Below are 144,179 nucleotides of genomic sequence, written 5' to 3'. Positions count from 1 at the left end.
GACGAACTAATGAAGATTGCTGGTAGCAACAGTAATAACAGCACTTGGAAAAACAAGAAGAACGACACTCCTTCTTCTTCGTCTTCCAAGCCCAATAATGCTACCAACAATATCAATATCAATGATGTGCGGGCCCTTAATGCTCCTCCTCAAAGATTGCAAAGGCAAAAAAGGGTTTACACGCCTTTGGGAATGACTTATGATGCTGCTTATGACTGTTTGCATGGTCAAGGATTGATTATGCCAATTGGACCATTTCCAGAACCTCGACCAGAGAATATGACCGCTAGCTATGATCCTAATGCTTATTGCAAGTTTCATCAAGGCAAGGGTCATAATACTGAGAAGTGTAGGAGGTTGAAGGATGCAATCCAAGACCTAATTGACGCTAATCAACTTCCTATCCCTCTAGGGGGCAAGAAGCCTAACATTTAAACAGGTCCTCTTTCTGATGCTTTGGCTATCATGGGAGATGAAATCTCCTTTGATCCGTCAATACTCATTCAACCTGTGAATGAACCTCTGCCGGAAGTTGTGTTTGTCTCGAGTTCTGAAGAAGTGAATGGAATTTGGGATAGTGACGATTAAGACGTCTATCTCAAGGATATAGCCTGTTCATCTCTTGGCACGAGTGAAGATGTTTGGGGAGATTTTGAGGTCAAGGTTCTCACCAGAAGTGGACGGTTGCAACAACCTAGTCCACCTCCACCTCCGCCACAATCACATCCGATAGTTGATCCTATCGACCCTGTGAACAGCGATGTGGTCAAACAATTGCAAAAGACCAAGGTGGAGATGAATGTATGGAAGCTTTTGGCCACCTCCCACGAGCATCGAAAGGCTGTGATGAATGCTCTGGTGAAAATAGGAGTTGATGATGACATGACTCCTCGAGGACTGGTCAACTTTCTCACTACTGAATTGCCAAGTACTAGAAATCTGATTTCGTTTTCTGACAAGGATCTGCCCCCGGAAGGGGACCAAAATAATAAGGCCTTACACCTGACTGTGGTGTGTAGGCAAATGAATGTTCCTATGATCCTGGTTGATAATGGCTATGCAGTCAATGTGTGCCCACTCCGTACTGCAAAGAAGTTAGGCATAAAGAATGAAGATTTGACTCCCTCTACTCAAGGGATTCGAGCTTATGATAATACTCGCCGTCAAGCCGTGGGTACTATCATACTCAACATAGCTACTGGGGCCATTGAACGTCGCACCAAATTTCAGGTGGTGGACATTAAGGCCTCTTTCAATCTGTTGTTCAGACGCCCTTGGCTTCATGAGCTAAAGACGATTCCATCATCGCTGCACCAGAAAGTGAAAGCCATAGTTGGAGGGGTTCCAATTACTATTGATGCTTCTCCTATGCGCATTCAAGTTATCGACACTCCTATCGTCCATGTCAAGCATGACGAAGAAGATGAAGATCTTTGGGGGATTTCACTAGATGATGTTCTCGTGATTGAAGAGGAGGAAAAGTGTCATCTCGACTTCGATCCCTATTCAAACACCAATATTAATGCCATTATAAGGAAGCAAGGGCATTTCCCTGGAATGACCCTTGGACTCCAAAAGAAAATGGCCGAACTTTGGGGCCATCCTGGTGCACTCAAGAAGGGTACTTTTGGCTTGGGATTCAAGCCAACAAAATAAGATGTGAAACAAGCTCTCTTGAAGATGAAGGCTCGCAACAACGCTCGAATCATGAAGACAGAAATGGCCATGGATCCATATCCATTAACCCTCAATGGCCAGTACATCAAAGAAGGGGAAGACTTCCCATGCTATGAATTCCCTGAGCCATTCGTCTACGATGGGAAGCGTGAACCAGGGTTCGAGATGTTCCTCGATTGTGACTTTCTTGATTAAGACGAAGAGCTCTTCACAACTGAGAAACCAGCTAGCCCAAGCTCTGATGATCTAGGCATTAACCTTCTTTTTGGAATGAAGAAGAATGAATCTAAGCCCGTCTGCATTGATAATTCCGAGCTCGTTCAAGTTGTTGTAGCAAACAAGGATTTTGACCCCTCCGAGTTAATCGTCCAAGCTGATAATATTTCAAGGGGATGGCGCAAGACATTGAGGATCACTACACCAAGCGGAGAGATGTTGGAAATAACCGCTGGCAAAGGCCCTATGTTTGATGAGTCGGAGTCGTCTGGGTCCGAGTCCGAGTCTGAGTCTAAGTCTGTAGACGAGTCCTTAGAGTCTGAGGCCGACCCTCTTTCTGCTGTAGAGTCCAATCCTGAGTCTCTTGTTGAGTCATCTCTTTCTAGTCCCGGTGAGGTCGCAGCTGCCTTGCCCCTCTTGATGTATTAGCCAATGAATTCAATAAAATGAGTACCTTTGCTTACGATGCGTGTCATTCCCCTAACCCTGATCAATATTGCTTTGCTAATGATAAAAATGACAAAGAAATAATAAAAGCAATGGAAGAACACGAAAATAAAACAGCAGTTATTGAAGATAAAGAAACAGTTAACATTTCCAATGATACGACTGTTAAAGAAGTAAAAATTGGATTAACATTAAGTCAAGATTAACGCAAAGAGCTAATTAACTTGCTTAGTGAATTTGTTGATGTATTTGCTTGGTCATACCAAGATATGCCAGGAATTAACAGGGATATAACTCAGCATACGATACCACTCATTCCAGGTATGAAGCCTGTAATCCCCCGTATTTTTAAATATTTTATAAATGAAATTTGATTTTATTTATAATATTTATTTGTACTTTTCCGGAATTTAATTACAAAAGTTTCAAATTATTAATATTGGTCAAAAATTATTTTAGCACAAACTATTTTATGAACCTATGTTCTAGAATTCATGATCATACAAACAAAGCCTAGTCCATTTCATTTACCTAATTGGCCCAATAATTTTATGAGGCCCAATCTTCTTACTTACCCTACAACATTCTCTCCTATAAATACCCCATTAATCCCCAAAAATTTCCCACACAAAAAGGTTAGTCTATTTTCTCTCTCCTTTGTTTTATTAATTTGTATAATTATAACTATTGATTTATGGATTTTGATTTTATTGTTTGAAAGTAATTTAATTAGTATCAAGTTGTATTTTGACGACTAAACTTTATAATTTCAGATTTTATAAGTATCATAATTTTCAGATTTTGTAAATTTTATAACCTAGGGTTTTTAATTATTGAAAATCATGATTTTAGGGTTTTTATGAACAATTGATTTAGGGCTTTTATAGTAATGATGTTTTGAAATTTTGGTGATTATAACTAATGATTAGTTTAAATTAATTCCATATTATTTTGAACATGTAAATTCGTGTTTTAGTTTTTAGATTTTCGTTCGTTAATATTAATCCCGTTTTAATCCCGATCAGATTCTGAACTCATCCGATTTTGATGATAAAGTAGTGTTTTCCATGTGGAAACAACGTTTTAAGAATGACTCATTACCTTTGGTAGTGAGCACCACCCTCTCGTGGCCAAATTCAGCATCTAAATATGATTTTCGAGCAGTTTTTTATTTTAACGAAGTCTTTTATACTTAAAATATTATCCTTGAGTTTGATTAATAAAATTAAATTAATTATGTTTAAAGTTAATTAAGTATAAATATATGTTTTTATTGAATTTTTAATTGTTGGAAATAGTTTCTAAGTACTACTTTTGATGTTTTATAAAGAGGGTTTAATCACCCATTAAAAAGGGAGATTATTAGGGGTTTTAAAATAATTTTCATATTTTTATTAGACTTTAAACTTGCTGTAATTTCATGTATAAGAGTGTATTTTAAGGTTTTTATGAATAAAATTTAAAGAACTATATATTAGCCTGTAATTTTAAACTAAAGGGAAGGTTTTAAAGTGTTGTTCGATTTGGATTTTGAAGGTTTTAAAGTAAGTTAGTATTGCTGTAAATTTGATTGATTGGGTATTGATTGAGATGTTATTATTTGGCTTAGGAGAGGAGTTTATTGAAGGTGATTTCTAGTTAGTAAAGTGGCATACCAATTTGTTTGCTCAAGGTACGTACAAGTTACGAAACCTTTCTTTTAGGTGCATGTTTAAGGACGACGGATCGAGAACTTAGTATCATGTATAGGATTGACTGGGTTAAATTGTTTGGTTATACATTGTGAATTTCAAATGATGTGCTCTATTTTATAATGCAAGTATTATTTGTGCTCTAATTATGCAAGGTGCGTTTAGAGGCAAAGGTATGTGATTGGTAAAAAGATTAATTTATTACTCATTCATGATTATGCAAACATGATGAGTAAAGGAAGGATTTAAGTCTTATAAGACGAGGTTAAGGTTTTGGGGTGCCTTATGAACTCAAGGTGTTTATACACCGAGGTAGTAAAGGATTAAATAATAAGTGTTGTTTGTCACTAATAAATCAAGAATTGAAATTGGAAACTTGTCTTGTTTGATTAAATTGTGTTTATAATGTTTGTATTGTTATGTATATGAGTCATCACCAAGTCTAAACCTGTAAATCACGTAAAGTGCAAGATGGATGAGCAATAAAACTCTGGATTGGTGCACTTCTGGAGTAATGACAATCAGGGGTTGGGGTACATGGGGTATTAGCCGTGTACTTTTCTCGAGGCCGTCTGATCTACGAGTCTCTTATTTCAAATATTTTTCAAAACTAGGAGTTAGGTGAGATCTCATACTAACTACGGTCACGGAGTCGCGCCCGTGGTCGTTGGATGTTTATTGATGTTTCCGAAAGGAGGCATGGGGTTTTTCTTTATTGATGTTCCAAATGGGACATGGGTTGGACAACCTTGTCTATTGCTAAATCCAATGAAATAAATAAATGAGTCAGTTAACATTAATTAGTGAGGTCTTAATAAATTTGATAATCGAGTCGTGAATTGAGTCTGTATTTAATGATGCTTGTGCTTGAATATTAGTAGCATGTTAGGTATTTTCTTAATTTGTTTTCGCAGCTTGTATGTACTCAGCTTTGCTGACTGCGTGCTTTTGTGTGTGTCTTTCTTTGGTCATGGCCTTCGCCTTTCAATGACCCTGTGACGATCCAATTTTTACACTTGTAATATTGGGGAGCAGAATTACCACAGGTTCTTACACATGCGGCATTCATCAGGGTTGTGGGATCTTGAGTAGAGAGTTGGTTGTTTGCATTTTATTTCTTTTGCAAGTTTGAATTTATTTTAATTCGATTTTATTCGACACTATTTCTTTTGGGTTTGAATTTATTTGAACACTGAATTTAATCAATTACTACTTTTATTGGGTTTTGAATAAGGGTCTTAATGGTTCCAAGTTGTATGACTTAATTTGGTTTCATTCGTTGGTTTTGAAACTTATTTATAACTTATTTAGTTTTTCCGCTGCTATTTTCTGATAAAGCCTTAACGTTTGAACACGTGGCGGTAGCACGCCAGTAATTCTCTTGAATGTTGTTCAGGGTCCTCACAGGTTTAAAGAGAGAATTATTGGGGTGTTACAAAGCCTGTCAAACAAAAGCTGCGCCGTATGAAACCAGATGTGGCTCTCAAAATTAAAGAAGAAATCAGGAAGCAGTTGGCTGCAGGTTTCATCAGAGTATCCAAGTATCCAGAATGGATAGCAAATGTGGTTCCAGTTCCAAAGAAGGATGGAAGGGTCAGAATGTGTGTTGATTACAGGGATCTCAATAAAGCAAGCCCAAAAGATGGGTTCCCTCTACCTCACATTGACATTCTGGTCGATAACATAGCAAACCATGCACTCCTATAATTCATGGACGGTTACGCCGGATATAATCAAGTATTGATGGCTGAAGAAGATATGGAGAAAACCACATTCATCACACAATGGGGTACATATTGCTATACGGTAATTCCATTCGGGTTAAAAAACGCGGGTGCCACCTACCAAATAGCAGCTACAGCATTGTTACACGACATGATGCACAAAGAGGTGGAGGTCTATGTCGATGATATGATCTTTAAGTCCAAAGATCGCCCAAGCCATATCATTGCACTTCGCAAGTTCTTTGAAAGACTTCGCAAGTACAACATGAGATTAAATCCAGCAAAGTGTGCATTCGGAGTCACGTCAGGCAAATTACTTGGATATGTGATCAGTTCTCGAGGGATTGAAATAGATCCACAAAAGTAAAGGCGATCATGGCCATGCCACCGCCCAAGAATGAGAAGGAGATTCGAGGTTTCATTGGAAGGTTGCAATATATAAGTAGGTTCATATCAAAGCTCACAACGATATGTGAACCTATATTCAAGAAGCTTAAGAAAAATGTCCCAATCACATGGGATGACGATTGCCAAAAAGCTTTCGACAAAATCAAAGAGTACCTGGAAAACCCACCCGTGCTAGCGCCAGCAATACCTGACTTTCCTCTTCGACTCCACCTTACGGTCACAAGAGAAACAATGGGGGCAATGCTAGCACAAGAGATTGAAAGCAAGGAGAATGCAATCTATTAATTGAGTAAGAAGCTTCAAGGATATGAGACACGATACACACCACTTGAAAAATTGTGTCTCGCACTTGTATGGGCCGCACAGAAACTAAGACATTACATGCTCACTCATACAGTGCATGTCGTGTCCAAGATGGATCCTCTCAAATACTTGTTCGAAAAAGCAACACTCAATGGCAGATTATCAAGGTGGATAGTCAATCTTGCTCAGTTTGATTTGAAATTTGTACCACAAAAAGCCATCAAAGGTTCTGCGGTTTCTGACCTTTTAGCAGACTTTTCGCTAGAAGAAGTTGAGAAAGAAGAAGATGAGTACGATTTCCCTGACGAAGATTTACTCATGACCGAAGATGATAGTTGGACGCTCTATTTCGATGGAGCTTCAAACTAAAAAGGATGTGGTGTAGGAGTCTTGCTTGTATCACCTAATGAAGAGCACATCCCAATTTCCATGAAGCTCGACTTTGATGTCACCAACAATGCCGCAGAATATGAAACATATATTTTGGGATTAGAAGCAGCTGTCGCCTTGGGAAATAAGAAACTCAGAATCTACGGTGATTCTTCACTAATCATTAAATAAATCTCCAAGAGATGGAAAGTGAGAAGTGAAAGTCTCGCTACGTATCAAGCTCATTTAGAAACTCTCACGGAGCAACTAGATGAAAAGGAATATACGTATTTGCCGAGAGAAGAAAACCAATTCGTCGACGCACTAGCTAAATTAGCATCAATGGTGCGAATTCCAACAGATACAATCAGAATGTCGTTGACCATAGAAAGAAGATATGAGCCGGCTTATGTTCACGCACTCGACGATGAACAAGAACCACAAGAAGAAGATGAAGAGCCATGGTATACAGATATCCTTAACTATGTGACAAGAAGAGAATACCCTCCCAATACTGATAAAAGGGCACGCCGTGCTTTGAGGCTCCTGGCCTTACAGTATGTGCTCATCAGGGGAGAACTCCACAAGAGGACTGCAATGGGGAGAAATCTCTTATGCATAGCCAAGAAAGAAGCACACAGAACCATGGAAAACCTCCATGCCGGTATATGTGGAACGCACATGAATGCAAAGATGTTAGTCCAAAAGATTCAACGGCAAGGTTATTATTGGACTACTATGGAGAGAGATTGTCACGAATACGTCAAGAAATGTATGAAGTGTCAAGTGTACGCAAATTTACAGCATGTTCCACCTTCGCTTCTCTACACATATACTTCTCCATGGCCTTTCTCCACGTGGGGCATCGACATCATTGGAAAAATAACACCATCAGGACAAGGGGGGCACGAATTCATCCTTATAGCGATCGACTATTTCACTAAATGGGTAGAAGCTGCCTCATATGCTAAGCTGACGGGGAAACACGTAGCGCAATTCATTGAGAAAAATATCATATGCTGCTATGGGGTACCACATGAGATGATCAGCGATAATGGAACGCATTTCCAAGCCGAATGCGCGGAATTATTACATAAATATCATATCAAGCATCACAGATCATCACCTTATAGACCACAAACAAATGGTGTGGTCGAATCGGCCAACAAAAATGTGAAAACTATCATCGAAAAGATGACAGAAAATTATAAGGATTAGCCAAGTAAGCTACATTTTGCCCTTTGGGGATATCGAACCTCTGTTCTTACATCAACGGGGGCTACCCCTTTCTCTTTGGTCTATGGAGTTGAAGCTGTACAACCAATTGAACTCAAAATCCCTTCTCTTCGAATCGCATTGGAAAGCCAACTAGATGAAGTCGACTGGATTAGAGCAAGATATGATGAACTAGTCTTACTTGATGAAAAACGCTTGGCAGCTTTGCATCATGTCCAAACCTACCAACAGCGTATGGCGCGACATTTTAATAAAAAAGTCAAGAATAGGAACATCAAAGAGGGTGACCTGGTGCTTAAGGCACTTCGTAAAAATGTGTTAGATCCAAGAGGAAAATTCAGACCAAATTGGTCAGGCCCGTACATTGTTAAAGCCATCTTGTCTGGCGGAGCGGCGCAATTGGTAGACATGGACGGTAACGGTTTCCACAATTTAACCAACTTGGATCAACTTAAGAAATTTTATGCCTAGTCGCATGGGTTCATGACCTAATAGAGCTACGTTTGGCCTGATTCCTTTTTAAGGATACGTAGGCAACCTCTCAAAGGGGCCCGGCCACTTCAAAAAATAAAATCCTCTCTGTCGATCAAGTATACGCATTAGTTCAGCATTGCGTCACGACTAAAAAAAAAAAGGGGGATCTCTGCCGCGACACGGGACATTCCACCGTGTCACGGTACAGTCTACCATGGCACGGTGGACCTGGAAAAAAAAAATTAAGGGGATCTCTGCCGCGACACGGGACATTCCACCGTGTCACGGTACAGTCCACCGTGGCACGATGGACCAGAAAAAAAAATGTCGTGACGCGGGAATATGCAACGTGTCACGGGATTTTTCACCGTCACACGGTGGAATTTCAGGTTTTCCGATTTTTTTTAGTGAAGCATTCTTTGCGAATTCATTATTTGTTCGAGGTTTTTATTTTCATTCTTCCATTGCGTCCGACTCCTTGACTCGGATAAATAAATAAAAAAAAAAGTCATTGTAATTTTTTTTTAAGTCTAAAATAAATATGCTATTATTATTGAAATAAATGTGACTACAATTATTGGCATCTTACGCCTTATTTTAAATAAAAAAAATTATAAATCATAAAAGCAAAGCAATACTGATCTAATCCCTCTTCACTTTAGGAACCTCATTCTCTTTGTCAATTAGGTCGGCCTTCACCTTTAATGTGTCTTTTGTAGCCCGAACCGTCACACCCCTAGTCGAACTTTCACCCCTTTCACCTTTCTTAAAATTCTTCGGTTGTTTCTCTCTATAGACCATCTTCTCTTTACCCTTCCCTTTCACATAATTTTTCCTTTTCGGCATTATAGGAGTCTTAATGTGTTCCCTTGTGTTCTTGGACCTAGACGATCTTTAGGAGGTGCTTTCTTATTTCCAAGACGAATCTTCACATCAGACTTGCGTGATCCGAATCGTTCCCTCCTACTTCTAGGATTCAACCATGCCTTGTATGCACTAGATAAAGGAGGAGGAGCTTGGTCACTTGCAGAAACGGTCCACAAAGGTCTTCTAATCCAGTAAGTCTCGTACTTGTGAACGTTACTTTCATGCAACGATACTTCACGAGGACTATCGTTATAGCATGGAACTACTTGTTCAAGTCCATACTGCCGCATCAGTCGAGAAGGACAATAAAAAGTCAGTTTTGAGATACTAGGAACACGGCAATATGGAGTATCATTCATACCAACCATCCTGGTAAGCCTCCACCAAGGCACCACCCAACGAATGGAAAATTCCCTCTTTGCAAAGAAATTTTTCCAGTCTTCATACGACATGTTCGCAGAGTAATTCTTTTTCCTGCGGACTAGGTCGTTAGGGCCATATTTTTCAACATCGTCGAGGGATTCAAATAATTCTAAACGCTCCATTAACCAAATCTGGAAAAAAAAAAAAAACAGATTTCCCGTGACATGGCATACTTCACCGTGTCACGGCAGACAACCATCGTGACACGGTGCCTGTTTTGTGTTACGGGGGCTACTCGGAGCGTATTTTTACCTGCAGCAATACCAGAGAGCCCTTCCTGATGGCTTTCCGGTCAGCTTTTGCTTCGTCAAGGCCACGAAATGTTTCTCCAAGGCACGTAGGCATAGGGGATCTCCCAGATTCAACATGTTCAAGCACAGACGTTAGGCAAGCATGTCCTACCCTACCGTTTGCAAATAATAGCTTGCTAAACATGAAAAAAAATATATGCCCTTCTACGATATACATGATAAGACTCAGAGATAGGGCGATTAAAATATAAATTTGCAAGTTTTTCCAAGTCTACCTCATTACAACACATAATTCTATTTAAATCTGGATCTGTTAGATTCAGATGGCGTTAAAAATCTTGGTAATAATATTCACGTAGGGTAGGCATGGCAATAAGATCTCTAGTAGGAAATCCAAATATTGCACCAAATTCCTCCGGCAGGGGACAGATTTCATCGTAATCAAATTTGAAACAATGTGTTTCTGGACTCCAATAGTCTAATGCTGCCCTAAGAAAATCATGTTCAATCGCCACATGCCTCAGGGCTATTAAACCCCTGACATGAAACAATTCTAACTCTCTTTTGTCAGCATTGGTCAAAGCATAAGACTAGTCGCGCAATGTATTATCAAAATTCTGAGACATTATTATTGAAATATGAAATTCTAATTATTTTGTGTTTCGTAATTATGCATATCATGAATGTACTAGTCCTATTTTATAGCAAAAGCGCTCGAAACTACTCAGAAATTATCTTTCCATACGTGTAAACCACACCGTTGTAGAATACGCGTACCGTGACACGGGAAATCCCACCGTGTCACGGGAATTTTTGCCGCGACACGGCAGTTCTTGCCGTGACACGGTGTACAGTGCCGTGTCGCGGCACCCCACGCGTTTTCTTTTTTTTATCTTTTCCCGTACCTATCCGGATTTTTTTTTAGTATTTTATCTTCACCGTTTATTTTTCAGTTTTCTGGGAGTTTCATTCCTAATAAAATTCTCAACTTTTTTTTTATTATTATTATTGTTATTTTTATTTTTATTTATCTATTTTTATCATTTTTTTTTTATTATTTATTTTGATTCATTACTTTAGTATTTCATCCTTTTTATTTCTATCTTCTCTTTTTCATTTATATATTTACTTGTTTATTCTATTTATTTTTCTTGTCTTTTTATTTCTCTTTCTTTTGGGGAAGGTAGGTACCCTCCACTTACTCCACTTACGTTTGTTGTCGCGTCATTAATAAATACACGATCACACACAATGAGTCTTAAGCACACACTAACACACACTAATAAATGCATAAACTGTGAATAATATACAAAATGAGTCATAGTAAATAAACAGCGTCAAGTGTCATCACAGTATGTACAAATAAAGACCCTCGGTCAAAAGTCTGCAGAACTAGAAGAGTTAGGGTCAGTATCATCTCCACCCTGTGAATACGGGAACGGTGAGCCAAAGAGTCCCGCCATCATCCGAGTACGGGTAGTAGTGTCCCTACTAGTCCCTATGACTCCACCAGCAGTCAAACTCAAGGCATGACCCGTCCAACTGGCAAACGGTGTAGACTGACTCAAAGACACGGGAACCGTTGGTGGAGGCATCGTCCCATACATCGGAACTGAGAACAAGCCCGACACCGGTGGAGGAATCCCAAACGATGGAGCTGAAAATAAACCAGGATCCACGGGAGTCAAAACAGGCCTAAACTCAGGATGTGAAGGCTGTGAAAACGACTGCCGCTGCCCCTAACTCTGACCCTGAAAGCGCTGGGAAGACTCAGGCTGCCACCGAGCCTCCTGAAACGGCTGAGTAATCTGAGGCTCTCGCTGAGACTGAGAATGCCGATGAACCGCATGAGATCGTCTACCACAACCAAGCTCCTCCTCGTCCGAGCCTCTATGCCTCGAGCGCGAGCGGGACCTCCGTTGCTACTGAAAGATACAAAATCAAAAGGCGTCAACAAATGAAAAATAAAACAAATGGTAGAAGTGGAAAAAATGAGCATACCTCAAGAACATCGCTAGCACTGCTCCGACAACTCGCACCACGCCGAAGCTTGATGATGCAGTACTTCAGAACGTCAACCAGTTTCATGAATCCCATCATCTCCGAGTGGTTAGGCTGAGAACAAAACAAGGAAAAATAAGTAACAAGCGGTGTTAAAAGGATGAATAATGCATCAAAAATTTACCGGCTCAAAAACCTCGGGCAGAGACTCCTGCGCCTGTCTGTAACCCTCTGGCACGTCAGCAATGTGGTCCTCGGTAATACCAATCGGCCCTGGGTAGCGGACAGACTGAGGTGGAATCTCGATCCTCCCCACAGGGCGAATAGTCGTCTGAAAATACGATTGAATAATCAAGTTATTCGACTATTTAAACAGAGACCAGTACCAAGATCCTCAAAAGAAATCATACCTCATGAAGGCGGGGTGGAGGAGACAGAGAGGGAAGCAAGTCCTGCGCGTAATCACCCTCCATGTGCACAAGCTCCTGCCAGGGAAAAGTGTAGCGCTCTCCCCTGTTTATCAACTACCTAAGCAAGCGCGAGTCCAGCATCGACTCCGGTGGAGATGAGGGCACCACAAAGCGATCACCGCTATGCTGACGAACAACACGCTCCCCCAAATACCAGACAAACCATCCGGTACCAACCAAAATGGTGCGGTGCGCTGAAAGATGCAAGGCCTCGGGAAGATTAGTCATCCCGGCCTTAGGACAATACTGGACATCAATGGCAACCTGAAAACTATAAAAAGTTGGCATGAAACACCGGAAATAACGTCAGAGAGAAAATAACAGGCAACAAAACTAATTCTTACGCCAATAGAAGAGGTGCCTTGGCGTAGCAGCCCACGCAGCGTAGAGACAGACTCCACTCTTGACTCTCCTCGGTCACGCCAGCTGGCCCCGACAGGGAAGTCATGAACCGCTCCACGACGCCGTCAAGGTGCCAATCCTGGGAAGTACTCGTAGAACCATAGCTGCAATGAAAAGTAATCTTTGAGCACATGAGTCGAACAAATTAAAATAAAACAAGAAGAGGAAAGGATCATAACCTCTACGACTCTCCACAGACCGTAGACAGTGACGAGAGACCCGTCGTTCAGCTGCCTACACCCATGACGTAACGACAACAGAAGGTCGGCGTATCCGAGGCTGGCCCAGCTTAAGGATCCTATCTCACTGATCCTGACTAAAGAAGGGAGGTAGCAAAGGAGTGCACGTGAACTCCTATTTGGAGAAAGAGTCATGGAGATGCGAATCAGAATGAAGATCCGCACTCGCTGCTCAGCTGACGTCTCCTCCATGTCAAAACCACGGGCAATAACCGAGGCCAGCTCCGATCTCCCGCTCCTAGGACCACCTTGAGACACTGGCAGAGTCCTGATATGCTAAACGATCGGACCTAACAAATCGGCTGCCTCAGCCGCTCCCCAAGAAAGATCAGGCATCTGCGCTACAGCCCGGTCAGTGAAGCGCAGACCGCTAATCATGCTAAAGTCCAGAGGGGTCACCGTCATCTCCCCCCAAGCAAAGTGAAAGGTGTTGGTAGTATCCCAAAAATACTCCAACAATGCGCGAACGACGGTCGCACCGCAACCCCGGGGGCTGCGAAACCCTACGACCGCCGAATAAAAATCCACTAAACCAGCCGATTCCCATAAGGCGTTCGTAGCAGGATCCCTCGTGATAATCTGGTGAAGTCGAGGAATCAAATCTCCGGCTCCAGAACCGTGGTGGCGAAGCGTCCCGGCAACTATGCCGGCAAGTGGGCAATGAGAAACATGGTTCTCACGACAGAAAACCAACTGGTCTGGAGTCCACAGAAGTGGAACCCACCTACCCCTACCCGTAGAGGCCCGAGGCTCAGACTCTAAGACGTCATCGTCCATACCCTCGGGAATCGTGGGAGTGTCCTCCCGAAAAGCCTGACGCCGGCCATGGGTGGAAAGATCGTGATCCCGTCGCCTAGGCATGCTATTATAAAAATAAAAATCTAAATGTTTAGCATCATTTCCTAAGACATTTAGTTTGAGTTGCATTTTACTAAAAAAATCTAAATGCTTAGCATCACTTCCTAAGTTATTTAGTTATTTATCGCATTATACGCTAAATTTTTACCTCAAGGCTAAAAATTGGCAAAATAATGGAATTATTTATAGTATTTAGTTTCTCCATGACGAACTAATACTATGTTCTCCTAATTGCATGATACTATGTTCTCCATAAAAATGTAGTACATACGCAATACAAAACATGTCTCAAAGTTGCACAAAAACAAAATCTACAACCAACATGTCATCAATCCAAGTGGAAAAGAACAACATGAACTACAAGGAACACCATTTCCCATAAGTAGTATCAAAAATGGTGATTTTGCTAAATTCTTCACCAAATCATGCAATTTTTGTCTCAAATCGCTCACAAACACGCATACGTACATATGAAAGCAAATTCATGGCAATAATTGTGACATATAATTTTCAAAATTAAAAATTCCAAATTTGATTTTTCAAGGTTTTCACGTGAAATTTGAGGCAAATTCAAGACAAAATTAAGAGGAACTTACATAGATCCTTGTAGAGGTTCGAATATGAGGAGTATAGAAAAAAAAAATTGGAGTGAATTTGGTGAAAAATCGAGCAACAAAAGCTCAAAATAACTCCGGCAACCCAGCTCACTCACCGCGACACGGGAAGCAGCGCCGTGACACGGTGGTTGTCGTTCGTGTCACGGATCCTCTAAGACGATGAATGAGCTCCGGCAGCAGCAACGGAGTGCAGGCAGTGGAAGCAGTCAGCAGCAACAGTACACCGCAGCTAGAACGAAGCAGACAGGCGAAGAAATACGCCGTGTCAGGGTTTCCGGTCCCGTGTCACGGTGACGCCAGACAAGCGTCGGTTCTTTTAACCGTGGCGCGGTGATCTGTGTGAGCAAGAAAATGAAAAATGAAGAGAGAGAGAGAGGAGATGAATAAAGAAAATGGCGAAATGGCGAAAATGGTGAAGTAGAAGCTTGATTTTAAAGCCAAAATATGACTGTTACCCAACCCCATTCTCATGCCACGGTACCCGTTACCGTTCAACGGTACTTTAATGACGTGGCACGCTGGAATTTGCGGGTCAAAAGTATAAAAATCCATGCCGTTGACCAATTCAAACATCAAAAAAATACCCCGTGACACGGGGTTATATCCCATCTGACGGGGGATGATACCGTGTCACGGCATAATGACACGTGGCACAGTGGTTCTGCGCGTTGTCAGCTAATATTACTGGCGTTTTTGACCAGTTTGAATGATTTTTCGAGGCTTTTGGGCAGTTATTTTTTCGCTGGAATTACGCAGAAAATTCTAACTGATGCTTAAAGGGGACTAAAATTACCCTTTTACCCCTAGCAAGCATCAAAGTCTATTTTCCGATATTTTAAGCACCTAATATGGTCGGATAATCGACTTGAAAGGTGTGAATCATCTGTGGCCACTACTACAAAATTGAGCTTAAGTAACATCCATTGGTAACACTTTAAAATTTTCATGATTATTTGATTTTTAAGTAACACTTTTGTAACATTGTAGTATTGGGTAACATTTTTTGTAACACTTTAATATTAGATAACACTTTATTGTAACACTTTAATATTAGGTATCACTTGGTTGTAACACTTAATTTTTATTTTTATTTTTTGGAAGAAAAACACTTAATTTGATACTCCGTATTCTTTTTTTCCTTGTCAATTATTTTTATTGTATCAAAATCGACCCTCATAGCCTCACAAGTTGATTTGGGTATTTTTATACCCGGCCAGGTGGCCCAACCAGAAAGCGCCACGTGTCCTCCATATAGGTGCCATTTGGACCTATGGAGTGATGACACGTGGAGGGTGGACTCTTCTCCGTCCTACGTGGACTAAAGGTCCAACAGGGGCCATTCAGTCGGCGACACGTGTCACCCAAAAGGTGCTTCAGAATCCTTTTGGGCACAGTGACACGTGTCACTCAGGTATTGGCCCTGGGATGGCGGCCTTCTAAGGCCCAAATCCCGAGGCGCCGCAAAACGGCGTGACCTAACTCTTAGGTCACCAGATCCTAGGAGGGCACACTTTTCCCTATAAATAGGGACATTACGTCATTTATGACGACACACGAAAAAAGAGAGAATTTTTGACACACAATACGAGACAATACGTCACTTACCACAGAGCTGTCGTTTTCAAGGAACACACAGCACTTTACCTGAGCTTGGAATCCAAGCAGATAACTTTACTTCCGCACGTTTTATCTCTGAATATTTACTGACTTAATCTTCGGAGGCGGACCACCGACCATCCGGCGGTCCGTTTGCTTTGCAGGTACAGGCATCCTCAGTTGAATCCAGTTTCAGTGTTGTAACTCTCCCGAGGGACAAAAACCCCCCGAAACACAAGTCACAACTTTTTTCTCCCTTGTATTTCTCCATCCCTCAAGCTTTCACCGTCTCTTTACGCTGCACCTCCTTTGATCGGCTTCCACCGCCACCACCTTCTTGCTCCCGGTGCTCCACTATAGCCCGCGACAACCATAGACTCCCTCCATTGCAACCTGTGCTCCAACTTGAAGACATACACAACAGCCCGTGCTCCAAGTTGAAGAGACGACAATTGCCACCTACTGGCCTTCATCCTCGGCAGCTTCCACCTAAAGTTAGGGTTGGTTAGGGTTAGTTTAGTTCCCTCTCCCTTCCATTTTTAACAAGAATTAGAGCTAGCTAAAGTTAGGGTTTCAATTCCCTCTCTCTAATCTTATTGATGATTTGCTAATCTGATGTTGAATTTGCCTATTAATAGCTTTAATTTCATTATTTTCATACTGAATTTAGCATGGATCTAAATTGGTTAAAGTATTTAGATGAGTTTGGGAATTTTGTTTTTTCTTATTTTCGAAAATTTTGATTACTACAGATTTTATATAAATTGGTTGAAGTATCTAGATGAGTTTGGGATTTTTGTTTTTTCTTCCGAAAATTTCGATTACGGCAGATTTTGATTTACCTTGTAATTTGATGTTTGTTGACTACTCTGACCAATTTTAATTTAATTATTTTCTTTTCTAAATGATTCATCATAAGCTTGTCGAGAACCCAAGTAATTGTGGGCAAAAGAAATGCAGAAATCCAAGGCAATGCCAATTATAATTGGAGGAATGATGTTTATTTCTTGGTCAGATTATGCTCTTGATCAGATTATTATTATACAAAGTATTTTTAATAAGCTGTTTGGAAATTCATGTAATCGGTGGAATACACTACTATGAAAATGTTACCTTGATTGGGGACGCAGAGAAGGGGTGAGATTGGACTGGTGGTGCTACTTTGTAACTAAGTGTTGCTTAGTGATTCATAACATCAATAAGAGGTATTTTGTTTTGTGTTATTTTTTTTTTAATGGGCTATTTAATTGTTTTTCAATTAATCTGCTGAGACATATTTTCTAATTTATACTTCATGTGTTGATTAGTAAAGATTAATAATAAGTCTAATGTATTTGTATTTATGCTCAACGCTCCCTTTTTTTGTCATGGTTTTGAAAGTTAACTATAAAAACATTTACATTAGATAATTTATTAATCATTACTAATCAACACATGAAGGTGATTGTTATCGAGGGTATTTGTTACTCGTGATATGAGTATTTGACAAAATGGGATTGATCAAGGGCGCAAAAAGAATTTTCCTTGAGGTGTGAAATGAATGTTACTTCGTACTATCCTTGTGCAAAGTTTGTGAACAAGCAATTGTCTGATGAGATTGGGATTATGGTCATTGTATTAAGGAAAATAAGTTAAATGCTAGCATTCTAATTTTATTAATGAAAAATAAGTTAAATGCTAGCATTCTAATATGACAATTGTTATGCTATACATGTGCTGACATACATAATGCTTACACGAGGACTTTTATTTTGTGAGGGCTACTAATGAGTTCCATTTGGGAAGAAATTTTTGTTGTGCTTTGCCAATTGCTAATATTTATAAATCCAACACGTATGAGATTGATATAGAGAACTTGTGACTTTCACTCTCGACTCTTTATGCCATGGCAGATTAGATAGGCTGTGAGTATTACCTAGCGTGTATCTTTGTTATATGGAATATGTGAGAATATATATTGTCAGTTTAAGCTGGTTGTTTTTTTTTACCACTTTTTTTTTATAGGAATATGATGTTTTGCAGGAAGGTTTCACTAGTAGAAAAAAGTAGATAGCAAGTGGTTCAAAACTTCAAACTAGACTTTTTTTATATGAATACTCTTTCTACTAGTAGAAAAAAGAATTGATCATGTATGATGGGAACTGTGTTTTGTTTGTACTTACTCAGATAAGGTGCGGTTTATGCTTTTGTTCATTTTACATCATGGAACACATTTGCAAAGTAAATTTGTAGTTGATCGACATGTTAAATTATTGGTCCTCTGAGCACCCCATTTGTGATTCAACTTGAATAAAATATACTGAATACGACCAGTTAAGACCTATTATGAACATCTCGAACAGGCAAGCAAGTATGACTCTGAGCCCCAGAAGAATTTGGTAGAGACAATAGCTAAAAACTGGTTCTGTTATAGATTGTGATGATGATATAGCCTGATACTGCTCAACTTGTCACTCAAATTGAAAAATTCATCGTCAATTTATATGTTTGAAGACAAAAATAGCTTTACCAGTGGAGTTTGATCATAATTAACCTCAGTATTATATTGTTCAGAAGCATTAATTGAAGGAGAGAGCATCTTTATAGAAACATCTACCCCATCTTTCAAGCAACGAACCATAGTAATTTCCTGCAAATCCACCTATTCCTAGTTCTCTCAAGAACCCTTTTGTCAGGTTTGTTTATCTCTGAATAAGTAAATTGTGCTATTCCACCCTTCCCTTGACTAACTACTAGACTCATGTATGTTGATTATAGCTAGAGGTTTCTTAGCTTCTATTATTGATGATTTTGCATGTAATGATTCAGCTATTATCTTCTTGGGCACAATGTTGTGGCTAACTAAATAATGAAAGAAAGATCAACATTAGAATATATAAAGTTTCATACTTTGCTTCTTTCTTCTTGTGTAGACCAAAAATGAAAGAAAACCATGGCCAGCTGTAAGTAAGACAAAGAGAGCGACATAGGCTGCTACAGGTGCAATGAAGGCTTTCTTTTTCTTCTGTGAAGTATGTGATGTGCTCGAGCAAAGAGCTGGGTTACGCTCCACACTTTCATTGCAAGGCCGGTAACAAAGTTAGTTTATATGAATGATTTGCTACAATTGACCCAAAGTAACATTGGAAGGTGAGGCAAATTTCAGAATGATTAGAGGAAAGGGTTGTTATAAGTTGTAATATTATTGTCTATTCTTCTAACTTATAAGCTGTAATATTAAGCTGTTTCCTTATAGCCCTGACATCCTCATAGCAAGTATATGTCCTAAGGTTTTGATGCTTGCTTGATGCTACTGCCGCTGCTGCTGTTCCGTCTTTGTGCGCTGCTGTTTCGCTTTTGTGCTGCTGTTGTTCTACATATATGTTGTTGTACTGCATATGTGCTGCTAATGTTCTACTACTGCTTCTGCAGTTCTGCTTATGTGATGCTGCTATTCTGCTTATGTATGTGCTGCTGCTGTTCTGTTTTCCGAGCTGCTAATGTTCTGTTTTCGAGCTGCTGCTGTTCTGTTTCCAAGCTGTTGTTGTTCTGTACATTGTAATTTTTTTATTTAATTTTAATGAAATTCTAATATTACAAGCATTTATTAATAAAAATATCTAAGTTTATATATATATAATGTTTTGTTTATCAATTTTACATTTTTTTAAGCATAAAAGCTAAGGCATCTGTTTGGCCCTTGAACCGGTGCCCTAAGTCGGTTTTGAACTAGTGCGGATTAAACTTTTTCAACAACAACAACAACAATATTAATATTAATAATAATAAGGTGCTATATTAGTTCGCAAAAAAGTGATACATAATTTCGAATATTGTGATACTATATGTCAAAAGATGATTGAAAAATGTTACCTAATAATCAACAAGGTGTTACATTAGTTCGTAAAAGTGATACAAAATGTCGGATAAAGTGTTACTATATGATTGAAAAATGTTACTAAACATAAGTAAGTGTTACATAAGAATTAAAAACTAACACTTTAAAAGTGATACCTATAGTATAAATAAGTGTTACATAAGAGGGTTTATGATAACACTTTAAAAAGTGTTACTATACTTTACCCAAAGTGTTACATAAAACCTAAGGTAACATGGGCGGATGTATCACCCACTAAAGTGTTACCTATTGTCTATAATAACACTTTTACCACTTTATGTAACACTTTGTGGGTGTTACTTAAGGTTAATTTTGCACTAGTGGGCCCACGTTCGGGGGTAATCGAACCCTTATACACTTGCAAATTTCAGCAATTACAGTAGTTGTCGGCTTTCCTCAGGCTTGGAAAGCGTTATCGGTGGATTTTTCTTCAAGTATAGAAAACCGCCAAGTCGGCTTTCCTCAAGCTTGGAAAGAATTATCGGTGAATTTTTCTTCAAGTATAGAAAACCGCCAAGCCGGCTTTCCTCAAGCATGGAAAGCGTTATCGGTGGATTTTTCTTCTAGTATAGAAAACCGCCAAATTCCTTTGTCAGCTTTCCTCAAGCATGGAAGGCATTTTCGGTGGATCTCTTCAAGCATAGAATGACACCAAATTCATACGTCGACTTTCCTCAAGCATGGAAAGTATTATCCGGTAGGTTTCTTCAGGCTTAGAAAACTACCAAACTCTTCATTCGGCTTTCCTCAAGCATGGAAAGCGTCTCAAAAAATGTCACCCGGTGGATTCCTTCAAGCATAGGAAGCTGCCAAACTCATTTGTCCCCGATACACTGGTGCCAGATACGTATTCTATCCTTTTACTCTTTTATCTGTGAAATTAACATTTTTCTGCAAGTATCGGCGTATATAGAGTGATTTAGGATCGCAGAACATCTTAAATCATTCTCCGTCCCTATCGACTACTTTGACTATCGTTTTCGAAACTGGCGTTTCTACAAACTTAGTCAAAGTGGGGGCTTCTGTAGATACCTAAAAATGTCTCCCCAAAACCAAACCCGATGATGAACAACCTTTCACCGCCACTATTGGTCGGGTTCAGTATTTAATCTCGAGAGTGCTTAAAAAACCGTATTTGATTAAATTCATATTTTTGAACAGTCCATGGATTAGTCTTGATGTTTGGTAAAAGCATAGTTTTAATTTCAGCCCAAATTTATTATTTAATTTTAGCCCAAACCTTTTATTTTGTTTATTTAATTATTTTCTTATTTTAGCCCAAATAATAATAAGTCAGAAAAGGCCCGAAATTATCAATCGACACTTAAAATGCCGAATGAAATTAGGGTTAAAAATGTATTTAGACGGAAAAGCGGGCTGGGAATTCCCGCGCCACGGCAGGTACCCAGCGTGTCATGGGAATCATTCCCTTCTGACGGTGGGATTTCCCGTGACACGGGAAATTTGCCGTGACACGGGAAATTCCGTGTCTTTTCCGCGTAAACCCTTAACGCGTTTTCTTCCTCGTTTACTGAAAATTTCCCGCGTCACACTAAAAATGCACCGTGTCACGGGAATGTTTCCCGTCTGACGATGGGACTTCCCGTGTCACGGTACATTTTGTCTTGTCGCGGGATACTTTTTTTAGGGTGTTTATCATTTTAGGGTTCCGTGTGCTCCCTCAGCACATTTTCTCTATAAATACCCCCTCATTTCTGATGTACGGGGCATCAATTAATTCTCGAGTTTATTTTTCTCTCTTCTATGCTTTAGCCTAAACACTAGCCTACCCTTCTTATTTCAAAATTCCTTCTTCAAGTGCTCAAAGGAGTCCATACTTTACTCGTGGTTATGTCCTTAAGCCAAGGCGTGAAAGGTAGAACTGTTTGAGGGTTTTGCTCCAAATCAACTCTATTTCATTTAATTTAATTTAATTATTGTTTTATTATTATTTCCTTGAAGTTACTAACTCGTTTATTATTTTGTAGTTGCAAACAAACAGAATCAAAGTAAGAATTATGTTCCTTTTATTTCTATTATTTTTCTAACGATTTTATATTGTTGGAATTATTGTTGAATTGCTTCCCATATTAATGTTTATTCTATTATTTTTATGATCACCATATTGCATGTTAAAGGGAATATGTAATTGAAAATCACGCCTATTAAGATAATTTGGACAATCGGTTTAGGTTCCTTTTTAATCTTGTTGTTTAATCAAGTGATCACCAATATTTTAGAATAATGTGTTGCATTAATATTCAACCAATTTAGCCTAATAGTAGTTTGGAGCAAATTGAATATTTTGTTTGTATGCCTTTGAGATCGCAGGAATCACTTTTCACTATAAGAATCGAGTAGAGGCCAATACGGGCAAATGTGACTCCATGACTCACTTCGTACTATCATCATTGATCCTCCTCTCGTGATTCCGAACCATATAGAGTTAGTAATATCATGGATTATGAATGGGGTGTAACCTTCACGGGTCAATCGTTTTTGCCTATCGTTGTCCCTTATTCGTGGTTGCCTTTTATGATCCGTGAACGGTTTAAAAGTTCCTTAAAAACTTGTTGGCGGCTCCCTACTTTATTCGTCCCTAATCGTTGTCCCTAATCGTAATGTCAATTCCCACTTCCTATGAGTGCCAAGAATATTCACCACATGCTTTAACGTAGGCGCACTTCGAGCGACGCCTACAGTAACGCTAGCTATTTGCTTCTTGAGCTCATTGACTTCTTCTTGACTCGCCATTATCTTCTTAGCTTTTCTTTTCCGACTGACTGGTTTATCAAAAAGTTGTACTTGAATGAAAATGTTGTCCTTGATTAAACGCCCTTCCTTTCTTGACCGCGTGCTGTAAATTTAACCATTATTTTATTTGTTTTAATTACTTGACTTAAATTGACTTTGACTTTATGGGTTTATAAAGAAAAAGACAAAGGAAAAATAGGGTGCATATTTTTGGGAATCAAGTATATAGGTTCAAACGGGTGTGGTTTAATTGGAGGATTAATATCCGACTTACCCCCTTAAAAAATGACTGAAAACACTCGCATACAAGACTCTCTAGACATGGTCAAAGTGTAAATTCATATTAATGTGTGCTTTATTTGTGAGTGCAAGTGACATGCTTTGACTCTTATATATGACCATGGGACTAAGGGCCTGTTCTCATTGACTGAACTCACCTGAACTGAACTGAACTGAACTGAATATTTTATAAGAGAAGGAAATTAGGAGCTGAGCTGAACTGAATTGAACTGAACTGAACTAAACTGAACTGAACTGAACTGAACTGAGCTGAGCTGAAATGAACTGAACTAAACTGAGCTGAACAGAACATAACTGAACTAAACTGAATTTCAACGTAAGAGAACAGGCCCTAAGTGTTTAGACTCAATTAAAGACTAAATATGGTTATTGCCATTAACAAAATAACCAAACTAATTAATAAACTATTTAATTAGACTCGTCGTGATGACTTGAGTAAAAAACTGAACAGTCACCAAAGCAACAGGATGGTGGCCGCACACTGCAGTGCAGCGCTAGACGACAGAGTTGTCACACGACGTTGCACAGTAGCATTTGGCGCTGCAGCCCAAATTTTTGCGCCATTAATGGAACATTATTCTGGGACTGCTTTCAGTATTTTTACTTTACGAGGACAAGCCTAAAGTCGTACTAAGTCAGTTTTTATTAATTTATTAAACATTAATTACTCAAATTAATTAATTAGGCAAAGTCCTTTTAATCATTAATCAGTTTATTTAGGCTTAAACACAAGTCAAACAAACGGTTAGCAAAAAACATATAGAGTATGCACAATAAATAATGCACAAGTAGTCAAGTAGGCACAATATAATGCAATTAGTTTGCAACCTAACCATGGCTCTAGTTCTCTAAAGTTCGGGATATAGGTTAGTCAAAGAGGGTCCATGGTTATGAGTCCGGATGCACCGCGCGGAATCCTTACCTTTTGAAGGGTTGGCGCGAGTGGATGGGACCACAGGAGTTAAGCTCGCTTCCAAGGTTTGGTGAATTCAACATTCTCGGATGTACCCTTTGTTGCTCATACCGTTCAATCAAGTAGATGGAGCATGAACTCCCAGAGGGTTATGTCCATATGTAGAACACATATGGGTTTCAGAATAGTGAGAAAAACTCAATCAGGAAGTAGAATCGAGCCAACAGCACTAGAACTAGTCGAAACAAGAAGACAGATTTCTTGCTCGGTATTGGAAGAACGCGGCGCCAGACAATAGAGTCCGTCACCAGGATATAAGCTCTGTCGCCAGGCGACAGAGCCATATCATTGGCGACAGGCTATGTTTTCCAAACGCTAGTTCCTACATGCCTCAGCAGCTTTCTATGTTCTTAGAATTTTCCAGTTTTCGCAGTATTATTTCGATTCTAGTTGTGAAAGATATTTCTCAAATTTCCTACGTGTAATTATCCTATGTTTTGACTCATTACGGATGGTATTTCCAATGAGAACTTTTTTTATGCATATGACAATAATGTTAATCAAAATTACGCACATGAAATACATAGAACTTTTCGAGTCTCATCCACTTATTCTAAATCATTGCCAAAATAAATTTTAAGAATTAAAATAGAAATCCTCCCCAGTGGAGTCGCCAAAAAATTGTAGGGAATATTTCAAGCATTACCCCAAACTTGAACCCCACTGTGATCATACACTAAAGTATTGTGGCGTCCAAAGGGAAAGAAGCTAGAGGAAAAGAGTCGCCTACAAGTTTTAGGAACTTGTAAACCGTTCAGAAGGTGAAGGTTACACCCCTTAATGATCCAAGAGATCGTTAACTCCAACAGGTCTAGAACTAAGACTGCAAGTTTGGGGATGAAGGTACAAATCAAATCTCAAAGAGAAAGAACCTGCCCTAATAATAGGCCTCTACTTTATTCTTGTCGTATTCATGTGCGCTTTCTGACCAACATGTAATCAATAAGTGTACCCTAAACCTGTTTAATCTATGTTGGTTGAATATTAATGCACAAATAAAACTTTTATTGGTGATCACTTGAATTATAATCAAATTCCCTTTAAGCATGCATAAAAGGTGTTATCAAGCAATAAATAAATATCATCAAGCAACATAATCATAATCATAATCATAAATATAATCATAATAATAATAATTATAACAAAATCATAAAAATAATCATAATCATAATCATATTAAAGCATAATAATAGCAAGATCCTAGGCATGATACACTAGTACAAAAACATTCATTTGCGTCGCTCATTTAGGGTGTATTTGCGTCGCTTCTATGAGCGACGCAACTGCTCGTGACGCAAATGACTTTTGAGTCATTTGCGTCGCTCCTATGAGAGACGCAAATGAGTGTTATTTGCGTTACTCGTTTCTTAAAGGAGTGACGCAAATGACTTAACTATTGTTATAATATAGAGTTATTTGCGTCACTCGTTTGTTAAAGGAGTGACGCAAATGACTTAACTGATGTATAATATAGAGTTATTTGCGTCACTCCTTTGTTAAACGAGTGATGCAAATGACTCAACTGATGTATAAAATAGAGTTATTTGCGTCACTTGTTTTATAAATGAGTGATGCAAATGATTGGTTGAGGATTTATTCAGCCACTGATGCAAATGATTTCTTTTTTTTTTCAAATCTATTAAAAAAACATTATTATACTTTTCCATCAATATATTGTAATTTTATAATGTAAGACAATTAGATTATGATAAGTTAATCAAATCAAGTATATATTTCGACAGATTTTCCTTTGTATTTTGGCCTACCCATAAATTTGGGAATGACGTCAATGTATACACTAATATCCTATCAAAAAGTTTACAACTCAAAATGATTGGTATCATTAACCAACACAAGAACAAAGACCAACCCAAAATGTTGGTAACCCAATTACATTCATTTCAAGCCTAAGAACTAAACAAAAAAAGTCTAACAAATAAATGGAGTTAGCTAAGTTAAATTCTAAATTTCAACATTGCTCATAAAATAGTCTGACCAAATATCTTGAACCACATTTATCTCCTCCCCAGTATAAGGTATTGTTCTAAATAAACCTGTTAACACAACACAAAACGAAAAAAAATAATCATTTCAAGAGTGTAGCAAATCTAAAATATATTGAATTAGTAATGAAAAATGTGACAACACATACTATAATAAGGTCCTCATTATATTACGATGATGTTGAACTATTTCAAACGTATAGCACATGACATAGTATCCATATCTCACATCCTCCCAATTTTTTATGTCACTACACGCATCATAGCAACAAAGTAAGTTTACATACTAATACAACTTATTTCAAAAGAGATACAAACTCAAGCATGAAAAATAAGAATACTAATCATTCTCACCATATTTTAAGAAAAAATACATCTTAGTTAAGAATTTATTTCACTCCATTGTTTTTATTTATCACTATACATGCAACAAAAATATTCACTGTACCTTATTCTTCAAGATCTTCAAGTCATACACTTTCACAATCTCCATTGTTTTTTGAACTATGATGAAGTTATTTGTATGGAGACCAAACTTTGTCTTGGAGGCTTAAACTTCTTTTAAAACTTTTGTAATTGATCAAATATTGCCAAGATCCCATTCTAATCAAATTAACTGCTTCAAGAATTATTATCAGTTTCCCCCCAACCCCCAGAAAAACAAACAATTATCTCAGGTGATAAATAATGTTGAAACTTAGTCTTATATAAACATGCTAATGTGAAATTTAGGATTTAGGAACTATGTCTCGGCTTTTTCTGCAAATAGTAAGTCCTGTAATTATTTTGTGGCAGAAAATATGGCTCTTATTTGTGAGATTGAACTAGCTAGAGAAATGCGATAAGCAGATTATTGATCCAACTGAAACCTGATATTATATAACAATCAAACTAGAAAATTCAATGAAATACAAAAAGATTAGAGTTAATATGTATATGTGACTGTGAGAGAGAAACCTTTACCTTCTCCCCTGCAATTTACAAACAACTCAACAACAAAAAATCTCTCTGCAACAAATTGCCGCTGCACCAAAGCCGCACCACCGCCACTAACCACCAACCATCAGCTGCACTTGCACCAAGTATTTCACCACACGAAAATCAATTAACCAATGTAATCAAGCCTATGCTATATGTAAGTACTGTAACCTCATTCTTCAAGAACTTCATGCCATACACTTTCATAACCCAATACATGTATTGAAAAAATATAGCTTTATTACAACATCAAAGAATACATAGAATCTAACAAAAATATATATTTAACTATAAAGCTAGTGAAATCATAAATGTAGTTTAAAATCCACCTTAGAAATGCCACAAGTTGAGTATACTGAAATTTAGATTAGCAAGAGTGTATAATGAAACTCTAGATTGTGGAACTGATATTCGGTAATTAATGAAGAATTAGATTATGCCACTTCAATTGTAATGTTAATTTACCTTTAATATGAGAGAAATCAAGTAAGAAATTAACTATAATCTCTCAAATTATAGAACAATTAAACAAGAAAATTCATCGAATAACAATAACATTAGAGTTACTCTGAATATAAGAGAGAAACCTTAACATTATCCCCTGCAATTCACAAACAATTCAACAACAAATTGCCCGCTGCACCAAGCCACACCACCGCACTCACCACCAACCACAAGCCACTTGCTACACATGCACCAAGTAATTCACTAATCAAACTTTATATCTAGATACAAACACTCGATTAAACAAGAACAATTGCTCAAAATACCGTGAAATTGTGATATATTTTGTGAAGTCAAGGTTTACATAAAATGAGAAATTAAAAATCTCACTCACGAATGAGAAATTATAGAACAAAGCAGAACGAGTGAGAACTCCAGCAACTTTTGAACAGCAATTTACCACCGCAGCGGCACCCAAATCTCCACCAATTAATAGTGCTGCCACCGCATAAATCAGCCAATGCCGCCCCAGCTAACCATCAACAGCAACACCAACAAGCAGCAATCCCCTACTAGCCTCGATTTAGGGTATTTCATCTCGAATATCAACGATTTTAATAGTTTGAATTTCGTGGGTGATTTGGGTCGATTTTTGCTCAAAAATGGGGTGTTTTGCCTCAAATTTGCTAGAAAATGGGGGGTTTTGGCTTGGATATTTTGGGGTTTTCAATTAGTGGTCGAATTTGTTGATTTTGGGGTCAAATTTGTTGGTTTGGGTCGAATTTATCAGGGTTTTGCTGTTGAAATCGGTAGGTTTTGCTGTACGAACGACAACAAGGCAACGCTGGGGAATCGGTTGGTTGGACGAATTTCTTGAGGTTTTGATGTTGAATTTTTGGGGATTTTGCAGTTGAATTTGCTAGGGTTTAATTTTGAAGTTCGAACGGCGACACGGGAGCAAGAGTATTTTATATTGAATGAGAGGAAGCACTGAGTGGGTGGTAGTGGTAATAGTCATATGCGTCGCTCAATGAAGAAAGAAGTGACACAATTTACCCACAAGGTTATTTGCGTCACTTATCAATAAATGAGTGACGCAAATAACATTACTATTTGCGTCGTTTCTATTTATGAAAGCGACGCAAATATAAGTAAGCTGAAATATATCAGACTTTTGCTTCGCTTTATAGTTAATGTCCGACGCAAATTACTTAGAGTGAAGCTAAAATATATCATTTGCGTCATTTGTTTCTACGAGTGACGCAAATAAGGCAACGCAAATGAGCATTTTTCTACTTGTGATACTAACAAAATTAATAACAAACCCTAGAATGTCACTAAACATATAAAAATCAAAGCTTTAAACCCTAACATGACAATAGGAAAGAAAATAGGAAACATCATAGAAATCATAATTGATATACTTAAGAAACTTATTCCTACCCTAAACATCATACTAAGAAAAGCATCCTAACATGATACTAGGAATCAAAATAACAACCTAAACATGATTTCTATATCATAACATCAACTAAACAATTAAAGCAATTAGTTAGATTCCTCATACCTCTTTATAATAACAAAATACACATGTTAGTAACTTCAAGGAAAATATAAAAATTAAAGAATTAAATTAAATAATTGAAATAGAGATTTGGGACCAAACCCTCAGAAATATCAAACCTTTCACATCTAGGGAGAAGGCAACTTCGAACTTGGCTAGGTGTGTCTAGTGCTAATGTATGAGGAATTTTGTTTGTAAAAGGCTTGGCTAGAAAGAGGGAGAGAAAGTATAAGCTTTAGCTTAGAGAGAGGAAAGAGAATTAGAGAATTCTGGTTAAGAGTTGATGAGAATTGGTGAGAATTGATGATTAAAACCGGAGGTCTAAGAACGCTATTTATAATGAAATAGTTCGGAATTGATAATACGAATCAGAGTTTGAAAATGAATAAAACACGCCTCTATCGCCAACAACTGCACCTATCGCCGCGCAACAGGGTCTGTCGCCGTTTGGCGCTGCAGAAGGTTTTTCCACGTGTTTTCTATTTTTTTTCATAAAATCAAAGTCGTAAAAGTCCGTACGAAGGGTAAATTCGTAATTTCACATAAAACACTTCTTCTATTCCAAATAAAACTCATAAAACATAATTATCAATCCTAATCCTATTAGGATTCAAAAGAAACTTCTAGAAGACTCTAGAATACTATAATCAATCCTAATTGCATTAGGAATGATAATTCGTAATAGGTCCTCCTCAAGATCATTGGGCCGCATATAAAGATCAAACCGGGCCCACTTTAGTAATTTGGCCATAACTTCCTCATTATTCATCGGAATTGGGCTTATAATATATCGTTGGAAAGCTCTTTTCGAGCCCCATCCAACTACATCATTATTGGACCCTTTTTATGGACCAAACTAAACTGGATTGGCTATTTTCATAAAATAGAGTAGGTTTTCGAAAACAGAAAGAGAGATTTTCAATAAAAACTAACCGCAACATTAGACTTTCCACACTTTCACTTCATTCGATTTTGATTCGACGCGAAAGGTATTCATCAGTGAATCTTGTTTTGGGGAGACCCAAATGGGTGTCCATAGGTAGGATTAGGGTTTTGGGCATTTTGCCGCAGCAAGTGTCGCGCGCAACTAGATTAGTTGCGCGCGACATCCCAGCGCAAGTGATTGGGTTGCGCTGATATGGACAGCGCAAATGGGTGTCTTGCGCGCGGCATTATGGTAAGATTCGATTCTATATTTTCGTTAAATTCTAAATCTTCCGCTAGCGCATCTCTATAGGTTGCGTTGAGTGTCTCGCGCAACTGAATTAGTTGCGCGCCCTGCCCTACGCGACTGATTGAGATGCGCGCGGCTTTTCCTGCAGCAGTATTAAAATTTAACCTAGGCACTCCTAAATCCGTCATTATTGGGTTTTAAGCCACGGGCTTAAGCCTAATATTGATCGAATTTAGTGAATTATTGGACCTTGTTTAGCTTTGTTCTTAAGTTTGGGCTAGTTTTTTGTGTTTTGTAGCTTAACCAGTTATCCATAAGCATTCTCCACTTCAATCCAACATGCAGATGGTTTTATTTATCGTCATTGCACTTCCTGTTGGAACAGGAGGCAAAAAGTAGATGTCTACAACCGTAAATCGAGGTTATTTAAAACATACCAAGAGGTTGGCCACGGTAAATCCATTGTCCAGTGGTGATTATATATACCACACAGTTCTATTTTTATTCAAGTGGTATTTTTATATTCCATATTTTTCCCATTGAGTTACTTTTGACATCTCAGCTGGGTAAAAGTTGAGGACGGTAAAAATCTGTAAATGAAATACTTAAGGTATTCAAAATTTAAGTTTGCCCTCCAATCCATTACTTGAAATATGAAGGAAGGAATATGAGATGAGTAAATCTCAAATACCATACAACAACATCAACATACACAAGCTACCTCCTACCTCCACCACTCCAAAATTGCCTTCACAACAATGGCCACATTACGAGTTCATCCACGCGAATCTATTATGTACTTTCAGAAAGCAAAGAGGGATTTCAATGAAATTAAGCTGAATTTGGTGAAATACTTCAAGACCACTAAACACTTCTTTAATGATGTATACCATCCCGTGGCAAACCTTAGAGCTAGGCTGCTGCAAATTATGTGTGCCCCACCGATTTCATGGTGTTAGAAGATGGCAGCCCTATTGTAGCTCATCTTCCTCTACTAGAGGATTTGATTGGTTGTTGTAATGAGGGGGTAGTGGTGGCCATATTTTGGATGCTACATGCTTCCTAATCATTATCTTCCGGGGACACAATACCAACTGAATTGGCTGAGGTAATTGACATGAAGCCCACATTGAATTACAAAAATACCCTAATCTGTAGCTTCCCTATGGCTTGGAGGCACATCTTTGTTGGTTCGTACACAGACACCTTCCACCTTATGAGGGTATGTGATCCTCATACACACATCTTTGTTGGTTCGTACACAGACACCCTCTAAGATCTCAACAGCGCATCTTGTCCATGATTTGAGCTCACCTTTCTTCCATTGTGGATCACATATTTGAAAAAGTACGTCCATACCACTAACCTGCACATTTGAAAAACAACTACCAGTTCACCAATACAATACCATCAAATAGCATTTAAAAAGAGATCATAGCACACATCAGTATTAGTACCAGAAGATCAACCACTTTGTCTTGTGTGCTGAATAGGTCAGGGTACATAGAATCTATCATCCATAACTTTTTACCCTTCATATCTAAGGCCAAGCACCACTAATGGGACTCGTCCGGGAAATCCTTAGGAACTTCCAGAATAGGAATGAATACCTAATACAATGTTAATGCAATAAGTAACTTCATGAAAAAATGTTGAAGCTACAGAATCAGTTCATAAGAGTGTAGACACCCAAATGTGTCTCCCCAAAACCAAACCCAGTGATGAGTGCCTTTCACGTCGAATCATAATCGAATGAAACGAAAGTGTGGAAAGGTCTAGTGTTGCGGAAAGTTTTATTTCTTTTCTTTTCTTTTCTCTTCTCCCTGTTTTTGAAAACTTTATTTTAAGAAAACAACCAATCCAGTTTGTTTGGTCCATGATATGGGTCCAATAATGGTGTAGTTGGATGGGGTTTGCAAAGACCTTTCCAACGATATATTATAAGCCCAATTCCGATGAATATTGAGGAATTTATGGCCCATTTACTAAACTGGGCCCGGTTTGAGTTTTAAGTACGGCCCAATGATCTAGGGGAGGGCCTAATATGATTTATCATTCCTAATGTAATTAGGAATGGTTTTGGTCTTCTAGAACATTCTAGAAGGTTTTATCATTCTTAATTCAATTAGGACTCTTCAGAGTTTTAATTAGATCAAATAGCATTTTCGACTGAAATTATATTATTTTATCTTCCGGTACGGTAAGTTTATCAGATTTTCAAAAACGTGTTGAAATCCAATTTGGCGTCCAACCCCAGGACTTGGCGCCTGGAATCAGGATTGGCGCCAGACGCCAGCATTGGCGCCTGGCGCTAGCCACTGGTCCTGGCGCCAAAGAGCCAGGGCTGACGCCAAGGTGGTTTTGTGGTCTTCAGACTCTATTTTGATAAGTTATCTTTTATGGATGATTTTCTCTATAAATATCGTATCAAAACTCCGTTTTCATACACCATCTAGATCTATCGTTCACCAATTCTCTTTATTCTTATGTTTTCATCAATTCTCTTCATTCATCAATTTTCGATAATATTAATCTTTTAGCATTCTTTCTAAACTTTGCTTTTTCATACAAAATTCCGCATTCACAAGATCTTGATACACCTAGCCATATTCGAAGTTGCCTTCGCCCTAGACGTGAAAGGTTTTAATTTCTGAGGGTTTGGTCCCAAATCTCTCTTTCAATTATTTAATTTAATTGTTTTGATTATTATTTTCCTTGAAGTTACTAACGTGTGTATTTTGTTATTAGAAAGAGGTACGAGGCATCAAAGTAAGTACTTTAATGGTTTAATTGATATTATGATGTAGAAATCATGTTTAATTGTTATTATGATATTCCTAGTATCATGTATAGGGTAACTTTAATATTAAATATGATTGTTACGATGCTTTTTATTTTCTTCCTAATATCTATGATTGTTAGTATCATGTTAGGGTTAAAGATTTGATTTTTATTGCTTAGTGACATGCTAGGGTTTGTTATTAATCTTGTTAGTATCATGCCTAGGATCTTGCTATTTTTATGCTTTAATATTAACATGAATATGATTATGATAATAATTGTTATAATTTATTATTATTTTGATGATGATTATTTTATTTGTGATGATTATTCTTCATGATTATTATTTATTATGTTGCTTGATATGCATATTTTTATATTGTTATTGCTTGATCACCTTTATTGCATGTTTAAAGGGAATTGGTACTTGCAATCACGCTTAATAAGATATTAATAATCTTGTTAGGGTTAATTGTGATTATAAATTCAAGTGATCACCAATAATAGATTTGTTTGTGCATTAAATTCAACCAACATAGATTAAACAGGTTTAGGGTTAATCCTATTGATTGCATGTTAGTCAGAAAGCGCACATGAATACGAGCAGAATAAAGTAGAGGCCTATTATTAGGGCAGGTTCAATCTCTTTTAGGTTGGATTTGTACCATCATCCCCGAACCCTTATTTGGTTCATGACCTTATGGAGTTGACGATCTCTTGGATCGTTAAGGGGTGTAACCTTCACCTCGTGAACGGTTTACAAGTTCCTTAAAAACTTTTTGGCGACTCTTTGCTCTATCTTCTTCCCTTTTGGACGCCACCGTACTTTAGTGTATGATCACAGTGGGGTTCAAGCTAGTGGGATTTTAAAGGCTTGAAATTATTCCCTACAGTTTTTGGCGACTCCGCTGGGGAGGATTTCTATTTTAATTCCTGAATTTGTTTCGGCAATGATTTAGAATGAGTGGATGAGACTCGAAAAGTTCTAAGTATTTCATGTGCGTAATTTTGATTAACATTGTGGCATATGCATAAAAAGGTTCTCATTGGAAAGACCATCCGTAATGAGTCAAAAACATAGGATTTTTACACGTAGGAAATTTGAGAAATGTCTTTCACAACTAGGACTGAAATAACACCGCGCAAAACTAGATGATTTTATTGAGCACAGAAAGCTGTTGAGGCATGTGGGAAGTAGCGTCAGGGGCCAGAGCTTGGCGCTAGACTTTTAGTCGTAGCGCTAGACGCCAGTATTGGCGCCAAGCGCTACAGTTAAAAGTTGGCGCCAGTCTCTGTTTGCTGGCGCCAATTTCCCCCAATACCGAGCCAGAAATATGCGTTCTAATTTTGACCGGTTTTTCGTATTGTTTGCTCGATCCTACTTCCTGATTGAATTTTTTCTCACTTTTCTGAAACCCATATGTGTTCTACATATGGACATAACCCTCTGAGAATTCATGCTCTATCTACCTGATTGAACGCTCCTGGCAACAAAGGGTACATCTGAGAGGTTGAATTCACCAAACCATGGAAGTGAGTTTTTTCTAAAAAAACTCGCGGTGTTCTATCCACACGTGTTAACCCTTCACGGTTAGGCTTCTACGCGGTGCATCAGGACAATTAACCATGGACCCTATTTGACTAAACCATATCCCGAACTTTAGAGAACTAGAGCCATGGTTGGTTGCGAACTCATTGCATCATATTGTGCTTACTTGCCTAATTGTGCATTATTTGTTGTGCATATATATTCTATGCTCCTCCTAACCGTTTGTTGATTTGTGTTGAGATTTAAATTAATGACTTAAAGAGCTTTGCCTAATTAATTAATTAATTAATTAAATCGAGTCCATAACGTTTTTTTCTTCTTTTAATCGGAATTGACCTAGTACGACTTTAGGCATACCCCAGTTGACTAATAATACCGAAAACAGTCCCGGATCGAGGCTCCAAAGTCGGTGCCAAAATATGAGCTGTAGCGCCACTGTATGGTGTGTAGCGCCAGACATTTACTAAAAAGTATGGCGCCAACCTCCATATTGCGACGCCAGTCCTGTCGCTTGGCCGACAGTTCGGATTATTTGTCGAGTCATCACCTAATGTCTAATTAATCAGTTTCCTGTTTAATTCGGTTAATTTTGCCGGCAATAATGCTTAATTGAATTAATATTCGAGTTTAAGCACTAAGTCCCATGGTCTTACACAAGAGTCCAAGCATGTCACTTACACTCAATACACACATTAATACACATGTCTTGACCATGATTAAGGGAGTCTTGTGTGCGCACGTTATTTTTCGTCATTTTTTTAGGGGGGTAAGTCGGATATTAATCCTCCAAATAAATAATAATACTTAAATTCCCTAAAAACACATGTACATTATTGCTCCCTAAAAATATGCATACCTTTTTTTTAAAATAAAAAGCCATAAAGTCAAACTGATCCGAGTTAAGTAATTAAAACGCAAACTGGCTTAATTTACAGCTCGTGGTCAAGAAAGGAAGGACGATTAATCAAAGATAACCTCTTCGTACAAGTCCAACTTTTTGACAAACCTATAGCTCGCAAGAGGAAAGCAAGAGTTATAATGGCAACTCAGGAAGAAGTTAATGATCTCAAGAACCAACTAGCTACTGTAACTGAGACACTAAAGCTTCTCGCACTTAAGATCGAAGATCCCGCGAAGCAACAACAAATGGACCTCATGCAAGAAAGCCTAAGCAAATTGTCCAGCGACTACAAGTTTCAAGAACTCACATCCCAAGGGGTCTCGGTGGATAAGGATCTTCTTCCGCAGAAGTTCAATGCCAACGACATCCCAAAGTTTAGGGCAATCGACAACCCCTACTTCCATCTAAGGGCATTTGAAACGATAATGAGTATCAAGGGTATCGATAAGAAAGTTTTCCCTTCTCTGTTCTCGCTATCTCTCGAGACCGTTTGCCAACAATGGTTCTTTTCTCTTGAAAAAGAAAAGACCTCTACCTGGGAATCCATAGCAAACGCTTTTGTTGATAGGTACAAGTGCAACGTTCAAGTCGAAACTGACCATAGAGAACTTGAAATCCTCAAACAGAAAGAGAATGAAGGCTTCACATCTTTCTTTAACAAGTGGAGAGAAACTTCAGCTAAAATGATCGAGGTACCAAGTGAGAAAGAGTCCGTGAGATTGTTCATTAAAAACCTCCAAGAAAAATATTCAAAGCATCTTAAATATCAAAATACCTTCATACCTTTAAGGCTGTTTATGATATTGGGATTAATATTGAAGATGACCTAGCTAAATCTAAAGCCGCCAACAATAACTCCAACAGTGGCTGGAAAGGAAAGAAGAACGACAATCCTTCTTCTTCCAAAACCGCCCACTCAAATAATGTTAGCGCCTTTAATCTGGGAGAAGTCCTCGCCATGATCAACCAAGGACAAAAGAAACCGTTTAGGAGAAACTTCACTCCTATTGGCATGAGTTATGACACCGCGTTTGATCGGCTAAATGCAAAAGGTCTTATAAATCCCATTGGACCATTTGGAGATCCACCAGTCGAGAAGAGGTCGCCTAATTGGAACCCCAATGCACATTGCAAATATCATCAAGGTAGGGGCCATTCCACTGAAAGTTGTTGGAAGCTTAAGGAAGCTATACAAGACCTGATTGACAGTAATAAGCTGTCGTTGCCTCCTGCCAGTAAGAAACCGAGTATTGACAATGCACCTCTAGCTCACACATTGGCTATCTCCGATGAAGAAGGCGAAGTTGACCCCTCATCTCTCATTAAGCCTGTCAAAGTAACCAACGTCGAAGAAGAAGAAGAAGAGACCTTTTTCGATGTCGAAGATAATCTTCCAGAACCAGCAAATGAGGTAGAGATACGAATACTCACACTGTATCTGAGGGAGACATCGCAACTGTTACGTGAAAATCTCAAAATTTTGAATGAACTTCACAAGGAATATGATGAAGAACCTAAGAGAGAATTCACACCAGTAAAAACGACTTATGAGGCAAAACAATTTCCCTTACAAGTCACCGAAAGACCCAAGAAGAGCAATAAAGTTTATACTCCAACTGGGATTCCGTATGCACAAATGTTTAAAATGCTCTCCGAGAGTGGCAAGGTCAAACCTCTCGAACCGAGACCATTTGAACCATTAAAAAGAACAGATAGATATTACTGTCAATACCATCAGTCAGGAGGACACACCATAGAAAACTGCTTCAAATTCAAGGATTTGGTGCAGAAAATGATTGATAGAAAAGAATTAGTCCAAGTTCAACAAGAAGAGGATATAAATGTCAATGGAGTATGGGACAGTGATGAAGAAGATGTCTATCTAAAAGACATATTAGAACCTTCACCTTCCATATCATACACCACGGACCACATTTGGGCTGAAGAAGATTCATCAATAGACGTCCTCACAAGATCCGGGAGAATACAACCTCCCGTTTCAACACAACCCATGCCTACCGTACAACAAGTTCCCATACCTGTCATCGAAGACAATGACATTGTTAAACAATTCAAGAAAACAAAAGTGGAGATGAATGTATGGAAGCTTCTGGCAACATCTCGAGAACATAGGTTGGCTGTGATGAATGCCTTGGATAAAATCGGGATAGATTCTGACACTACTCCTGAGGGACTAGCTAACTTCCTCACGAGTGATCTCCCTAGTCTAATTAATCTAATCACCTTCTCTGATAAAGATTTACCCCCGGAAGGTGACAAGCACTACAAAGCGTTAAACCTCACAGTAGTCTGCAAAAGAATGAATGTTCCCATGACTCTTGTAGACAATGGATCGGCTATTAATGTCTGTCCACTTAGGATTGCGAGGATGCTTGGCATAAAAGATGAGGATTTAACTCCGTCCACACAAGGAATAAAAGCCTACGATAACACTCGACGTCAAGCTCTTGGCAAAATAACCCTAAATGTGACGGCAGGAGCAATAGAATACGCTACTACTTTTCAAGTGGTAGACATCAAAGCCTCATTCAATCTGTTGTTAGGACGCCCTTGGCTCCATGACCTAAAGGCCGTCCCTTCATCTCTCCACCAACAAGTGAAAGCTATAGTTAGAGGAATTCCCATCACCATTGACGCTTCGCCAATGAGGATCAAATCAGTAGAGAATCCAATCATCAACGTGGAGCACGAAGAAGATGATGAAGACCTATGGGGCTTTAACGAGGAAGTCTCCTTAATCCAAGAGGATGAAAGGACATCTCTTTGTCACGACCCCCATTCCAATATGATTATCAACACTATGCTAAAGAAACAAGGACACTTCCCTGGGATGACCTTAGGAAAGAATAAGGGGATAGCAAAATCGATAGAGTCACCTGGCCTCCCTAAACTAGATACTTTCGGACTTGGTTTCGAACCGACTCAGAAAGATCTAAAGCGAGCCTAGGACAAACTGAAAGCACGTAGGGACGCTCGCATTCAAAAGAAAGCAATTCCAATGGATCAGTACCCTCTTACGCTTAATGGACAGTTTATAAAAGAAGGAGAAGACTATCCATGCCATGAATTTCCCGAACCATTTGTTGTAAATGGCATACGACAACCAGGATTTGAGATTTTCTTGGATTGCTACTTCACTGATGAAATCCCAACTCCCGTCCACAAGGAGAAAACACCTCCATGCTTTGACTTTAACGTCATGGGATTACTGTTTGGGTGAGAAAAGAATGAGTCAGTTTATGAGGAAGACAACTCCTCACTCATTCAAATGGTCCTACAAAGCGAAAACTTTGACCCCTCAAAGCTAATTACTCCAGCTGAAGGATCACTGCAAGGGTGGCGCAAGACTATCAAGGTGACCACTCCGAGTGGAAGGAAGATATCAATCACGACAGGACAAGGGCCGATGTTTGAAGAATCGTCAGAGTCAGGGTCAGAGTCTGAGTCAGAGCCTTTCCCTTTAGAATCTTCTAAGTCTTTAGCTATAACGCCTCCCCTTCCTTGTTCTTCTCCTAGGATAGTTAGTGATCCAGTCCCCGAGGACATATCACTCTTTGATGTAATGATCTCAGAGTATAATAATATCGCTCATTCTTCTTACTTCTCGTGTTCTTCCCTAACCCAAGATGACGAACATTGCTTAGCTAACGATGAAAAAGATAAAGAATTTATTAAAACAATGGAAACACTTGAAAAGAAAACACCGGTAATTGAAGAGACTGAAACAGTTGACATCTTAAATGATTCAACTCATAAAAGAGAAGTTAAAATCGGACTAACATTGAATAAACAAGAAAGAACCGATTTAATTAACTTGCTTAAAGAATTTATCGATGTATTTGCTTGGTTGTATGAAGATATGCCTGATAAGTGACTTTTATGTCACTTTTAGGGTGTTTATTGAGTCGTATTCCGGCTTATTTTCCAATAATTTCACCTTTTATATCCTTTATTTCTATTATTTTATTATTCTCGTCTTTTATCTTTATTTTGAGTATTTTTGTAATTTTCTATAGTTTTTAGTTTATTTTCGTGTTTTATTTTATTTTTCTTTATTATTTTATTTTATCTTTATTTTATTTTTATTTTGTTATCGATCCTACCCTCGTGTTGTTTTTGGTTGTAGGTGTTTTCGGGTCCTTGGTCGATCGAGTTCAAGGTCCGAGAATTGAGTCAAACAACATGCTCTAGCTGCTGCCCTCTTGCTAGCAGCTTAACATACACCACACCTCCCCTTACCCTACACCACAACACAACCCAAAACACATCTCCCTTGCTCCCTGCTTTTCCTCATCACCAACAGCAACATCAATTACAACCAGCAGCTCCCCTACTCCCAGCTCCTCAACACCACCAGCTCAAACACCAAACCACTCACCCATACACTCTCCGCAACCACCACACATCACAACACCAACAGCAACAGCAGCGATAACAACCATCAACAACACCAACATCGCACCTCCCCTGCTCCCTCAGCTCACAATCAATCCCACCACGCAACCCCACATCGCACCACCACAATCACACCCACAAACCAAACTCCCAATCGCACCGAAACCACCCAACATCACCAAACCGCAACAATTCGCAGCACCAGCCTCCAACCAAACCACCTCCAATTCTTCTCCATCAGCCACCGCCACCAATTTCAACCACCAGCCTTCGCAACCCACTCAATTTCAGCCACCTTCAATCACACCAATTTCCAGCCACCGCAACCAATTCACCCAAGCAAACCCCAACACCTCCAATCACCACAACGTCAACCACCAATTCACAGAATCACCAGCAGCAACCCGCAACAATTGCAGCAACACTTACCTCCGCGGCCGCGCACCCCTGTCAGAAAGCGCACACGATTGGAGTCCAAATTCAGAGTCGAGGCAGAAGCTATGCGCGACCTCTGCGCGGTGTCTTCGCGGGCGCGTAGATTGGGGTTCAATTTGAACCACATCACGAGCTTTGCACGTGATTTTAATGAAATCCAACGGCCGTGTTTTAATGATGCTTGATGAAGATGATGATGATGAACGGTGAAGATGAGGGGATGCGTGGTGATGGTGATGAAGGTGATGCAAATCAGAGCAGCCAAATGAAAGAGAAGTGGAAATCGTGGCTGAGGGAATTTGGGGGATTTGTGGGTTTATTTTAATTTCTTTTTCTTTTATTTTATTTTATTTTCTTAATTCTTTTTATATTTTCCTTTTCCTTTTCTTATTTCCTTTCTATTTTATTTTTTCTTTTGTTTTTCCTTAATTTTCTCATTCTTTTATTTCTTTTATTTTTCTTAGTTTTATGAGCTTTGTATAAATACCCATTTTTGGGGGTAATTAGAGGGGAGGCCATTATGCTATTTTCTTAGTTAGTTTAGGAGAGATTCTCTCTCTTAGGGTTAGATTAGATAGTTTTTAGAGAGATAAAGTTGATTATTGCTCAATTTTCTTCCAAGTAATCAATTTTGGTCAAGTTTAATTTCCAATCAAGCAATTCCTTCAAGTTTTCATCTTTCATTAATCCTCTCTCTAGTAATCTCTAATCCTTTCCTTTAGCTTTATTTATTTGCTTTATTGTTGCTTATTTTTGTTAGTCTTTTTAGTTCATCTAGTTATTATTGTTTTCATTGTTTTTAATCATGTTTTGTTTTGTGTTTCTTGAATATATTTTTGGTTTTGCTATTATGTTTAATCTCCTTTCTCTAGGCTAATCTTTTAGCTAGGGGAAGGGGGTGGAAAATATGTGTTGAATGTTGGATGAATGATGATAGTGGATTGATTACATACCTTAAATTGATGAAAGATATGATTTTTATTGACTTGAGATTATTGTAGCACTTTATTTGATTGCCTTCTAGTTTAAATGCATGAAAATGATTTGAACTAGATTTAGATCACCTCTATTTTAATGATTGCATGAGAATGAGTTGTTAAAAATGGAGTTCCATGTATTGTGCCCCTTTATTCTTTGGTTAGCTTGTGCCTAATGGGATGCATGAGAATGATCCTAATTAGCATAGACCTCTTTCATTGATTTGCCTAGACTATTGCATGAAAATGAATTGTTTAGGTAGGATCTTGTGTTCTTTGGCATGTTCTTCATGATAACTACGATTATTCCCCTTTTTTCTAATCATGTTTGACACCCCCGTATCCCTAGCGTTGTTCTTTCTTGATTTTATTCGTCTTTATCTTTGCTTATTCATAGTTTTAGTGCTTTTTATCCAATATATCAACAAAAACATTTCCCCTCTTGACTCTTGCATTAGTGATATTGATGTTGGACGAGTGAGCTTCCTTAGTGGTTCGACCCTTTACTTGCCACTAACTAGTTTAGTGTAAGTTTAGGCATTATAAATTGTTAATTTGATTAGGGTTAGTAGTTTAACGACCTATCTAACCTCGATCAAATTTTGGCGCCGTTGCCGGGGAAGCGGCTTGTTTAGCATTTGTTTTTGCTATTGTTAGAGTCATTTTATTTGCTTTCTTTTTATTATTTTGCCTTTTTTTTAATCCTACTTGTCATTGCTAATCGTGTGCTTAGCTTTGTTGTATTCAAAGAGAGATATGGCAAGACAAGAGGATGACCTTCTTTTTAGGGAGTTTGGAAATCCGGAAGTCTATGAGCTCACGAGTGGTATACTTCTCCCAACCACAGAGTCTAATTTCACAATCCATCCACAATATGCTAGGATGGTACAAGTTGAGCAATTTTCCGGAAGTGCAAGTGAAGACCCCATTGAGCATTTGGACCGATTCCTTGAGTTGTGTGCAATGATGCAAACAAATGAAGTGAGCCAAGATTACATTCGTATGCATCTCTTTCGGCAATCTCTCACCGGAAGAGCAAAGAAATGGCTCAAGCTTTTGAAGCCCAACTCTCTCACCACATGGAAAGATGTTGCGAAGGCCTTTCTCAAGAGGTTCATTTCCGATGAGCAAACCGCAAAAATGAGGAGGAAGATAGCTTCTTTTGAGCAAGAACCGGATGAAACTCTTGGGGAAGCATGGGAAAGGTTTAAGGATATGATTAGAGCATGTCCTAACCATGGATTCAACCATAATTTGCTCATGAGATTCTTTTATGATGGCTTAGAGCCAATTTCAAGAACCAATCTAGATGCGGGTGCCGGTGGCCAATTGATTAAGATCCCTCAAAGCCAAGTTGAAGCTATAATTGAAGAGGTGGCTACTAGCTATTCTTGGGGAGGTCAAAGAAGGTCCCAAGGAAAGCAAGGTGATCTTTATGAGTTGGAGAAAGTCGGTCAACTTAAGCACATAGTTGAACTCTTGAATGAAGGTCTTTCCAAGTTGAACTCAAGTGTTAGTTTGGGTTCAAAACTGTCACAAATCATTGATTTCTCATGTGCTTGTTGTGGTGGGACGGATCATGATGCATCGTATTGTAGAGAGTTCAATCCCAAGCAAGGTGAGGCTTTGACTTTGAGGGAAGGAGAGTTTGTAACCCAAGCTCATTCTCAACAACTTCAACAACCTCCAAAACAAGAAAACTCCTACCTCCAAGATGAACCTCTTTTCAATCCTCTAACCGAAAATTTTTCTTACCCTTCCATCCAAATGGGGAACTTTCAAGATCAACATCATGACCAAAATCCTCAAGCGTATGAAGAACAATCCCCACTCGACCACACACAAACCCAAATTCTTCAACAACGTCAAATTCTCACTCAACAATTCCAAGAGATCAAATCTCACAATGAAGTTGTTGACTCCCAACTAGCCAACATTTCTTCTCTCCATTTAACCGCAAAACTCCCCTTACAATCATCTACTAACCCTTCATATGCTTATCATCTCGAAACTTGCAAGGAGGATGAAAGTAAGGAAGACAAGGTTGTGGAGGATGTGGTTGAGAAGAAGGTTCAAGAACAAAATGAGGAGCCATTAGATTTTAGTGAACCAAACAAGTTTGAAGGCCCGGTTCCCTTCCCTTGTAGGCTAGTTGAGAATGTTGTTTTGAAGAGCCCTATGGCGGTGAGCGTATGTAGAGTTGATGTGGTCGATGGTGTGATGGATAATGAGAGCTTACCTCCATGTGACGGTAAGGTGACAATGAGGTATGATGACTTTCTTGAAGTTCCTACTTGGTTTGAAGGCTCTCTTGAGGAAGGTGAGGTTTCCCTTCCTAATATCGAGGATTCCAAGCTTCATCGCCCTTTTAGAAGAAACGACAAGAAGAAGAGAAAAAGAAAAGATGAGCCACCATTGGCTCTTGATTTATTCCCTCCTTTCCCTTGTGGTGATTTGAGACGTCAAGGAATGCTAGTCCTCAAGCTTGGGGGCATTTATGATTCAATCCTCAAGTTGATGAGGGTGATGTTCTTTATTCCACCTTGAAGGAGGTGAAGGGTCAAGCTAGAGACCATAAACAAGCGCTTCCCGGGAGGCAACCCGGAGGATTTCTACCCCTTTCTCTCCCCCTCCTTTCTTTTTCTTTTTTGTTTTCTTTCTTTGTTTTCTTTTAATGTTTTCTTTTATTTCTTGTCTTGCCTTGTAGGTTGCATTTTGGAAGCTTGGAGCGGAGTGACATTCGGTGAACTCGATTTTATGCTCCATTATTCTTTTAAGCCAACCTCTCGGTGAGACCTTTCTTGTTTTCACTCTTTTAATTTTTCTTTGAGTGCTTAGTTTAAGGTTAGTTTAGGAAGAAGTTGAATGGTTCGAGGGTGTTTGCATTGGTTCTAAGGAACCTGGGATCGTTGATGTTGTTATCAACGGTCATTTGTATGACGATTGGGATTTACTTGAATTACATGCCTCATTTGTGAACCTTTTTATTTCTTCCTCTTGTTTTTGTGTTGTTTTTCCCTTTTATGTGACAAACATGACTATGACAAGTTGCAATGATTTTGATTTAGAATTGCTCATTCATTTGGATTTGTGTGCCTTTCATGATAATGTGTCTTTGAATGCTTATCTTCCTAGTTGATGAGGGTTTACACGGTTTGAGAGTGCTTAGGGTTGAATTAGACACATTGTAAGCTAAGGTAGCCCGGTTTAGAACTTTTGAGGACGTTTGAACCCCTAGTTCACGGGAAAGTGGTAAGATGGTGTTGCTCTCTATGGTGAATAGGATTCCCTTGGTTGGTATTTGCTTATTTCTTATCCCGTGTGAGCGTCATTTGTTCTAGCCTTCATCATTCTTGTGAGCGGCATTTAGGATCCTTAACTATGCATAACTTAATCCTTGTGTTGTTCTCTAGCTCCCAAGATCGTGACCAAGCAACTCTAGGGGAGGAAAAGGGCACCATTTTTCTTTTTTTTTTTTTTCTTTATCTTCTTTTTGTTTTGTTACTTATTTTGTTTTTATTTCGCATTTGCTCCTCTTGCCAACCCTTTGAGCCTATTCCCTTTCTTGATTATGAGCCACATTACAAGCCTTATGACCTTTCGTTTCCCTAACCCTTAGTTTGTGAAGCATTTCGGTTTAAGAGTTTGTTTTGTGTTGTAATAAAATGAGAAAGTATTATGCTTTTTGTACCAAGAAAGAAAAGTAAATTGTATATATTGTGTGAAATAAAGCAAATGTTAAGAAAAAGCCGTCTAAAGTTAAAAAAGGCAAGGACAACAAATAAAATATATATAAAAAAAAAAAAAAAAAATTTAAATTAGTTTGGTTTCGTTTTCTTCCCTACTTTAAGCATTGAGGACAATGCTTTGTTCAAGCTTGGGGGGGAGCGTTACTTCGTTTTTGTTTTTATTGAGTGTCGGTGTCGAATAAGCTTGGGGGAGATGGAATTATTGGTATTTTTGTTTGATGTTTGGTGATTTCTTGAGTTTGTTTTTGAGGTTTGATCACCCTTTTGCTTCACTTAGGAAATATCACCAAAATTTTCAAATTTTTGCCCCGCCTTGACCCTTAGCCTTACGTTACAACCCTAGTAAAGACCCTTTGACTTTAGAGGGGTGAGGTCAATGACCGGTGGAGGGAGATAGATTTCAACCCTATGGAGAGAGTATGCATAGTTGAGATGTCGGGTTGACCTTATGATTCCACATAAAAATTTCTTTTTCCGGTTCCCTCGAGGAATCATGAGGAGCTAACTAAGGGATGATTTGAAGCTAGTGGAGAGAACGTGGACCGTCTTGGATGGGGCTAGGGCGGAGAGTGAAATCATTAGTTCTCTATGCTTAGCTTAGGTTTGTCTCTTTCAACCATGAGCATCTCGGAACGTGTATTCCCTCATTTAATTAAGAAAGGTGAGCATTCTTTGGTGCATGTCTCTATGTTTTGAGTCCGAATGGAGCATTTTCTATCTAAAAGCTTGTTTGGTTTTCTTAAGCCTTGTCATGTCATGTTGGTCGTGGTTGTGCTTGCTTTTTGTTTTTGCTTTTCTTTTTCTTTTTGTTTTGCCTTGGTTTTGTTTAGAGTTGTGGGTTAAACTCTTAGGACACCCTCACGAGAGCACACTCGTCCTCTAGGGCGATCTAGGGGTTTAAAGGGCTTGTCATTAGTTGCTAAAAGTGACCGTGATTCCTACGAAAGTGAGTTAGTGTACATTCTTGTCTCCTTTAGTGTCTTAGTTTTGCTTGAATAAATCATTCTCCTTCTCCAGTGTTTCATGTTAATTTGCTCGAGGACGAGCAAAAGGTAAGCTTGGGGGAGTTTGATAAGTGACTTTTATGTCACTTTTAGGGTGTTTATTGAGTCGTATTCCGGCTTATTTTCCAATAATTTCACCTTTTATATCCTTTATTTCTATTATTTTATTATTCTCGTCTTTTATCCTTTATTTTGAGTATTTTTGTAATTTTCTATAGTTTTTAGTTTATTTTCGTGTTTTATTTTATTTTTCTTTATTATTTTATTTTATCTTTATTTTATTTTTATTTTGTTATCGATCCTACCCTCGTGTTGTTTTTGGTTGTAGGTGTTTTCGGGTCCTTGGTCGATCGAGTTCAAGGTCCGAGAATTGAGTCAAACAACATGCTCTAGCTGCTGCCCTCTTGCTAGCAGCTTAACATACACCACACCTCCCCTTACCCTACACCACAACACAACCCAAAACACATCTCCCCTGCTCCCTGCTTTTCCTCATCACCAACAGCAACATCAATTACAACCAGCAGCTCCCCTACTCCCAGCTCCTCAACACCACCAGCTCAAACACCAAACCACTCACCCATACACTCTCCGCAACCACCACACATCACAACACCAACAGCAACAGCAGCGATAACAACCATCAACAACACCAACATCGCACCTCCCCTGCTCCCTCAGCTCACAATCAATCCCACCACGCAACCCCACATCGCACCACCACAATCACACCCACAAACCAAACTCCCAATCGCACCGAAACCACCCAACATCACCAAACCGCAACAATTCGCAGCACCAGCCTCCAACCAAACCACCTCCAATTCTTCTCCATCAGCCACCGCCACCAATTTCAACCACCAGCCTTCGCAACCCACTCAATTTCAGCCACCTTCAATCACACCAATTTCCAGCCACCGCAACCAATTCACCCAAGCAAACCCCAACACCTCCAATCACCACAACGTCAACCACCAATTCACAGAATCACCAGCAGCAACCCGCAACAATTGCAGCAACACTTACCTCCGCGGCCGCGCACCCCTGTCAGAAAGCGCACACGATTGGAGTCCAAATTCAGAGTCGAGGCAGAAGCTATGCGCGACCTCTGCGCGGTGTCTTCGCGGGCGCGTAGATTGGGGTTCAATTTGAACCACATCACGAGCTTTGCACGTGATTTTAATGAAATCCAACGGCCGTGTTTTAATGATGCTTGATGAAGATGATGATGATGAACGGTGAAGATGAGGGGATGCGTGGTGATGGTGATGAAGGTGATGCAAATCAGAGCAGCCAAATGAAAGAGAAGTGGAAATCGTGGCTGAGGGAATTTGGGGGATTTGTGGGTTTATTTTAATTTCTTTTTCTTTTATTTTATTTTATTTTCTTAATTCTTTTTATATTTTCCTTTTCCTTTTCTTATTTCCTTTCTATTTTATTTTTTCTTTTGTTTTTCCTTAATTTTCTCATTCTTTTATTTCTTTTATTTTTCTTAGTTTTATGAGCTTTGTATAAATACCCATTTTTGGGGGTAATTAGAGGGGAGGCCATTATGCTATTTTCTTAGTTAGTTTAGGAGAGATTCTCTCTCTTAGGGTTAGATTAGATAGTTTTTAGAGAGATAAAGTTGATTATTGCTCAATTTTCTTCCAAGTAATCAATTTTGGTCAAGTTTAATTTCCAATCAAGCAATTCCTTCAAGTTTTCATCTTTCATTAATCCTCTCTCTAGTAATCTCTAATCCTTTCCTTTAGCTTTATTTATTTGCTTTATTGTTGCTTATTTTTGTTAGTCTTTTTAGTTCATCTAGTTATTATTGTTTTCATTGTTTTTAATCATGTTTTGTTTTGTGTTTCTTGAATATATTTTTGGTTTTGCTATTATGTTTAATCTCCTTTCTCTAGGCTAATCTTTTAGCTAGGGGAAGGGGGTGGAAAATATGTGTTGAATGTTGGATGAATGATGATAGTGGATTGATTACATACCTTAAATTGATGAAAGATATGATTTTTATTGACTTGAGATTATTGTAGCACTTTATTTGATTGCCTTCTAGTTTAAATGCATGAAAATGATTTGAACTAGATTTAGATCACCTCTATTTTAATGATTGCATGAGAATGAGTTGTTAAAAATGGAGTTCCATGTATTGTGCCCCTTTATTCTTTGGTTAGCTTGTGCCTAATGGGATGCATGAGAATGATCCTAATTAGCATAGACCTCTTTCATTGATTTGCCTAGACTATTGCATGAAAATGAATTGTTTAGGTAGGATCTTGTGTTCTTTGGCATGTTCTTCATGATAACTACGATTATTCCCCTTTTTTCTAATCATGTTTGACACCCCCGTATCCCTAGCGTTGTTCTTTCTTGATTTTATTCGTCTTTATCTTTGCTTATTCATAGTTTTAGTGCTTTTTATCCAATATATCAACAAAAACATTTCCCCTCTTGACTCTTGCATTAGTGATATTGATGTTGGACGAGTGAGCTTCCTTAGTGGTTCGACCCTTTACTTGCCACTAACTAGTTTAGTGTAAGTTTAGGCATTATAAATTGTTAATTTGATTAGGGTTAGTAGTTTAACGACCTATCTAATTCTCGATCAATGCCAGGCATTAACAGAGAAATAGCTCAACACACTATACCATTAATTCCAGGAATGAAACCTGTAAAACAAAAGTTACGTCGAATGAAACCCGACGTAGCACTTAAGATAAAAGAAGAAGTTCAAAAACAAATAACTGCAGGTTTCATCAAGGTATCCAAATACCCCGAATGGGTCGCCAACGTCGTCCCAATTCCAAAGAAAGATGGAAGGGTAAGGATGTGTGTCGACTATCGAGATCTAAATAAGGCAAGTCCAAGGGACGACTTCCCTTTGCCACACATCGATATTCTGGTAGACAACACAGCAAATCACGCGCTTCTCTCATTCATGGACGGATACGCAGGGTACAATCAGATTCTCATGGCGGAAGAAGACATGGAGAAGACAACTTTTATCACACCATGGGGCATTTACTGTTACACGGTAATGCCATTTGGGTTGAAAAACGCAGGTGCTACTTACCAACGTGCAGCAAATGCCTTGCTCCATGACATGATGCACAAAGAAGTCGAAGTATATGTAGACGACATGATTGTGAAATCAAAGGACCGTCCAGGCCATCAGGTAGCCTTAAGGAAATTTTTCGAAAGGCTAAGAAAATACAATATGAGGTTAAATCCATCAAAATGTGCTTTCGGAGTCACCTCAGGCAAGCTCTTGGGGTACGTCATAAGCTCTAGAGGAATAGAGATAGATCCAACCAAGATTAAAGCAATCATGTCAATGCCACCGCCCAAAACCGAGAAACAGATTCGAGGATTCATTGGCCGGTTGCAATACATAAGTAGGTTCATATCAAAACTAACAACGATATGCGAACCAATCTTCAAAAAGCTCAAGAAGAATGTACCAGTAATATGGGATGATGAGTGTCAAAAAGCCTTTGACCGGATCAAAACCTATCTCGCAAATCCTCCCGTATTAGCGCCAGCACTTCCCGGAATACCTCTTAGGTTATATTTGACGGTTACCAAAGAGACAATGGGAGCCATGCTAGCACAAGAGGTAGAAAACAAAGAGAATGCAATCTATTACTTAAGTAAGAAGATGCTCGAATACGAAGCACGCTATACACCACTCGAGAAATTGTGCCTCGCTTTGGTGTGGGCCACGACTAAGTTGAGACATTACATGTTGGTGCATACCGTTTTCGTAGTATCTCGATTAGATCCACTCAAATACTTGTTCGAGAAATCAACGCTCAATGGACGTATTTCAAGATGGATAGTCAACTTAGCCCAATTCGATGTGCGGTTTATGCCACAAAAAGCTATTAAAGGATCCGTGGTGTTAGATTTTCTGGCAGATTTTCCAATAGAAGACTCGACACCAATACAGGACAATGAATTTCCAGATGAAGATTTGATGGTCACCGAAGATGATACTTGGACCTTGTATTTTGACGGAGCCGCAAACCAAAAGGGATGTGGTGTCGGAGTGCTACTAGTATCACCTAAAGAAGAACACGTCCCAATCTCAATAAAGCTTGATTTCGACGTTACCAACAATGCTGCTGAACATGAAGCATGTGTGGTAGGCCTTGAAACAGCCCTGGCATTGGGAGTAAAAAAGTTAAGGATATTTGGAGATTCCTCTCTAATCATCAATCAAATATCTAAAAGGTGGAAAGTTAGGAGCGAAAGCCTATCCCCTTACCAAACTTATCTGGAAACTCTTACCGATCAGTTAGAGAAGGTAGAATACACATATCTACCTAGAGAAGAAAATCAATTTGCTGATGCCTTGGCAAGATTAGCCTCAATGGTTAGGATTCCCACGGATATCGAGCAAATGCCTCTAACTATCGAAAAAAGACACAAACCGGCGTATATACAGGCTATAGAAGACGACAACCCAGTCCAAGATGAAGATAAAGAACAAGAAGAAGAACCATGGTATACAGACATTCTCAACTATGTCACCAATGGAGAATACCCTCCTCATACTGACAAAAGAGCTAAGCGAGCCTTGAGACTTTTGGCTTCTCAATACGTACTCATAGACAACGAGCTACATAAAAGGGTACCTAAAGGTCGAGCCCTCCTATGTGTAGGGAAGGTGGATGCACAAAGAATAATGAGAATGGTCCACGAAGGAATCTGTGGAACTCATATAAACGGCAAAATGTTAGTCCAGAAAATAATGCGAGAAGGGTATTATTGGACTACCATGAATAGGGACTGCCATCAATATGTAAAAAGATGCCTTAAGTATCTTTGCTCTACACCTACACATCACCATGGCCATTTTCTACATGGGGAATTGACATAATTGGCAAGATCGCTCCTCCAGGGACAGGAATCCATGAATTTATTCTAGTAGCAATTGAATACTTTACGAAGTGTGTTGAAGCGCAATCATATGCTAAACTCACCGCAAAACATGTAGCACTCTTTATCGAAAGGAATATCATTTGTCGATATGGAGTCCCACATGAAATGATAAGTGACAATGGAACTCATTTTCAAGCCGAATGTGAAGATTTGCTACATAAATATGGTATCCAACATCATCATTCGTCCCCTTATAGACCTCAAGCAAACGGAGCAGTCGAGGCAGCTAATAAGAATTTAAAGACTATCATCGAGAAAATGACAGAGAATTATAAGGATTGGCCTAACAAGCTTCACTTTGCATTGTGGGGTTATCGCACGTCAATCCGTACGTCAACAGGAAATACACCATTTTCCTTGGTATATGGAATGGATGCCGTACAACCCGTGGAACTAGAAATACCATCTCTACGTATTGCACTACAAAGTAAACTCGATGAAGTTGAATGGACTAGGGCACGACATGAAGAATTGATCCTACTCGACGAAAAACGACTAGAAGCTCTACACCACACTCAGTGCTATCAAACTCGTATGGCTAGACATTTTAATAAGAAGGTCAAGACAAGAAATATCAAAATAGGGGATTTGGTATTAAAAGCGCTAAGGAAAAATGTTTTAGACCCAAGGGGAAAGTTTAGACCTAATTGGTCTGGCCCCTACATTGTCAAAATAATCCTGTCAGGTGGTGCAGCAAAATTAACTGACATGGATGGCAATGAATTCTCAAACATGACCAATCTTGACCAACTTAAAAAATACTACCCATAATTACTTGAGTAGGACACTCAAGAGAGCTACGTTCGGCCTGATTCCTTAAGAAAGGATACGTAGGCAACCCATTACGGGTGCGGTCACTTTATTTTTCGACATCTCCGCGTTCCAGAATCAACAAAAAGTCAACAAAAGTCGGAAAAGCGACTGGCGTCACAGAACAGAGTCTGGCGCCAGCCAAAAGCCATTAGCGCCAGACGATGGAATTGGCGCCTGGCGCCAGACCTCAATAGCTGGCGCCAATCTGCAATTACTGACGCCAACTCAGTCATAAAATCTGGGCGAATTTCGGTGTTTTTTGGAAAATTTTCGACTTCCGTACTCGAAGAATTTCTGGAAAATCAATTTTTCGGTTTTTCATTGCTTTAATAAAATAAATTTAAAGTAACAATTTAATTGAAAGCTGAAATTTCATTAATGAAATAAAAATGGAATTTAAATAAGGCTGAAATAAATTAACTTTAAATAAAAAAAAAATTAACAATCTAATAAATCTAAAGCTAAGCAATGGTCTAGTCTTTCTTCTCCTTCTTTGCTCTTTTCCAATTCTTTTCCGTTTCCTCCTCTTCATCCATTACTTTAGCTAGTAGGCATCCTTTAGAGGACCTACATTCAATCTTAGAATAGATTGTTTCTCCTTCAGCTAGCACCCCATGCTTCTTTTCCACCCAAGCCTTCTTGTCTGTAGCTTTCCTTTTCCCCTTGTCTTTAGTAGTATTCTTCTTCTTAGGCATTGTAGGTGTTTTGAACTCAATTCTTGCACCTAAGCGTTCCTTGGCCGGTGTCACCCTGTCACCTAGACGATTCTTCACATCGGTTCTACCCTGATCAATTGAAGACTTCTTCAACAACCACTTCTTTACATCATTAGGTAAAGAAGGGGGAACCTTTTGGGTAATCACTTCCCATAAAGGTCTAGCGCTCCAATAAGTGTCAAATTTATCTACTTCTTGAGATATGGGATATTCATAGGGAGGACGAAGATCCCCGGAAGGAATATTTTGAAGCAAGCCATATTGTCTCCTTACTCTGCAGGGGTAATAATATGTCATGCGAGATAAGCTTGGAAGACGGCAGAAAGGTTGTTTGTTAACACCAACCATCCTTTTTATTTTCCACCATGGGATGACCCACTTGATAGCGAAATCACGTGATTCAAAGACTTTCTTCCACCCATGGCGCCCAATTTTAGGGATGCGCTTCTTTCTCCTCACAAAGCAAGTGGGCGTATAATTTTCAATATCATCTGGAGGGCTAATTAATCCTAGCTTCTCCATTAACCACATCTGTAAAAAAAAAAAAAAAAAATTCCAATGCAATAAATTAATATTACAATACAAAAATATATTTTTGATTTCTGTAATTAAAAATATTATTTTTCTACCTGTAATAAAATTGGAGAACCGCAAAGAGATGCTTTTGGGTCCCTTTTCAACTCATCTAGACTAATCATAGTCTCTCCAACTATCAATGGCATTGGATTTCTCCCTGATTCAATTTGTTCTAGCCCAGTGGTTATAATTGATTGACCCTCGTTAATTTTACCACTACTAAGACAATATTGATTAAGCATGCAGAATAAAAACGCCCTTCTCCTATATATGTGAAAAGATTCAGAAAGCGGTTTATCAAAATAATAGCGTGCGAATTCTTTTAAGTTCACTGCATTGCCATCTACTATTTTTGATAAATCCCTTTCCTTCAAGTTAAAGAAGCGCTCAAACTCTTTATAGTAATATGCATCTACCCTAGGGATTACTACCAAGTCTATTGCAGGGAAGCCTAAAATAACACCAAATTCCTCTCGCAAAGGGCTAATTTCATCATACCCTATTCTAAAACAATGTGTGTCAATGTTCCAATACTCTAAAGCGGTATGTATGAAGTCTATGTCTAGATCTACCCCTTTAATGTCATATATTCCCCCCAAGTGAAATAAATCCAATTCTTTTCTTTCTCTAGCATTAAGAGATCGACACCATTCATGAGACTATTGGGTGAAGGTTTTAGTGGCTAAAGACATGATTATTATCATTTTTTCTAAAGAGAAGAATAATTTTTTCGCTGGAATTATGTGAAGAATCGGTTGAGCAGGGGGCTATTTATGCACAAATTGCGAGGAATTTCAACCTGACTGGAATACGGAGATAGCGTCAATTGGCGTCACACACCCGAAATTGGCATCACCCATCAGTTATTGGCGCCACACACTATGTGTAGCGCCTGGCGCCACGCGCCACAAGCTGGCGCCAAGTCAGCAGGACGGCCGCGTGTGCTCAATTTGCGTTTTGATATTAAATTGGAGTCGGTTAATGGCTTTATGACCCCGCTTTAATTTCTTCTAAACTTTTTTTAATTAATTAAATATAGCAATTATTTTTAGTTAATTTTTATCTTCTTTTGAGTTTATATTAATTCTCAAAAATCAGCTTTTTTCTCCGTTTTATTTTTCCTTTTTATTTTTTTTCTTTTTGGGGAGAGAGTCGGATAAACCCTCCATCAATAATAAAAATGACGGAATTTTTGCGCATAATTGTCATCACATTTGCACACACTAACATACACTAACATAATAATAGATAAATTCACAATAACATAAAGTACAAAGTGTCTAATTAACAAGTCAAAGGCAAAGTTCTATAAAAAGTCAAAATAAAATGCATATACAGAAGCAAACTACGGCACCGGAGGACGTAGGCCCATCATGCCATAAAACTGCGCCGTCCGAGGAGTCACCTCTCCACCTGCTCCGGCCTCAGCACCAGCTCCAGTCTCCGTAGGATGAGGGAAACTCAAAACAGGACCGCTCCAGCCAAGGTCAACCTGAGGCTGAGACCGCGGAGGCTGCTGCGATGACGAGCCAACCTCGTACATCCCACCACCTCTGAAAGTTGAGGTAGCCTCTCCTACCGGTGCAGCAGGAGCACCCTCAGAAGAAGACCCTGAGCCCTCAGCAACATCGGCTCGAGCAGCCTCAGAACGACCACCTCTACCTCCGGATGAAGTACGACGACGTCTCGAGCGAGACCTCGCCGGCTCTCTCCGCCCCTCAGGCCTCGTACGGGTGTGAGAAGCAATCGGCTGACCCTGCAAAAAGAATTAAATCAGAAACAAGGTGGAAACTGAAGCATAGTGCAGAAACAATAAGTAAAGAAAAGTTACCTCTCGGACAGCGTCGTCTCGACGACAGGTAGCCGCGTTCCTCATCCGGACGAGTTGGCTCCGGAAGGCATCAATGCATCGTGCCATAGCCGAAACCACCTCGCGTGAGAATTGTCAAGGAAAGTTAAGTCAGTAAAAATGCACGATAACCGAATACAAGATTCTGAATTAGAGCTAGACTTACTCTGGTCTGGTGACGAGGAATCGACCGCTCCACGAAGCGCTTGCCCTTAGGAGCCGGAGAGATCATCTCCTCGGTCGGCCCGTACATCCCCTAGTAGTGGATGGACATACGTGGTGGCACAAACTCAGTGGGACCATCCTGATGGAACGGAAAGGAATCAGTAAGGTATTACTTGGGGGCTACTCAGCAAAAAACAAAAGTTAAGAATCTTACCCTCACATCCTCGGCCGGCACGGGGGCTGGAGCTAACAAAGGAAGCAGCTCCTCGGCATAACTCCGCCCAAGGATCACATGGGACCGCCAAAGAGAACCAGGCTCCTCAGCCATGCTAGACAACTCTCTCTCGTCGAACATGTGGCGTGGTGGAGGAGCAGGAACGACAAAAATATCGGAAGAGTGCTGTCTAGCAACTCTCTCTCCTAAGTACACAACCGCTCCGTAGGTCCCCAAAAAGTAGCGACGCTCAGCAGAGTACTGTGCGGCTAATCAAGGGACTGTCCAACCACCCCATGGTCGGTATACTACCTCAGGTCCCTACAAAAGCACCAATCGCATAAAAACATGTCTAAAACATCGCAAGAGAGCAAGATAAACACTAAAAGTCGTACCGAGATGATCCGACTCCGGACACGTGCAGTAGACAGGTCCACATGGTGGCCGCCCCAAGAGGCGCTCACCGGATATCCCCTCGGCGATGGCCTCGCCGGCGCAATGGAAGGAAAGTACTCATAGAACCAGATCTACAAAAGGCTAAAGTATGAGTAAATGTTGCCTAACATATAGGGCTAGACTTTATAGGGAATAATGTTTACCTCTACGACTTTCCAAAAAGCAGACAGAGCAACATTCGTCCTGAAAGACCGGTGGCGACACGAGTCCCTCAGTGCGCGAACGAAGTCAGTATAGGCCAAGCTGGCCCAGTCATAAGTCCCGATCCGCCGGAGATCGCGAACAACAGGGAGGTAGTAAAGCAACGCCCTACTGCCCCTGTCAGGGGAGAATGTCCCTGACAACAACATCAGCACAAAAAGGGTACGGAACAGGGGCCTTGGCAGGCGCGCCCGCACCCGCACTAGGCGTGCCCGTGCCACCCAGGTGCGAGGCCGCACCACCCTCGTGCGCGCCCGCACCACCCTCGTGAGCGCCCGCACCTGCAGCAGGGGAGCCCTCCTCTTCTTTGTCCTAGCTCATCCTCGTGCGCTCGTCTTTGTGATGATGATGAAAACTAAGGTAGGCAGTCTTGAAAGGGCCATTTTGGTGGGTTCATGGCAAAGATGACGCCCCCAACGCATACGTGCACCGATCTCTTGACTTGCTCCTTGCGTTCCTTTAAACTTGAAGCTCCAAAGGGCGAACATGAGGCATCCAAATTGATGAGAAATATGAGAGGAAGGCTCGGGAATCCTTGGAAACACGATCATAACCTGAAAACAAACGAAAACAAACAAATAAAAGGGAAAAAGAACAATAAACAAAGAAATGCACAAAACAAGGAAACTAACTATGGAAAGCACAAACAAACGAAATAAAGAACAAAACTAAGGAAAAACTAAGGAAAAGGGCTATAAAATAGCATGAAAATCGTCCTAAAAGAGGCCAAATGAGTGCCATAAATGACACTCATCTAATTCCTCCATGCTAAATTTTGCTCGTCCTCGAGCAAAACAAAGCAAGAAAGAATAAGGATGAAAGACTTATTCAAAAAGAAAAAGAAAGACTCAAGATGACAATATACACTAAGACTCACTGTCGTAGGAATCACGGTTGCTTTTAGCTGCAATAAGCCCTTTAAACCCCAAAGTCGCCTATGAGGACGAGTGAGGTCTCGTAAAGGTTTTTCTAAGAGCTTACCTATAACTCTCATAAAGAGAACATGAGGCAAAACAAAAAAAAACAAAAAAAAAAACAAACAAACAAAATCAAAAGAAAAGATAAGAGAAAGATAGAAAACTCTATGAGTTGGACTTTTTCATTATGACTACAATTCAAATGAATGAAGAACTTTCTCAGATAAATAGAGGTGTGCACATTTCAAGATATCCAAGGTTGATAAAAGAATAAATCATTCTAAGCATAGAGAACTAAGTATCACACTCCACTTTCATCCTGTTCAATCTTACCGCGTTCTCCCTACTAGCTTCAAATCAACCTCTAGTGAGCATCACAATGATTCCTCGAAGGAACCGGAAAAATTAAAGAAAATTTTAGGCTACTCGACATCTTGACTTTGCATCCCCTCTCCTTAGGCTAAAACTTACATTCCTCTCCTCTGAAGAATGACTCAACCACTTAGGTCAAAAGGGCTTTCCCAAAGGTTGAAATGCAAGGGCGAGGAAGGGTGTAGGTAGGCTAGAAATCTGAAATTGGTGGTTTTCCTAATCAATGAAGCAAAACAATGGCCAATTCTTAGGATCACAATCAAGTAGTCACCAAACCAAACAAAAATACATACACCTTATACCCCCAAGCTTATTGAAAGCTTCACAAACATATACACAAAAGGCGTAAACGCTCCTCCCCCAAGCTAAAATGAAGCATTGTCCTCAATGCATAGAAGGAGAAAAGAATACATCAAAATATTTTTGGATTTTCATTTTTCACTTTTTTTTATTGTCTTTGTCCTTGCCTCTTTTAACTTTGGACGGCTTTTGAACTTTGCACTTCCTTTGTCCTTGCCATTTTATATTGGACGGCTCTTTCATCTATTCACTTGCCATTATTCACAAAATATACACAAAACACGAACTTGCTTTCATTTTAAACCAATAACCAAACTTATATACCACAATCTCCAAAATATGACCATTTGCTTCACAAAAACCAAAAATGGAACAAAAAGAAACAAAAGGCTCAAGAATCTAAAGATGTGGCTTGAAAAGAAGGGAAAAGGCTCAAATGGTTAGCAAGAAGGCAAATGTAAACCCAAAAGGAACAAAAATTGAAAAGAACAATCTTAGAAAAACAAAATATACCACCCCGAAAAAGATGCCTTTGTCCTCCCTAAATGGTTCGGTCTCGAATTCAAGAACTATGAGTCAAGTTTCTAGATTGGGATTGCAAAAGTCAAGGATCCATGCCACTCATGTAAATATATGTAGAAGGCTTGAAAAACAATGAACCTCACATGGATGTAGCAAAAACTCACTATTAGCATCAAATCAACTATAGGGAGCAACTACCAACATGCCACAATCAAGTAGAATCCGGCTTCATGATCCTCTTAGTTCTAACCAACTACCTTAGCATAAATTATTTCTTAAATCAACCGAACAGAATCTCAAAATGTGCAAACCTCTATTATTTAGAAAGTGAATCATTCAAAGGCAAAAGTCAAGTGATATGGAGTCCAAATCATAAAAGAGAATAAAAGAAAAAGCCTCAAAACTATAAACAAAGCAAGAGGAAGATAAAGAAAAGAAGAATAAAGGAAAAGGGAAGAACAAAGAAATAGGAGAAGCGAGAAATGAAGAAAAGAACAAGAATGCACATGTAACACATAAATCCCAATCGTAATACAAGTGATCTAATGGCAACAACACCAAAAGATCCAAAACACGCAAGGTGTTAAACACATACATCCTCGAACCATTCATCTCGCCTATATTAATCCTAATCTAAGCAACCAAGAAAATAAAAGAAATAAAAGGGAAAGATCTCACCGGATAATCCATGCTTAGCCGAGAATAAAGAGTGAATATAAGAGTCACCAAATAAAACTCTAAAATAGAAGCAGGACAATCATAGCCGGAAGAGAGCAAAAGAAATAAAGAAAACTATATACAAAGAAAATTGTTAGTAACTTCCAAACAAAACCAAAAGATAAGAAAAGAAAAGAAATCAAAATAAAGGCGAAAAACAGAGATAGAGAAACATCATCAGAAAATCATCAGAAAATCTTCGATAAGACAAACAGATATCACACATCATCGGCAGAATGACAGCAGAAATCATCAGAAAATCATCAAAAGAAAAATTTTATCATCAACAGATAGCAGCAGAAAGGAAATCCGAACACAAAGCCATAGAGAATCATCAAAGCAAGGGGGAATCATGTAAAGCACAAACAAATATAATAAAGCACCCCCAAGCTTACTATGAGCTACCTCCCCCCCCCCCCAAGCTAATCCTAACAATAAAGCATGAAAAAGCAGGACTGGAGAAAATCAAGCAAGAAGGGGGGGTAGCCGAGTCAGTCTCACTCGGCACTATGGTAAGGGGTAGACTGAGAGCTCCCCTCACCATTATCAGAAACAACACGGCGAACCACATCATCCGCAACTAAAGCACTTTTTCCTTTGGTCCTAAACTTATTCCTAAGCAAATCTAAAGCATAGAAATGCGACCAATCATCCAAAACAGGTGGACTCGAGAGTCCCCACCTCCCATCGGTCTCAGGCGAGGGAAAAGGATTAGGGTTACCCGGATCGTAAGCAAAATCACACACCCCCCCCCCCGGCCTCTTATAATCATAGTCCCCTCGGGTAGTCCCGCGGATAGCACTAGGTGCCACATGGGGCCCTTCCCAATAGGGGTAACAAAGGCAAGGTCCTATTGTCTCATCGTAAGGTTCCCATTGAGGAATTAGTCCCTCTTGGACCGGAAGGTAGGGGTAGTTCAAATATGGTTCAATCTCTCCTTTAAAAACATGCAATTCATAGATTCTCCTAGCATGGTAATCATAACCCCCGTCAAAATCATTACCCAAAGAAGGGGAAGACAAGGAAAGGGAAATAGCATCAATCTTATCATGCAAGCTAGACAAATCAATAGAAGGAGAAGAGTTAGAAGTACCTCCCCAAGAACTTGGGGGAACACGACGCTTGAGACGAAGGTTAGGCAAAGGAACCTTACGAATAGAATGATCAATAGCCATCTTGTTTGGCCGCCAAGGTAATTTCGATTTCAAATCACGGACCATAGCTTCGGGGTGAGGAATGAGACACCAATCCGTAGTCCAACAAACTTTCCAAACAAACAAATCCTTCTTAGTAGTGCGTTCCAAAAAACTTTGATTGATCAAAGCATAGATGCTTAGAAGATGGGAAGGGGTCTTCTCCCTCTTATCATGTATGGGCTCAAGGGAGTTAAGCATAGGCCCATATTTCTTGTCAAGTGAAAGCACTAAGATGGTGATCATGCCGCCTATTTGAATGCTACCCGAGAAGAAAACCCCATCACGAATATCGATAAACTGATCAAGTAAATGAGAGGCAAAATCTATGACTTCCCATCCTTCTTCCCATGGCTTATCCGCTAGCCAAAGCCAACTTAACTCTTCTCGGGATATGGCACCGAGGGATTTCTTAGAGAAGAAAGCATAGGTAAGGGTACGACTAAAATACCTCATAGCCGAGTGAATAATCGAGGCCGACTTTGAGTATTGCGGCTGATAAGCCTCTTCATCAGCTATGTGATTCCACCATGTATCCTCACAATACTTATGATCTTTTTACAAAGTTTCGAAGGCCGGATAGATATACGATGTCCCATCAAATGGCTTCGGAAAATGAAATGCCTCATTGAGAAAAGAAAGTGGAATTGAGTGATCATTGTTAAAGATTTAGAAGGATAGAGTTGGAGGCGAATCACCATGCTCATCCTCATGAACCTCAAGAGAAGCGAGGAACTCGAATGTAATGCGGGCAAATGTTGGTGCATTAAGATTAATGAAAGCCTCAATCCCTAAGTTCCGAGCCAACATCCTAACGTCCTCATCAATTCCAAGCAAAGTTGTTGTCTCCCTATCATAGAATCTTGTGGAAAAGAGTTGTCGAGGTGACAAGTTGTAGAAGTTGTCCCAATGCTCTCACTTGGTGAACTCGATGCCATATGTCTCCTTGATGTAGGATGGAGGAGAAACCACCTTCCTATGAGTAGAGCATCTCGCCCTTTTTGCACGACGAAGGGACGCCATCTACACACCACAAGCAAGATAAAGGTTCAATAACAAGGGAAAATGGTGTGCAAAGACAATGCATGATAATGGCAAATCCCATAAGGACCAAAATAATCAAGGGATTAGGCAAGAATTCTCAATCAAGTTAATAATGCACTAAGAAAACCACAATTATAAACCATAAGCATGCATAGTGAGCAACTGCATTTCAATGAGCATTCAAACCCTTATGGACATCATCATCACCAAATCAACAACACCAAATAACGAATCCAACAACGGTAGTGCCAAAATTTTCAATAAACTCAAACAAAATCAACAACACCAAATCATATATTTATCAACAATTCATCATCAACACAATCAAATGAAGCAAGTAGTAAGCAATATGGGTATGCTAATAAGGGTAGTACCAAACCAAATCAAATTTCCAAGAACAATAAAGGTAGAAAATTTATCATAAGAATAAAGAAATCATACCTTTAATTGATGAGAAATCACAAAGAAATGGAACATGGAGCACTATTACACACTAAAAACCCCAAATTGCAAACCTTAAAACTTCAATCAAAGAGTACCAAAAATCTCAATTTAAGAGAGAGAAAATCACCATGGAAGTGCAAAAATTAAGACTAAGAGCAATAATAAACTAGATTATTATGAATTTTGATGAAATTTCAATGACTATATGATGATGGAGGTGAAAATGATGCTTGAGCAAAGACCAAAGAAAACATGAATGAGAAAGTAAGGTAAGAGAGAGGGAAGGAAAGAGAATCGGTGGGGTTTAAGAGGGGGAGACGAGCAAGGGCGCGCCCGCACCATGGAGGTGCGCGGCCGCACCTCCCTGGGTATAAACTTTACCATTCTCTTTTCCTTCTTAAGTGCGCACAACGGTAGGCACACAATTTATGATGATGATAAACACCAACATAGGCAGTAACAAAACCCCATTTTAGTGGGTTCAAAACTATAATTTCATGAACCCACAATAAGAACCCACCAATCTCCATACTTACACATTTTCCAACTCATGAATTTGAACATTTCTACCTCAAAATTGGCACCAAGATTGTTGGATATCAAATCAAAACTACCTACAACACTAAAGAAAACAATATTAAAAGAGAATAAAGGCATCAAAGGAAAAATCAAAGAAAAATGAGAAAAGGGTTAAAAACTCGGGTTACCTCCCGGTAAGCGCTTGTTTAACGTCATTAGCTTGACGTTCTCCACCCTTCAAGGTGGATCAGAGAGAGTCATATCATGAATGACCCCAAAAAAAACTCCCTCATAGTAACGCTTAAGCCTATGATCGTTGACCTTGAAAGTCCTTGAGAGGTCCAAACGAGAAATTTCAATAGCACCATTTGGGAAGACCTCTTGAACAACAAATGGACCGATCCAACGGGACATCAACTTTCCGGGAAAAAGTCTCATTCTTGAATTGTAAAGGAGCACCTTATCTCCGGGATTGAACTCCTTCTTCTCAATGAGCTTATCATGCACCTCTTTGGCTCTAGCTTTGTATAAACTAGCACAATCATAAGCATCCAAACGAAGCTCTTCCAACTCATGGAGATCTAACCAACGTTGCTCACCCGCACTTGCCAAATCAAAGTTGATCTTCTTTATAGCCCAATGAGTACGATTCACAAGCTCAACTGGGAGATGGCAAGATTTACCATAAACCAAGCGGTAAGGAGTGGTACCAATAGGAGTTTTGAAAGCCGTTATATACGCCCACAAGGCATCATCAAGCTTATTCGACCAATCCTTCCTATTTCTTGCAACCGTCTTCTCAAGTATCAACTTGATTTGACGATTGGACACCTCAATTTGCTCGTTAGTTTGAGGATGGTAAGGGAGCCCAAAACATTGGTTTACCCCATGTTTCTTCAACATCTTCCGGAAAGCACTATGCACAAAATGAGACCCATTGTCGCTTATAACCGCCTTGGGCATGCCAAACCTTGGGAAGATTATCTTTTTAAACAACTTCATTACCACCTAATGGTCATTTGTTGGAGAAGCAATGGCTTCAACCCATTTTGACACATAATCGACGGCAACAAGAATGAATTGATTCCCATATGAAGAAGGAAAATGACCCATGAAATCTATTTCCCAAACATCAAAAATTTCCAACTCAAGGATGGGTTGTTGGGGCATCTCATTTCTCCTTGAAATGTTCCCGGTCCTTTGGCATCGGTCACAGCTTTTGACAAATTCCCAAGTGCTCTTAAAGAGGTTTAGCCACCTCAATCCGCATTGAAGCACCTTAGAAACCGTTCTAGAAACACCCATATGTCCACCACTAGGATCCGAGTGGCACATCTTCATCACATTTGGTATTTCCTCATTTGGCACACATCGACGTAACAAACCATCAACACCTCTCTTATACAAAATCGGCTCATCCCAAACATAGTGCCTAGCTTCTCTCTTAAGCTTCTTTCTACGATTCTTGGAAAAAGAAGGAGGAAACTCCCCATAAGCAAGGTAATTAACCAAATCGGCAAACCATGGGAGTTCCTTCACATTTATCGAATACAAGAAGTCGTCCAACATTCTATCTTCAATAGGGGACCCATCATCTTGGACTTGAAAATCATAAAGTCTAGATAAATGGTCCGCAACCACATTTTCCGCTCCTTTCTTGTCTCGAATCTCAAGATCAAAATATTGAAGTTCAAGAACCCAACAAATTAACCTTGGCTTAGATTCCTTTTTCCCAAAGAGGTATTTCAAAGCCGCATAATCGGTGAACACAATAGTCTTGGACCCCAACAAGTAACAACGAAATTTTTCGAAGGAATGAACAATTGCTAAGAACTCCTTTTCCGTTGTTGTGTAATTCCTTTGAGCACCATTAAGGGTCTTCGACATGTAATAGATGACATGGAGCTTCTTATCAACCCTTTGACCCAACACTCCCCCAATAGCCGTATCACTAGCATCACACATAAGCTCGAAAGGCAAATCCCACCTAGGGGCTTGGACAATGGGAGTGGAAGTCAAAGCTTTCTTCAATTTGTTGAACGCCTCCAAACAATTATCATCATACACAATATCAACATCTTTTTGGAGAAGGTCATTGAGGGGCTTGGCAATGAGTGAGAAATCCTTGATGAATCTCCTATAGAACCCCGCGTGCCCCAAAAATGATCTCACTCCCTTTACATTCACCGGGGGAGGAAGCTTTACAATAACCTCGATCTTGGCCTTATCCACTTTTATTCCTTTGTGAGAGATTTTGTGTCCAAGCACTATTCCTTCCTCCGCCATGAAGTGGCATTTTTCCCAATTCAACACTAAGTTCACTTTCTCACACCTTGCTAAGCATTTTCCAAGATTCTCAAGGAAATCCTCAAACGAAACCCCCCCTACGGAGAAATCATCCATAAAAACCTCTATTTCTTCCTCCAACATATCTCCAAAAATGCTCATCATACATCTTTGGAAAGTTGCGGGAGCATTGCAAAGACCAAACGGCATTCTCTTATAGGCGAAGGTTCCATAAGGGCATGTGAACGTTGTCTTCTCTTGATCATCGGGGTGAATCGGGATTTGAAAAAATCCCGAGTAACCATCAAGGAAGCAATAAAACTTGTGCCTTGTTAGTCTCTCAAGAATTTAATCAATGAATGGAAGGGGAAAGTGATCCTTCTTGGTGGATGTGTTTAGACGTCTATAGTCTATACACATACGCCAACTGGTGACCGTTCTAGTCGGAATGAGCTCACCTTTCTCATTCTTGACTACGGTCATACCCCCCTTCTTTGGAACGACATGAACGGGAGAGACCCACCTAGAGCTTGAGATGGGGAATATGATTCCCGCATCCAAAAGCTTGGTGATCTCTTTCTTCACTACCTCCCCCATTTGGGGATGTAGCTTACGTTGTCGTTCAATAGAGGGAAGGGTGCCTTCCTCAAGCGTTATATGATGCGTACACAAAGCGGGGCTTATACCTTTGAGATCATCAATGGTATAGCCCAAAGCACCTTGGTGCTTTATCAAAACATCACATAGCGCTTGAGCTTGGCTCTCACTCAAGGATGCACTAACAATTACAGGATAAGTAGAATTTGGGCCTAGGAATTCATACCTAAGGTGTGATGGTAGAGGTTTGAGCTCTACCATAGGCACACCTTTACCTTCTTTGGTCGAGGCTACTTGTAAAGCATCTTGATTTGAGATCCCCATGCAAATTTGTTCATCACTTCCTTCAATGCTTCCATCAAGTAAATCTTCATACAATTTTACTTACTTGCTAGGAGCACCTATCTTTTCGTTGTTCAACAAAACACACTCAAGAGGATCATTAGATGCGAGCAAGTGCTCATGCATGGATTGCACAATATTATCAAGAACTTCAACACTCATGCAATTTTCAAAGGAAGAAGAGGGGTATTTCATACCTTCATTCAAATCAAACTCAACTACCTCCTCTCCTATCTTAAGAGATATCTTAGCACTCTTGACGTCAATCATAGCCCCCTTTGTAGCAAGGAATGGTCTACCTAAGATGATAGGGATAGTAGCATCTTCATCCATATCCAATACAACAAAATCTACCGGAATGACAAATTTCCCCACCCTCAAGGGAACATCTTCTACCTTACCTTTTGGGATCTTGATTGACCTGTCGGCTAATTGCAATGTAATCTTGGAAGGTAAAAGTTCCCTTAGCTCTAGTCTTTGATAGACCGAATATGGCATAAGGCTAACACTAGCTCCTAAGTCACATAAGGCATTATCAAATTGCATCTTATTAATAGCATAAGGGATAGAGAAATTTCCGGGATCCTTCAACTTAGGTGGCATCTTATTCATTAGGATCGCACTACAATTCTCGGTTAGGGTAACCATCTCCGCCATATCATATGTCCTCTTTCCACTCAAAATTTCTTTAAGGAACTTAGCATAGTTTGGCATTTGTTCTATCACATCGGTGAAAGGAAGAGTAAGATGAAGTTGCTTAAGCATCTCTATGAATTTTCCAAATTGCTCATCCAATTTGTGCCTATTATACTTTTGGGGATAAGGGATCTTGGGCTTGTAAAGTTCTTTCTCTTTCTCTTTCACTCTTTCTACTTGTTCCTCCTCAATTTTCTCAATTATGGGACCCTCATCTCCCTCAATTTCTATCGGGCTCTTGCTAGTACTCTCTCTAGCATCACTCTTCTTAGGTACTCCACTCTCAAGGACCCTACCACTCCTAGTAACAATTGCATCCATAGGGTTCATAGAATTTAAGTTCAATGAAGTCAAAGAAGAAGAGGAATTCTTAAATTCCTTAAAGTCACTAGCCAATTGAGAAAGTCGGTTTCCTAACTCCTTATTTTGAATCAACATGTCATTAAACTTCTCATCATTCACGGCCATGTAAGATTCTAGCAAATTGGCTTGTTTCTCAAAAACCTCTTCCAAGAAACTCCTAGAAGAAAATGGTTGATCATGGAAATTATCACTTGGCCCTTGAGTATTTGGAATGGATCCAAGTGGGGTACCTCTTTGAACATTAGGTTGAAAATTTCCCCTACTTTAATTATTCCAATTACCCCTAGCTTGATTTTGGCCATGATGTTGACTATGGTTACCATAAACTCGGTTATGATCCCCATGCCCTCGGCCATGACTTTGACCATTATAACCATGATTGTTATAGCCACCACTTTGATTATAATTATCATAGTTCGCTTGGTTGTGATAATTCCTATTTCCAACATTTCCTTGAACCTCAAATCTAGGTTCAAAATTATGATTACCAACATAATTCACATGCTCATTTTCAATTCCATCACATTCTTCACAAGGAACATTGGGGCACATAAAAGCATCATGATCATTCATTCCACATAAATCACAAGGCCAACATTCTCTAATCATGCAACAAGAAGAAGGAAAAGTGTTAAGGTAAGAAGGTGTACCTCTCCCCTTATTTTGGGAGGGAAGATTCGGGGCTTGCGAAGGAGGACTCTCAAGCTTGGCCTTGAGGGATACGACCTCTTTTCCTAAATCCGAAATTAGAGTGGTCAAATCGTTGATGGCATTGAATTGTTCGATCGAGCACCCCTTGCTAGTTGGCTATTTTTCCACCTCTTGCCAATTCATATAATGTCTCACCACTTCATCAATTGCATCCACCACTTCTTCTTCCGTTTTGTTCATTATCAGGCCTCCGGCTCCGGCATCTAAGCTTGCTCTTCCTTGAGAACTCAACCCACCATAGAAGATTTGTATAATTTGGTAGGTAGGAATTCCATGATGTGGACACTCTCGTTGATACTCCTTATACCTCTCCCATGCTTCATAGAGACTCTCTTTAGGCCCTTGCTTGAAATTTTGGATCAAAGCCCTAAATTCCGCCGTTTTCTTTTGTGGGAAAAAGCGAGATAAGAAAGAATTGGTAACTTCATCCCATGTCCTTAGGGACCTTGGTTTGACCTCCTTGTCCAACCACTCTAGAGCTCTTCCAATAAGAGAAAAGGGAAACAACTTGAGCCTAATATACTCTTGAACAACTCCGGCTACCACAATTGTATTACAATACTTCTCAAAATCTTTGAGATGATTGAGAGGATTTTCACTTTTTGCACCACCGAATTGTTTCCTCTCGATCAAGGTAATCATAGCTGGTTTGATTTCAAAATCGTTATCCAGAACCAACAATTGAACAATCCCACTCTCATACTTGTAAGCACCCGGAGTGCCTAACTCCTTCAATGTCACTTTATGAGCTTATCCCATGTTCACTTGCACACACAATCTCAAACAAAATTATTAGTAACACGGCTACAAATGTAGCCTAAAAGAAAGAAGAAAAATCTTTTTGTATTTTTGAATAGGATGGAATAGACTCAACAACAATACACAATCACAACACCATTCCCCGACAACAGCGTCACTTTGACGACGGTCGAGACTAGGTCGTTGAAACTAACCCCTCCCCAAGGCCAAACAAAATTTGTAATCTCGCAACACACCCTTATACAAGTATAATGGTAAGTCGAGGGTCGAACCACTAAGGAATAGAGAGCGATCTTATATTGCCAAGTCAAGCTATTCTGGAAAGGTTAGGTAAGGGTGTGAATGCTAAACAACTAGACAAGCTAGGTTTGGACAAATGTAATAAACACTAGGGCTCGGGATCCACATATACTTGTAACGGATTCCGCTAATTGGGAAAGAATTGACTAAGTCGAGTGATGCGAGGGAAAACCAATCATGCAACCAAAAGAGCATATCAAGTTATTTTCCTAGAGGTCTAACTAGCGTCAACTACGATAAACTCTAGCTAGGAACGTCACAAGACACCTCAATCGTTAAATGCAAGCCACAAATCAATGGTCCGTATCAATGTGAACCTACAATGCAATCTAGTGTGAATAACTAGGGTGATCAAGCCTAAATCAAACACACACATGCACATAATTAATTAACCAATTTAATCACATCATCAACTCCATCAATTTCCCCAAATTAACATCAATCCATTACTCATATATGCTTCACCATTACCCTAGCAATCAAACTACTCACTAGCCATTGAAATCAAGATCAAAACAAGGCTAAACAACAAATTCATCATGATAAAATTAAACAAGCTAAAATCAAATCACAAATCAATCAAACTTCAATCAAACTTGAACATTCAACAAAACAATTGAAATCAAACTAAAGATCAAACTAAAGATTGAATTAAAGAAAAGGAATCCTTAAAAACTTGATCAAAGATCAAAGGAAATGGAGAAATCTTCAATCAATAACAATCCACCATGAAATTCTCTCTCTAAAAATCTAGAGTTTCTCTCTCTAAAAATCTAAAACTAACTATAATTCTATTCTAATCACCCTCTTCAAAATATAAGGAAAAACTATATATAGGAAAGATACAAAAGAAGAGTTAGTTAGATCATCCCAAAAGAAACCCCGGAAAGCGCGGTCGCATAAGAGGAGAGGCGCGGCCGCGGGAAAAAGGGTACGGAACAGGGGCCCTGGCAGGCGCGCCCGCGCCACCTAGGTGCACGGCCGCACCACCCTCGTGCGCGCCCGCACCTGGCAGCAGGGGAGCCCCCCTCTTCTTCGTCCTAGCTCATCCTCGTGTGCTCGTCTTTGTGATGATGATGAACACTAAGGTAGGCAGTCTTGAAAGGGCCATTTTGGTGAGTTCATGGCAAAGATGACACCCCCACCGCATACGTGCACCGATCTCTTGACTTGCTCCTTGCGTTCCTTTAAACTTGAAGCTCCAAAGGGCAAACATGAGGCATCCAAATTGATGAGAAATATGAGAGGAAGGCTTGGGAATCCTTGGAAACACGATCATAACCTGAAAACAAACGAAAACAAACAAATAAAAGGGAAAAATAACAAATAAACAAAGAAATGCACAAAACAAGGAAACTAACTATGGAAAGCATAAACTAACGAAATAAAGAACAAAACTAAGGAAAAGGGCTATAAAATAGCATGAAAATCGTCCTAAAAGAGGCCAAATGAGTGCCATAAATGACACTCATCACGATGCTCGGTCTCGAAGCTCTTAGCTCGATTTCCGACGTCTGTATTCATAATACTCGATAGACTCATTAATTCTTTTCGGATTAATTCGTCTTGACGGATCGTTAGTTGTTTGGGTGTGACCCAAAGGGTTCAGTCAAGATTAAGCTATAATATTAAGGAAATTTTTAAATTACCACCCAAAAATGTAATCATTTTCAAACTAACCACCCGTTTAATTTTTTATTTTAAATTACCACCCCTTAAATTAAATAAATGCTCAAATTACCACCCATTTCAAAAATCCGGTGAATTTTCCGTATGTGAGTCCTACCTAACACTTATTTTGACTCTTTTGACTGAATTTTTTCCCCGATTTTTCTCTTTAAAAACGCTCTCCTAACTTCAATTCACATTTTTCTCTTTGACATTTGTTAGAATTTAGTGAATGAAATGCGAAATAAAGTTTAGAGAGCGTTTTTAAAGGAAAAAAATCGGGCAAAAAAATTATTTAAAAAAGTCAAAATAAGTGTTAGGTGGGGCCTACAGACGGAAACTCCATCGGATTTTTGAAATGGGTGGTAATCTGAGCATTTATTTAATTTAAGGGGTGGTAATTTAAAATAAAAAATTAAACGGATGGTTAGTTCGAAACTGGTTACATTTTTGGGTGATTATATAAAAATTAACCTAATATTAATTATACATTAATATTACTGATCGGAAGCGACCTCCAGCTTGGCATTCCGATCACTTGACCTCACTGAATAATTATCTCTCTAATAATTTCGAACCCTCTATCGAAATTGTACACTTTTTCAAAGGACAACATTCCTATCAGATGCTACAAAAATGAAGGGTTATTTTCACTATTAATTTAACCAACATAAACTAATCGTGAGACTTGACAAAATAAAAAGGAGTTGGAATAATGAACATAAATATTCAATGAAAAATTTCAACATCAACTTGTGAATCTTTGAAAAAATTACATCTTCTGATATAAAGATTAATTAAATTTCAATCACAAATTTGAACCTTTAATAACTTTAATCAACTTAAAAATGATTAAATCCGAAAATTAGTTCAATCATGGAATCTAGTAAGTCTAGATCCAACCAAATAAACAATTAAAGATTGGATCTTTAACACTTTTGGGACTTCAAAATCACAAAATCACCATGAACATTCACACCTAAAGCAATTAATTTGTAAAAATGTGAACTTTCAAGTTTATGTGAAAAAATGAGTCAACCAAATCAAGCACCAATTATAACACAATAATCATGCTTTAAAAGGTTTATAATTGCAGAAGCATTAAGGAAAGAATCATACACATAATCATAATTAATATTCCATTAAGATTAAAGGTTAAAAGATTTAAAAAATTTCGCAAAAACAAAAAATCCCTCAAAACAGGCATTCACTAGTAGAAAAATACAAAAAGGCAACCCCCAAAAGGCACCGGTTCAGGCCAAACCGGTGCCAAATACCTGCCTAAAAATGGACGGAATTTCAGACCAAGAGCAATGGCACCGGTTCAGCTCAAACCGGTGCCAAAAATACAAAGGGCACCGGTTTGAACCGGTGCCACTAAACCGGTTCATCAAAATAATTAAAAAAAAAAAACCCGCCCCATATAAACCCAAGAAAACCCTAAATCTCCCTCACTTCCTCAGCCGCTCCTCCTTCTCTTTCTCTCTCCTCCTTCTCTTTCTTTCTCCTCCTTCTATCTCTCTTCTCTGTTCGATCTCATCTCCTTCAATTCGATCTCATCTCCTTCTCTCTCTCTTTCTCCTCTTTCGTTCTTCCCAGATTATCCTCCCCTTCTCACTCGTTTCCACCACCAAAGGCCACCACCGAAGAGGCGAAGACCACCACCAAGACCAACACCCAAGATGACAAGGGAATAAACGCGTCGTCAATTGTCTATCCCTAGATCAAATACAATTTATACAACCTAAACAAACCTAATACGAGTATAAGGCAAGCATAGGGGTCGAACCACAGAGAACGGTAAACACCACCAAATGTTATCAACAATTAAGCTAGTCCGGAATAGGGGATAAATAAACTAAAGTCTAAAAAAATGCTAAAACAAGAAATAAAACATTAAGGGAAATGGTTTAGGTATAGCATTCACTTGAACATAAACAAAGGCATAGAAATTGAATTAATTATGAACTAAACATGCTCGAATATCGAAATTAAGAATCCAATCTAGCCGCCTTCCGGGGTCAATTGGCTTCTCCTAACATAGCCTCTATGTTTCCACATTAGAACCATATACTAGGAGGTACTATTAAATAACAATCGATAGTAATGAACCTTAACTAAGTCAACTTCCGTTTCTTGTTAGCAAAGATTCACCTTTAATCAACCAACAATGTGCACTTGCAAGAAGATTAAAGAATATCAAGCATATAAAGACTTTAATCACAAATAAATCAATTCTAAACCCTAGAACATGCTCAAGGTCCAACTACACCACAACCATCCCCTTAATGGGGAAATTACTCACTAATCATGATAATAACAAGATTAATCAACAAATAATCAAGAATCAACATGATCAACAAGCAATACCAACAACTAAAATAATAATCAAAATAAACAAATAAAAATAGAGGAGAGAGAGTAAGAAATTGCTCATTAATTGAAGATGAAGATCTACAAAGGATTGAACAAGCTCCTTCTTCAAAATCCAAGTTCATTAATGAAGAAAACCTCACTTTCTCTCTCTACCAAAGAAGACTAATCCTAACCTAACCTAAAACTAATTAGAGAGTAGAATAATTGGTTATTCCATGTTTTTCTAATTACCCCAAAATTGGGTATTTATACTAAGCTAATAAAACTAGGAAAAATAGAAAAATAAAAGAAGGAAAATAAAATAATGAAAGAAAAGGAAAATAAAAAGGAAATAAAAATAGAAAAGAAAACAAAAGAGAAAAGAAATAAGAGAAGGAAAAGAAAAAGAAAATAAAAATAAAAGAAAAAGAAAAATAAAACCAAAATCCCCCCAAAACATCAGCTACCCCGATTCCCCTTTTCTTCCAAATTCATGGTTGCTCTATCATCATCAACCATCAGCAAGCAATCATCTCAATCATCACCGCTTATCATCATCATCTTCATCAAGCATCCAAGATCGTGGCCGTCCAATTTTCATTAAAAATCACGCGAAAAGCTCGTGAAATGGTTCGATCGAACCGTGGGTTGGTGCGGCCGAACTACGGGGTTGGTTCGGTCGAACCATGGGTATGTTCGACCACTCCTCTTCAATTAACGAAACCCACAAAGTCTCTGTCTCGAAGTTCGATCGAACCACAAACGGTATGCTCGAACTTGATTGATTTTCAATTTGTTCTGAATTGCTTAATTGCGGGGCCGAAATGCTTGTGTGAATTGGTGGATTGATGTTGCCGGTTTAGGTGCGGCTGATTGCGTTGGTGGTTTGCGTGGTGCAGGTTGTGTTGCTGTTGGTGTTGGTGGCGTTGCTGTTGGTGTTGGTGGAGCAGGGGATGTGCGTGAATTGGTGGGTGATTGTGGTTGTTGTTGCTGGCAACTGGAAGTGAGGCAGGGGCAGCGAAATGCTTGTGTTCGTTGTTGTTGCTGTTGTTGGTGGTTGAGAACGGTGGTGCGGCTGGTGGTAATTGGTGGTTGATTGTGGGCGGTGCAGTGGGTTGTTGGTGCTTGCGGAGCTGCAGGCTGGTTTTGGGGTTGGGGCTGCACGTGAAGGTGGTGTGTGGTGGTTTGTGGGAGGTTGCAATTGGTGGCTGCTATGTGCGGCGGCATTGATTGGTGGTTGCGGTGCTGTGAGAGTGGGGAGCTAGGAGCAGGGGAGATAAGTATGTGCTTGGTGTGGTGGAGGATAGGTGTGGTGGGGTGAAGGATAGGTGTGGTGGCAGCAAGGGCAGCAGCTTGACTTGATTGACTCGGGTCTCGAACATCCAATGCAAACCACTTGGCTTTGAAATCCGTGCTTGAACCCGAAAACATACCTACACAATCAAAAATACACATTGGAGAATCGGGACATAAAATAAGATAAATGAAATAGAAATAAATAAAATGAAAATAGATAAAGGACGAAATAAAATAAAACCAAGACAAATAAAATAAAATAAAATAAATAAAATAGGAATAAATAAAATAAAATAGAAAATAAGAGACATAAAACTAAACTAATAAAAATAAAACAAAAACTATACAAGCAAATAAAGTAAAATAAAATACGAAAATAAACTAAAGCTAATAAAATAAAGAAAATAAACTAAAACGCTCCAAAACTACCAAAAAAACAAGAAACTTTATTAAAGAGAAAACAAGAGAAAGAAAGGGAAAATAAGATAAAATAAACACGAAAATGACTCTAAAACTACTCAAGACCACCGTTTCGTTCTTCCCAAATTAATCGAGTTCTGGGTTAATTTTTGATTTTATTTTCGATTTTTGTTGGTTAATTAATCGAGTTCTGGGTTATGGCTAGCATTTCAATTTGTCTTAGTTAATTTTCGATTCAAATAATCGTTATTTTGGGTTCATGCATGCATTTTTGGGGTTGTTTTCTGGGTTTTGTTTTTAGATTTTGATTTTTTTTTCGATTTCAAGTTTTTTTTTTTCTGTGTTTTTTCGATTTAAATTTTTTCTGGGTTTGAGTATTTTTTCAATTTTTGGGATTATTATTTGTTTTTCGATTATTATTTGTTTTTCGATTTCTGGGTATTTTTTCGTTTTTTTTTTTAATTTTCTGGGTTTTTAAACTAATTTTCGATTTTAATTTTTTTTGATTTTTTTTTAATTTTCTGGGTTTTAATTTTTTTCGATTTTCTGGGTTTTAATTTAATTTTTTCTTCATATTCTGGATTTTCTCGATTTTCTGGGTTTTAACTAATTTTCGATTTTAATTTTTCCGATTTTCTGGGTTTTAATTTTTTTTCGATTTTAATTTTTTCGATTTTTTTTTTTAATTTTCTGGGTTTGTAACTAATTTTCGCATCTATTACATTAATTGATTTTGTTGGATGAACTAATTGGCGCAGGTATACTATTTGCTTTGCAAGCTCAAAATATTGCACATAATCGAAGAATCAAGAATATTGATTTAGATGTTTGGGTTTTTTTTATTGTGATATTGTAATATTTTTTTTATTTATATTGTAGTTCTTTTTTATTTATTTATATGTTGTAATTGTTTAATTTTATAATTCGTATATTGTAATTTTTTCTTGATTATATACTGTAAATTTCGGTTATATTCAATGATATTGTTGTTGTTCTTATTTATTTTAGTCAATTTTATTTTTAAGTGAAAAATGACGACGACAATAAAAAAATAAATAAAAAAAAATTGATTTTTGGGGGGTTTTTGGCACCGGTTAACCGGTGCCAAAAACTTTGAAATAATTTCATGTGGGCCTTTTTGGCACCGGTTAACCGGTGCCTATTTTGATTTTTGGCACCGGTTTGAACCGGTGCCTTAGGCCGGGTTTGAACCAGTGCCAAATTCATTTTTTCAGGTAGTGATTTCTGGGTAGAATTTGGATTTTTCACAATCCTAAAAATATAAAAACTTTTCCATAACATCGATTCCACCCAAAATTCACTAGTCATGGGTGAAAATCTGGGTTCGGTAGCAAAAATTCTTATTAAAACAAGATTAAAATTAATAAAATCGAGCTACTAATCTAATTAGCAATTACAACCAGAAATTAAAGCAATTTTAAAACCTTGAAAATATTAGTTACAAAAATAAATGAGCAAGGCTCTACCACTATTGGTTTTTGGAAAGTCCGACTTCCCGCGGAATACAAAACCCGACCCCAAGACCCACTCAAAATTATTATAACGAATACATGCATAATTAATAACACAAATAACAAGGAGAGAGAAATACTATTTTACCCTTGTAGCGCGCTTCACTCCTTAGAGAGCTCTTACTTCGAAAGCTACTTGAGTCTGCAAAAACGACAACCTCCAATGGAGTCCACCCACAAACACGATCCGTCTGGCCTTTACCCGGAGCTTAGTCGGGCTTGGCCAAAATAAGACTACTCGAGTATGTAAGCAAAAGTGTTCAACCTTATGGATGATCCTTTCAAGCTTTACTCAAGTGGGATTTCTCAAATCCCAAAGCTTAGTATTTCTCAAATCTCAAATACTACCTACGTCTGCAACAAACTTGAGTTGCACAATTCCCAAGACAAGATTTGCTAATGCTTATTTAAGAAAACAAAGACATGTAATTAAGGTCAGGAGAGAGAAAGTAAAGACAACTAATAAAAATGGAGCTCCACCCAAGCAACCACCAGTCCACCACCAACATCCACCCTCTCCCCGACGGCCCGACACCACTCTAATACCACCAACATCCACCCTCTACCGGCGCTACCTCCACCCTCTACCGGCGCTCTGAACCTAACGATACTACCCTCGACACCACCTCTACCCTCACCCCCACGTCAACCATGTGAACCACTGTGAAACAACATTCAAGCATCTAAAATCATATCAACCCTCCCCAAAAACCTCACCCACACACTCTCAAAACTACTGTACATACCCACGCCGGTGAGCGTTGTTGTTGTTGGTGGTGGTTGTTGGTAAAGTTTAAGGGAGAAGTGAGTAAGATGAACCAAAGATACACGGAACGTGGGACGGCAGCACGATCCGCGCACCAGGTCGTGTGTCCCGAAACGTGGAACAGACTCGTTCCGGTTCGTGGTGGTTCGCGATCTGGAACGTCATTGATAGAGTACCCATTTATGGGTGTAACAACCTTCTATTTTCTTAAGCAGCAACTGTATTTTGTTTGAAATTTCAAGTTTATTGGAAGTTTTTAATAGTTACATTAATGGAGGGAGATGAAGAATTGATAAAGGGAAGAAGATGATGGCTGAAAAGTCACATGCAAACCTAACCTAATGAAAAAAAGAAGTTAAGGACGCTTCCTTTTTATCTTTTTTTTTTATTATTATTATTTTAAATTTTTTATAATGTTTATAGGCAAGTTGACATCTATAGCCATCCGTTGCCGTTTTGTAATGGGCATGAAAAGAGAGAAATTGAAAAATATTATAAAATACAAAAAATAGTATTTTTGGAGAGAGAAATGTCATGACCTGGTCATGGCCATGACCTCTAGCAAATGGTGGGCAAAAGATGAGGGTGTGCCCCTTGTCTTATAATAATTGGTCTATAGTGTTATTTTTAATATTCTTTTTAATGCTTTATGTGCATAAAATATTTATGACTAGGGCAACCAATGAGAGTATATGGGCATAACTAAGCATGTGAATTGGGCATGAATAAAGTGGAAGAGAGAGATATCCATTAAATATTTGATGACCACCATTAGCTTGGGCAACCAATGACTTTGCTGTGTACAACTATAATGTTACTTTTTAAAAATTTGGCTGTCTCATTGGGAAGGATGACATGGATAATTGTGTAGTCAATTAGTCATAATACAAATTAATTCCTTTTTTTTTTTTTTTTAAGGAAATCACATATTAATATTGGTTCTAGTAAACGTTACTCTTATAAAATTTACTAATTATAAAATTAAAAGTCAATAACCTAACGTTTCGGGAACTTCAGACCCCACGTACCCCGTTCCCGTTCCAAAACGTACCACGTTCCGTGTAACATTGAGATGAACAAGGAGTTACGGTGGAAATTTCAATTCTGGAAAAAGTTGGGTTGAATGGGTAATTGATGATTTAATTTGATTTAGTTTAAGGTTGATTTAATTTGATTTAGTTTAAGGTTGATTAATTTGTGTTAGTAACTTAACAAGTCTGATTTTAGTCTTTAATTTTGATTTAGAAATTTTTGGTAGGGTAATAGAGTAATACAAAAAAATTTACTTTAAAAGGAAAGTTATAGTTTGTTGCACATAATATGTAGCATCCATTTTTGAAAAATGTTGCAGATAATACGAAACGGAGGTATTACATATTTTCTCATCAACAATTTTTGGTGAAACGTAAAATAAATAAAATTGTAAGAATCCATACTTTTATTAACATTGCATCTCATTTTGTAAATATAATACAAATATGCAATCCTAAATGATAATCAAATTATATATTTATACAAAATATGTATTTGTTTTGTTTAATATTATAGGAATATTAGATATAAACAACCATTATCTCAAAAAAATAATAATAAAAATAAAAATACCTATTGACTAGAATCATAAAAACAGTACTAATAAAACAAACACAAATTAAATTCTCCACCGTACCATTCACTTAAAATGAAACAAATAATCAAGCAATTACTCTCGCGCTCGTTTACCTTGATTTTATTGTGATAATGTATTGTATATAATGAGTTATTTTATTATGTTAAGTAATGTAATTAATTTTAAAAATTAATTATTGTAGTAATAACTAAGGGTCTGTTCACTTCAGCTTAATTTAAGTTCAGTTCGGTTCAATTCAGCTCCTAATTTCCTTCTCTTATAAAATATTTATTTCAGCTTTATTCAGTTCAATTCAGCTTCAATCAGTTCAGTAAATGTGAACAAGCCCTAAATGTTGTAATTCATAAGACAATTTTGTAAAAACTTATACTACTTAATAAATAAATGAAAACTAAGAATGTAGGCAAAGGAATTTGCTTTAATGGTAAGGACCCTGAGCTAAACTAGATTTTAGAAATACACAAACAAATATAAGCCTTTGATCATGAGATTCATGACCAATATCTGTTTGATACCCTATTTTTGAGCTGTATAAATGAGGAATGCAAGAAACCTTTAATTACTCAATAATAATACGAAGTATGGAGTACAACTCTTCCTCGATGGACTCCTCTATCTTGCACCCAAACCCATCATATTACATGAAAAGGTTTTCATAATTAATCACAACAGTAGTTAACCTCTCATTTCCTCTACTCCCTCCGTATTTTAATAAGTGTTACACTTACCAAATCTAGCCGTGTTAATAAGTGTTACATCTTCCTTTTTGGCAAAAAGTTATATTTAAATATTACTTCGTATATCTCTTCTCTCATAGTCCCCACCAAAACCCACTACTACTTTTTTATTATATCTTTCCACTTTTTCAACAAACTATTAACCTCACTATATTTCTTTTAAAATTTTTTAACACTCTAATTACCCCACTTACCTCTTATTTTATTTAAGTCAATGATTGTATAAAATTATGTGGCGGTCAAACTGTAACACTTATTAAAACATGAAGAGAGTATTATTTCTCGAAGAATCAAATTTACTTTTCATACGGCGACAAAAAACAGAAAAAGAAGGTTCAAGCAGCACAATGTAAATCTTTGAAGCATACCAACAGAAATAGAAACGACGAATTCACACATCAATTGGCAAATTAAAGCATAAGGGAGCAAATGAAATACAGTTAATATAATATCATCACATTTTAACTGAAATAATGCATATTTTTAACTTCAATATTGAATAGGAAAGATGTCCTCCAACTGTCAATTTTATACAATTATACATGATTTTTTTTTTTGGCAGGTTGGTACTCAAAATGAAAAAACTACTGTCACCTTAAGGAAGTAATGGACGTAAAGCTATGTTGTTTTAGATTACACACAACAAATAATGTCACAAATCTTACAATTGAGCAAGATTTGCTTTTTCAACTTGATATAAGGCAAAGCTAACTTCTGAGATGGGAGAAACCTGGACTGTAAAGCTACTTTGCACCTAGCTCCAAGGAATTTGTATTCTCTCCACTCCAACAAGAGTGCACAGGAGGTAATTGATATTCATCAGGTTTAAGTGCCAAAGCAAAATCAGGCAATGTTGGTGCTGTCTCCATGATTCTGCACACAAGTAATGACAGCATAAACTCCTATCCGAGCAATTTTACACTTATTTACTTAATTAAATCTAAGACACTGATAAATTATAGTGAGCAAGAAGAGGAAAAGAAACACATAAAGCACTTCACTATGTAGGAATTACAAAAAACATATAGGTCATAGACTCATAGTAACTAGAATCGAGACTTAATGTTGTACTTATGAGATGTTGTCAGTGCTCCTCTTAGAATATACTTCCTTTGTTCCAAATTAGATGACATGTTTATTTTACCACGTTTGCCAATGCAAAAATACAATGGAAATATCTTTAATTATACTATGATTAAATAAAAATTGAAAATTAAATTTTGATTAATAACATTGAAACGAATTTAACAAGATCTTACATGATTGTTTTTTCATATTAAAAAATCACAAATGTTAGTCAATGCAAAGTTTATAAATAGTTTCAAAGTCAAAACATGTCATCATATGGAACAAAGGAAGTAGTTAGTATCAAACCATATGACCCAGACCAAGTACATTCAACTAGAGTGAAATGTTCAAAATGTATTATCTTCAACACCATTATAAATCCACAAGACAAACTAAAGATATATTCAAGCCATTTTGGCACTTGGTTAAAATTTGATGTCATTACCTATTGCTCCCTTCATTCTATATAATAAACCGTTTACTCGCACAATCCTTGTTTAAAAGTCTGATTTACCCTTTGCACAAGTGTAAAGGAAGATGAATTCAAGAAAATAAATAAAAAGATAGTGGAGTTTGATTGTTTAATGGTCAATATAAAAATAAAAAATAAAAAAAAATAAAAAATAAAAAATAAAAAATAAAAAACAAAAAACAATAGTAGGGTTTGGTTGGTTTGAAGTGGGAAAAAAGAAAATAGAAAATACAATAGTGGATTATTAATAAATTAATCAATCAAAGTCTTAATCTCATAAGTGGGGTTGGCTACATGGACCAAATTTGATTATATCGTATAGTCATCGACAATATCTTCCTCCCTCATTCCTTACAATCTAATACTTCATCCTCATACAAATTCATATACTTCATATCCTTCCTAACTCCTTCCAACCAAGTCATTTTCAGTCTCCCACTCCTTCGTTTAACCCCTCCATGGTCCCACTCTTCCATGTTTCGTACCAGCGCATCCTCGGGTTTCCGTCTTACATGCCCAAAGGCGATTTTCCTTTAGTTTGTCACCTGTCACACCTACTTTCTAGCGAATAACCTCATTTCTAATGCTATCTCTTAAAGTTTTTCCGCACATCCACCTTAACATGCGCATTTCAATAATCTCCAATATACACCACAGGCATGGTTCGAAAATGCAGTTTCGGTCGCGATCGCGAAAACGGTAGCGTGATTCGGTAACGAATTTGATGCGTTGATCGCGGAACGCGTCGCGGTTTTCATGCGGATTTCTTTTATGGTTTTTAAGAATAAGATTATAATGAATTTTCTCATAATATTTGAAAATTATATTATCTTAAATACTATAACTTATTTTACTATATTTAAAAACAAAAAAGCTCCTTTTTTACTATTCCATAATAGCCCTTGTTATTACTAAGTATTAATGGACTAATGGAGCAACTATTTTATGCATTTTTTAATTAAAATCTCTATGGTACTAATTAAATAGGGCGATAAAAAAAATTAAATAGGGGGATAAAAGGGGGTGGGTCACGTGGGTAGGAAAAAAAGAAAGAGGAAGAGTGAGGGTGGAAGCCACCTGTTATTTTATAACAATTGGTGGGGTCAGATAAATACTCAAATTTCAAAGCAAAAGTAAAAGTAACCCCTTCCAGCTGGTCAGAGTCCACTCCCAAGTCCCAACCCACATAATATCTTTTTAAAAAAATATTCTTTTATGCTCCAAACAATCAACTTTCATGGAGAAGTCGAAAGCTCACCGGAAAAGTACCAAAAATCTCGCGAAATTTCTGAAAAAACCCTTGATTCGCACGTTATCTTGGCCGAGTCATGATTGTATCGATCGTAACGGCGATTCGGAGCGAAAATGTGTTGAATTTCAAGAAACCGCGCCAAAATGCTAAAACTCGGTTCGTTAAAATTGAAATCCGTTACAATTCGCCCAATACGTGTCGATGTGGCCGCATATTAATACCTTGACCATAGGGCAACATTGTTCTTATGGTAGTCCCGTAGAATTTTTCGTTCAACTGTAAGGGAATGTTTCGGTCACATAACACTCCCATTGTCGCTCTCCATTTAAGCCGCCCCGATGTAATCCTATGGGCCACGACTTATTCAATGTCTAGATAATCGACTCAAAATATTTAAAATATTCACTATGGTCAAGTCCTTTCCATCCAAACTCACAACATCAATGCTTGCTCCCCTATAAGTACCAAAGCGGCATACCATATATTCAGTCTTAGGGCCTGTTCTCTTACGTTGAAATTCAGTTCATTTCAGCACAGCTCAGGCTCAGTTCAACTCAACTCCTAATTTCCTTCTCTTATAAAATATTCAGTTCAGTTCAGTTCAGCTCAGCTCAGCTCAGCTCAGTTCAGTTCAACTCAGCTCCTAATTTCCTTCTCTTATAAAATATTCAGTTCGGTTCAGTTTAGTTCAGCTCAGCTCGGCTCAGTCAATGAGAACAGGTCCTTACTCCAACTTAGTTTAAAACCTCTAGATTCCAATCTTTGCCTCCATTACTCCAACATGGCATTAACCCCATTTTTAGTTTCATCTACCAAAACGATATCATCCGTAAACAACATACACAATGAAACTTCATCTTGAATTGGTCTAGTTACTTCATCTAGAACCGTTGCAAAAAGAAAAGGTTTTAATACAGACCCTTTTAGGCCCTATTTGGTTGGGTTGAAAACCTTTTCCAGGAAAATAGTTTTCCTTATTTTACATTGTTTGGTTTGGACCAAATATGAAAAGAAAATTTTGGGTTGAAAACTAATTTCCTTTACACAAGAAATAGTTTTTCCCCCAAATTAGAAGGGAAGCCATGTTTTCCACTCTCCTTCTATCTTTCCCCTTCTTCTTAAACTGCAAACTCAAGTAGATCTCCTCACTCGATCTCTTGCTGTAACTTGGCAATTCTCTCTCTCTCTCTCTCTCTCTCTCTCTCTCTCTCTTCTTGACTTGATTATTACTCTAGAGTTTAATTTGGTTTAAAATCTCTCTCTCTCTCTCTCTCTCTCTTCTTGACTTGATTATTACTCTAGAGTTTAATTTGGTTTAAAATCTGATTATGTTGTATTTTTTGCCCATATTTTGATTATTTTAGGGTATTTTTGCACAAAAATTATTAAATACATCAATTTGAAATTAATTTTTTGATGTGATTAAATTTTCTAAAGATGATTATAAATTGGGAATTTGTTATTAGATGCAATCTACTTGCTGCAAATTTTATTTTTATTCATATGTTTACATGTTTTTATCATGCCCACAAAGTGTTTGATAAATTGCCTCACTTAATATTAGTTTTATTTTGTTTAAATTGGAAAATTGTTTTACATATAACCAAATAAGGGAAAATGTGTGGGAAATTACATTTTCTAATGGAAAAGGTTTTTCATGGAAAATCATTTTCCATTGAAAACATTTTACACCCAACCAAACAGGGCCTTAGTGAATTATAATTGATTAAAATCTGATAAAGAAATCAATAAAGGTAAAATTTAGGGGCAAGGATCTTGGACGTAATGGTGCAATTATTAACTGATAGCCTAATGATATGATGTAGGAGACCACGTGAAATGAGGGTGGATGCTAGTAATGGTGTAGAAGAGATATAAAGGTGGTGGTTGATGTTGTGGTGTTTCTCCTTAGGTATAATGGAGCTGGTGGAGTTGGCGGCCGTGGTGAAATTGGAGAAGATGGCTACCACGGTGAAAATTGGTTGTGAGCTGTGTAACGAGAGATAGGTAAGGGGGTACAGTTTGTTTCTTTTTTTTTTAGGTTATGTTAAGAAAGTAAGGGCAAATAAGGGAAAGTAACATATAAATTTACCAAAAAAAAGTAATTGGACAAGTAAAAGAAACTTCCCAAGAACAAATAAAGGTTAAGAAGAAAAAAACTTCCCAAAAAAGAATACAAGTCAAGTAAAAAAGAACAAAGGAAGTATTAATTATCATTCAATTAAAACTAATGAGCACTCTCCCTATCTTTTGGGAAAATAATTAAGTTAATATTTATACTTATGTTACTATACAAGACTCAAACATGCAACCTCAATTTCTAGCACGGATGTCTTACCACTAAAGACATCACATTTTTCATGTGTACTTCTGAAAACAAAATATTAAATCACGGTGAATGACAATCTAAAAATTAAAATTTAATTTGGGAAGATTGAGCGTGAATAAAAAGTATAATTGTTAATAACATACATATAATAACCCGAGACATTGTCTGGCCAAATACTAGTTCATTATAAAACTATTAACCCAGAAGATCCTTAAGATTTTTTTTGATGAAATATAAAAAATTGATAATTTTTTTTAATGTTTCAAATAAAAATTGAAATGATTAAATATTTAAGAAAATAAATAACTAAAACTTCTTAACATTCCTCACCCTCTAATGAAGTAAATAAGCCTTTACCCTAAATGTATAGCTCCTCTTATCTTTCACATCCATAACTATAGCACACATATGTGTACTCTACTCCCGTCTCAAATAAATCTTTCCACTTTTTTAGTCCTCGAAACCAACATGGAAAATTTCCATCACTCCAACACAATCACCCTCTTTCATCCCTCTCCTTGCCAACCTTTATGAATTTTGAGAGCATGGCTCTTAAATTAGCATTGATTTAGTGTCCAAATCTAAAACACATATTTTTTTTGACGAAAAATGGAATGAAGTGATTGAAGACTTGTCTTCTTAGCAGTGTGGTTCCATTGTATTTGTATTGTTTTATGGATGCAAGAGGTCTTTGTACATGGTGATCAATTGTTTTTTATAGCACGGGTAGATTGTCTTTTTGCAAATAGTCCCTATTTCTATCATCCTAAAACATTGCTTTCATATGTTAAGGTCAACACAAATTAGTAAATGCTAACATTACACTCCTTTAAGTCTTTGACTAGCTAACTACCAACACTAGTAGAAGCAATTTGACTCTCAAACCTCTGAAGGGGTGTTTGGTTTGCACTGGCAGACCTACGTTGGAGCAAGGGGTAGCACGTGCTACCCCTCAAAAAAAAAAAAAAAAAAAAAAAAAAAACTGCAAAATGTTTTTAAAACACTACAGCAATAATTATGTATATATATTTTTCATTGCTTACATATTAAGTACAATGTGCATTGTCTGGTGGTGCGGTCAATGTGGTAAGAATTGTTTAATTGCGATAGGTTGGGAGTTCGAGACCTGTAGGCTACTCATTTAATGTTTTTTTTTTTTTCCTTTTTAAAAGAAAGCTTCCCATTTTTGTATGAATTACCATGTAGAAATAGCTTTCTAATTTACAATACTCTCTCCATTCATAGTAATTCTTCCCATTTTCATGCATATCTTTTTTTCCAAAGCTCATACTTGATCATTAAATTATTTAGCTTTATATAAGTAACAGTGTTTATGAAAATTTGCATAGAAATGTATATAAAAAATATCGCATGTTATATATTTTTTTTTCTTATATTCAATGCATCATGCATTCATGACGTATAAAACTTTAACCAATTGATAGATAATAATACTAATACATACTTTGTAGTGTATAATTCATGGAGCATTTAAGGGAGTACTTTTTAATTTGATAACAATTATAAATGGAGTATATATTATGGACAAATTAAATGGCACTAATATTAGTAAATATGGGGTTTTGTTTTAACAAGTCAAAGTGGTACATGTATAGTAAAAAGGTCAAAATTGTGCATGCACTTACAAAAATAAGAAGGGGGTATAATTTTTAGATAACACATTATTCCCTCCGTGTTTTAATAAGTGTTACAATTTGACTTTTTTCACTATTCACTTAATGTTTTGACTTGATTAATTTACCAATATATAATAAACAAATGTTATTGAATAATACATTGTTGGATTCGTTACAATGCATACTTTCATATTACAAAATTTCCTATGATTATACTAACATATAATTAGATAAATTAATGTTCAAAGTAGTGTCTCGACATGCGTGTTTGGTCAATTTGTAACACTTATTAAACACACGAAGGGAGTATATAAAGTTAACCCAATTCGTTCGGTTGATTGTAGTATACTGCGACAATTTAAATAGTTTATTATGACTTTATGAGTTCTAGCTATTTACGGTTTGCTAATAGTTATTTAATGCGTAGTGCTACCCCTAGTTCGAAATCCTGGATCCGCCATTGTTGGTTTGCATAATTTTTAAAATTAGGCATAGGTTTTACCCATTTACACCCATACTTAAATGTTTGTTTACAAGAATTTCTACTTTTGAACTCATACCTCAACCAACCAGATATGGGGATTAGAAAACCAAGGGGAAGATGGGTAAACCATACACATAGTATTAAGAATCGAGTTCCAACCACATACTCATACTGCTTTTTGAACCAAACGCCCCCTAAAAGGAACTCAATCAAATAAACACCAAACTCTCATCTCCAAAGAGGAAATTACCACAAAAATAAAAAATAAAAAAAAAACATATGTACACATCTTTAGACTAAATCAAAAGTAACAGGATGATTTGCATCCCATTGCGTATGGCTCCGCATAAAATAACCAATAACAGAAGAAACAGGAAAATAAATATACTATATAGGAAACAAACAACAAAGACCATTGTGTTCGACATTGCGCAGCTATGAAAGCATACATGATATTTATAAATTAGAAATAAACAAAAGAAAAAAAAAAAAAAAAAAAAAAAAAAAAAAAAAAAAGGCTTACTTTTCATGTGTATACAAGTCCCGGTTGATCCGCACCTTGCTAGCCGTGTCTTTTGGAATTTTTTCTGACAGATATTTCATAGTCCCCCAAGATAATGTATTTCTGCATCAAAAAGGCCTATTTAGAGCTGCCTGATAAACTAAACAAGCACTTAATAAAACAACAAACAGAGGTAGAATGTAGATAACCACATTTTAAAATCCATTCTAACAAAGAAATTACTCGACAAACATCCCTAGAGGGGTACAACAAGATTACATTACTACAAGAACTCAAAGACCTTTCCAATAGTAACAAGGAACCAGTTCTATACTCAATACAAACCCTTTCCATGTTAGAAGTGAGCGAAACTACAGCTTTCCATGAAACTAAAAAAAATATTAAAAACTAGATGCAATCATTCCAAGTCACTGTTTGATTATTGCACATCAGGAAATGGATCGATGTGAGCTACAGGCACACGTATGTCAGAAATAATAGCTCACCCATGAAATAAAAATAAAAAATCTGCAGATGCAGTAATTCAAAGTCGCTGTTTGACATTTGCACATCGGGGAATGGATACCAATTGGGAATGCAAAAAATTACAATTAAGACTTCATAATATAACATGTACAATTGGTATCATTAAAAGTGTTTAAAAAAGCCCTCAAACCCCAAAATTATTCCCAATCCTATAAATAAAGCTTTAACTCCCTCCGTATTTTAATAAATAAACCAATTACCAAAGGCGGACATGTTTTAATAAGTGTTACGCTTCCTTTTTTTGGCACAAAAACTACATTTTAATATAATATCCTTCTCCTTTCATGGTCCCCACCCAAACCCACTACTAATTTTTTTTTATTATTTTTTTCCTCTCACATTCATTACTTTTCAATAAACTATTAACCCCACTATCTTTCTTTTATGATTTTTTAATACTTCAACTACCCTACTTCACCACTTATTTTATTTAAGTCAATTAAATTGTCTAAAACTATGTGTTGATCAAAGTGTAAAACTTATTAACACACGAAAGGTTGGTTTATATTCCACCAATCCCACTAGCATTAAAAAATCAGATAGCCACTTAAAAAAGTAATTAAAAAAAAAAAAACAAAAAGGAAAAATTTATTCTAATAATCCCACCTTTGGCCGGTTCGCTGTTAATAATTCCACCTTCAAATTATTATTTAATAATTCCACCTTTATAGGGGATCTTCTTCTATTGGTCCCTTATGAACGGGTAAACTGAAGGTGAACTTTTTTTTAATTTTGAATAACACGTGTCACTAAATTTTAAAAAGAACCTAAATTTTTTTTTTAAAACACAACCCTAAATGAATACCCTAAGGGTCCCTAACCCTAACCTCCGGCAGCCCCTCTTCCACCACCCCCTCTTCCACCACTGAACCCCCATCCCCACCGCTGGAACCCCATTCCCAGCCTTACCCAACAAAAACTGGCTCAATTCCAACCCTCACACCCACGAAAAACCATCGAAGCCCTTAATTTCAATGAATTAAAAAAAAATCAATGAATCAATTTCAAGGGATGGCTTGAGGTTGAACTTAGATAAGAGTTTCGGGGATTTTTGATGGTTTTCGGCAGTTAGAGGGGATTTTTGGCGGTTAGAGGGGGTTTTTTTTAGGCTGGTGGCTGTGGTGGTTTCGGGGGTGGGATTCTGGTTAGGGGGAGATTTTGGGGGTTGCTTTTTGTCGACGGGGTGGTTTACAGTAATGGGGTGTTCTGGCCGGCCATTTTCAAGGGTGTAGGGTGGAGGCTAGCCGGTTTTTGTGGGGCTAAGGTAAGGAAAGCTTCACGGTGGGTGGGGGTGGCCGGTGGGTTTTGTTTATTTTTTTAAGTTTTGTTTTTTATTTTTTCTGTTATGTTTTTTATTTTATTTTTTTTGGAAAATTTGTAATTATTAATACCAACTTTCAGCGATTTCCTTTCATTAATCTCAACTTTACATTATTATTGAATAATCCCAACTTTGGGGGGCATTTTCTTTTATCAGGTCATGACCGGTCAATAAAAGTCAATGACCTATTATAACAGGTAAAAAAAATTAAAAATTACAAAAATTGAAAAAAAAAAAAAAAAAAATTCCAACCACTCCCTTCCGTTCACCAGACCACCGTGAAACCTAAACCCCCACCCCTAACCTCGTCGGCCACCGCCATTTGGGCCACCAAAACCAACCAGTCGGCGAACCCCGACCCCCAACGTTACCAGCCGCACCACCACCACGCAACCTCGGCCCCCATTACCACCATTAACGCGAATCCCTATCTCCCAAATCACCAGCCAACAAACATGACCCCTAGAACCACCATCCGGCGCGATCCTCGACCCCCCATTACCACCGGCAGCGCTAATCCCGACCCCCAAAATCATCAGCACAGCAACCGCGACCCCTTAAACCACCTTCTTGCGTGAACCTCGACCCCCAAAACAAACAACTGCGTGAATCTAACCCCAGCCCCAAAATCACAAGCCGCGCAACTGCGGCCCTTGAAAACACCGTCCCCCGCGAACATCGACCCCCCAAACCACCAGCTGCGTGACTTCCGACCCCTAAAACGGTGAATTTAAGGGTGGAGGTGCTCCTGGGCACCGGAGAAGGGCAGAGGTGTGGTGGTCGGCCGTTGGGGGCAGATGGTTCGTCTGGTGGTTGTGTGTTTTTATTTCTGATTTTTTTTGTTTTTCTTTCCTATAATTTTTAAACCAATAATAATAAGACATGTGGCATCTAATAAAAATTAAAAAACAAAAATTACCCCTTCATCAAGTTACCGGTCCTTTGGCCTAATTTAAAAAAATGCCCCCCAAAGTTGAGATTGTTCAATAATAATGGAAAGTTGGGATTAATGAAAGTAAATTGCTGAAAGTTGGGATTAATAATTACAAATTTTCCTTTTTTTTATTTTCTATTTTTCAACCAATTAAAAAACGACACATGGCATATTAACCTATCAAAAACCGGTTACCAAAAAGATCCCCTATAAAGGTGGGATTATTAAATAATAATCTAAAGGTGGGATTATTAAATAATAATCTAAAGGTGGGATTATTAACAGCTAAACGGCCAAAAGTGGGATTATTGGAATCAATTTTTCCTAAAATTTTTTTTTGAAATAAAGCTTAAGAATCGAGCTATTGAATTGATACATATATTTCACCATACAATCGATTCAATGTTTGAGAGTACCTTTAAGTGAACTTTAAAAGATCCTTTAATCAAACTATTTATTGATTGTTTCCATAGAGGCATAGAGTACCAACCTTGGGCATGAATCAGTTCTGTAAATATAGTACAGCAATTGAATGCAGATTACTAACTAAAGATTGAAATTTCATTTCACATGTGGATAAGCAATAGCAAATTTATTTTTGAAGAAATTATTACAATTTTCAGACATCCAAAAGATAAATTACGCAACGAAAGCTTAGGTTGACCAAGTGCGGTATGTGTTCGGATTCCAGAAAAGTGTTGCACCTTCAAGGTAGAAATTGAAGCTACCAATATCATGTTTTTTAAGAGTTAAATACAAATATAGGGTCTAAGTTTTTAATTTTTCACCTTTTGAGACCTATTTTTTTTCCTTCACCGTTTGGGACCTCGTGTGCAAAATCCGGTAACATTTAGGTAGGTTGGGTTAAAACTTAGTCCCTTAGTTAAAAAAACATAGTCCCCTAAATAGTTGGTAAAAAAAACATAGACCCCTACGTAAAAAACATAGACCCTAAAAAGTTGGTAAAAAACATAGACCCCTACATAAAAAACTTAGTCCCTTAAAAGCATATTCTAACTTATTTGATTGGCAGCCTTCGAAAATGAGACACGTGTGCGTAGGGAAGTGGAAGCGTGCGCAAGAAGCTTCGTTTCTTAGAGGGTGGTAAATAAAACGCATCGTTTGGGATTGGGAATGTGAAAGATTATTTATTTCTAGTGCCATTTCACTTCTTCCCCTGTTCTTCCAAACACTCAATTTCTTGGTGCAATTTAGGCTTCCCAAAAGCAATAATTCACACTAGATTCTTCAATAAAATTGAGGTAAGCATGTCAAACTTGTGTTGTGGTTATTTTTTGGGTGGAATTACTTCGATTTTTGAAGTGTTTGTAATTAGGTTTTAGGGTTTTGAAAAAAAAAAAAAATAGTTTCTTTGAATTATGGTTTGATTCTTTGAATGTGGTTGTTTATGTCTGGATTATGTTTATTTGTTTGGTAATTTCTTGAATAGAGTGTATTTGTTTGATATAGTGTTGTTGGTTAGCCCTCTTGTTGCATCTGCAAACATAATTGTCATGTTGCCATTTTTTTTAATGTGGTTCACGTTTTGGAGAAGATAATGGAGGCTTCATGGATCTCTGCATCTGATTGTATATATACTCCTTGTATTACTTTCTCCAACGGCTAGTTTTTTGGATTTGTATCCGTTTTTAAAAAATTGTACCTAAATTCCTTCACGTTTTTTTGGTTTGGATAAGGTTTCTTTTTTTTTTTTTTTGCTATTCAGCATTTATGAAGGGACTATGTTTTTAGGAAGGGATTATGTTTTTTTTTCCAAAAATTAATGCTAAGGGACTAAGTTTTTCTCGGGTGAGTTAACTTGCCGGATTCTTAACTCTAGGTTCCAAAAGGTGAAGAAAAGAAAACTTAGGTCCCAAACGGTGAAAAATTAAAAACTTAGACCCCAATTTTGTACTTAACTCTGTTTTTTTTAACTCTTCTTTTTTTAGTGAATTCCCAAATCCACATCAAACAGTACAAACAACAATTAAGCCAGAATACCTAACTGAAATATCAATACCTCCAACAAGATTCCAACAAGGCCATGAGCACCACCTAGGGTGGACAGCAGAGTATGCATGGTATCAAAAGAGCTTCTCGTGTTGAGGAAAAAATAATTTGATTGCTACTTTCTTTATGTATGGTTAGAAAAATGAACCTTGATTGTATTCACTACTTTGCAACAAGGGTATCACAATCAAACCAATAACATGTATGACAATTGAAAAATCAATTGATCTACATCACTTCTGATATAAAGGATTTTCGTGAGACTTTAGATTTTGTGTGTTATAAGTAGACCTATCCTCTATTAAATGCACACAAGTACAAATTCAAGTGTCATAGTTCTCATGAATATACGAGGACGTCATCTTAAATAGAACATAGGTACGAGAATACTAATGACGAAACCTTTTCATTTAAATAATCTTAACTTTCAATATCCAATTATGAAATTAAAAGTCAAACTTTAGTTACATAGGATATGTTCTCTTCAACGGAAATTAGGTAAATAAGGTGTTAGCACTAACACTTATCCCTTTTTTTTTTGGTTGACAAACTTGCCACGTATTCTTTACGAGGAACCTTTTTATAGTTGACTCGTTTCTACTATGGGTAGTTTTACACTTAGGCCCCGTTTGGTTTGATGTAAAATGATTTCATGGAAAACAACTTTCCCTTAATTCCATTCTCCTTTGTTTAGTTTGTGAAGGGGTTAGAAAACAATTTTCGGGGGGGGCAATTGCATCCTTAATGGTGGAAAACATTTTAATTTACAATACTTGGGAAGCCACATTTTCCTCCCTCTTCCTTAACTCATTTTTACTTTCCTCTCATCCATCTTCACATTTTCACCTCCTATTTATAATTTTTTATTTTTTTTTGTAAGGAACCAAACAAAGGAAAACTAATTTGAAATTGAGGTTTTCCTTTGAAATATGTTTTTTGAAAACTAAATTTTCATTGAATATGTTTTACATCACACCAAACGGGGCCTTAGCTACTTAGCATTTACTACCCTTAATCAAAATTAAATTCATCAAACAACCCACATTACTGCCTAATAGTCTAACCATACCAAGAACTCCATACAATCTAATCTATTAACAAACAAAGATTAAAATGCATGCAATTCTTTTGACCATTTTACATATCAGATTGAGTATCCATGCTACTACTTTGCACGTATTGACTTACAAAAATTAACCACCTCCTTTATGTCACTGCTTTCCATATATCATGTCCAACAATATTCTTGTACATTTTGTTAGTCCCTATTAGAAAATCATTCCCTAGTTGTTCCATACTCATAAATTCTAACTATGATTTCCATTTAAGTTTTACTTCTTTTAAAAAGTGAATGGTAGTATACTAGCATATAAGAATGATTCCTCCACCTCACTTTAATTATATCACTTTACTATAAGGTCAAAATCATCAAATGCTTACCGTTAATTCACATAAATTTACTCTTCTTATATTCTTATAGCATAATTCACAATATAATGATATAATCTTTGACAGTATCTACTATCAAATTATTTCAAAACCAGTAATTTAATTTATACATAGAAACGCAAAGTGTTAACTTCCAAAAAAGCAAAATGAGAGGAAGTAACATTTTGTTTAGTAAACAGTCATAAATTACATCTAGTGTACATTCATTAGCTGCATACTGGTTTCAAGGAATTTCAAATTGCTACCTATTCTGGTTCATATGTAATATGCTCTATAGTTCACAGTGTATCTTGCTAGTATTAACTGTTTTTCACAACACAAAGCTTTGAGATTCATATTAAAAAAAAATAATAATAAATAAATTTTTAAAAAAAAAAAAAATTAAAATTTTTAAAAAAAAAGTATTGCCAGACAAAATACACATTAAGTGCAGTTAGATAAAGAGCAAAGAGTGATGTTACAAAATGCATTACCTTGATTGAGGAGGAGCCATGTTGAATGCTTCACATGCCTTTTTACTTTCCTTAAGATATTCATCAGCTGCTTGCAAGGCAGCAATAGCCATCCCATGAGATTTCTCTGTGTTCCCCTCATCCAAAATGAGTCCGTGATAATAATAAGCAGCAGCCTGCAAGAAGTTGGACAGAGACTAAGAAGGAAATCATGTACTGCGAACATGACAAATACAAGCATACAAAATAACTGTGTAACATCCAAGAAACTAAAATACACAACTACTGTTTTTCTTTTTTTTTGAAACAAAATACACAACTTATTTGAACGTTCAGCCAAGTTCTAATAATCCCCCTAGAGTATTGTAAAATATTTTTTATAACTTCAAAATTTAAAATATTTCCATAAGTTAACCTACTTCTATTTTCTATTTCTCATAAATTTATACTCCTATATCTGTTATTTTTAATTACCAAATTAACACTGCCACTTTTTTTTTGGGTCAACTTGTTTATATATATATATATATATATATATATATATATATATATATATATATATATATATATATATATATATATATATATATATATATATATATATATATATATATATATATATATATATATATATATATATATATATATATATATCCATTTTTTCCATGTTACTTTATCATTATACCCTTTTACCCCAAAATATATATACCTTTACATAATCTCTCGCTTACTTTATCTTACACCCACCACCGTTTTACACTCTTTTTTACTTTATCTTACACTCACCTACCTATTTACACACTAATAAAGCTGTTTTGTTCCATGAACTATCCTGAGAAGAAGCAACTCTATTGACGATATGCCGATTCCGCTCCAGCCATATTGTCTATAAGATAGACAAGATTGGATTTGACCTCAGCTTTTTTTATGACATGTTTACCATCACTTTAAGGGGAATTTGACAGAGGTATCTTCTACAACACATGTACTGTCACTTTAAGGCTAGTCGAATTTGTTATGAAAGTTATGTTACTTGGATACAAGTACTCATGTCCGACACGAGTTACATGCCCAAATGTCCAACTCGGCTATTTTCAAAAAAAATATTCCATGATTTGAACTAAAATGAAGTTCTTGAGTGTCCTACCGACGTCCGACATGGCACATAGGTACTTGAAGTCAACTGAAGAGTCCGAGTAACATAGTGAGGAAAAAAAATTAAGGTTAAAGCTTATTAATTTATATATGAGTCAAAAATATATATTCATCAGAGTTATCCAAACTTATATTACTTAAGCTCGGGTACCCAAATCTAACCTTGTCCATGTGTCTAATTTAGCTATTTTGGAGGGGGGGAAAAATAAATAAATAATGATTTCGGTCTAAAGTGAATCGTCCAAGTGTCCTACCCATGTTCGAGTGTTAAGAATCAGACTTGTGTATCTAAGGTAAATGAAGAGTCTGAGTAACATAGTCTTTTATAGTATCTCTAATGAGAAATTTATGAGTGGGGAAAAAAGAAGGCCTCACATGAGTTACGTAGTAAATTGAGTTTTTTTTTTAGGAATAATTGACTTTTGGTACCTCAGAAATGAGGCTTGTTGACTTTTGGTACCCTTCTAAATATTTTTTAATTTTGATACCTATCAAAGTTACAAAATATAGATTTTGGTAACACTTAACCCGTTAAGTGGGACACATTATCTAATTAATTAATAATATAATTTATTTATAATAAAAAAAAAAGAAAAAACAAAAGCCAGCCACTACCACCCCTCCCCCCCCCATCAGCCACCCTTCCCCCTCCCTGTGCCGGCTGCCGGTGTCCAAACGCTTCCCCGGCACCGGCGACCCCACCCCCTCCCTTTCCCTCCTCCAATTTCAGCTGCAACAGCAGCAAAATAGCAACTAGGAAAATCGAGTTTTCCCCAGAAAAACAGCAGCAACACAATTCATATATTTTTAGATGAAGGAAAGCATGTTTTGGTTAGGTAGATTACGCCAGGTAATAAAAAATTAAAAAACAAAATTCAAAGTGGTGTCAACCTTAAGCCAGGTCATATGAAAGGTTTCTGATTAAAGTACCACATATTATTTTGGGTAGGTAGATTAATAAACATCTTCACAAAGCAAATACGGAGCATGTTTTGTAGATTACAATGATAGGAATTTAAAAGTAATCTATGAGGAAGTCTCATAGCCATGCCTATGGCAATGGAACTACAACCACAAATAATTTTAAAGTATATGTTTCATTACCATTTAATACCATCACTAAGGCAATGTCATAAATGTATTGCCATTTAATATCACCACTAAAGCAATAGTACAAATGCTTTAAGATAAAGGAAAGCATGGTACTTACCTTACATAATTGCATATAAATTCATTTCCATTAACCCTACATATTACCAATACAAAATGTGCATGAAGAGAAGTTTATATCAGGTGTTGATATCCACTGTTTAGATGGTCAGAATGTGTGACACATTATTTGCATCCATGAGCCCAGAATGCAGGTTAGGGTACAAGATATGCAACTAAGATAGATATGTGACTGTGAGCATGCCTGGTGGGGATTATAAGCAACAGAATGAGTTGGGCAAGACTTTCACAGCACACAAAAGAGCCAAGTTTGAATACATATAGCCACCAACTTAAGTATACATTTGCTGGATTAGCACTAGACGGAGCCAAAACATCAAATCCTTGATATTTCAAGTTATAGTGAAACATTAAATTAGGGTGGAGCCGTGGTCCGTGGAAGCATTTTATACTATGATACCTCAACACAAGAAACTTAGCAAGGTTATCTATATAAATTCCTTACGCAACTAAAACACTAGGAGTTCCCAAGAAGCATCTTTAAAGACCTAAGAAACATTTAAAATAAAGTAAATGTGATTTAGAAAAATGCATAAGGGGGAACTTTAACATCGTGAATATGAATGGACTAAGAAGTCTATGCCTGACCAACCACTTCAAAATATCACATTAAAATTAAAGGGTTGCCAATCAGATCGTGTCAGTAAAGGCCCAATCAATCAATGGGCAATCAGACATGCTATTCTAGGATAAATATGGCAATCAGACATATGCTACTTTCGGATAAATATGGCATTCCTTTAATCCACAATAGGGACTTCGGCAAGTAGAAATTGCATAAATTTATGAGAAATCATCAAAATAGCAAGATAAATCACAATAACAACAAATATAGAAAAGAACCTTTATTTTATACCTTAGCTTCAACATACTTCCACTTAACAAAGAGTTGATGCTTTTCACCCCATCCATTAGATAATGGCAAATTCATTATGTTATCTTGTGCCTGCACAAACCGTAGCAATAGAACAAGCAACTGTTAAACTAAATGAATTTGTTTAAACAAATATAAACTGCCATTTACTCGTGTTCAAAAGAGACTAAAATTATGATCCGAATGGCACGGGTAACATAATCACTGCAATGTTAGTTTGATTGTAATAAAATACTTCCTTTGTTTTTATTTAGTTGCATCATAATCACGGGTAACATAATTGCTGATACCTAGACAATTTTTGGAGTAGAGAGAAAAAATAAAGAGGGCCCATGTGATAGGAGAGAGATAGAAAGAATTTATTAATTAAAAGGGAAAGTGATGCATCTAAATTGAAACTTCCATTTTTAGAAAGTGATGCGTCTAATAAAAAACAAAGGAAGTTACAAAAACTAAATAAATAATTCAAGCTCATAATTCAATATATTTGTAGGTAAAAATCAGCAGAAGGCCATCAATGAATAAGCTTGATTACTTAGCAAGCAAAGATCGAGCAAGTCCCAGTAATTCTTTTTATACTAGCTGAACTTCAAGAATGCCTGATAGAAAGTTAATGCTCATGTTAGCTAAATGAGTTCACACATGAAAAAAAATATATTCTTGGTTTTAGGAAGGGAGTTTTCACGAGATACCTTGTACCTCCAACAATTTCACACAACCAAAAATTTATGACATGTTAAATTCTTTATGTAAATAACGTCAATGGGGACATGTGAAGAGTAGTTTATGAATTACATAGAAGTAAAATGTAAACTGAAATTTTCCTGTTTTAAAATTAATAATCCCTCCATCCCAAATTTATTATGACATTCATAATGGCAAATAATTTTAGACGATAAGTTGCTTGGTTATCAATTGTTAAATTATTAGAAAAGTAAATGTGAAAGGAGATAGTGCGGTATTATTTAATGAAAAATTAGAAATGACATTAAATAGTGGGACATTTTTACTGCCTTTGTTAAGAATTAGTTGCAACTTTGAAATATTTAATCTCACAATAATGCCCAAAGTTGCAACTAATACTCAATGGAGGTAAAATATTGAATGTAAAAGATCGTGACCGCTTAATAATGCAAAGTGAGAGGAATTAAATAATAGTGGGACCTTTCCTAATTCAAATTAGATTAAAAAGGAAAGTGCAAAAATTAATTTTGGATGAAATGAGGTTTATTTTAATGTATATATTCAAAATAAAAAATAATGTATATATATACTTTCTCCGTTCTCAAATTAATTGCAACAATTGGAGTTTCACGCATCTCGACGCACTACTTTAACCTTTAATACTACCTCTGTTTACAGGTTATGTGCAACGATTTGCCATAAAGCAGAGAGGGAAAATGTCTAATCGTTGCACATAACCTGTAACGGAGGTAGTATCTTCAATTATCTACAACTAAAAATAATAAAAAGCTAATACTATGAAAGAACAATCCAGACAAATATAACAAGACTCCACTTTACTATATTTTTCCTTGCATAAAAATTATAATAAATTGCCACATGATATTGAGTATATAATGTAAAAACCCAATTTTTTGCAATTATTAAAGGACAAAAGAATGTAATTAAAGTGTGTAGTACAGTACTGTGGAATTGATCATTGGCAAATGTGTCCGATTAAAGTTCTACATGTAATATGGGAGAGAGAGAGTAGTATAATAACTTCCTTTATGTGTTAAAATAAAATACATATAATAGTATCCATTTCAAATTAGTTTAAAAAATAGGAAAAATACACTTTAATAATCCCAACTATTGTCTTGCTTTCGAACAAGCGCAGCTCGAGGGGGAACTCAGGAGTAGGAAGCGAACGAACGAATACCGACCGGGATTATTCAAATAAAGAGAATCCGGCCGGAAAGCTCCCCCCGAGGGGGTTAGGGGGAAACGGTCCGCTTAATAAGGGGGGGTCACGGGGGGGATTCCCCACCGCGCCTTCCATCTCTCTCAAAACCTTGATGTCTCAAATAAAAAAATCCACCTTCAACTTAAACTTTCTGACTTCAACGGCTATGAGAATTTTTTGATACCGTATGGAGCCACCGTCAAGTAAAGTATAGGTATAGCGCGAGAAGGTGTCTCAAGCTGGTAGGGGTTCACCACTTCCCGTCTTGAGTCTTTTCTCGTCCTCGTTAGAACACCGATTGCTCATGAGGTGGTATCCAGACCGAGGACAGTCATTGCCGTCTTGTCTTAACTGAGATAAGGGTCGAAATCGACCCCAAGGTTGTTTGAAAATGGGCTCCCTTTATGCCTTAGCATGCCTTAACACAGGTAGGTCGAACCTACACCAAGCTTGCGATAAGCCCTCATGAGTTAGTACGGCAGGAGCATCTCGGCAAGTTTCAATGACCAGCTACGATGTTTGCAATTAGTAAGTTGACTTGACCTATTTTTAATAGTATGCTTAGGGGTAACAATGGAAAGGAAGTACTTGCTTTAGGGGCTTTAAACCATATATATTCACATCTTTATCTTCTTCTTCTTTTTTATGATGCTAAAACCGCCCCCGCAACATTCCACGACTTTAGGAGGGGAATGGTGTAAGGGGACCATAAAACTATAATAAGACTTATAAGTTCCTGTAGCTTATATTAACACAATTTATAGCTCTCATTAATATCCCTGTCCCCCTCCGGGGTGAGGGCTGCCCTTTATCTACAATAATCTCAACTAAGGTTTATTTTTTAATAATCCTAACTATGCACCCAGTTTTCCTAGAATAGACCCAGCCGGTCATCAACCTAATATAGCAGATTGCTTTGACATGTTGTATCACGAGAGTGGTTCAAAAAAAAATTAAAAAATAAAAAATAATTATTATAAAACTGAAAAAATAAAAAGAAAAACCCTCTCCTCCCTAACAGCCCCACCCATCACCCTAGCCCAGCCGGATTCTGCCATCACCTCGTCGTAAACCTCCCCTACCACTCCACCAAAAACAACCCCAGCCCCGAAACTGCCCACTCCCTTCCCCCCACCACCGAAATTGCCTTAAATTAACCTCCGGCCATCCGCGAAACCACCCCAACCTCCCACTTGTTTGCCCGATTGCGAAACCACCCCAACCTCCCTCCTAATCCGCTTAGCTTCACTCGTGAAACCACCTAAACCTCCCTCCTTATCTCCTTCTCCAGCTAGATCCGCACGCTAGCAAAACTCCCTAACCTCCCCTGTGCCAATTGTTGGAGGTCAATTGTAGTTTCATGGTGGTTGAATTGTTGGTGGCAGCTTATTTGTTGACGTCAATGTGTCAATGTTGTAGTTGTTGTTGCGGCGCCAAGAGCGATTAGGTGTGGGTTGGATCGTAGTTGGTGGTTTTAGGGGTTGGGAAGGTCGTCGTTGGCCTATGTTACATGGACTCCAGTACGTGTGACACGTGTCCAAGTGTCCGATTCGTCAATTTCCAAAATTTTAGGACACGGGGACTTTGTCCTATATTTGGACATGGGTGCGGAGACGGGCACTTCTATTTTTTGCAAAAAAAAAATTTACATTACAAAATGTTTTAATACTCATAAATTTTAAAAATTAAATTTTTTTATCATATTCTTGTAATATAAATTATATGATTACTATTTCTTGTTATAATTATTCTAGTACTTTCTCTAAAATGAATTGTTTACTGCTGTAAATATTGGGTAATGTAACACATAAAAGTAATTTTGGTTAAAGTTAGTAGTCAAAAAGTCAAAAGCAAAACAAGTGGTATTGAAAATGACATTTGTCATATACCCATTACCCTACCCCCCACCTTTCTGACGGCCCCACTCATTTCCTCTTCCTGCCTTTCTCTCTCTCCTCCTCTTTCCTTTTCACTCTCTGGTTTCAATGGAGTCAAACAAAATTTCGCACACAACCCCTGCTCTGAAGTGTCCGAGTGCAAATAGCCGAATCTGACAGTGTCCGCGTCGTGTCTACACGAACACTTTGGGATTTTAGCCGAGTCCAGTGAACATAGTCGCTGGCAATAAAGTATGCGAAGGTGATTAGGGGTTGGGAGGGCCCGTTGACCGGTGGTTTTGGGGTGGTTGTTGGTTGGCCTAGGGTTTCATGGTGGGTGAAGGGAGAAGGGGGTGGCTGGATGGTTTTTGTTAATTTGTTTTTTATTCTTTTTTTTTATTTTTTTAATACTAAGCCGATCATGTGCTGACATGTGGCTTTTAAAATTTAATTAAAAAAAAAAGGTTTATAGTAGATAACCGGTTTTCAAGTGTGTTGGAGGCAAACTGACGTAATAGTTTGGATTATTAAAAATAAACCTTAGATGGGATTATTGTTGGTAAATCGACAATAGTTGAGATTATTAAAGAGTATTTAAACTTAGAACTAAAAGAGGTATTGAACATGCCCTTAGTATAAAGATAATTATTTGGGTGAGGTTTTAGGTGTACATAACCAGCTTTGCAAAACTTTGATTTTTTAAGTTATGAAACTTTGTAAAGTTATTATATACTATCAATCTTCTCTTTTTACTTACAGTAGTTTATTCTTTAGTTAATCTCTAGTTTTACTTAATTGAAAAAAAAATCAAAAACATGTTTAACTATTCTAATTATGCTTAATCTAGCTAGCTTTTCTTGAGTAGTGTTGATTGCTTCATTGCTGAATAAAAACAAGGAATGTAAGAGAAATTGTTGATTGTTGTAGAGAAAGTGAGAAAATATAATGAGGTTAGAGGGGTATTAGTGATTTATAAGTAATTAAAAAAAGTTATTGGATGGACCCTGCCACAATAAAATAAAGGATTTTGTTAATGCACTAGAATTTGGATGAAATGAGGGTTATATAGGATGGAGTACCAACCATTATATTGATTTATGAGGTAAAACCTATTATTGATTATCTTAAGGCATAAGGCATACTACTCATACTCCCTCTGTCCCAAATGATAGTCCCTTATGGGCAAATTTTAGTCCCAAAATGTTCACCCCATTTGTTTTTTCCAACAACCATTAATATTAAACTTTACCAAAATTCCCTCCAATTTACAACAATATTTGTGCAAATTTAACTTTCCCATGTAAATTTGTTTTCCCATGTACTTTTATTACCTTCTCTCTGAACTTTTTTGCATACCCTATGTCAATTTACTTTTTCAATGTACTTTTACTATTCTTATTTGTGTTTATTAATTCCCGTGAAAAATGCCCATACGGGACTATCAATAGGGGATGGAGAGAGTAAAGTTTATCTTCCTCCATTCCTTAAGTTCAAAAAAAGGACGTGAGAGAGTTTGAAAGTGGGTCCTTTTTTGCCTTCTAGGGAAGGAGATTGAGGTTCTAAAAATAAATTGTATCCAAAAAGTGGGGAAAAAGTGGGGGAAAAGAGGGTAGAAAGGAAAATTCTAAATAATAAATTGAAAGTAGGTAGAACTTCATGAAACGGATGGAAATTGAAAGTGGGAAGAACTTTAAGAAATTCAGAAAGTAAGCTTTAGTTAAGTCTACTTAATATAAAAATAAAATAAAAATAAAAAAAGCTATAACGGTTAAACATTAAAGTCTTACGAAGAGATATTTAAATCACTTCCTCTATATTAACATTACATGATTAGAAGTTTCAAATTCATTACAACATTTCCTTCTATGTGGTTCCTCTCTCTTTTTATCACATGGGTCACTCTTTTAATATCGCTACATATCACTCCTCAAAACATGGGCTGCTCATCATTTCATCCCTTGTAGGAAGGTGATTCACATACCTGTTGCCAGTATTTCACCATTTCACATGCAAGCCTTCTCTTAACAGCAAGTGTAGCTTTGGCGCTATCAATTGCCATTCCCAGTTGGATATCTACACCCTGAATTCATCATTAACTTAAATTCATATATAAAAAAAATAAAATAAAAATAAAATAAAAAATAAAGGATAAAATTGCTCCTCTTTGATCTATAAGACTCCAATGTCTAGCATAACTCTACAATTTTGTGTATTAAACATGTAGTTCAAAATAAAAGATCACGCATTGTTATTCTGACAAGGTGCAAGCATTGTGCACCCATGTGCACCAACTAAAACTAACTTGCATTTCTTTACAAAACAAATAATTATTGAATAAAAACACCTTAGTTCTTCATTAGGACAATCCAATAAGAGATTCAATCTATATAAACCCCACTTCCCCCTTTTAATATCCTATATCAACAAGGTTGTCAAGAAAGTACCTCTTAGGTCTAACTAGTCTAGGCATCCTACATCAAACCATATATGACTAGCACTTCAATTGAAATAATTGATTGCAACACTTGCTTTTCTCATCCATTTTTAATTAATTGTAGCACTTCTTTGTTTTGTAAAGCTCAACTAATATATTAGTATTTGGAATTTTTTTACCACCTAAAAATTACCCGATATTGGCTTTTCCCACCTAATCTTTTCTTTTTAATTTTATAATAACACCACAAAAAAACCAAAAAAAAATTTCTTCCATTAAATCTAATGGAATTAAAAAATTTATTTGATTTTCATGTCAAAAACATGGTTTCTTGAGGTTTTGGGGTTCATTTTAGCCCAAAAGGGTAGACTTGATGTCCAAATTGACAAAAAAACTATAAGAAGTGCCTTATTTTGCATGTTTCACGCAAAAAAAAAAAAAAAAAAAAAAGACGCATTTTTGATAATTTTTTTGTCAATTTGGACCTTAAATCGGACCCTACAAGGCCAAAATGAGTTTGGCACAAAAATTGAAAAACAAAATTACAGCGTTACATTTAACAGATTTCATGGGCGGTGGTGAAAACCAATTTTTAGATTTTTGTGGTAGTAAATCAATCAATCAATCAAAGCCTTATTCCCATAAGTGGGGTCGGCTTTTTGTGGTAGTAAAATAAAAATAAAAAAAAAAAGTAGGTAGTAAAAGCCAATATCGGTTTTTTTTTTTTTTTTTGTAAAAATCAAAATAACCTTATTATTTCTCTCTCCCAATGACCCCAACCCTACTTGAACTACAAAATAATAATCTCTATCTCCCACCATCTTCACTTGCGCTACTACTTTATTAATATCTTCCCCATTAACAACTAAGTATACCCCCCCCCCTCTTTATATTATAATTCTCCCACTTTAGTCCCCCATATAGTTTTCTTTGTATGCTATTATAGAAAATTTGCAACACAGAGTAAATAAAATTAATATTGCATGACTTTTATACCAATCAGATAATCAATCAAAGCCTTAATATGTAATAGACAAATAATCTGAATTTTTTTTTTTTTTTTTTTTATAATTGAATAGGAAGAAATAAAAAGATGGAAGCTTACATACTGATTGACAATGGCAAAAAGGTTACAAAATAATAGGTATAATACCTTTAAGCTATTACTCTCAAAAGCCATAACTCTCTAAGGTTTTCCTTCAATACAAATTTCTGCCTACCTTCTCAATACCTCTCTTCCATTTTAATATTTACATTCTGTATCACTAGGATGATTCTAGACTTTGCTTTTATCTCATGTGCACAGTTGGCATCTCTAGGTTCATAGCATATTTTCTTATGTACTACAGTTGATGGTTACAAACATACAAAACTACCCATAATACCCTTTCCTTAAGTCGGTTCATTACACATTCCCTATGTATTCAATTTCAACAGCATAGTCATACTATTCAACAGCCAAATAATATAGATTATGATGATCAAAAAGCATATCAACGATAAATGGTGAAAAGTCAGATTTACAAAATTTCAATCTAATATCATCTTTCTAGTCATTTACCTGATATTCCCGCCCATCAAATTTTATAGACAAGAATTATCTAATGCATAACGGTTGAAAGATGCTAATAAAAGGATCAAATCAACTCAAAGAGACAATTATTTTTAGAGAATTCTCTTTCATTTATGTAAGATGTATTTTTACTACAAAAATTTGTATACTATATATCCATGAGAGAGGAAGTGTGAACACAAAGATGTGTTTGTGTATCTTTATATGTGTATGTAGGAGTGTCTGTGTATACTTGCAATAGAAATTTGCATAATATGTATCCAAGAGAGAGGAAGTGTAAAAACAAAGATGTGTTTGCGTATCTTTATGTGTATGTAGGAGTTTCAGCCTATACTTGCAATAGTTGCAACACACACATAAAACCATAGTTGTCCCTCTTCTAACTAGCATTTATGTTAGAAAAGCCTTCACAAGTATCGAGTAGTCAACTCAATGAAAAAATAGATTACATATTTGAAGGTGTAGAAAAAAAGAAAGCAATGCTCTTTCTGGGATGAGGGTGTAAATTATTATGCACATGAAGTAAATAAATTAGAAGATACAACTACCTGGCCCAATGCCTGCAAGGACAGAGCCCGTATAACTCCTTCAGCTAGGTCTACTGGTAAATTTCTCCTAATCAAGGATGATAGATAGTGAGCATTGTGACAAAACCTACCCTTCATTACAATTAGAACTTAGAGACCATGATTAAAAAGTATGCGATTCCAAACCTCATTTCAGCTGAAAGCTGCGGAAAAACATGGCGCACAGCACAATCAAGGTATCCAGCTGCCTTCAAGAAGATATCAACAGAAGCACGCCTGCTTTCTGTATGAATAGGACAACAATACTAATGAACAATGATGAAAAAAAACCTATTGAGGTCTCAAATACATGTAAGAATATCCAATTAATGATAAATAAACATGCAAGATTTAAAAATTATATTGTTGCACATAACTAAGATTCCACATAAGAGTAGTACACCCTGTGTACCTCCCAAGTTTAATAGTCAAATTATCTATTTTAGATGCCCTGAGATTGTTGTGAAGTTCCCAACAATTATAAAGTAAAGCATTCAATACAAAACTAAATGAGTATTAGTACCAAGCATTTAATGTACTAGCTCTAACTCTTATTATCTGTTTTTCACTTTTGACTTTCCGACCATAGTCTTATGGTTTGGAAAGGAAAATATCAAGTAGTGGGTTTTGTTATAAGAATCTGATCCTTTCACACTTCTACTCCATGTATTCCTTTTTATTCATTACGTTTGGTGTCGTGCACACAAATTAACGAATAATTAGAAATACTTTCTTTTTTTATTATAAATTGATAGATTATACGTTAATGATTACTTTAATTAAAGAGGAGCCGGGAGAGATGCAACAACTGGATGAATTATTAATAAAAAAAAAAATTAAACATTGATTTCAACGAGTATAATGACGGGCACATATTTTTTATAAAATATAGACATAATTAAATATTTTGAAAGTTGATATTAGAAAACATAAAGAATAAGTGGAACGCCCAAAACAGAATCAATAAAGAACGAAATGAAAGAAGAGAAAAACTTTTTTATATTCTTTTTGACATTCGACTTCCCGACTCCATTGTTTCTTTTTCCATATCCTCATATTATTTTGGCGATAATTTAACTATATATTTTAAAATTTTGAAATGTAAATGTAGATCATATATCTTTGGTTACAACTCTTACAAGTCTTACAACTTTTAATGAAACACCTAATCAATATACTTCCTTTGTTTTTATTTACTTGCAACACTTCTCAATTCACATTTGCCCGGACATTATGTGATTGGACAATACCTCTAATAATCAATATTTTAAATTTAGAAAAAATTGAATTTTATGAAATTATAATCAAGGCAAATCCAAGAAGATCCCATCAGAGCATATTTTTCCTTAACTATAAATTAGTAAAGCTGATCGATGTGGAGTATATGAATAATACACAAGTAAAAGTGTTTCAATTAAAAAAACAAAGTATATTTCAATACACTTGATTTAAATTACACACACAAAAATACTATAATAACATATTCGTATCACAGCCACCGTGCCCCGGTCCTTATGTTACTCGGACTCGAATAACCATGATACGTACTTAAGTGTGAGCAACTTCATGATAAACACTTTCCCAGTTTTTGTCTATAATAGAATGTCCAAGTATCCTACTCATGCCCAAGTGTCAAGGGTCTAACATAAGTACGTGAGGTGAAATGAAAAGTCGAAACATAGCCAATCCACTATGTTACTTGGACTCGAATACCCATATCTTTGATACAAATTTAAGTTTTCGATTCAGCAATTTCATAAAAAAACACTTTCTGGATTGTTGTCTTAAATGAAGTGTCAAGTATCCTACTCATGTCCAGGTTACAAGGGACCAACACGAGTACTTGAGAAGAAATGAAGAGTTGAAACAAAGCCAATTCACAATGAACACTATGTTACTTGGACTCGAATAACCATATCCCAATAAAATTTAAGGGTCTCACTCAGCAATTTCAAAAAAAAAAACCTCCTTCACGGCTTTTGTCTTAGATGAAGGATCCTTATCATACTCATGTCCAAGTGTCAAGGGTCCAACACAAGTACTTCAAGTGAAATGAAGTGTCGAAACATAGCCAATCTACAATCAACACATCATTTTCGTTCCCACGACAACATAACCATTCCCTAGATTGTGACCAAAACACAATATTAGCGAGTGGCAAAGCCATTGCCATAATAAAATTCTAAGAAAAATCCAGCTAACTGTACTTATTGGAAAGATCTTGGGCATTGGTAGTCATTGGTTCATGAACATTTGCCTTGGTATATGTTTCCAATTTCAGTATTTAGATTTGAGTAGTAAAAAATGAAGTAGTGAAAAGTGATAACCATGATTGCAATTATACACAAGACCACCATGATTGTTTTTACACAGCTATTTTGAGTTTCTTGAATAAAAGACTCAATCTTCAAACATTCCTTGGATTTTAATAAATTTATTATACGATTATGGTTGTATGTATTCGTTTTTCATGAGGAAAAACGAGTTAAAGAATTTTTTGTGACAAAATGATAGAATTCGGTTGAGAGGCGATACTTGAAGGCTCGGTTTAAGAATCAAAGTTTAGCACAATGGCAATGTTTAACCAATCATAAACACATGCTAAGCTTATGTTTTTCATATGATAATCAAAACTCAAATCTCTATTGAAAATGTTATAACCTAAAGCCCTTTATATAGGAAAAACAAACTATGGAACTTTCTAAAAACAAAAGATAAACTAATTTTAAAACTAAATCTATCATAATATAAGATAGATAACTACTAAATATTATCTATAACAATGTTACAAGGTACGCGATTCGATTCGAAACGTGGTACGGAAATGGATACGCGGTACGCTACCCATGATGAACCCGGTACAATTGGGTACGAAATAAATAAAATAATAAAATATATGGGTGATTTTTATTAATAAGAATTTGATTTGGAAAATAATATAAACCGTAGTTGTATCCTAGCTTGAATTTATGTGGGTTGGTTAAGAAAATAGAGTACATAATATCAATGTTACTCGGACTCTTTGTTTTACCTCAAGTACCCGTGTCGGACCCTCTGACACTTGGACATGGGTATGACACTCGGACACTTCATTTTAGTTCAAAATCATAGAATTTTTTCACAAAATAGCCGAGTCGGACACTTGGACACATACCCGTGTCGGACATGGGTACCCGAGTCCGAGTAACATAGCATAATATATGTATATATAATATATACTACCTCCGGTTCATTTTACTTGCAACAATTTTCATTTTGGGGTGGTTTAAATTACTTGCAACAAATTTTTTTTCCTTATTTGGTAACTTTTGGGCTGTAAAATGACATATATGCCCTTACTTTTTTTCTAATCTATCTTATTAACACTCCTAATTTCATTTGCTTAGGGTTTGTTTGGCATCATTTTTGTTTTTAGTTTTCCATTTTTTTTAAATTCAAAAAACAAAAAACAGGAAACAAGAAAAAGGTGTTTCCACTTTTTTGTTGTCAGTTTTCAAAATTATTATGATTTTAATAAGTTTAAATAATTTTTGATTCATTATGTGACATATATCCTATACTTTTATACAACAAAAAACCAAAAAACCAAAAAACAGAAAACCACAGCAATGCCAAACGAATCCTTAGTTTTATGTTTTACTTAATTAACCTAACTATTCCCACCAAATTTACCCCTTCCCCTTTAAATTCCTTCATCTCCCAACCACCTTCATTGAATCTGCATTCAATTCAGAATGAAAATGGTTAAGAGAATTAAATTCTAGAAAATTTTTCAGAAATCCCACCCCCCCTCCCCCAAACCCTACCTCTTTAAATCTCTCACTCTCTTACACTCTTACTCTCTCTCCTCTTCGCCTCCTCTTTCTCCTCAAGAATTGTGGGTTTTTTCCTCTTTCTCTCTCTTCATTTTCTAGGTTTTTGACTACGATTCACCTTAATTCACCCTTAAAATGTCTTCTACGATCTGGTAAGCCATGAGTCCCTTTCTTCAGGATCCACACGATCCCCACCTAAACCAGGCGTTACTACGTATATACCTCGTCGTGGTTTTGGTATGATGAAGCCACTCCGTCGTGCTTCAGTAATTGCTCGTAGAAAGATTCTAGAAGCGAAGCTTGCTGAATCAAGCGACGAGGATGAGAAGCCCACAAAGAGTTCTGGGTCTAAAAGGCCTGTTCCGCCACCTCACAGCCATAGTGGTGGCTGCTGCTTCGCCACCACCGGACACCAATTCTGAAACTGGGTCTTCTTGGTTCCCGGAGCTGACTGCTGGAGAAGTCCTTGAGCCACCTGCTTCCCATCCCATGATGGGTGGGAGTACGTCAGGGCCTAGCGAAGATGACGTACTGGTGGAGGCTGCAGATCTACTACCCCCCGGTAGTCCCTTCCCCCATACTAATTGGGGGCATAATTTCTAATACCCTAATCTTCTTCTTTTGTTCCAATTTGTGGTTAATTATGCTATTGATGAGACCCCTGTTTTTTGTTATGCTATTTCTGTTTGTGTTCGTTGTTTGGGTATGAATTGATGAGTCCCCTGTTATGTTATGTTTGGATTTGTTGTTTGGGTATGAATTGTTGGTTGTTTGGGTATGAATTGTTGTTTGGATATGAATATTAGTTGTGTTGTTGTGTTGGTGGAATGCTGGTTTGATTTTGTTGATGAGTCCCCTTTGTGTGATGCATTGAGTCCCACCCCCCCCCCCCAACAACTTGCATCAAATTGAATCTCATCCAAATGATGAAGGGACTCATCTGATAGCTATATAGCTATTTGAGTGTCATGGCTGCTCTAGTTACCTGTGTTTGAGGTTTCCATTGAGGTACCATAACTCATTGATGCCTTTGAAAGATAACTGTAACCCTTTATGGATGATTAGTACCCGAAAAAGGTTTTGTTTGCATTAATGACAAAAGGTTGTGATTTTTACAAAACCAAACTTAAGCTGCATACAAGACTGCCTAAGAATGTGTAACTTAATTATGTACCAAAATACACCTAACCAATACCAACAAAAACAACAAAAAACATGTTAAGATTGTACTGGTTATGTGTGGTAGTCTTTGCCTTAGCTGGTATGAGTTTGTTTCCTTGTATTCTTCGATCTGCATCAACTTTCATTTGGAATTCATTTGCACCAGGGATTGTGATTGAATCAAGATAGTTAACAACTTTTGCAATTAGTTCCTTGTCTACCTCTAGCAAATCTGGTAGAATACCTTGCCTGTCTAGACTTCTTTTTTCCATGTGTGGTGGTGTGTAGTTGTTTCGACTGAAGTGTAATCCAACTGTATTTGTTCAACTCTGGATCAAATCCTTTGAATGCTATTTCAACTTCTTTAATAAGATCATCTAAATTATGAGGGAATGACTGATACTGCAGTGATTGAATGACATTGGAGAGTCCTAAGTCTAGAACATTCATGTCTGGTGATTGAGCTGGTTGAAAAACAAACTGTATGTTGAATCCATATGATTGACATGCTGCTTGAAACTCTGGATCTTGTGGTATTTGGTGAGGCCTAGCATTGTCCCATTGAATAGTTATGTCCTTCGCAGCTGTGGGGGCCATTGTGCATGTATTGTGGGCAACACATGATTAAGTAGCATGTCCCTTATTGCTTCTTTGTTTATATTCTGGACTACCTTAGCCTTTATGGTTCCCTTGTCTCTGTTTTTACTCTTTTTCTTTGCTTCTTCATACTTCACAAAAGGGAATAGACCATACTTCCCATCATGTAAGAGTTGTTTGTTTGCATCATACAATGGTTTCCCTATCATGCCCATAAACATAGTCTTCACCTTAAACCTTCACAAAAGGGAATAGACCATACTTCCCATCATGTAAGAGTTGTGCTCTGTATGGATTGTCTTCTGTTGGAAGAAGATAGAATGTCCATGTTTCTGGGTTTATAAAAAACCACTTCTCATCTATGTGTATCCATTGTTGCATGTCTTCAAATGAAGGGTCCCCTTTAGCAAGAATTGGGGTAATGTGACTAAGAACCCATTTCAGTCTTGCTATTTTATGATTGTCAGTGAGTGTTGGTTTGTTTGTGCTTGTGTGTGTTCTTACTCTACCCCGTTTCCTTAACCTATGAATAGCAGACTTAAAAACATGAAGTGCTGCAGCATATCCTCTTTCAGTTTGTCTCTTGTACAAAGGCACAGATGTTAAAAATTCATTAGTGTACTCTTTTTGTTTTCTGCTAACAGTACTTAATTTTTTGGTCCTAACATCTACGGCATTACCTTCTAACATGTGTTGCTTAATTACTTGAAACCATCTTGTTGTTGTTGATATATGCACATGATGCTTTCCGGCTAAAATGGATAAAAAAACCTCTAGGCAAAGAGTCCCCCTCCATATTGAGCATAATCTCCTCATTGGCGCTTTTCTTCCATTGTCATTTCTCTTCTTTGTTTGTCATACATATGTAGTGGACCATGTTGTTCACCATCATCATCTGCATCATAACCAGCTTCTTCTTCTGAGTTGCTATTGTCTTCATCAGATTCTTGATCAAAATAGGCTTCATCTGCTGCCATGTTGCCATTGTTTGCTCCTCATTGTACAGTTGATTTTCATTAAAAAAAGAAGTTCTATGTAGAACTCTGCCGTGAGTCCCTTACCTTTTTTTTCAGGCTGTCCGAAGGTGATGAAGTGGCGGTTAGAATTTTTTGGATGGTCTTCAATGGAGCCTAGAAGAACTCAACATGTATGCTGCTTTTGATTAACTTAGCACTTTGAATTTAGGCTAATTTAAAACTAATTGTAGGTTTGTGTAATTTGTAGGGAATGCGTTTTGTAAAAACTAAATAATTCACCTTAAACCCCCCCTCCAACCCCTCCCTGATCTCTCTTTTGGTTGATAAACAAACAGTAATGTGGTTAGGAAACTCCTCTTTTTATAAGGGGATTTGATTTGAATGGTATGAAGTTCAGGTTTTGGGGTGTTTGGATTATGTTTTTTTAAATTGCCTTGAAATTTTGGGAGGGAATTTCGTGGGAAAGCAAAAAAAAAGGGGACTCCTCCTCAATTTGGCTGAAAAAAAGGGAGGGAATTCCCACCCATGTGAAAAGTCAAAATAATTTGGGTGGGAAAAGTCCACCTCACCAATTTTTCTCACTACTTTTACTTTAATAAAAAAAGACCCTACATGGTTTCACTCCTATTTTACTCCCTTAATTACTTAATCTTCACATGCTTAAAGCCCCTTAAAAGTTTTGCCTAGGTTTGCGTAAAGTTATCCTTTATTGCAAGTAAAATGAACAGGAGGTAGTATATATATATAATAAAAAGCCCAAAGATTTAAGCCCACTTGGAATATAACCGTAGCTGCCACACTAAGTAGTATAAATAAATAAATAATAGATATAAATAAAAACATCACTATAGACTTACTTTACCGACTTAATAGTACTACCGTGTAAAAGAGGAGAGAGGAGAGAGAAAAAACTACTAAGATAAGTATAAAATCAGAAGACAGAAATGCATAGGAAATATCGGAAAAAACCATTGAACCCCTAGTTGCTACTAGAGTGGCCTCCTTCAGCGATCCAGATCGCGAACCGCAGCGACTCAAGTCGCGTTTGTTCCGCGTTCCGATACGCGCGACTTAGTTCGCGATTCGTGGCTACGTACCGCGAACCTTGTAACACTGATCTATAATAACCACCAAAAGGATATATTATTAACAAAAGATATAGTTTTAATGGCTCTTCTACATATTCTCTAGATATGCATCACACCACCTCTCCATAATCACAACATAAAGGATGCCATAACCGTGCATTTAAATAGTGTAGTATGGAGAAAAAAGAAGGGAAGAGAAAGTGAGATTTATCATCCGTTAATTGGATACGAGTGGAGAGAAAGGAGGGTTAAAGGGAAGAGAAAAGAATAAAACGATTAGTTAACAAAACCTTCAAATGTTCAAAAGATTTAAAGGAGAATGCAAGCTCAATTTCCTTCCCCTCATCTCCCTTTCTTTTTCTCTATGCTGTTGTACCATCTTTTTTCCTTCTCTAGTAGCTACTCAAACATAGTTTAAATAAGACTAACAAGGGTTTTGGAATCCACAACTTGTATACTAGAATGTCAAAATTTTCCTATAGGTTCCACAAAACCACTACAAAAATCTTCTTGAATTTCTTTTTTTTCTTTAAATCTCAAAATGATCTTTACATCTCCTAGACTTGGCATTTGGATATCTCCCCTTTCAAATAGGAAAATAAAAGGAAATCGTTCTTTCCTCACAAATCTTACCATCAAGAGAGACCATGTCCACCATTGTTCTAACTACTATGAACTTAGGAATCTGGGTTTGCCTACCTGGCCACTGCCCCATCGTTTTGTAACCTGTTTGTAGTACATAATAAATGAGAATTACATTTTCTTACACTAACTATTGACCTCAATATTTTTGGCCAGTGTAAATATTCACCTCTGCTTCGAAACATCAATTACTCGAACAAGGAAGCAGCAACTTAAATTACCATCAGGAGGGCAAAGGAATTGATAACTATAATATCACCAGCCCAATATCTTGAAACATACTATAACACAAATAGTTAAAAGTGATATGGCAGTCTACTTCATAAACTGAAACATGAAATCTATGCCTACCATCTGAAACCTTTGGCTGATAGCCATCAGCAGATATTCTGGGAAGAAGTAATAGGTTGGCTTGTGATAATGATAGCATAGCCATCAAATGTAGGACAGACGATACCTCATACCAAGCATTAGACATGGCAGTTTCCTGAAAATTGGAAAACAGGAATTAATTGCTAAACTTCCTAATAAAAGCATACCATATGCTAACGAAAAAAAATTAAAACTATAACATAAATGGATAATGAAACTCAACCTCGGCAACATCCTCCTGATTAACCCAAGCAAACTGTATCTTGTGTTGTAAAGGACTTCCTGAGAAAATAATGAAATGGCAAAAGTTGAATACGTCTAAATCAAGCATAATTATTCATACAAAATGATACGATGCTTACCATCTTTAACTAAACCCAGAAGAACTGGCAAATAATCTTCAAGGGCTTGCTGAAGATCAGCCAAAGTCGAACCTCCTGAATACAAGCAAAGGTTGTATGTTGAAAGTGTGAGAATACTATAATTCGCAATCCACAAAGCATAAAAATTGTAACTTCCATTCCAACAATCAACTAACCGTGTTGGGTAGCAGATTTTCTTCTTGATCTCGTAACTGTAAGAGCTTCATGGCCAACCATCACAACAATTTGGGTTCTAAGAGCAGACAAACGATCGACAACAGTTTTAGGTACATGATCACCAAGGCACTGAGAGAAATCTACAGGTTTAGGAATTCGAAGTCCGGGTACGAACACCGAGACTTCCCCAATATTGCTCGGCCGTCTTCTATTCCCACCGCCCTCCTTTGGTGTTGATGCAAAACACCCCATATCCTAAAATATCAAATACAAGCTATACCACAGTAATTATAGCATTTCAGTAATCAAACTATAATCAATCAGCCATAGTCCATAGATGAACCCTAATTTCAATTGAATCAATGATTAACACTAGATTGTGAAACTGATAACCGATGAGAAAGAAATATATCTTACTTGAGCTTCAATGGAGTAGAGAAAAGCTCACAAGCTGCTTCAACGGAGAATTCAGAGTAGCTTCAACGGAGAATAGCCGCTTCAATGGAGGAAAGAGACGGAGAGGGGTGCACGTGAAAAGCTCCAATATCCTTTTAATTCACTTTTTTTTTTTTCTTTGGAAATGATATAGTTGATCCACTTTCAGCAACATAATAACTCTACGAGTAAAGCCGCAATTTGTTGTGCCTGTGGCAAACCTTCCTAGCATCTTGTCCAAAAATAAATAAAAACAAGGAAAAATTCACATAAATAATCCAAACTATGAGAGGTCCAAACTATGAGTTATTATTGTATAATCTAAACTTTAATTTGAGTCTTCTTTTATTACTCCATTAAGACTGATTACCGGTTATGCAAGTAAATAGAAGATGTAGTGCTCAACTCCCTCCAAAAATGATTTACTTTTACATTAAAAAAAAACAATAAAAAAAAAAGAAAAGAAAAGTAAAAACAAAAACAATTAATAACCTATACTTGCCCCACTACCCCACCGTACAATGTAAAAAACCCCCCAAAAAAATCAAGTTCTTTCATTTCACAAATTTTTGTTCATTCTTCACGCACAACGAAGAACAAATTTTTAATTTCATGGTCTACAATTATGCTTTTTAAAGCTTAGTTTGCACTTTCAATTTTTCCTTTTTTTTTTTTAGTTATTTGTTGAAATAGAGTTGTAAGTTGCTTAAGGTTGATTTTATCTTATTTTTAATTTGCAAGGGTTTGTATTGGTTGATTACGAGTTACTTTGATTCGTTTATTACCTAAATTTCCATATAATTGAGTTTTATTTTTTGTTTAATTTGGTTTGACAATTATTGAGTAGAACATGGACATTGTGGTAACTTTGAAAATGTGGTGTACTGTGGTGGTTCATTCAAGAAGGATAATGGGGTATTGCAATATTTTAGGGGTGAATGTAGGACCTTTGAACTTGACTCTGATCAATTATGTTGGTTTTGGCTAGAGGAGTTTGCTAAAAGTTGTGGTGGGGAATCAAAAATTGAGACAATCTACTACCTAATTTCCAGGATTGATGGCTTAGAAAAAGGATTAAGGAGGGTTGATGACTTAGAAAAAGGATTAAGGAGGGTTTACAGTGATGATGAAGTCAGGGAGATGAGTAAGATAGCTGTGAGGGATAAATGTGTGGAGTGCTATGTAGTATATGAGAAAGATGAGCTTGTAGAATCAGTATCTCCGAAAAACAGAGTTAGTAAGGGAAAACCATGCACCCCTAGAAGAAATAAAAATGTGAGTGAGACAATATGTGACACTTTGTTCTCAAAAGATGACATAGAGTAAACAAGATACTTGGTACTTTTTTTTTTAACAACTTTGTGCGGCAATGATTTTGATTGTTAATTAAAATCGTGATTGATTTTTCCTTAATCAACTTAATTTCATCATATGCTACATAATACAACCAATATGTTTTTTCATAAACAAAATTAAGTTGCGTAAAAAAAAAAAAAAAAAAACACAAATAGTTGTTTAAAAGTAGTACATCACAACAAATAGAAAATAAAAATATTGATATACAGCAAGAGCAAAATCAGTAAGAGTAACTAACAAATTTTTTCAAAAAAAATAAAAATAAAAATAAAAATAAAATTAACTAGCAATTATATTAAAAAAATATAAATAACATGTTATAATAGGTTAAACAAGTAAATGGAGTAATAAAAGAAGACTCACATTAAAGTTTAGATTATACAATAATAACTCATAGTTGGGATTAATATGAGAAGATCTCTCATAGTTTGGATTATTTATGTGAATTTTTCCTAAAAACAAAAACAAAAGGTTTCCAACACTTATTATAATTGAATATAGCCATGAATTGGATGTTGGTGTAGTGGTGATTGGAAGTACACTTGATAGGGAGAACCCGTGTTCGATCCCCGCAACAACGGGAATAAGTGTGATCAGGTTGGAAAGAGATGCATTTGTAATGTTGTCAGGGTGAGAAATAGGAGAACGATTGAGATTTTTAGGTTGCAGACCAAAATGTTCACGTAGGTCAAGAAATGTATGAAAGTCTAAAGGAGTGTGTATGAGAAGAAAAACGGATTTGGGCGTTATAGTGGATGGATTAAGAAAAGGTAAGTGTTTCTCAAAGAATTGAACATCTCTAGAGACGAATATTCTCTTAGTGGACAAATCCATGACCTTATATGTCTTCTGGTCAGGAGGATACCCTAAAAAAATACACTGAATTGCTATGAGATAAAATTTGCTTATCTAAGCCTTCAAGGTAGACACATAACAAAGGCATCCAAAAACTTTCAAGTGGTTCAATCCAGGCTTCTGTCCATGAAGCATTTCATATGAGGTGCTGAAATTAATTGAGCTTAGTGGCATCCTATTTACTAGATGTGTGGCACATAGCAAGCATTGTCTCAATAAAGACATACGAACATTAGACTGAAAATAGAGTTACTGAAAAAACCCTGTTTCGGGGTTTTTTGTGTCCCTCGGGAGAGTTACAACACTAAGACTGGATCCAGCAAGGGGCACCTGTACCTGCAAAACAACGGAACACCGAATGGTCGGTGGTCCACCTCCGAAGATTAAGTTAGTATAGGTTCGGAGTGAAAACGTGTGGAAAAGAGGTTATCTGCTTGGATTCCAAGCTCAAGTGTACTGTTTCTTGAGAGTGACAGTTCAGACAATGACTGGTATTCAATCAAGGTTATGTCATAAAAGTTGTAAAAAAAGATCTCCTCCCCCTAAATGAGGGGAATGTTCCCTATTTATAGGGTCCTAGGAATGTGTGTCCTTTCTAGGGTTTGGTGCCCTAGGAAAGGGCACGTCGTTTTTGCAGGGGCCCCTTGGGATTTGGGCCTTGAAAACCGTCATTCCCAGGGGGCTAAATCTGCCTGCCACGTGTCACCATCTGGAAGGTCCAAGGTGGCGCCCCTTCCCACGTGGCTGGCTCGGATTGGGCCAGCTGGTAAGATAAAAATACCCAAATCATTTACCCCTCACAGGGGACACGCGCTTGCCACATGTCGCCTGTGACAAGTGTCGGGATCCGGCTGGCCGAATTCAAATTTTATTGTGGAGGGAAAAATTAGGGTTTTACCCCCTCTATAAATAGAAAGGTTTGACCCCCCCCCCCCCCCGCGTAGATTCACACCTTTGCGAATCTTTGGAGAATCCCTGGACTTCTGACTTTCAAAGACTCTCAAAGACTTTCAAAAACTTAACTTTTCAAGCATCCGACACTCGGCTTTTTGTCCGTCTATTCCAGCAAACTAAGCGTCTCCTGGTACCTTCTTCTAAGGTAACCGCCTGTTCTTTTCTCTTACTTTACACTTTTTCTTTGTTTTTTGAAAAATGGTTTCCAAAACGCACGCGGAACGCCATAGGATAGTGATCAGTCGGTCACCGGGGACGGTTGAATCTAGAACTAGCAGTGCCGACTGCTTGGTCAGTGATCCTGCTTTGCGAACTTCCCGAAATCCGACCGTTTCTGTGTCTGTGCAGGACACTATGGCTAGAACGAAGAAAACAACAAGAATTTATTATTCGGATGGCTCTTATTACCATTCGGAGGGGTCGACCATTTATTCTGACGACTCCATTAAGGTTCCTGTCAATGAAGTCTTTGACAACCCCCAAGCCCTTCATCTGACCCTCCCCCAACTCCAACCTATCACTCTTCCCCTTCTTCAAGCGGCACCCCCAGTGATGCCATACTGTGGGAAGCCGACAACCAGTTCAGACCCGAGCCTTCAGAACAGGCGTCGGAAGAGAGATTGGGGGAGGACCCTGCTGGCACCAGTCGGTAGTCCCCCAACTATGATGAAAGTTCAGATGACGTTTCGGCCTCATCATCTTCTGAGAATGCCTCCATTACTTCAGAGGAGGCCAGAACAAAGATAAGCACTGCAAGGGAGTCCTTGTCAGTGGAGAAGGGAGAAGGTTGGGCCAAGCCGAGTGCTTCTCGGCGCTTGAAACGTGCTTCCTACTATCATCATGTTTCGCTAAGCAAGCGGACTTCTATGGCATCCGACCTTGCCAATTTTAAGCGCAAGACCGTCATGGGCCATGGCTTTTCCTTGTCTATGCCAAACAAGGATGATACAATAACCTGGCCCAGCTTGGGCAGCTATAGGGACCAAGTATTCGGCTGCTACGAGGCGGTCCTCCAAGCTGGCCTGCGCTTCCCTCTCCATGCGGTCGTGGAGAGAATATTTGACGGATACCAACTGGGTATCTAGCAACTTGTCCCAAATTCCTGGATTAATATCATCGGGTATGTTGCCGCATGTGAAATACTGCAGGTGGAGCCCAGCTTTGAGGCATTCGCTCGCATGCACTATCTCAGCCGAGCGCCGGCTAAAGGCGACGAAGGCTGGTACACCTTGTCCACCTGCAAGAGGTACATGATGGCAGCTAAAGGCGGCGAAGGCTGGTACACCTTGTCCACCTGCAAGAGGTACATGATGGCAGTCGGCAAGGAAAACAACTGGAAGGACTGGAGAACAAAGTTCTACATAGTCCACTCCTCTGATAGCCGACTGAATCTGAAATACAATCGGTGGAACAAGGATCCGCCCCTCTTGGTTGGCAAAAGTGCTCTGCCGCCTCTCCCTAGGCGAGCCTAGAAGGAAATCTTTGATAGGGGGTTGTTCAAAGTGTCCGTCCGAACAAATGAACAGGGGGAGAAAGAGGTTTCCCTCAGAGCTACATCCCCCTATACAAATGGTTAGAGGATGGGGTGTTCTTGGCCTCTTGTGGGCTAAGATGCCGAGAGGTAGTCGGCCGTCTGATATTTATGCAACTTTAAATTGCTTTTCGATACTTGTTTGCAAATTCTAACTCTTGCTTTTTGTGCAGACAAAGCTACGGAAAAAGTCTCGGCATCAAGGAAGCTGGCTGCCGTCTCTGCGGAAAAATACCGCTCGAACGTCTTTAATCGAACGAATGACGAACAGAAAACAGGCGGGACACCCAAGGTAGTTGTTTGTCATACTTGGTATTTTTGAGCAAGATCAATTTTGCCCTCATGTTTTCTGACGCCTTTTCTTTTTGTTGATGTAGGGTGGCTCCACCAGACCTTCTCCCTCTAAGCAATCCCAACCCAAAATCCAGAAGATTGGGGCGGGTGATGTGAGCGCATTCGGCAAGTCCCGGAAGCACATTGCTCACAAGCCAAAGAAACAGGAGACGACTCTACTCTCGAAGCTGACAGGAAGGTCAGCAAACCGGATGTCAACAAGGCATCAAAGGGTGGATTCAAGCAACCCACCACTGATGTCGGCTCAGCAGGAGAGAAGAGGCGTCATGGAAAGGAGGAGGAGGTTCAGCCGGATGGTATAAACCATTTCTACCTTTGATACTATCACATAGATAGATCCTTTGAATTTTCTTAACTCATTTTCATCTTGTAGTTCCTGTGCAAAGGCCGATTGTCATCCAGATGGCCAAGGAGATGCTAAGGGCGCTTGATCTGGATGGCAAGGCGTCCGTGAGAGGAGTCGGCACCCTTAACTTGGATGCCATCTTGGGGAACCTCTGTGAGGTAAAGAATTAAATTGATTCATTTATTTTCAAGTACATATCCGACTGGTTTTAACCATTCGGCTCTTTACTCAAATGCAGGCCATGCTGCGCATTCAGGGGCTAAAGAAGCCTCTCCAGGAGAAGTCCAAAGAGGTAACGACTACTCATGCTCGAGCCGAGTCCGCCTTAGACCGAGCTCAATTTGAAATTGCTTAAAATGAGCTACTCACCCTTGATATGATGTATTCCCAGGAGGCCAACCTGTAGGTGAAGAAGGACTTGGAGTCGGCTCGCTCCAGAATCACTGAACTTAAGGCCGAAATTAAGGGCCTTAAGGAAAAGCTTGAGCCTCTACAAGAGGCCAAGAAAGAGGCCGAGAGTGCCAAGGATCGGGTTGGCCGCCTGGAGAAGCGTCTGGCGAACCAGGAGCAGCAGCTGAAGGCCAAGTTTGAGGCCCGAGCTGAGGAGGAGAAGGAAGCCCTTGTCAAACAAATAATGGAAGATAATGAAGCCATCATGCAAATGGCATGGGAGGCAGTACAGCCGGGTGCTGACTATGGCACTTGGAAATCCAAGTTTGATCAAGCCAACAAGGATTTCAATGTTGACCTTCTCCAACAGGCTCAGGAGGAGGCGGCCAAGGCAGCTGCTGAGGTTGAAGAGTTCGACTCCTCATCGGACTCGTCTGGGGATGAGCAGGGGGACGAGGAGGATGGTGAAATTGCTGAGCAGTCGACGGGTGGAAATACGGATGATGCGGTGACAGGCTAAAGTCGTATCACCTAATCAAAAGTAATTCCTAAAACCACTAACTAATTAGATAGGGAAGTAGGGTCGAATCCACAGGGAAACTGGTCTTTCTATTCCTAATTAATTCAAGCAATCTAAATTATAAAGTAACGAATATATTACAATCAAAGGAAACTAAACTACGGAGACTAAAAGTAGGGAAGAATAAGAATAGAGGAAATCAATGAATAAAAGGCCTAGGGCATAGGTTCACCAATAAATAACATTCCAGGGTAAAGCATAATAATCAAACATCAATGCATCGATTAATCAGATCATAAAGGGCTCTTGCTACGTATTACAATCACAAAATTAATCTACCGGTATTAAATCTCATCTCTCGAATCTCGACTTAACCATTTATAAATTAACCTGCCTATAGAAACTAGACCTAAACATCAATTCTCATCTCTGGAATCTCGAATCAATACTGTCAAACTCATGCATAAAAGATTTGGCCTAATCTAGTCACAGAGCATTAAATCAATCAATAGGAAATTAATTTAGCATTGATAATCAACAACAATAAATTACCCCTTCATATTATTTATGGATCCCCACAAACCCTAGAAATAAAACTACTCACACATAATTAAATCTAAACTAATCAAAGCAATAAAATAAGACATGATGAAAGGATTAAAATAAATAACTGAGATTAAAGTAGAAGAAATCGTTACCAAAATAATCTGGAATTAAGAGTAGAGTGAAGAACAAAGTATTAGAGAGAGAGAAACTAATCTAAAAGCTAAGTAGAGAGAGAAAATCTAAGAGAAAAATTAAGAAAGAGTAAAAGAAGAAGTACTAAACTCGCTTAACGGAAAAGTATTTATATCAAGCAAGAATCCTAAACTAAAACAAAATTAAACGACGATTAAACCGCCTAATAATAACACGCGCCCGATCGGGCGAGGCACCGCCCGATTGGGCGCGCCTTTCTTTTCCCAAGTATGTCTCTCGCGCCCGGCCGGGCGCGAGTTTGGGCACCAGCTTTGCTTCCCCTGCCTGGCTGGGCACGCCTTCGGGCGGGACCTCTAATGGCCGGGCGGCACTCTTGGGCCACTCTTTGGACTTTGATTGGGCTCCAATTCTTTGGGCCAATCCGGATTTCCTCTTCGGGTCTTGAATACTTAGTCCAAATGCCCCAGTATCACATATACCGAGCCCTTAATCACCGGTTCGATGGCTCTAACCGGCCCTGGGCTATGAAGGACGGTCGTGCATCTCCAATGCTCGTAGTTACTCCATAATATCTCGGGAAAATGCTCCAAAATTGCAAATCCCTACAAAAATCAATCAAATCTACAAAAACACTAGGAAACACCAATTAGTAATAAAAGTGGCTCTAAAGAGCCAAAAACACTACTAATTATGACCAATGGATGGGGGTATAATACTATATAAAATGGACACATCAAACTCCCCCAAGCCAAACCTTTGCTTGTCCCTAAGCAAAGATCTCATCAATGAATAAATAAATATGCTTCACCCTAAAAAGTAAAAATCAAGCACAGACAATTCAAGGTAAATATAATAAACATGCTTCAACATCAACCAATCTCATCCATCCAATTACTCTTCCTCCCTAACAATTGTCAAATAGAGCAAACCACAAGAGCATATAGAATTCAAGACTAGTGCTCACACACTCAACTCTCATTTATGTGGCGAGTAAAAGATGTACTCGATCGCTCTCCAACCAACCCCTTTAATGTGAACAATGCCCTCCCTACTCACACTCTCGTGTGTTTAAAAAGATGTACACTCAACCTACTAGTCGACTCGAAATATGTCAAATCATAACTTGCATTGATAAAAAACACTTTCACATTCATACAACTCTATGCACAAAGGTCGGAAGGTCTTTAAAGCTTGTAATGTAAGGCTAGGGTAAAGGGTAGGAATCATTTGAGAATAAGTGAGAGAAAAGTTATGTTTAAAGGAGAAAATCCTAATAAACGCCATGATCAAAATAAATAATGATCAACATCTCCAACATGACCAACTCCAACAAGAATCCACCAAAAATAACTTTAAACATAAACAACAACCCCAACACTTACAAATTTCACTCACAAAAATATAGCAATAAAGTACTTGAGTGAATAAACAAACTTTATTTTCCAAATTTGAATTTTTCATTGAAACTCAATTTTTTCTTTCCTTTGATTAACCACCAACTTAGAACATTTGAACATTGAACAATTTTTTTTTTTCCTTTTGCTCTTTTTTTTTTCTTTTGAAGTTCACTCACTTTTTTTCTTGAACTTCTCTCTTTTTTTTTTTCATAACATCATACTTTATTTTTCTCAAGAAGATTAAACTTTCAAACTCATCAAAAATAAACATGATCAAGAACAAAATAACTTCTCAAAACCCACCCAAATTGTGCAAATAATAAGCACACTACAAACTCCCTCACCTCACTCACTAATAGCTCCCCCAAGCCAAGCTTGGGACTGGTAACCAATGGGGCAAAATAGGCTTGTAATGTGGCTAATAAACAACAAAAAGTCCAGGCAACAACATGGGTAGCAAGAAGGGAACAAATGTATCTAAAATCATTTGAAGGCCACCTAAAAGAACAAATGCCTTCGTCCTCCGCAATGTGCATAATAATGAGTCATATAAACATTACTTATAGTTGCAAACCAATACTCAAATTCATTGACATACCAGGAACTATCACACATTCCTAACCAAATCAACTAGTCAAGCACTATATTCACAAGCAGTTGGACAAAATTGACGCATGTTAGGACATCTAAGCAATCAAACTTCAAATCATGATCAACAAATCCACAATGCTTATCATCATATACCAAGAATCAAAACAATATTTTCCATGTATGGGGCACGGGGAAACATGATTTATAATTCATTGGAACGTATTTTTGAATTTTTTTATTTTTCAATTTTTTTGTATTTTTTCATATAAGAAAGCAATAAATCTATTCTAGAAAGCAATAAATCTAATCTAAGAAAACACACCAAAAACAAAAGAAAAGAGAAAAAGAAATATACCAAAACCAAAATCTCCCCCAAGCCAGAATCAGAAAATGTCCTCATTGGCTCGGGAACTAACCCAGCATGGCTAGTCCTCATCATCCTCATCCATGGAGCCGAATCCTCCACCTCCACTGCCACCTACACCAGAAGAGCTACCACCAAAATAGTCAGCATGAAAACTCCCCCCCGCCGGTCCCCCGAAAGGAATGTCCTGGCCGTACCCATGGAAAGCAGAATAGTCAGTATAAATACCATGGGCAGTGGGGTCCCTATCGTATCCCTGAGGTGGAGGCTGAAACCAGTCAAGATAAATGGCATCGTCGGGAATGTTGCCCCGACGAGCATAATCATCATACATAGGGTAGAGAGCTCTACCCTGGTTCCTCTCAAGGTACCCTAACCTATGGTCAATGGAGCCTACCATCCTCCTAAGGTCAGTGTGGGAATGCTCAATATGGCCTAAAGCCTGACCTATGCTCTGAAGGTCCCAAACTGGGTCAGAGTCAACATGGGGGACAGAGTGAGACATGCGAGGTGGTGAAAGCGCTACCTCGAGCTCAGGCTAGGGTGGTGGAACTGGTGGTGGTACTGGTGGTGCTTGCCCCCTAGCATGGGCAACTATAAGGTTGTACGTGTAGGACGCTTGCCCGGGGGGAAAGGCGGTCAAGTCAGGACTAGGTAGGGAAAAGATAGGCAAAGACTGCTTGGTCCCAGTCCTAATGCACCAGTGGGGGGTTTGCTCACTATCCAGTCGTACCCAACCCAAATCCTCAAAATACCTAGCAGTCATATAGGTATCCGGTCCACAGTTAGTCATCTGGTGGGGTCCACTCTTAACAAAACCAGCCTTTTTAACTGCTATCCTAGTGATAAGGCCTCCTATACGAATAGGGGTACGAGACTGGGTACTGGCCGTGGCATGTCTACTCAGGTGGTGGATGATGTATCTACTTATGTTCAGTTTACCAAACCCATACACATAGTGTCCAATAACAGCTAGTTCGTTTGTTTGGGCGTTATGAGGCTAGTTCCTACCAAGAAAACACAATCCTGCAAATCTTTGCCAGATTTTTGGGATAGGGTGATGAATAGGTTTTGTACTAGCATGTTGGGGGTTGGGGGTCGGTAAACCAGTCAAAGCATGATAAATATCACCCATTTTATAATCAGCATGCCATTGAAAAGGTAATTTAGAGTTCAATTCAAATAATTTACAAACTTCAACTTATGTCAAACTAATATTCCTATTGTTCAACCTAAAAAATAAGTTCGGTCCATTTCTACTATTTACAATTTTCAAAGAAGACAAAAATTCACATGTTAATTCACGGTATGTAGGATAGTGCATGTTAACAAATTTTCTCATTCCTATATCATTCAAAAATCGTTTAACAAAATCATACAAACCATAAGATTCAAGAGTAGGGCGCTGTAACCACCGTGAAGGAATTACCTCCCGCTTGGCAAGGTGTTCTAGGCGTTCCTTTTGCTCTTGGCTAGCAATTCGGATTGTTAGCCAATAGGAGAGTTACAAATCTGGATCGTACTCCTCCCTCGAACTATAACTCCTCCCAAAAATTGATCGAGCCCTCTTTGAAGCCATAGTAGAAAAAATAGGTGTGAAATTATTTGATTGAAACTTGAATATTTTTATGTAGGATTTGTAGAGAATGAAGAGAGGATTAAGAATATGTAGAAATTATTGGATTTGAGTGAGTAATGAAGAGAAGATCTTAGAGAGAAGGTAGAGGTTTTAAGGTTTTAGAGAGAGAAAGTTATGGAGGAAAGGAGAAATGAAGAAAGAAAGAAGAAGGAAGAAGAAGAAAAGGAGGCGGCTAGTGTCGCGCCCGGTTGGGCGGACTATCGCCCAATCGGGCGATCTGTGTTTTTATTTTTCGCTGCTCTCGTGCCCGGTCGGGCGATCTGCTGCCCAATAATTCTTCTATTCTCGCGCCTGGTCGGACGATCTAAATCACTGTATACGTCAAATCTTGCGCCCGGTCGGGCAAAAATTAAGCTTAAGCTTTTTGAACCCTTGCTCTTGCGCCCGGTCGAGCGAGCTTTGCCCGATCGGGCCCGAGGCTTACTTGGAAGATTTTTTGTCTTTCTTCAATTTCTGGCTAACTTTTTTCCGTCAAACCTGTACAAAAACTCATAAAACTCATTAAATTCCCTCATCTCTCTTCTCACAAGAAAAAGAAAGAAAAACTAGTCTAAAAAGCATTAAAATACGGGTTGCCTCCCGCAAAGCGTTGGTTTATCTAGGTCCTGTATGACCTTTTTACCAAGTATAAGAACTATGACCCTTGGCCTAACGCTTGGTCGGGTGGTTTCTCACTCGGTCGAGCGATGTTTAGGCCACGACACGACTTCCTGACATACCCTGTGGGACGTTAATTCACCTTATCTGGTGGATCCTCCTTGACTTGGATTGGGGGTTCTTCAATGCTATGCACTAAAGATTCCTCTTCGATCGATGGTTGCTTCAAATTGTCAATACATTTAACACTTGCAACTCGATCTGGCGGAACACTTATTGTAGACTCAATTTCCACAACTTGCTTGTTTAATTCCACCTTATCATCTTCGAAGCCAAGACCGACAGTGTAGAGGGCTCTTTCTATTGCATCAACTTCCTTCTGCCATTTGTCTATCTCATCTGTAGAAGACGCAACACAAGATACCGCCTCCAAGGGATATTTTACAAGATCTTGGGGCTTGTTAGAATAGTTTTGAACCACATCAACACTAAAACACTTCTCCTCTGTCATGGGGCTTTTAGGGGTATTCTTAAGATTAAAAATAATTTTATCGTCCCCTACTGATAGTGTTAATTTGCCATATCTCACATCTATAATTGCTCCTGCAGTGTTAAGGAATGGTCTACCCAAAATAATAGGGGTTTGCATATCCTCCGCCATATCAAGAACAACAAAATCATCAGGTATATAAAATTTACCTACTCCAATAGGAACATCCTCTAAAACACCTAAGGGGTATTTAAAAGAACGGTCGGCCATTTGTAGAATAATGTTAGTGGCTTTTAATTTACCCATATTTAGCTTGGAACACACAGATAATGGCATAACACTAACGCTAGCGCCCAAATCACATAATGCATTATCAATCATCGGATTGCCAATATGACAAGGGATAGAAAAACTATCCGGATCTTTCAGTTTAGGTGGAGATTTATTTTGAAGTACGACACTACATTCTGCAGTGAAAGCTACTGTCTCTACCTCACTAATAGACCTTTTTCTTGTCAATATTTCTTTCATAAATTTTGCATATGCAGGAATTTGTGTAATTAATTCAGTGAAGGGAACTGTTACCTGCAAATCTTTTACCATCTCCAGAAACTTACCAAACTGCTTATCCAAATTTGTTTTCAAGTGACGATTGGGGAATGGAAGTTTGATAACTGGCTTTAGAGCATTACAACTCTTATTTGTTGTTGCTACTTTCCCTGGAGTCGTACCCTGCAATGTAAAATCAGATATATTAGTACTATTCTTTAGCCCTGTAGGGCTATTAGCTACATTGTCAGGTTTAATGGAATCAAGATTAGAATTATTTATTAAAACAAGTTCATCATCTCTGGGCATAGGGGGCCCTTCATAGTTTAAACCACTCCTTAGAGTAATTTCATAGGCTTGATCCGTAGGCCTGGTCGGCTGTGCTAGCAGGGCTCCCTGTTGACGGGCTTGCATAGTAGCAGAAATTTGCACAATTTGATTATCTACAATTTTATTATGTGCTAGTATCGAATAAATTTGGGCTTGATCCATAGGCCTGGTCGGCTGTGCTGGCAGGGCTCCCTGTTGACGGGCTTGCATAGTAGCAAAAATTTGCGCAATTTGATTATCTACAATTTTATTATGTGCTAGTATCGAATCAATTTGGGCATCTCTACTCTCCATGTGCTTCTGCATAGGGGTGCTAAACCTTCGAGCTGAGCCCGAATAGTGGCAGGCTCGGCTCGAGCTCGTTTGTCATAAAGGAGGCTCGGCTCGAGCTCGAAGCTCGACGAGCTTTGAAAACTTGGGCTCGGCTCGAGCTCGAGACTCCAAACCAAGTTCAGCTCGGCTCAAAGTTCGGCTCGATTTGAGTTTTTTTTTTCAAAAACATAGGGTGTGTACCACTAGACATGTCTGACAACATCAATATTTAAATGAGCAAATTGAATCTAATTCAATAAATTAATTAAAAAAAAATACAGCCTCTACTCAAAAAAATACGACTGAAAACTTACAAATTGAAAGCAGCCAAACTCAAGTAACAAGCACAAGCTTATAATTATATAATCAAATTCAATAGCAATTTACAGTCACATAATAAGATACTCTTGAATTGAATTTTTTATAATGAGATTCATACTTAGATAAACAAAATAACCTCCAATTCCAGCCATAGTTGAGTAGACGACGGTGAATAGATGACGGAGAACACTAATTCGCGGTGGAGCATGAACAGCAGTAGATGTGGACTCGTGGATTGTGGAAATCTGGTTGTTTAGAGTTGAGAGTGTTTTGAGGGTAGAGTGTTTTGAGGGGGATGACAGCCGTGAGGTATTGGAGGTTGGAGTTGTGGTTAGGGTTCTAAAAAGTCATGAGAATATATATTTTTTATTTTTTTATTTCTTATTTTTTTATATTTTTTTTAAATATAAAACTTTTTTTTAATATATATATTTTAATCTAACTGTTCACGAGCTTTTCAAGCCGAGCTTTGACTTGCTCAGCTCGGCTCGTTAAGGTTCCGAGCCGAACTCGAACTCGAGTCGAGCCTCATCGAACCGAGCTTTGACCGAGCTTTGACCGAACCGAGCTCGAACAGTTCACGAATAGCTCAGTCTCATTATCACCCCTACTTCTGCATATTAGCCAGCATCGCTCTAATATCTACAAGAGCAGGGTCGGAAGGTGAGGAGGGTTGTTGTGGTTGGTTCTTCTGGCCAGCATTGGGGTTGTAATATTTCTGCTGAGTTTGTTGTGGCGCCTGTGATTCTAGCGGAGGTGGTGGATTTTGAACATTGGTGCTCCGGTAGAAAAGGTACAGATGATTCCGGTACTCAGGATTGTAGGTGTTGGAGTATGGGTTATTCTGCCTATAAGCTTGAAAGGCATTGACTTGCTCCACAGAACTCCTCCAATCTTGTTCCCAATGACCTAAAATTCCACAATTTTCACAGAAAGCCTCATTAGCATTATTATTAATTGTAGAAACATTAGCTACATTAGCAGTACTAAGATTATCTAATTTCTGGAAGATAGAGGTTAATTGAGCTTGCAAAAAGGATACAAAGTCAACACTATGCTTCCCCTTGTTAGCAAAGCCTCTAGGATTCCCATATTGGGAATTATGTGTCGCCATATCTTCAATAACTTGACAAGCATCATCGACATTAAGGTTCATAAACCTCCCACTAGCTGCAGAATCCAATATTATTCTAAATGAATTTCCAATCCCATTGTAAAAGGCTTGGATCAACTGTCATTGTGCCAGATTATGGTGGAGACATTCTCTATGTAGGTCCTTGAACCTCTCCTAAGCCTCATATAAAGTTTCATCGGCTTCTTGGGCAAAGTTCTGAATTGCACTCCGTAGTACAGCTGTTCTCTCTGCAGGATAATATTTGTTATAAAAATTCAAAATAAGAGTTTCCTAGTCATCCCAAGTGCAGTTCTATTTAAACCATTAAACCATAATTTGGCTTTTCCACTTAAAGAGAAAGGAAAGATAATCTCCCTAATTTGGTCTTGTGTGACCCCAGCTTGCCTGATGATATTACAGTACTGACAATAGTCTGCAATATGAAGATTTGGGTCTTCACCCTTAGCTCCACTAAATTGCTTCCTTTCTATCATCGTTATAAATTGGGGTTTAATCTCAAACTGTACCCCATCAAGAGCTGGAGTGGGAGTAAGGTGTGAAAAATCTAAAAGCTTTGGTTGTGAATAATCACTGAGCTTCTTAGGTACCGCCATCTCTGATTCAAGATCTGAAGATACCTCTGAATCGCTAGAATCAGTTGGAGGGTCTCGGTCATTATTATTATCACCAAACCCCGCCATAATTTGCTTGTAAAAATTATTCTGTCTATGGAAGGATCGTTCGATCTCAGTATCGAATGGGATGTAACTTGATCTGGAACACCTGGGCATAAACAAAGAACTAAAAGCAAATATGAGACTTGCCTCAAAGAACTAACATTCTCTGAAACAAAAAGAAATAACCTAGACTACAAAAATAATTAGAAATAAAAATAAAACCGTTTTCCCCGACAAGGACGCCAAATTTTTACAGGCTAAAGTCGTATCACCTAATGAAAAGTAATTCCTAAAACCACTAACTAATAATATATAGGGAAGTAGGGTCGAATCTAGAGGGGGAACTGATCTTTCTATTCCTAATTAATTCAAGCAATCTAAATTATAAAGTAACGACTATATTACAATCAAAGGAAACTAAACTACGAAGATTAAAAGTAGGGAAGAATAAGAATAGAGGAAATCAATGAATAAAAGGCCTAGGGCATAGGTTCACCAATAAATAACATTCCAGGGTAAAGCATAATAATCAAACATCTATGCATCAATTAATCAGATCATAAAGGGCTTTCGCTACGTATTACAATCACAAAATTAATCTACCGGTATTAAATCTCATATCTCGAATCTCCACTAAACCATTTATAAATTAACCTGCCTATTGAAACTAGACCTAAACATCAATTCTCATCTCTTGAATCTCGAATCAATATTGTCAAACTCATGCATAAAAGATCAGGCCTAATCTAGTCACAGAGCATTAAATCAATCAATAGGAAATTAATCTAGCATTGATAATCAACAACAATAAATTACCCCTTCATATTATTTATGGATCCCCACAAACCCTAGAAATAAAACTACTCACACATAATTAAATCTAAACTAATCAAAGCAATAAAATAAGACATGATGAAAGGATTAAAATAAATAACTGGGATTAAAGTAGAAGAAATCGTTACCAAAATAATCTGGAATTAAGAGTAGAGTGAAGAACAAAGTATTAGAGAGAGAGAAACTAATCTAAAAGCTAAGTAGAGAGAGAAAATCTAAGAGAAGAATTAAGAAAGAGTAAAAGAAGAAGTACTAAACTCGCTTAACGGAAAAGTATTTATATCAAGCAAGAATCCTAAACTAAAACAAAATTAAACGACGATTAAACCGCCTAATAATAACACGCGCCCGATCGAGCGCGCCTTTCTTTTCCCAGGTATGTCTCTCGCGCCCGGCCGGGCGTGATTTCGGGCGCCGGCTTTGCTTCCCCCGCCCGGCCGGGCGCGCCTTCTGGCGGGACCTCTAATGGCCGGTCAGCACTCTTGGGCCACTCTTTGGACTTCGATTGGGCTCCAATTCTTCGGGCCAATCCGGATTTCCTCTTCGGGTCTTGAATACTTGGTCCAAATGCCCCGGTATCACACATACCGAGCCCTTAATCACCGGTTTGATGGCTCTAACCGGCCCTGGGCTATGAAGGACGGTCGTGCATCTCCAATGCTCGTAGTTACTCCATAATATCTCGAGAAAATGCTCCAAAAGTGAAAATCCCTACAAAAATAAACCAAAACTACGAAAACACTTAGGAACACCAATTAGTAATAAAAGTGGCTCTAAAGAGCCAAAAACACTACTAATTATGACCAAGGGATGGGGGTAAAATACTATATAAAATGGACTCATCATGCGGCTGCCAACATTGAGAACCTCTCCCCTATTACCTAAGCTCTTATGTCTGTTTCTGCGGCCGAATGGCCAGTTATTTTATTTTCCGGCCTGTGTGCCGAGTATTTGCTGTACTTCTTTACCGACCAAGGGGTCGAGTAAATTGACAATTTCTGGCTTTGCCAACTAACTTTTCCAGTCGTCTTTGGCGGCTTGTTTTATTTTAATGAATCACTCGGTTGTTTGGCCGATTCTGTTTATACTGTTTTGCTTCAAAAATTTTAAAGCTTTGGTTTTTATTTGCATGTTTTTGGCTAAGTAATTATAACCTGTATACCATGCGAATGTCCTTGCCCCTGGACGGATGTCGGTTGGTTTCGGTTGATTGGATTGATTGGGTTAGAAATTATTGATACTTAGAAGAGTATGCATGGTTTCTAAGTCAATCAATCACTATGGTGATTGCCCCAAACCAAGCGACAGACGGCCATGCAGAGCAGTCGATCCTTTGATTTCATCCGGCCATAGGCCTCGTTAAAATAAGATGCTAAGTTTTTAACTTAGCTTATTTGTTAAAGAAAAATATTCCGCCTGGTTTGCCCCAGAGCAAAAAACAGGCGCATCCGGCCTGAGGCCTCTCTTTTGTATAAATAATCTGCTAAGTATTTTAGCTCGTTTTATTAATAAGAAAAAAGTCCGCCTGTCCTTCCTTAGAGCAGAAGCAGGCGCATCCGGCCATAAGCATCGTATACATAGAATGCTAAGTTTTTTTTACTTAGCTTTTTGATTGAAAAAGAAGATTTCGCCTGTCTTGCCCCAGAGCAAAAACAGGCGCATCTGACCTTACGCCTCGATAGCCTCTAATCATGAAACAGTGACCGTTTTCAAATTGTACTAGAACAGTTGAAAAACTCTAGGCCTTTTATATTTCACTTTAGATTAAATCAAACAACTGCAAATGCTGCCTTAGCATTCGGTAGGGCCGTTTGATGTATTCGTAGAGCAATGTGCCACCCAAATGGGAGATGCTTCTCCTCGACAAATTCTCCCGAATGGACGTTGTCGGTTATCTGACTCATGTTGGAGCAGACGATCATACTCATGTTGGAGCAGACTGTGGTCGTCGGCCTCTATTGATTTATTAATATCCGGCCATTGGCCTCTTTAAAATAATATCCGGCCTTAGGCCTCTTTAAAAATGGTAAATAGCCGTTAAGTGATGGACTTAACTTAAAAATAAATTCGTAGGGTCACTGCTTTGGTGCAGTCGGCTCCTTCAGATGGATTGGGGCGTCTGCTGTTGGAGCAGACGCTTTACTAATAGGGTGGCCGTCTGCACTTTGTACAGGCGACGCTAATATAATTTTCTTTTACAAAGCTAAGTAAAAAGACAAGTTGGGAAATGAAGGCATATTTACATTAACAAAATTTCGAGAAATTTACAAAAATTCTTAGAAGTAGTACTTTTTTAAGTTGTCTACATTCCAAGTTCTAGGCAGCTGCCTGCCGTCTGGTTCTTCCAGGCGGTAGGTGCCGTCTCTTACTTTGTCATAAATTCAGTAGGGGCCTTCCCAATTTGGGGTTAGCTTTCCCAGCTCATTCGCCCTACCGACTGCCTCCATTTTCCGTAGCACAAAGTCCCCCACTTTGAGAGGACGCTTGTGTACTATTTTGTTGTAAACCCGAGTCATTCTCAGACGGTAGATCTCATGGCACAAGGCAGCATTGCCCCTGCGCTCTGGAAGTGAGCCCAATGCTAGCCGCATGGCCTCCCAGTTTGCATCTTTGTCATACAACATGATTCGAAGAGTCGACTTATAGTGTTCAATGGGCAGGATAGCTTCCACACCATACACCATGAGTAATGGAGTTTCTCCAGTTGCCCCTTTTGCAGTTGTTCTGATGGCCCAAAGGACGTATGGTAATTCATCCACCCAAAGGCCACCAGCTCTCTCTATTTTCTTTTTAATCCCGTCTGAGATTAACTTGTTGAAGGCTTCGACCTGGCCGTTTACTTGGGGTCGGCCGCCTGATGCAAAGAAGCTTGAGACCCCCTGGTCCCCCAACCAAGTCTTGAGCTGAGACATCTCAAACTGAGGACCATTGTCAAAAACCATAGACATAGGCACCCCGAAACGAGTGATAATATTCCTCCATATGAAGGAGATGACATCTTTAGTCTTGATGTTTTTGACCGCCTCCGCCTCCGCCTCTACCCACTTGGTAAAGTAATCCACAACTACCAATATGTAGCGCTTGCCGCTTGGGGCGGCTGTGTAAGGCCTAAGTATGTCCATGCCCCATTTAGCAAAGGGTATTGGGCTGTGGATGGCCGTCAGGTCGATATGTAGCCGGACGATGGATGAGCTTGCCAAACTTTTGGCACTTGTCACATCTTTTTGCCATTTCCATTACATCCAACTCTAGTGTTGGCCAGAAATAGAGCCTCCTGGCCTTGGCAGCTAAGGACCTGCCTCCTATATGGGAGGCACAGTAACCCGCATGCAACTCTTTGAGGACCTCTTTACCCTTCTTTGGGGTAACACACTTCAATAGAGGTTTCAAAAAACTAGTCTTGAAGAGTTCTCCTTGTCTCAGCTCGAAGTTTGCCGCTCGTTTCTTCAGAACATCCGCCTCTTGGGGTGAATCAGGGAGTGTGCCGTCTACAAGATAAGCCCGGATGCTGTCCATCCAGGTTGAGCTTCGATTGAGAATTCCAATGGGGTTTTCATCAGATATCTTCTTTTTTCCATGACCTCCCAGAAAACTGACCAAGGCGTTTCATAGGAGGCGGATGATGCCAGTTTGGACAGAGCATCCGCTTGATTGTTTGAAGACCTAGGCACTTGACTTGATGAAATTTCTCAAGTGTCCCAACTTCTTTTTTGATCGCCTGCAAATGTTTTATCATGGCCGGGTGAGTGGCCTCATACGTTCCTTTTACGTGGAGTACGACCAGTTGTGAATCAGAGCAGGCGTCAATTTTCTTTGCCCCTGCCGCCTTGCAATACCGGATGCCGGCTAGCAGGGCTTCATATTCGGCCTCATTGTTAGAGACCTGGAACTTGAACCGTAGTGCATATTCATACTTATCTCTCTCAGGAGATTGTCAGATAATTCCTGCACCACAGCCGTTCATAGTGGAGCTCCCGTCCACATACACTTTCCAAACCTGACTGGTATTATCCGGAGCAACCAGCCTTGTCATTTCAACAATAAAGTCGGCGAATGCTTGCCCCTTTATTGCCTTCCTTGGTTTGTAAGTGATTTCCAATCCTTGCATTTCAATCGCCCATTTGAGCATTCGTCCAGAAGACTCCAAGGTTGTAAGCGGCCGCTTGATTGGTTGGTCAATATTGACTACTACCGCATGTGCTAAGAAGTAAGGTTTTAACTTCTTGATGGCCATGTAAAGGGCGAGGCCAAATTTTTCAACCATGGGGTACTGAAGCTCTGCGTTCCTAAGAACATGGCTAATGAAATAGACCGGGAGATGGATGCCATCTCTTTCAGCTAAGAGAACGACACTGAGGGCATGATCGGAGACGTCCAGATACATGAAGAGCTTCTTTTTGGGCAAAGGGCTAACAACCTCGGCAAAGAGTGCAGATGAGTTTTTAACTTTTGAAAGGCCGCCTCTGCGTCATCCCCCCATTCAAAGTTGGTCTTCTACCTGATTGCCTGGAAGAAGTAGAGGCACTTGTCACTTGACCGGCTGAGGAATCCCCCCAAAGCTGCCAGACAACCTGTTAGCTTTTGCACTTCTTTCACAGTACGAGGCGACTGCATGTCGATTGCCGCCTGTATTTTTTCAGGGTTGGCCTCTATTCCCCTTTGGTCAATCAGGAATCCGAGAAACTTCCCAGACTCAACACCAAAGACACACTTTTTTGGATTAGGCATGACCTTGTGCCGCCTGAGTGTGGCGAATGTTTCTCGGAGGTCAGACAGGTGATCCGCCTGTTGTTTGGATTTGACTATCATGTCATCAATTTACGCCTCTACTTTCCTCCCAATTTGATTAATGAAGCCGTATTAATCATTCGTTGGAAAGTAGCAAGCGCATTATTCAAACCAAACGGCATCACAATATAACAGAACAACCCCTGATCAGTGACGAATGCCATTTTTTCTTGATCTTTTTTCCACAGGGGGATCTGGTGGAAGCCTGAATAGGCGTCCATAAAACTCATCAAGGCATGTCCGGTTGTTAAATCGATCAGACTGTCGATCTTTGGCAGTGGATAACTATCCTTCGGACATGCTCTGTTCAGGTCAGTGTAGTCAACACACATGCGCCAAGTTCCACTCGGCTTTCTTACTAACACAACATTAGCCACCCACTCAGGGAAATTGCATGGCCGAATGAACTTGGCGTCCAACAACTTTTTTACTTCGGCGGCTGCCGCCTGACTTCTCTCCTCGCCGTGGTTTCTTTTCTTTTGCGGAATGGGCTTCTTTTTGGGATCCACGGCGAGTTTGTGGAAAGCGAGATCCGGACTGATGCCTGACATCTCTTCCACTTCAAAGGAAAAAATGTCTTTGAATTCTTTCAGTAGCTGGTGCAGGCTCTCACCCAGCTTAGCAAATGCAACCGTCCCCACCTTAACCGTCCGCTCTGGCCGACTGTCGTCTAGAGGGATATCAATGTGTTCGCCAGTAGGCTGGGGACGGAGGTCATCTAACCGTTCCCCGGTCAGTGATTGCTATTGCTTTTCTTTTTTGACCACCACTAGCTGATCAATCTTTCTTTTCTTACCGTTTGGTGGGGCCGAATGATCTTTCTTGATATCATCAAGGTCGATTGTCAGTTTGCCCCGGCCGGCTGCTGCAGCCGCGGGCTTGACGTCCGAGAGGTAGCACTCCCGAGCCGTCTTCTGGTCCCCGTTGAGGGAACCGACTATTCCATCATCCTTCTCATACTTGAGCAGCATGAGAGCAGGAATGATGACGGCCTTGTACTCGTTCAAAGTGGGTCGACCAAAGATGAGGTTGTAAGCAGTGAGCTCCTCAACCACTAGGAAACGAATGGTCATTTGCCGACCGCTTCCCTTCTTTCCCAGGCGGACGGTCAAATCAATTCGTCCGACTGGGTGCATAAGTCCTCCCCCAAACCCAACAAGGGTGTGAGAGACCTCCATCATGCTATCTGGTTTGTACTTGAGGTTGGATAGACTCTTGAGGCTGATGAGGTCAGAGGAGCTGCCTGTGTCAATCAAAATTCAACCAACCAGTTGGTTGGCCACTTTTCATTCGATGACCACAGGGTCATCATGCGGCCAACGGACTTTGCCTCTGTCCTTTTCGGTGATGATGAATTCAGGGAAGGCGGATGTGCTTGCCGCCTCTCCTTCTTCAACAGAATTGACCATCTTTTTCAGATGGTCCTTGGTGCCCCGAATGGTCGGGCCACCCCCGGCGATTCCGCCTGCTATTGTATATACCGGATCTTCATCTGTTTCGGTACTAATAGTAGGATGGGGAGTCTTCTTCTTGGACTGCCCAGGATTCGCCTTGGAAGTCACTTTGGACTTCACATAGGACTTCAACTGTCTTTTGTCGGCCAGACGGTCAAGCTCCTACTTGAAACTAAAGTAGTCGTTCGTGTCATGGCCGACATCCTCATGTAAGTGGCAGTGCTTGTTTTTGTTACGATTTTCAGCGGAACCTTTCATAGGAGTCGGCTTCTCAAGAGTTAGCCGATCCTTGATTTCCAAGAGGATGGAGCAGCAGTCCTTGTGGAACTCGTACCTTGAAACGTACGGCTTCAACTTTTTTTCTTCTTTTGGGCCGGCTGATCAGAGTTATCAATGGCCCAGATCTGTTTTTTCTTTTTGCTCTCTTCTAGTTTTGGACCCGGTTGAGTAGGCCGACTCTCCTTCTCTCGGTCGGACTTCTTTGAGTCTGACTATTTGCTGGAGGAGCAGAGTTTGATCGCGTATTGTAGACACCCATTTGTGTCTCCCCAAAACCAAACCAAGTGATGAGTATATTTCACGTCGAATCATAATCGAATGAAGCGAAAGTGTGGAAGGTTTAGTGTTGCGGATAGTTTTAATTTCTTTTCTCTTCTCTCTGTTTTTTGAAAACTTATTTTAAGAAAACAGTCAATCCAGTTTGGTTGGTCCATGATATGGGTCCAATAGTAGTGTAGTTGGATGGGGCTTGACAAGAGCTTTCCAATGATATATTATAAGCCCAATTCCGATGAATATTGAGGAAGTTACGGCCAATTTACTAAACTGGGCCCGGTTTGAACCTTATATGCGGCCCAATGATCTAGGGGAGGGCCTAATATGATTTATTATTCCTAATGCAATTAGGAATGGTTTTAGTCTTCTAGATTCTTAGAAGTTTCTTTTCATTCCTAATTCAATTAGCATTGATAAATTGACTTTTAATGACTTTTCAGAGTTTTAATTAAAATCAAAAATCATTTTCGAGGAAAATATACGATTTTATCCTCCAGTACGGCAAACTTATCTGATTTTCAAAAACGCGTCAAAAACAGGCCTAGTGCCTGACTCCAGGCATTGGCCCCTGGAACCAGGCCTGGCGCCTGGCGCCAGCCATTGGCGCCTGGTGCTAGCCATTGGCGCCTGGCGCCAATTAGCTGGTGCTGGCGCCAGCTCTGTTTTACGTGCGTCAGTGCTCTGTTTTGATATTTTATCTTTTTGGCTGATTTTCTCTATAAATGACGTATTAAAAACTCCGTTTTCAACAACCAATTCTCATCAACAATCAGTTTTAATTAATATTGACCTACAATCAGTTTTCAATTCTCTCTCATTCTCTTTAATCATTCGCTAATTCTCATCAAGATTTCCCTAATCAATTCATCCATCTCCTTCTCTCTTTTTTTTCTAAAAATTGCTTTTCACATACAAAATTCCGCATTCGCAAGATCTAGAAACACCTAGCCATATTCGAAGCTGCCTTCGCCCTAGACGTGAAAGGTTTAATTTCTAAGGGTTTGGTCCCAAATCTCTCTTTCAATTATTTAATTTAATTGTTTGATTATTATTTTCCTTGAAGTTACTAACGTGTGTATTTTGTTATTAGAAAAAGGTACGAGGCATCAAAGTAAGTACTTGAATGGTTTTAATTGATATTATGATGTAGAAATCATTTTTAAATTGTTATTATGATATTCCTAGTATCATGTTTAGGGAAAAAGTTATAATATCAAATATGCTTATTATGATTCCTGCGATGTCTTTTATTCTCTTCCTAATATTCATGATTGTTAGTATCATGTTAGGGTTAAAGATTTGATTTTTATTGCTTAGTGACATGCTAGGGTTTGTTATTAATCTTGTTAGTATCATGCCTAGGATCTTACTATTTTTATTATACTTTAACATGATTTATAATTATTTTTATAATTGTCTTGATTATGATTATAATTTTATTATTGCTATAATCATTATTATTATAATTAATATGATTGTTATTATGGTGGTTATAATTATGATTATAATTATTATTGATTATTTATTATGTTGCTTGATTATATATTTATTTATTGCTTGATCACGCCTTTATGCATGTTTAAAGGGAATTTGGTACTTGTAATCACGCTTAATAATACAATTAATAATCTTGTTTAGGGTAAATTTGATTATAATTTCAAGTGATCGCCAATAATAGTTTATTTGTGCATTAATATTCAACCAACATAGATTAAACAGGTTTAGGTTAATCCTAATGATTGTATGTTAATTAAAAAGCACACATGAATACGATCAGAATAAAGTAGAGGCCTATTATTAGGGCAGGTTCAATCTCTTTTAGGTTAAATTTGTACCTTCATCCCTGAACCCTTATTTGGTTCTAGACCTTATGGAGTTGACGATCTCTTGGATCGTTAAGGGGTGTAACCTTCACCTCGTGAACGGTTTACAAGTTCCTAAAACTTGTTGGCGACTCTTTTACTCTATCTTCTTCCCTTTTGGACGCCACCGTACTTTAGTCTATGACCACAGTGGGGTTCAAGCTAGGGGATTAACGCTTGAAATATTCCCTACAGTTTTTGGCGACTCCACTGGGGAGGATTTCTATTTTAATTCCTGAAATTTATTTCGGTAATGATTTAGAATGAGTGGATGAGACTCGAAACGTTCTAAGTATTTCATGTGCGTAATTTTGATTAACATTATTGTCATATGCATAAAAAAGATCTCATTGGAAAGACCATCCGTAATGAGTTAAAAACATAGGATTTTACACGTAGGAAATTTGAGAAATATCTTTCACAACTAGAACCGAAATAACACCGCGCGAAACTGGAAAATTTTATTGAGCATAGACAGCTGCTGAGGCATGTGGGAAGTAGCGCCAGAGGCCAGAGCTTGGCGCCAGACTTTTAGCCGTAGTGCAAGTTACCAGTATTGGCGCCAGGCGCTACAGTTAAAAACTGGCGCCAGTCTCTGATTGCTGGCACCAACCTTCCCCAATACCGAGCCAGAAATATGTGTTCTAATTTCGACCGGTTTTTCGTATTGTTTGCTCGATCCTACTTCCTGATTGAATTTTTTCTCACTTTTCTGAAACCCATATGTGTTCTACATATGGACATAACCCTCTGGGAATTCATGCTCCATCTACCCGATTGAACGCTCCGTTCAACAAAGGGTACATCCGAGATTGTTGAATTCACCAAACCATGGAAGCGAGTTTTTTCTAAAACTCGCGGTGTCCCATCCACTCGCGCCAACCCTTCACGGTTAGGCTTCCGCGCGGTGAATCCGGACAATTAACCATGGACCCTCTATTGACTAAACCATATCCTGAACTTTAGAGAACTAGAGCCATGGTTAGGTTGCAAACTCATTGCATCATATTGTGCCTACTTGACTAATTGTGCATTATTTGTTGTGCATACTCTATGTGATTTTTCCTAACCGTTTGTTTGACTTGTGTTAAGACTAGATAAACTGATTAATGACTAAAGGACTTTGTTTAATTAATTAATTAATTTGAGCTAATAAATAAATATAAAATCGAGTCATAGTTCCTTTAAGTCAACCCGGATTTTTTATTCCCGTATACTGCACAAACGTCAACTTATTTTGTTCATAGCCGAAGTTCTAGGAAGAACTACGAGTCGTACAACCTTTGGATCTGTAGCCCCGAGTTTTATCTTTAATTTGGCGTTGGTTTCATCCAAATCAGAGTCACAGATAAAAAGTTATGACTAAAATACCACAGTCTGTCAAGTTTAATGCATATACGTGAAGTCTTAAATTAGTCCTTGCTTGAGTCTAGTCACATAGTCTAGCCACATGGTCATGACACGAATCTTAACGTACCATCTACACTCACTAGTCTTAGCACACACTTTGATTATATGTCACCATGACCATGTCTTAGGTTCATGCATGAGTCGGTCTTTTTCCGTCATTTGAGTTGGGTACATTCTATTCCTAATTCTTCATATCCCTCCATCTACATCATTTTCCTTCACATTCTATTCCAATCTTTCTTCACATCCTCCTTCCATTGCATGTTGAATAGAGTTTGAGTTAAATAATTAACAATGAATATCCCCAAATTCCTTTTCCACAGTACTTGGTCGAGGAGAGAAGGGCGATTAATCAAGGACAACCTCTTTATTCAAGTTTCACTTTTCGATAAACCGATTCGTCAAAAGAGGAAGGCTAAAAGGATAATGGCAACTCAAGAAGAAGTTAATGAGCTTAGGAACCAACTAGTTACCATGACTGAAACACTGAAGCTCCTCACCCTCAAGGTCGATGATCCTGTGAAGCAACAACAAATGAACCTCATGCAAGAAAGTTTGAGGAAGCTATCTAGTGACTATAAATTTCAGGGCATGAGTTCACAGGGGGTCTCGCTGGACAAGGAACTTCTTCCGCATAATTTCAACGCCACTGACATCCCAAAATTCAAGGCAACAGATAATCCTTACTTTCATCTAAGAGCTTTTGAAACCATAATGAGTATTAAGGGTATCGATAAGAAGGTTTTCCCCTCTCTGTTCTCACTATCTCTTGAAACCGTTTACCAACAATGGTACTTCTCCCTTGACAAAGAGAAAACCTCTACCTGGGAATCGATAGTAAATGCTTTCGTTGATAGGTACAAGTGCAATATTCAAGTTGAAACCGACCATAGACAACTTGAGATGCTAAGACAAAAAGAGAATGAAGGCTTTACTTCTTTCTTTAATAAATGGAGAGAAACTTCCGCCAAGATGATTGAAGTCCCCACCGAAAAGGAATCTGTGAGGATGTTTATCAAGAATCTCCAAGAGAAGTATTCGAAGCATTTAAAATATCAACACAATTTGAATACTTTCAAGGGCGTTTATGACATCGGAATTGAAATCGAAGATGACCTCGCAAAGCAAAAAGCTACTAACAATAGTAACCACGGTGGCTGGAAAGGAAAGAAGAACGACAATCCTTCTTCTTCCGAAAACCCCCACTCTAGTGACAATATTAGTACCTTTGATCTCAGTGAAGTTTTAGCCATAGATAACCAAGGATCTAAGAAGCAACTAAGGAAAGACTTCACCCCCATTGGGATGAGCTATGATACTGCCTTCGATCGACTCCATGCTAAAGGACTCATTACTCCAATTGGACCTATTCAAGATCCCGCACCTGAAAAAAGATTGCCTAGTTGGAATCCAGACGAACACTGCAAGTACCATCAAGGTAGGGGTCATACTACTGAGAGCTGTTGGAAGCTAAAGGAGGCTATCCAACATTTGATTGATAATAACAAGCTTCCCATGCCTCCAGTTAACAAGAAGAGCGAGTGATGATAAAGGAAACAACACAAGACAAGAGGCGAGCTTCAACGACAAGATTTCGCGACCTCTTTTTTCTATTTCTTTTTTATTTTTTTCCCTAATAAGTCTAGCATAGGCACCTTTTTATTCTCCTTAGATTTATTTTGTAGGATCATTATATATTTTCTTTTTTAATAAAATGAGCATTTATTTCCTTATATATGATCATTTCATTATATTGCATTAAAAAAAATGTCGAATTAAGCACAAGGTATACCAATGATTTAAGGCACCCCTTGTAGCCACATCATATCTCCTTTCACCTTTCAAATATGCAATCCTTTCTTCATAAACCACTTTGAGCCTCGTCTAACGATAGACCTTTATTTTTTCAACCTACATCTACCTAACCTCGGGATGGGATGGTGTGTAACTTATGCAATTCTAAAAAAGAGCTTGAGTAATTCAAAAGATCAAAATAAAAATAAGCAAAAATAAAATAATCATAAAAGTGTACAAAAGGGTAAGTGTTCCAATGTCTTTGATATGAAAATATCTTCGATAAGAACACGTCTCAGATTGCGTCTCTTATCGAGTGCTCGGTACCGTGCCTGAGAAACATGAATGCCAAGTGAGTGATAGACCGCATGATCGGGATTGCCCACGCTTATAAAAATAAAATAGATGCTAAAGCAAAAGATAAAAGAGAGCTAAAAAAGAGTAGAAACTCAAGCATAAAAATATAAAGATTCGAAAGCGAGGTTGCACACCTTGGGGGCTTAGCTAGGGTCTTGAGCCTTTATCCCCTTCTTCTTTCAAACCTTTAGCCTAACCACGTTACAACCCTTAAAAAGACCTTTTTGAGGTATACACACACTTGTGTGAGGTTCAGCTAGAGCTATGTTCGGCCTGATTCCTAACGGATACGTAGGCAACCTCACATTGAGGTGCGGTCATAATAAAAATGCATTCATATTCACATTCACACACTTACACTATGATCATACCTAGGAATTTCCAAAGCTCATCCCTATTTTCTTAGAGCTAGACTTGGGGGTTGATCCCTACATCATTAGCTTACCTAGCCTAAGAGTCACCACCATTTGACTCTTTTCAATATATTTTTCCACACACTTAGCTCTTGTGGCCTAACTTTAGTGTCACTATCACACACATCACAGATACATGACCAAATACTTCCCTTAGGAACCCTTTGTCATGGAATCTTAACACAACGCTGAAGCATGCCTTGTCATATCAACATCACTCATCAATCATAATCATCATTGCATCACGAAGTATGAAGTGCTTAGCCTCCGTGCCTAAGTTACCTAAATGCTTTCATCATTGAGTCAACAGTTGAGATAGCCTAGGATGGATTAATCCTTGCACCTTGAGAGATAGTATCAAACAACATTTGACTAAGCTCATTCAACATGCACCGTCAAAACTTCGACTCTTTTTCGCGTCTTTCTTTTTCGGGAGAAAGTCGATACCCTCCACAAAAATGACGGAAATTTTTTGCTTTTTGCATTTTTGAGTCACATTGAGTCAACACTATGCACACACGGGTCACGAGTCACACGTGTCATTTTACTTCGAGTCGAGTCAACCTCGAGTCGGTCAATCACAGAGAGTCAAGTTTATACCTTGAGTCGTGTCAAGTCGATGAGTCAAGCAACATTAAGCCTTAGGTCAACCCTAAGATAATTAAAAAAATTGGCAGAATAGGCAGGACCCTACTCCAATTCCTGGCGCTAAAAATATCTCAGCAACGATAGAGCTCGAAGCCTCTCAGAAAGGTGATTTCGACCTCATACAGTAATTTCGGGTTCCTTGGTACGCCAGTTAGCCCCTATAAGCAATTTGACATGATTGAGTAGTCGATTTGATTACAACCGCAAGTAAGTGATCGACCTGACGAAAGATCGTCTCACTTAGCTTAAAGCGCCTAAGAATTGGCTCATCACGGAGACACCGACATATTGGTTTTAGCGGAAGCCAAGTTCAAGTGAGCTTTAGAGATCGACAAGCGTTGGTCTTCGGAAATTTTTCTTCGGAATATTATCGCAACAACTGAGGATGACTTCAAGTAAAGTTATTTTCG

At 38.1% G+C, this 144,179-nt stretch overlaps 1 protein-coding gene, 1 long non-coding RNA gene and 2 other non-coding genes across 7 annotated transcripts; 1 reads left to right on the top strand and 3 right to left on the bottom strand.

Annotated features, from left to right (window-relative positions):
* Nucleotides 1-42,532: 42,532 nt before the first annotated feature.
* Nucleotides 42,533-42,639, bottom strand: LOC145629530 (small nucleolar RNA R71). Its single transcript, XR_014111696.1, has one exon. It is a non-coding gene; the product is annotated as a small nucleolar RNA R71 (small nucleolar RNA).
* A 24,734-nt stretch (nt 42,640-67,373) lies between these two features.
* LOC145629692 (small nucleolar RNA R71) lies at nt 67,374-67,480 on the top strand. The gene has a single exon (XR_014111848.1). It is a non-coding gene; the product is annotated as a small nucleolar RNA R71 (small nucleolar RNA).
* A 1,318-nt stretch (nt 67,481-68,798) lies between these two features.
* Nucleotides 68,799-76,629, bottom strand: LOC145629121 (uncharacterized). The gene is made up of 2 exons (XR_014111575.1): nt 75,524-76,629; nt 68,799-69,446 (listed from the first exon to the last, which is right to left on the bottom strand). It is a non-coding gene; the product is annotated as an uncharacterized LOC145629121 (long non-coding RNA).
* A 2,364-nt stretch (nt 76,630-78,993) lies between these two features.
* On the bottom strand, nt 78,994-114,432 carry LOC145629120 (uncharacterized). 4 transcript variants are annotated; one of them, XM_081681633.1, is made up of 12 exons: nt 114,282-114,432; nt 113,833-114,088; nt 113,657-113,731; nt 113,518-113,576; nt 113,274-113,409; nt 104,790-104,886; nt 104,625-104,691; nt 102,051-102,149; nt 96,266-96,355; nt 93,046-93,200; nt 86,334-86,435; nt 78,994-79,441 (listed from the first exon to the last, which is right to left on the bottom strand). In XM_081681633.1, exons 2-12 carry the CDS (start codon nt 114,083-114,085, stop codon nt 79,312-79,314), a joined length of 1,263 nt encoding a protein of 420 aa, XP_081537759.1. In that variant the 5' UTR covers nt 114,086-114,088; nt 114,282-114,432; the 3' UTR covers nt 78,994-79,311. The 4 variants fall into 4 exon arrangements, with proteins under 4 accessions (XP_081537759.1, XP_081537758.1, XP_081537757.1 ...); XM_081681632.1 differs by having other exon boundaries at nt 113,833-114,107; nt 114,251-114,431; XM_081681631.1 differs by having other exon boundaries at nt 114,251-114,431.
* Nucleotides 114,433-144,179: the final 29,747 nt, after the last annotated feature.

The sequence above is a fragment of the Chenopodium album genome, chromosome 4, assembly GCF_948465745.1.
Source record: "Chenopodium album chromosome 4, dcCheAlbu1.1, whole genome shotgun sequence".
Classification (NCBI taxonomy): domain Eukaryota; kingdom Viridiplantae; phylum Streptophyta; class Magnoliopsida; order Caryophyllales; family Amaranthaceae; genus Chenopodium; species Chenopodium album.
This window is presented reverse-complemented; position numbering and strand designations above follow the sequence as displayed.

Excerpts from the sequence above, each read along its gene's own strand:
- LOC145629120 (XM_081681633.1), bottom strand. The coding sequence starts at position 114,085 with ATGGGGTGTTTTGCATCAACACCAAAGGAGGGCGGTGGGAATAGAAGA. Across the intron at positions 113,732-113,832 it reads AAAATCTGCTACCCAACACG|GAGGTTCGACTTTGGCTGAT; the intron begins GTTAGTTGATTG and ends GCTTGTATTCAG. Across the intron at positions 113,410-113,517 it reads ATCAGGAGGATGTTGCCGAG|GAAACTGCCATGTCTAATGC; the intron begins GTTGAGTTTCAT and ends TCCAATTTTCAG.